Here is a 116,705-nt window from a genome sequence, read left to right on the forward strand (position 1 = left end):
TCATGTGTTTATTATGTTTATACTGACAGCAAGTGTTGTCATAGCCTTAAAAATCACTATATTTAATCCAAAATTATTGTGGTCATATTTCAATAATACTTACTGACTGACTGAGTTTAGTCGCTTTAGCAATATTCCAGCAATATCACGACGGGTGACACCAGAAATGGTCTTCACACATTGTACCCATGTGGGGAATCGAACCCGATATATATAATATAGCTACATATTTGTGTTGGATTATATTTATATATATTATATCTATATATTTGTACTCTGGTACGACCTCCCACGTATTTATGCCACTGGCGTTGAAATGGATTTCTTCCTTCCAAAGTCTTAAGTCCAAAAGGTAATGAAAAATATGACATATGATTGTATATCGTTGTAATCAGATACTTTCAGTGTCAGGTTCCTGTTTAACTGTGGCCGCCACAAGTCTCGAGCTTCCTGGTAGTCACCATTAACCGAACCCATTATGTTTCTACAACAGTGAGTGAATTTAGTTTCATGTCGCTTTTAGCAATATACCAGCAATATCACGACGGGAGACACCAGAAATGGGCTTCACGCATTGTTACCATGTGGGTAATGGAACCCGGGTCTGCGGCGTGACGAACGAACGCTTTAACCACTAGGCTACCCCACCGTCCGATTATATAACAGCTTGTTTTTATGTAACTCTTCCTGGTGTTTATGTTATACAAGTCTCAGTGCATCCGATTTACATATCATATTGTAATACATACATTGTATTATACACGTGCATTTTATCCATATTTGACTTAAAACCTAATTATATTTTATAATTCTATAATTAAAATTTTAGAAAATGCTCAAAGGCGTTCAGATTTTGGGAATGCTATGCTGAGGCTGTGAGACGATAGCTCAATTAAATAAACCAAATATTTATTCCATTTTGTAAACACGTTTTCTAAACAAATTTACATCTTATCTTATGTTGTATGTTCACATTCTTACCATATTTTAACAGTGTACCAAGCATCAGAACAATTAACCTTGAATCATTAATTATCATTTACCAACAATCAATATCTACACAGATTGTGTTCGTTACATATTTGTTTACGTCTAAGGCTTAGAATTGGTCTTCATCAACCCATATTTCTCGTAAGAGGCGACTGTGGGATCGGGTGGTCACCACTGGTCAGGCTCGCGGACGCGATTGAAACGAGGTCTCCTGACTGTGCAGGCACCTATTGTTCAAAATTACTGAAGTACTCGGGCGTATTAAACAACTAAACAAAAGGATTACTTGGGGACCGTATCAGTATTTTCGGAAATTGTGATATTAATTTATTCTTCATACTGGCAATAGTGCTACAAAATTAATAAAACATTTATTCTTCAACACACTATCATACTTAACATACAGGCAATAGTGATACAAAGTTAATAAAACATTTATTCATCAACACAGTATCATACTTAACATACAGGCAATAGTGATACAAAGTTAATAAAACATTTATTCTTCAACCCAGTATCATACTTAACATACAGGCAATAGTGCTACAAAGTTAATAAAACATTTATTCTTCAACACACTATCATACTTAACATACAGGCAATAGTGATACAAAGTTAATAAAACATTTATTCTTCAACACAGTATCATACTTAACATACAGGCAATAGTGATACACAGTTAATAAAACATTTTTTCTTCAACACAGTATCATACTTAACATACAGGCAATAGTGATACACAGTTAATAAAACATTTTTTCTTCAACACAGTATCATACTTAACATACAGGCAATAGTGATACACAGTTAATGAAACATTTATTCTTCAACATAGTATCATACTTAACATACAGGCAATAGTGATACACAGTTAATAAAACATTTTATTCTTCAACACAGTATCATACTTAACATACAGGCAATAGTGATAGCTAAATAGAACTTGTAGAACTTCTACATCACAGTAACATACTCAACAGTGGCACAGAATTGAATCAAACTTTTACTTTTAACACAATTAACACTTTAAACAAAGTAAACTGGATTGGGAATAGCACTGTATGGACAACCTTTCATGATAGCACTGAATTACAATTAAAGTCCAACTAAATGTGACATGCAATCGACAAATTCCATTGGAGTTTTCGCGAGTATATTTTCTGCTTCAGAATTTCATAATTGATGTGTCGATACTTCTTCTTCTTGAGGGCACCGTGTAGGATCTGAAGCATTGTTGTCTCAGATCACTTGAACGGATTTACTTGGACATTAGCCATGGTGATGAACATGAATAATTGGTGAGTTGATATCAGTCTGACAATCTATCAGCATGGTATCTGTCCCTTGGCCATGAGTTAAGTTCAGCTAAATCATGGCACGAACCCCTTCCTTAAAACAACATCACTAATCCTAATCCTCTGCAGGCTGCCTGCACAGTGAGGATAAACAATTGAAACGGTCTACTCCCATCTGTGAGAACTCCCAGTTGTGAGACTCCCAGTTGTGAGACAGTTGAGTTTGTAATTAGCAAAGAAAACACACCTTACTCCCCTATCTGATAGAATGGATTAACCCCAGCTAATTATGGATTAGCTATTTAACTGAATCTTGTGGAGGTAACTTAATGAAACTCTAAAAGTTAAGTAATTAACCTACTCAGGTAAATGGCTTTAAAAAATAAACACTTTGTGTAGGTAACTTCGTGATCATTAGAAAGAGAAATTAATTTACCTACTCAGGTTGGGAGGACACCATTGAAACACGTCACCTTGTCCCGTTTGCGTAGATCGATTCGGGTCATTCTCACTTACCCAGCACCATTTGTTGTTTGGTCCCAGTTCACTGGAGCGAGATAATCCCCTACAACAAAAGGTGCGCTTTATACCTGTGATATTTAGTCACTGTGTTGTGTCAAGTACTAACACCGTTATCAAGCAAGTGATGACGTTTCGGTGTACGTACTAACACCGTTATCAAGCAAGTGATGACGTTTCGGTGTACGTACTAACACCGTTATCAAGCAAGTGATGACGTTTCGGTGTACGTACTAACACCGTTATCAAGCAAGTGATGACGTTTCGGTGTACGTACTAACACCGTTATCAAGCAAGTGATGACGTTTCGGTGTACGTACTAACACCGTTATCAAGCAAGTGATGACGTTTCGGTGTACGTACTACCACCGTTATCAAGCAAGTGATGACGTTTCGGTGTACGTACTAACACCGTTATCAAGCTAGTGATGACGTTTCGGCGTAAGTACTAACACCGTTATCTTCACGTGCTTGATAACGGTGTTAGTACGTACACCGAAACGTCGCACCCATTGCAATAAAGAAGTTGACTATCCATAGAACTTGGTTTTCCTTCATCCATACAACTTCTAAAATGCCTCTCAAAGAAATAATTTACATCGCCTTATATCCATATTATATAAATATACCTATTATATAATCTTATAGACACCATCTGCCTTATGTCATACTGAAGCAAAACCAACTTAAACATAATGGAAATGATTTCATAAAAAAATCACTCATCCTGTACTGACAGTACAACACTTGTCCTATACCAGGTCTACCATACAAACTGTGAACTGAACTGAACTCATATACACCAAAACGGACAAAAAAAACCAAAACTGCAACAATATCCTCTAAAACCGAAACTATACATCTGTAATGGAAGACAAATCGTTTGAAATGGAAACAAAACTCGTGTATCGGCTACAAGAGCGCGCGAGAACGGTCGCCGAGCGTACAAAACGGCAATCATGATGATTTGTTCACCGTTTGTATGGTAGGCCTGTATACTAACAATACAAATTGATGCCTTTTTCATTACACAAGTGATTTTAATAGATATATTCGTCCGTACGCATATGTTTTAAACTGTGTGCTTATCTAGCATTTTAAATGCGTAATTGGTACGCAACAATTATTTTTCAATGCGTAATTGGACATTTTCTGTGCGTATTTTACCCAAATACGCAGCTTATCTGGGCCTCTGGAATCTTAAATACATCATCTTAAATACATCATGTTATATACACCACACATTACACATTAGTACCCGGTGAGATGAGATCGTAGACATGTAACAATTAAATATAATTCGAAAAATGTATTGGGGCAAGCATGGAAAGTATCATGCAATTGTGATAAATGTTATACAAAAGGTTTTACCATAGACACTTAAAACATACTAGACATGGAGAGTAGCATATATATGCGTTTATAGTTATACAAAAGATTGTACCATACGTAATAGCATGTACCTGATAATTCTTCCTGATAAATGGAAGGTATCGGCCTCGATTATTGACGGACCATCTGATGACGAACTTGTCGATGGAAATCTGTCTGTTGTCTAGAATATGGTTGTGTTCGCCTCTGTAGGATGTCGATAGGCATCTTTGGTGTTGACTGTAGCACGACAATCCTTCTGTCAACAATTCTAGTGGATAGAAGTTGCTTTCCTTGTCTTGATACTAAACCTGCTGCCCTTAAATTTCAAGTACTGACCACCTTTACCATTTGGAATTAAATGTAAGCCAACCTGAACGTTTGACATTTTGAATAAATGCACTAGACCACAGTGCAACATTATATACATGTATTCAGTTGACACATTTCACTTAGAGTGATGTTACAACAAATTAAAATTAATGTCTACCGGTGTCATGGTGAACTGCACTCAGCAGGCTAATTAGGTGAACCAATCCTCCAGCTTGCCGGATCATATCTCACAGGGATGAGCAGTATTTGCACAATCAAGCAAGCATAACTTGAGAAGACCCCATCGATTCTCATGCCGTTGATCACAGGATTATCTGGTCCAAACTCAGTATAGCCTCCATGTGGCTATAATATTGCTGTCCCGGAGCGGTATTCACATAAGCTTGTGCTTGTTTACAAATCCGGCGCCTTTCATTGGAAATAAATATGTTAAAATCATATAGTTGTAATATTGTAGAGGGCGGCGTTAAACAACCAACCATCCAATCCAACACAAACGGACACTTTTTAATAAAACTGAACATGTAATATTGACTATTCTGTAATGTTATGTAAAAGTTGTGGTCAGCCTTTTAAATCTTATTTTTTTGTTGCAGCTTTGTCGCCGTTTTGCATGGATTGTTGAGAACGATATGGAGATGGCCCGAATCAGCCACCATACACAATTGAATTTCAAATGATTTATGCTACAAAAGTGGCAGCAGTAGCTATCGTACACTTGCTTGATAATGGTGTTAGTACCTACACCGAAACGTCGCACTCATTGCAATAAAGAAGTTGACTATCCATACAAATCAGTTTTCCTTCAGCTATCGTACAGGTTTATATTTTACGTGCGCTTCAACATTTGCCCCACCTCTACATTGTTGTGCATATTCTGACGTATTTGTATTATGCAAACGTGACCAGCTCTTCACATTACATTTCCAAATGAATATATTTCTAAATAGGGTTTCAGAATAACACATAGGAATATGCAGAATGTTTTCAAACTTCAGCTATATTAAATCCCTGAACAGATGCTCAGAACTGACTCAAGCTGAACATTCGTGTTACCTTGCTGCCATCCCCCGAGTGGAATTTTATAATGAATACGCCTATAAGAAATCTGTGAATGGCCCCAGGAACGTCACACTGAAATATGCCCAGAGATGTGACAGTGTTAAAGATTAAAGTTAATTAGTTATATAAGAATATATTGTCTTGAAACTCTTAGCGTTTTATATGTCCAACAAAGTTCGGAAAGCGCACGTACAATCACCAAAGCAAGCAAATTGGTCAGGATTAGAATCAATTGGGCCCTTGAGAGCCGTTTTGTCAACAAAGGCACGTGCGTGTATTTGAATCTCTCACCGTTCATGACCCTGCCTTTATTTAAATCTTCACAATAGTCAACACAATTTTGTTAGCTACGTTCTTTGTACAGTGGAATCTGTCTATTACGGACTGGCCTGGGCCCGACGCATTTGTCCGGATTGTAAAGCGGTCCGGATAGGACAACTTTTATCCGTTACCGTAGACACTGCCAAGATGAGTTACCGTATATTTTACCGTACTTTTTCAGGGGGTAAGTACGGAAGCGTCCTAGTGCCACAGTCAAAATATTTTTATCTCCTAATTAGGACTTAGCTATCTCCTAATTAGAAATGACTATCTCCTAATTAGGACTTAGCTATCTCCTAATTAGGTGATACTATCTCCTAATTAGGACTTAATATCTCCTAATTAGGACTTAATTTCTCCTAATTAGGACTTAAGGATCTTATAAATATGTATGAAAAAGTCAACCAGTAGTCATTCACTTCTTCTGTTTGGGTTTAGCATCTTGGATGAAGTCATGGATGAAAGCATATGCATTTGTTTCATGTTGGGCATGCAGTATTCAGAAATGGTGTCTTGTTTGGCCCATGTAAATGGCATCATTATCAGCATGAAGACTTTTGAAAATGAAATCAAAACGGCTGAAACTGTGTAGGCGAAGACATACTAGTGGAAGAGGTAGAAGAGGTAGCAGAACCAGTGATTACACGGTGCCATTTAGAAAGTGGTCAGATGTAACCTATGTTATATATGGGATTACACTTTCTTAGTAAAGAACAAATTCTAGTTCTTTTGTTGGGTTGAGTCCCATCCGGGTTTTGAACCCTCAGAGTCAGGCACCTAATCGCCAGCACACCACACAAAATGACTGTATTACCCAAATTTACTAACGTCAAGAAATACTCGTTTCATCCGGCGGCCATATGAACAACGTTTGAAATCTACGTATCATCTGGGCGTCAGATTTACACACGTTTAAAGGGGTGTTAAAATAAACGAACAGTCGGCTCTGCATTTACATGTATTTCACAGGTGTGTAAATCTGGCCATTGTTTCCATGTGTTTCCTAACATGTGTAACAGATGTAAATGCTGTGATTGTAGGACATGCATTTCAATACCCTTGAAATCTCGTATGACCAGGGTTAGGTTTGTCATATATTTTGTACATGCGTAAATGGTTGGAAATGAGTAAGTATAGTGTTACAAGATTAGCACTACTTTAACATGTATTTCAATGGTGCTGTAATGTAACTGTCACATAGGGTTCGTTAGCGCGTCCGACCACGCCATAATGTACTGAGATAATTAGAAACACATGGTGAAGTGATACCCATGACTGAGCACCACTAATAACGTGCGTGTCTTTGTTGACATACACATGGTGTCTGTTTAAAAGGTTCAAATATCGGGTCTATGGGCCAGAGCGATATGTATGTTAGGGAGTGTGTGTGTGTGCGAGGGAGAGGGTGTGGCAGTGGTCGGTGTTGGGGTACTGATAAGTCTTTCTGACCAATAGGTAATATCATTTATACATTTTGTAAAGGAATTTACATAACAGTTTAAATATCTGACCTTAGGTACACTTCTTATATATGCTATACAAGGAGACACTGCTAATTACAATAAAACACAGACGAATGTGTTCACACAGACATGAACCGGTAGGTCCCTAATTTTAGTGCTCACTTGTATGAGTTATCCGACTGATCATAACTGAACAAATTTCATTATCTATACTTTCATAAAAGATGATTACAATGTATTAATGATTCCCGGTGTAAATTACTGTGGTAAATGTGTGAACATGCACATATTTGGTATGACCTCTTTTTGATTCGGAATACAGGTATTATTCCATACGGACGTTTTCTCAAATTTCAGTTACCCGACGGAATATACTGTACACATATTTTGTTTCCACCTCTTGGGTAGACTAAAGAAAATTGTAGTGATTGCAATTAGCTCATAATTTTCATATTAGACCTATTACATCTGTTGGGCAGACTATAGGAAATTGTAGTGATTGCAATTAGCTCATAACTAAGCAGTTTCGATAATTGTTGAAAGCTTACTACCTGACAGCATTATGTTGCTCATGCGTTTTCTTTTTTGCTTTTGCTTTTTGCTGTCTAATTTGTTATACATTATATAATTATGTTAATCATTTTGGTATCTCAATATCATGGAATATAATATGTACTTATTAATCTATCAAAGTATCGAAACGTATTATCTGTATGCTTTACTGTTATTGGGTGAAACTGTTAAAAGTACCTTCGTACAGAATTTCGTGGAAAGAGAAACAGAATCAGTGGAAAACTAAATTGGATAAAGATCGCAAACAATCATTATTTATATTCCACTTTTTAAATTATCAGTGTGCAGATCATGTCACTAACATACAAACTGAAGGATATATGGTGACAAAGCTGGGTTCAATCTTGAATGTATAATAAATGTACCAACAGTATCAAGGAATGATGGGGTACGCTCGTGGCTAAAGCGTTCGCCTGTCAGGTCAAAAACCGGAGTTTGATTCCCGACAAAGGCACATTAAGACTGGAAATATATTATTTTGATAAAAGGCAAAGATCTTAATTTCAATTGAAAAAAAGAGACGAAGTAATTTGGAAGATTCACAGACTAACAACACCTATATTGGGGCTACATGTGCAGGAAGCATCTTCAATTATAAAATCACATTCCACAAATATCAGATAAAGGTTTAAATGACAAGCATATTTATTGGTATCTTGCCAAGCTCTGTCCTCTCTCAATGCAGTATAACCAGAGTGCTGTGGTCACTACCTCCGGTGGCCGAATTCAGCAGTCCCATTACTTTACAGTATTATCTTACAGGCATATATATGGAAAGTTAACTTTTACGGGTATGGAAAGAGTGGGGGGAAACACGTGCAAAGTATTAGGACGCTGATATTATCCTTCAAAAACATCATATGTACAACAATCACTTATCATTATGGCATTACAAAAAGGCCATATTTCCAGACAGCATAACATCACCTTTGTCTGGAGTTCCAAATCATTTGACACCGAAAGCCTGTCAGTTAACGCAAAGGAAATAACCCTTGTGTTATAAGTGATAGTCACAATGAAGTGTAGGTTGCCATGCATTTTATATTCTGTCTCACAGTCCCTGAACCACATTATTTTCCTTACTGTTTAGTCTGTCTCACTGTTCCTGAACCACATTATTTCCCCTACTGCCAAACCCTCTGTGCAATGCTAAAGCCTTAAATAAAGCAAGTCTAGATCTCCTCAGGTCCAGGGTCTGTTAACATCTGCAAGAACCTTAACTCACTTTGGGGGTCGGGTTACAAAGTAAACATATCTATAGCTAACTGCCATGGCTCGCTGGACTGAATCTTGTGTCTCCCTGGGGCTCAGTTTAAATGGGCTTGTTTGTTTCTATCAAAATTATATATATTCAGACACTAAGCGTTAGTCTATGTATTTTCCGATATGATGGAAATACTAATATTGACCAGATACAATTCTAAAGGAGCCTTTCTTCAAGCAGTGACTTAACGCCATACATAGCTAGAATTGCTTAGATGATAGACTTCATATAAGGCATCACAGATATTTCACAAACATGGTACAGGACCCTTAGCCTCATTAGCCTATTGCCTCACCACTTGCGAATTAAGCGTTGGCAGATGTAAATGTTACTGGAGATGTTGGTCCCGCCAGCTGTGGGTGTTTGGTATGGCTCTCCATAACCCGAACCCTGCAGTGAGTTTTCCTAGAGACGGAAAGGGAGAAAATATCGTTCTGTGACTATGGAAAACCAAAAATGTGGACAACACACCATTGTTTGGGTCTTTTAATTGTAAATATGATTCAAATAGCTTAACCTAGATTTCGATATCCTCCGAATGCACATTTGGTTGAAAATATACATTTATCCCGAGCCAAGGACGAATGTTTATATATAATTAAAAAATGTAACAGCACTAGTATCCATTTTGTCTTTTGTCTTCTACCCGTCAGAACTAGATCAACAACTAGTCTCTGGTATGAACATATTTTACAGAAAAAAAATGTATAGTAAAAAAAGAATATTATATAAGGAAAAGGAGCCCTGAGACTTTCTCCTGAAGCTGTGGAAATCTAGACTTGCCAAATTTTGTAGACTTGCGTGGGCTTGGATATATTTGCTTCAGGGTCTGTATGACAGACGACGTCCCAACACACGCTCAGTCACATGTGTCTCCAGGTCACGGAGAATCACCGTATTGCAATTCTCGTGCGTTTGCCAGGCACGTAGTAAGCCAATTTTTTCGTGTAAGCCCTATGGGCTGCAAAGCCTTATATTTAGGTGGTATTGAGGGCTTGCCCAACTTTCATTTTTTATGAGACCTGAAGAGTTATCGTTTGACGTTTGATGATTTCAATAGCTTCAAAATATCGTTGAAAGACTTCCGCCTATATCCCCCCTAAAATTTCATTCTAGTCAAATCATATCACCTGAATATATATTCCTCATCCGATAAGGATGAGTTTTAACGTGTTTTGTTTATTTAATCTGAACATACTGATAGACATATAAATGCCACTCAAAGAAAGTTTTCCTTATCGTTAAAATTTAAGGGGGAGGGGTGTGTGTGTGTGTGTGTGTGTGTGTGTGTTACGGACGGAAGTCTTACCACCATGGAAATTCGAGTGTGATTTCCTCATATACAAATATGTTTGGACATATTTTATACATGTCAGCTGCATTGATACAATACCATACATCGAGTATTTTGGGTGTTTTTTTCTAAAATAATTGAAAAACAAATGATAAATAAACAACTGCATTTCAATGATGATTCACATATAATCATGACTGTAACGAAACATCCTCATACATGTCGATGGAAAAACAATCATCACTGAAAGTTATGATATGAATAATAACCTGTTTACTGTAAATGGTAATGCTTTAATCAAAGAATATTGTAGTCAGTATGATACATAGAGGGATTTCCACTTTTTAAATGGAACGTGTGTGTAGGTATTTTTGGCAAGAATTAGAAGAAAAATTATTTTTAGCAAAGATCATGTGTATGCTCGAGCTGTTTTTTTATAATGGTAACTACGCCCCTGTTTGCATGTGTTGTTGACGCGGCATGGACTCCTTGTAACATCACTATTTGATTATGATTCACAAACACATGCCCATGATATGGTCTGAATCGTGCCACGGATTAGCAGATATTTATCATGAAAACAGGTGTTTATGTAGGTGGCTTGAAACTCGCTTTACAAAGGCCTATATGTTCGATCACAATACATTTCGTTTAACAGCTTCTCCTTTCTTAACATGCTCACGTCAAAACTGATTTAAATTCTAATCACAGATTAAAGAATAACACAATAAATAATATGCCAAATTATCGTTACCATGACAACCCTGTGATATTTCACCTTATGTAAAAGAGTAATGCAGATGATACTGTCGGCTGTAAATTTTGATAAGTTGCTTCATCGCTATCAATGATCACTGGGTATCTATACAATTATATGAGTGATCAAAGGCCATATGATAGATTATGTGGTCTCTGGTGTGATGGAGGAGCACTTCCGTCGCTAGTTTTCTCGATAATCTGAACACATGTATGTAGCGTGAAACCGGCAGATACTTTAGAAGAAAGTGTTTGCCCTACCTGTAACAACGATGTCCCGTGTCTATAAAAGGGATATAATGTGAAGATGAATGACATGTACTTTTATCTTGGCCCGTTTATGATGATACATACTGCGATCTTTCCCAATAATCCCTCTGGCTATCAGATTGAAGGTACGTTTTAAACATAACCGGAATTTCTATTATTGTATTTATAAAGTTCTTCGAATGTTCTCCATATACGTCCGTCATATACATCGCGCACTACCCTTTTCTCTTTTGATCTTCTCAAACGACTGTTACAAGTTCGAAGAATCCTGGTCAAAGTAGAAAAGTCTTAAGACTATTCCCTACAATTCTGTAACTTACACATTGTACCCTAAATGGGTAGCTTTCGTTCGGGGGAATATCAGAAGGACAACGATACAGTTATTTCCAATGATGTAGAAAGATCTCCACTTACTTAGGAAAACACTGAGATATTGTATTCATGTCGGAATGATATTTTCAGCCCCTGTCAGATCAGAACTTGAACATGCGAAGGCCTATAACATGTTTAGCAACACTGGGGCGTAATAGCCATAGATCTTCTCCAAACAAGGGAATATACATCTTGTGAGAAAGACTTTTTCGACAGGGTAATTTACAGCAATGCGACATCACAATAACTTACGTGACTTTTACTCACAATCTGAGTTATGGATCGTCAGTTTAAACAGGACAATATAGACGAATTTCACAAAAGGCACGGAGATCCAACATGTCTATGATATACTCAGAGAACGCACCCGCCTGTGCTATCCGGTCATAATCGCTACTCGATAAAACAATTTTTCATGGCATGTTCATAGAATATATAATTTTTCATGGCATTGTTTCTTATTGTATACTTTTGCGTTAGTGAAACAAACTTTAAAGTTTATGTATGGCGTTATTACAGCAAAGGCTGAGCGAATGGAAAATAAAATGGTTCAGGCACTGTGAGACTATTAAGAAGGTCACATGCAGTGCAATAATATTCCGATTATGTACTGCCACAAAATATTTTACAGTAGATGCGCGAGCTGAACAGACTTAAGAAATTACGAGTTGGTTCGTGTAGCATATTTGACTGTGCTCCAAGAGAGACAAAGTGCTATTCTTTTGGGGCAGCTAGGGACACTTGCGAGGACAAAGGGGCAACGCATCGCCCTTTGTTCACCACTGAACCTTTCAATCCCTCGAAACATGCACCTCACAAGATTTGCCAACACCACAGACAAGGCGTAACTGATACTGGTAGCAAGAGCGAGTGCAGCTTAATAAGGCGTGTTAGCTTGCGTAATACCGCTTTCTGTGTCAGGCTCTTTGGTGATAAGAATATTGAGGTCACGTGAATGTTGATTTCAAACGTACTAAAATGTGTGAAAGTGAAATTACACGAGCCAAGTAATTCACATGATGGAAACATGATCATCTTGCTTGAGTACAGGTAACATGATGGTGTATGAACCGTTCATATACATACCCCTGAAATCCGGTATGATACATAAATATCTAAGGTGTGTAAACATTTGCAAATTTGAAAATTTACATGTGTTTTCCCACCTAAGTAAATTCACATGTTTCCAACCCGAGTAAACTTAGAACGAAATCGGAAATTTCAGCACCCATTGAAATTCAAAGGAATGCATTGGAAATACTGTATGATCATGTATTTACCGGGGTATCTGTTTTGCAATTCATATTTGGAAATCCCTGACAATCCGGTCAGGGCATACATGAACGAAGTGCTTGTGCATACGAAAATGTACGATGAGCATATGTTTCAAAGGTATAGATTCATATGAAATATATGCCCGAAGTTAGGAAATATCTGAAAACATACGTAAACCCGGTCATGGCATGTATTTCCTACTGTATTTACGTTTATTTCAATGGTTTACTATCCGGTTTTTGGTGCTGTGGCAGTGGCTGGAAGTCGCGGTGGGTGAGCCGACTGACTTTGTGTGCTGGCGATTGGATGTCTGACTCTGGGTTCGAATCCCTGATGGGACTCAACACCAACAAAAGTACTAGAATTGTACTTTACTAAGAAAGTGTAATCCCAAATATAACATATGTTATAGAAGAATCAGGACAAATATGTGGTTACAAGCTTATGCATCTGAAATGCATACAAGAGGGATTCGCTGTCAGTCAAGACACGGTGCGTCTTTGCTGCATTTAGTAATGGTAGAAATAAGAGTACCAGAACACCCAACGCCAATGACGTCAGCTGTTCATTATTATTTATCCACAGTATCGCATAATCCATATAATCTATGAGATCAACAGTCACATTTTTTCAGCATGCCTTGTCATATAAACACAGTCCTTACTGTCCTACGAATCTGTAACAGGCTACATACATACGTCTTCCCAACTGAACAGAAGGCTGTCCCAGGTTTATACATAGTTTTATATATAGTGTAATGTCTGTCCACTTGTATCCGATAATATATTTCAAGTCTTAGCCTGTGCACACACGCCTGGCTATGTACAACAGACGTGACCTGTATAACTAGGTTAGTGGGTTAGTAGGTCTACCTTTCAAATCGTCTTGCACAACTATATTGTAAACCATGTTTATAAAAACAAACAAAACGTTATCACTAAGTTTTACAGTCATTTTCACACGTGCAATCACAACAATTAATTTAATAGTAGTTCCATTAGCATTTCCCATATTACCCCATCTTATGCACTGATATTTGGTCGTCTCCCTTCAATGACAAGCGATATCTTCCCGAAGATGGTGTAACCAGTCTGGCCTATGGTCATTGGAGAATCAGAGAAGAGCCAATGAATGGACGTATGAATAGCCCAGAACCTTGTTGTTCTGTCACTGACCTTTGGAGGAGAAACATCAAGATGAATATCTGTTCTTTGTGTGGAAATACTTATACATGGTCTTATGATTTGAAGACTGACTGACTGACTGACCGAGTTTGGTTTTACGCCGCTTTTAGCAATATTCCAGCAACATCATGGCGGGGGACACCAGAAATGGGCTTCACACATTGTACCCATGTGGGGATTCGAACCCGGGTCTTTGGAGTGACGAGCCAACGCTTTAACCACTAGGCTACCCCACCGCCCCTATGATTTGAAGAGACACATGAGAGTCAAACATTCTGATGAGTGCCAAAATGTGGTTCCACTGACGCTGATAACTACGCAGCCGCAGCAGACACAGCACCACCACCACCACACACACAAATACATACCACCACACACCACCACCACACACACAAATACATACCACCACACACCACCACAACACCACACCACCACCCACCACCATCACCACCATCACCCACCACCACATACCACCATCACCATCACACGCCACCATCACCACCACATACCACCAGACACCACCACATGGTAAAGAGATGTGTAAAGTGTATTTGTATATTTCAGGAGACATCTGTATATAGATTGTAAGGATGGCTTGGGGAGGCTCTCCTACCCATGTCCATTCTGTAGCACGGGGATATTAAATATTGTGTATAGAAGTTGTATGTTGTCATTGTTTATTTCGCTCTATAAATTTGCATTTGTGCAGGCATGTGTCATTACACAAACGGACGACTTGAGTTTTTTTCAACATGGCGTCGGCCATGCTATAGAGGAAACAAGGGGAATTCCCCCTCGTGACGTCATTTGTGTGGTAGCCTCTCACATTCAGGGAGGCTACCCGATCTTTATGGAAGTACATGCAGTTGGGTATTCTTGCACTCTCATTTCTGCCACTACTAAATGCAGCAAATGAAGCACCATGTCTTGACTGATAATGAATCCTTCTTGTATGCATTTCAGATGCATAAGCTTATAAGTACACATTTGTCCTGATTCTCCTACCTCTTTCACTACGGTCCCTAGACGTGATATTGCTGGAATATTGCTAAAAGCGGCGTAAAACCATACTCACTCACTCACTTTCACTACGAACATAGCAACTTCTGCAATATCACTATTATGTCTCCGCCTACACAGATTCAGTCGTTTTGATTTCCTTTTCAAAGTCTTCATGCTGATAATGATGCCATTTACATGGACCAAACAAGACACCATTTCTGAATACTGCATGCCCAGCATGAAACAAATGCATATGCTTTCATCCATGACTTCATCCAAGATGCTAAACCCAAACAGAAGAAGTGAATGACTACTGGTTGACTTTTTCATACATATTTATAAGATCCTTAAGTCCTAATTAGGAGAAATTAAGTCTCTAATTAGGAGATAGCTAAGTCCTAATTAGGAGATAACTAAGTCCTAATTAGGAGATAAAAAATCTGACAGTGGCACTAGGACGCTTCCGTGGGTAAGAAAGCGACATGATTGCAATATAATTAAATAAGTAGGCAATACTTTTTACAGATGACTGTTTATTCACTACCGATCATAAATGATGGAGATCTGCAATGAGAATAAACACAGCATGTATAACATGGATAATTAAATAACATATAATCCTCCATCCCTCCCCAAGTCATTGTCGGATTGAGACAAAGTTGTGGCATGGACCGAAAGAAACAGTTCTGACTAGAACTCAGGTTTGAGTTAAATGAAATATAATGTTTTGAATTGTCCTCAAGTGATTGGGCAAAGTCTAAACGTTTGGAACAAACTGCAATAAAGAGACAAACTGGCATAAAACATTCAGGGCTTTCTCTGGGTAGAGTGTCCTTTGGCCCAGGGATTATTCTGACTCAATCACATGCACGTAATCAGATAGCCAGTTCGGCTTTTTCTTGGTGCGAGTAGAACGTCGTGAGTGGATCACACTTGTGTCTATTGTTAGGGTCGGTGAAGGATCGATGCTTGGTGACTCTGTCAGGACAGTGGGTTCTCTGATCACAGGACAGAGTGGACGGGATCTATCAGGTGAGGGTGGTGGGGATTGTGAGACATCAGGTGTAGCAGCTGGTCTGGACGACACTGGTTGTTGATGCGGAGTGTGTTGTTCGTCACCGGTAGAGACTGTTGTGGGTGTGGTCAAGTGTTCTGATGTTGACTGAGCCAGATGTGGACATAGTATGGGAGTGGTGGTATTGTTAAGGGTAGATGTTTGTGGCCTGGCAAATCATCAGCGATTGAGCGTTTGGATGGAGGTTGGACAGCAGGGATGTACTTCCTCAGAAACTTCCGATTGCGTAGGGTCACTCTACCTGATCCGTCTACCCGTACAACATACTGGTCGAATTGACGAACTTCGACCACACATCCTGTTTTGTCCCATTTGAGCGGGCGAGGCCTTGTTTTGGTCTGGATTCTGACAAAGTCACCAACTGCGAGAGGTGGGAGCTGTTTGGTGTGCTGAGTGAGACGTTTTGCCATCTTCATATGTCAGTTTCTGAGTGTTTCCTCCTTCAGTAATAGTGTGTCGCTCCATGTCTCATGAGGTTTGTGCCGGCCGGGTAGGATGGGGATGAAGTCCTTTATGGCTCTGCCAAAAACACACATAGCAGGAGGTAACTCATGTCTCTGTCTGGGGTGTTCCTGTAGTGAAGCATTGCCCGCTGGAAAGCATCCGTGTCACGTTCACCCCGGGATCCAGTGTTGTCAGTGATCATGCGTTTGACTGTCTTCACGCCAATTTCTGCTCTGCAGTTGCTGTGGAGGAAGGCGACAGAAGATAGGCGACGATGTACTGACAATGTGTGAAGGAACTCTCTGGTTGCAGAGGCTGTGGATTCGGGTCCCCCATCAGAGGAAAGTTCATCAGGAATGCCAAATGTGACAAATGTGCGTGGTAAGCAGTTGATGAGCCGAGGTGCACCTCCAGCAGTTCTCTCCACTATTGGCCAGTTGGAGTATCTGTCGACCAGCACCAGGTAGTTGACACCCTTGTAATGAAAGAAGTCAGCACATAGACATTGGAGGGGTAGGATGGGTATACTAGTGGTGTTGGTGGGGCTGATGGTTGTGATGGAGCCATCCGATTGCAGCGAGCACAGTTGCTTCGGAGGGTTGTGACGGCCTGTGTGAGTCCGGGCCAGAAGATAGATGCTTCAGCTCTGGAAATCATTGATAAGACGCCTTGGTGCGCAGAATGGAGGGCAGTAAGGGCATCTTCACGTGGTGCTGGTGCGATCACAATCCGGTCCTTGTATAGCACAACTCCGTTTACCGTGTGGAGATGCTCTCTGAGCTGATGCTATTCACGTAGTGCAGTAGGAAGTTCAAGGCGGGATTATGGCATCCCAGTTTCAATAAGGTCAACGAGTTTGGCCATGGATACATCGCTAGTGGTGGCCACTTTCACCTTGTTCCACGTGATGGGTTCCACGGAGCTGATTGCAGATGCAGCAGACTGGAGAGTGACATCCTCTACACTGTGGTCAGGCTCTTCACTGCATATGATGGAGGCGAGGATGTTATGACAAACATCCAGAGAAGGGGAAGTTCAGTACAGTCCATGGCTGCAATATCATCCGCTAGAATTATCCTCTCAGGGTTACTCGGTGTTTGGCTCTAGGGATGTGAACCATGTGGAATTTGTACCGCAGGGTCTTTTCCTTCAGGTTACGTAGTCGGGCATTCGAGATGCATTCAAGTGATCGATCCCCAAAGATCTTCAGTAGAGGTTTGTGATCAACTGCAATGGTCAAATCACCACATCCAAGGTCAAAATACCTTGCTTTCTCCAGGGCATCAACCACAGTTAGTGCTTCCCCCTCGACCGGTGCATAGCAGGATTCCGCAGCGTGGATGAAACGACTTCCCACCAGAGGGACTTTCCATTCATCTCTACAGCAAAATGGCAGGGTCTTTGGGCATTGACAGTGCTTCTGGAAGAGCCAAAGTCCAATTCCCTTTTCGACCAGTCTGTTGCAAGACAGGTTGGTTTGTTTGCGTCAAAGATGCGCACACCTTTCTCAATCTCATTGACAATGATGGTCTTGGATTCTTGAAACAAGCGGTCCAGATTGTCATCCCAGGCTTTAGGAGTTGGCTGAATGCGTATGACACTTGACTGGCGAGTCCAAACCAAGAACGCAAATCCGTTATGTTCTTTGGTGTAGGAAAGTTCATGATGGCTTGTAGGTACACTGGTATGAGTAATCTCAAAGCCTGCAAACTCCACGGTGTCTTGGGCAAAAGTGAACTTTTCAGGGTTTCAAAGTAATACCATTCCTTCCACAGATGTCAAGCCAATTACATGCCTGGAAGAAGGATTTCTCAATGTCATCAGCCAACAGGAGTGCGTCATCCACACACTTGGTTTTGTTTGGCACATCAGATACAATCTCGTCAAAGCATCTTGTGTATCCATCTCCAGAGGCGATATATCCTTGTGGAGCAGTGCGTTATCTATATCGGCCCCATAGGGTGATAAATGTGGTAAGGTGTTTGTCCTCATCTCGAATTGGGGCACTGTGGTAGCCATTCCATGCATCGAAGACAGTTTTCTTCTTATTCTGTGGCACTGATCTGGCTTGGTGGAAGGGGGATTGTGTGTGGTGTGTCTCTCTATTGGCATGGGCATTGAGAACCTCGCAGCTTGCCATTCTTCTTTGGACAGACGACCATTTTGTGGCACCATGTAACTGGTTCGCCAATTGGGACAGGCTCCAGCACACCAAGTCCGACATCCTGGTCCAGTCCGGCTTTGACGTCTTTCTGCCAGTGAAACGGGACAGGGACAGGAGTGTGGTTTTACCAGACCGGACCATGTGGACAACCATGCTTGGCTGACACAGCTGTTGACAGTCGTGATAGTGTGCTAATTTGGGGAAGGATTGGTCGGGAATTTGTTATTCCTGCAAGGATTATCGGTACCTTACTGTGAACTGACAACCGTGAGACCATTCGAAAAAGGTATGAAGTCAAAGGAAAAAGTATGTCACCGGAAGTACTATGGTCTCGCGAAGTGATGTGGCCTACTTACGGGCCCTATTATAAAATGAAGCAGGGAGATCGGGAGGCACAAAACCAAGGGCACCGAGAACAATGGGGAGCCTGGGAGACAAAGTGAGACATTATATATGAGCAGTCCGTGTATTTATCATGTTTTTCCTTAACCTTGCCAATCACAGAGCTGTCAAAAGTTACAGAAAATTCAATAACTTAGATACATTCATTAGGTTTATCAAAATGGACAAGATCAGGTTTGTTGGCTTGGTTGCGTCTGAGGTTGTATATGGGTTTATTCAAAGTGAGTGAGTTTAGTTTTACGCCCCACTCGGTAACAGCTAGGCATCGGTGACCCATAGATAAAGGAATTGCCGAATGCTGTCTTGAGGAATATTTTCGATACTCTTGTTGAAGTGCTGTGTGCAGTTCTTGTAGGGTCTGAAGCGGGGGATTACGCTGGCGCAAGTGTCGATCAAGAGTATCCCATAGATGTTCAATGGGGAACAAATCGGGAAGGCCAAGGGAACATCTGAACATTGTTTTGCTGTAGGAAGAGCTGTCAAACACGTGCAACGTGAGATCAAGCATTGTCATGCTCAAAAGATCAACCGTTGACGTTGATGAAGGGAACGACGTGACGTTGAACTGGTCTTCTGGTAAAAGGTCTGGCTTCCCATAGCCAATTGTGCACTGTCTGGTCGGCGATTCGGCGCAGTCTAGGGATTTGAATTGTTGTGGATGATGCGGCAGTGGTGTTTGAACGAAGATGTCTCAACCGGATGTAGCGATCCTGGGCGGCGGTGGTTACTATAGGCCGACCTGACCTGGGTCTGTCCATAACACTCCCAGTATTGTTGTATTGGGTCCATAGGTTTGAGATGGCCTGTCTGGACACGCCGAAGGGCCTTGCCACCTCATGCTGCGATGCCCGTCCTTGTAAACGGCCGATGACGTTGTGTCGTTGAGCTTCTTTTCATCGTCCTTTCATTCTCTTGTCGTTTATATTGGCTTAAAGCAATGCATGTGGAGTACCATTGATGTGGCTATTTAAAGCCTACAGTCATAGGCTTCAGCTAAGGGCAATACCCAATTTCATGATGCACGTGCATTTCATGTAGGGTGCGTATTAGCGATTCACTACAGACGTGAGTGTAACGTTACCCTTTTGTTCAAAGTCTCTTCTTTCAAACGTTTTGTCGTCGACAACCATTTCCCCACATGTTGGGATCCAACATGCACTGATTTGTGTCAAATATTTTCCTACAATTCAAATTTTTGCTATGTCAAGTTTCTTTTTTTTAAGAGTATATTTTAGGTCCATACGAGTTCAAAAAGTAGTCAGCTTCACACAGAAAATGATACAAATGCAGCTGATTTTATGTTTTATTTTTCTACATATGATCTCAAGCAAATTGGTTTTGCTATGTTCCAGCCTCTCGATTCCCAATTTGTTTGACTTGGAAGGGGGGGGGGGGCATCAGAAATTGTCTTCACACAATCTTAATTTCACTTTATTTGATTTACTTTGTTGCTTAAAGTGAAATTCATCGGTACGTTTTCACTGCAAACAGACTATAGAGCTGATATATTGAGAACCTGTGCAGAGAAGGTCCAGAATGATAAGCCTCCCCTTTGTTAAACAAACACATAAAAGGAAATCGTGACAGGCAGAAAAACAAAGGACTGAAAGAATCTCCCTGAAGTGCTCCTTTTCTGGTGGAAATGTGATCTGAAAGGCAGCACCTGCTCTTACAAATGCATAGTATGTTCATTTGACCAGGAATTCATCAAGGACTTGACAAATACATGTAATTGTTCAGATAAATGAATACCAGTCACTTCAGAAAGGATTCACGAGGAACAGAATCCTAAGCTTTTCTGTAACCTAGCCAACACATTGACCGGTTATGGTGGAACGTTTGCCTCTTCGTTTGCCTCTTTGCATAATTTTTTAAACCGACGCCTCACTCAGCAATGTTACAGCTGTATGAATTTGGTCAAGAAATAATCGAGTTTGGACCACACAATTCAGTGAATGACAGAACATGTGTTTTTGAATCACTATCAAATAGTGATGGTACGAATGAAAGGTGAACCGGTGGCACCCGTCATACACATATTCAAGTTTAGTTAATTGTTCACCTGAAAAAAAAATCAGGAACGTATGGTACAAGTCAAAATATGACATGGCATTGGACATTGTTTTTATCAAATGAAATTTTGACCTGCCCTCCTCATCTCGACCAGAAAACGTTTTGAAAGGCATCGTGCTTTCCGTCCATTTGAATAATATTTCAGAGGGTATGAAATTCGTATGTGACTTTTCTCCTCCTTGTTCTGAGTCATCCATGTAATTTGAATGGTATATTCACGAAAGGACAAATGAAAGTTCTTCAAGGGTGAGTGAGTTATTAACAATATTCCAGCAATATCACGAATGGGCTTCACACATTGTACCCATGTGAGGAATCGAACCCGGATCTTCGGCGTGAGGAGCGAAACCTTTAACCCCACTGGGCTACCCCACCGCCCCTTGTTCTTTAAGAAATATGATTCACCATACATGAAAATGTCATGTTTTAGCTTCAGTTATATTCCATTGATTGAAGTACGCACGAGTGAGTGAGTGAGTTTAGTTTTTACCACTAGGCTACCCCACCGCCCCCGTACCCGCGAGTGAACACACCTTGGTATAAACTGCTGAAAACAGTGGGCCAAATCTTTCACAAAAGAATTATGTTCAGCAAGTGTTCACTGAGAAAAAATCGGAAACGACAAAGTAACAAGTAAAATTGAAATATGTTATGGCTACGTAGACATGTTGGGACCTGATATTCTATATCTACATAGCGAAATCCCATATTAATTAAGAGCAGAGACGAGTTTAAAAAACACCTGGGATTGTCACTGTAAGTGTAGTCATACCGGGACATAAATATTAAGTGCTGCTATATGTGCCTACTTTGTATAAGACCGCCTCCGTGGTGTAGTGGTTAGAGCGTCCGCCCGGAAGGCGGAAGGTCGCGGGTTCGATCCCCGACCACGTCATACCAAAAGACGTTAAAATATGGTACTTGTTGGTCCCTGCCTGGCGCTCGGCATTCATGGGTACAACAAGGACTGGTCGGCTCGGAGTCAGTATAATGTGTCTGAGTGGGGTATTCATGTTTCACTGCGGCATGGTATCTCAGTGGGCTAGCACTATAAAACCAGCTTAAGCCTTGGCTAGTACAAGCAGACGCACATACACACACACACGCATGCACGTCGTCATATGAGCGAAATATTCTCAAGCACGACGTTAAACCCAATTTTACCTCACCTCACTTTGTATAACGTATGGGGATTGGTCAGACGCTAGTTGTACTCGTCGTCACTGATGCCCCTTTCATAATGCTAGCCTACTAGGTTGGTTGGTTTAACGCCGCTCTCAGCAATATTCCAGCTGCATGGCGCCGGTATGTAAATAATCCAGTCAGACCAGACATTCCGGTGATCAACAGCATGAGTGAGTGAGGTTCCTTTTACGCCACACTCAGCAATATTGCAGCTATATGGCGGCGGTCTGTAAATAATCGAGTCTGAATGAGATAATCCAGTGATCAACAGCATGAGCATCGATCTGCGCAACTGGGAACCGATGACATGTGTCAACCCAGTCAGCGAGCCTGACCACCCGATCCCGTTAGCCGCCTCTTACGACAAGCATGGGTCACTGAAGATGAATTCTAACCCGGGACCTTCACGGGTGTGATCAACAGCATGAGCACCGATCTACGCCATTGGGATACGATGGCACGTGTCCACCACGTCAGCAAGCCTGGCCATCTGATTCCGCTAGTCGCCTCTTACGTCTAGCCCGGATATTCAGGGAGCTAGCTCACTGGGACAATGCCTACAACAAGTACTCAGTTCGAACCACTGACCACTGCTGCCCATGCAAACTCTTTTCCCACTTGAACCCGGTGACGAACATTCAAGGGCGGATTTGCTATTACTCCACTCTATTTCACTCCAAACGCATATATGATGTACTGGGTTATTATTCTGGCAATAGTCATTGTTAAGAAGTTTGTTTTCCTCGTTGCAAGTGAAAATGCTTTTATGACATATATTTCTCTTCCTAGTGTGTGTGGGGCGGTGGGTTAGCCTAGTGGTTAAAGCGTTGGCTCGTCACGCCGAAGACCCGGGTTCGAATCCCCACATGGGTACATTGTGTGAAGCTCATTTCTGGTGTCCCCGCCGTGATATTGCTGGAATATTGCTAAAAGCGGCGTAAAACCAAACTCACTCACTCACTCACTCCTAGTGTGTGTATATGTTTATTTGATAATATGTAGGAAAGGTTCATCTATACCCTCTGGTATTACATTCTACATGCATTCTACATAAAGAAATCTATCCTATACCAGCTAAAAACCGTTCATTATCACCGGCACCTTCTAATCTGTTACATTACTTGTAAACTACATTACACGTTGCCCTATTATCTCCTGCCATATGGAAATGTTAATGGTCGTGTTCAAGAGTCATAACCACAGCCATGTATAGTAATTACATGAACATGTGTTCAGTGAGTGACTGAGTGAGTTTAGTTTTACACCGCATTCAGCAATATACCAGCTATATTTGGGCGGTCTGTAAATCGATGTATATGGTGCCGATCTGTAAATATTCCAGTCAGACTAGATAATCCAGTGATCAACAGCGGTCTGTAAATAATCGAGTCTGGACCAGACAATCCAGTGAAATAGAAGGTCAGCTGATTGTAATAGTGGTTTACTTCTTAGTTTTAATACAGCAGAGAGGAATGTACTTAATGTTTTTGCCCATTTCTGGTGTCCCCAGCCGTGATATAACTGGAATATTGTTAAAGATCACATATACTCTAGGGGGGTACAAATACATAAATCACGAACTGGCATCGCTTTAAATGAAACCCCGTCATTAAAACTACTCACTTCGATCTTTAATCAACTTAAATCGACCTTTTTGACAACAGTGCACAATTCTCACCCGCGAACGAAATTTCAACCAATCAGAGAGGGGCGTCTCTGTGATGTCATATGAGGAATAGATATGAGGGCCGATGCAGAATTCATCTACATTTCAGGGGTAAATTATCTTGTTTACAGGTTTGTATTAACCTGAAATCGTGACAACTGTTTTGGAAAATGAAAGCTATATGTTCTCACAATCTACTGTCATATAATTTTGTCTCCTGATTTGCCTAGTTTCCGAGTTACAACTTGTTTTCATAGACGATTCTGTCAAAATCGCTTGGTGTCGTTAGGCCTTATTTGTATAATGACTGATCCAAATTGATCCCATTTCTGTGTTTTTTACCTCGATATTTAATCATGTCATGTACAAATATGACGTCTATTACGTATGATATTAAAAATTGACATTTGATTATTTGAATCCGTAAACTAAAAACCCTATTTTGCCATTGCTAGAAGAATCTGAAATTTTACTTAGGTAAATAGGTACATACAGTTTTAACACACAGCAAGAGCTTATATGTATTTCTTATGCAACAATGAAGTTCTGTTTGTATTCTCAAAACAGTTTCGGCCCATAAGTTTTCACATGCAAATAAAATTGCATGCAATACAGCAATTAATACTCCCTTGTTGTAACCCGTGTTAGGTGGTATAAACCTACACATGTGATTTGTCATCATTCACTTGATGGTCAGTTAATGAATTTATAACAGGTATAATTAGTGGTAACACCACTTAGATTACCCGACAAAAGTTCCCATTTGGCATTTCTTGTGTCTGGAGGAAATATTCAACATTATAAACATCGATCAAAGGATTAACCGATAACACGCTGATTGATTAATTACTTTTATCTTACACAGCGGATTTGTTAAATGGTAGTGTTTATGTTTGTAGATTTACTAATCTATACTGAATACACTCTGTCGTGTCTGTGTCTGCGTAAAAACAACGTCCTTCCTTCAAAGGATTAACCGCCAATACAGTCATTGATTGCTCATTATTGGCTAACTTAATTACCGTTTTTAAAGAATGGCGGACATTATGCAGTCAGTTGCCAGGTGTTCTATCTTATGACCAATGAGTTACACCAATGTGACATACCTGAAACGATATATCACTTTTCTATACTAGACTGTTAAAAGGTGAACAGCTGCAGATGATGGCATATCACTCGTTTTGTGGATATTGATGGATACACGAACAAGGTAATAGCCTGACATTGTTCCTATAAATTTAATCTGTTTTAATTTTAATATTTGCATTTTGTTTTTATTCATTTGTCTTAGTATTCAACAGAATCGTTGTTTTCGCGTGAAGTGTAATGAGACAAGGGCGTGTGTGCGAATTATGATTCACATTGGCAAACTAAACTGAATCAAAAAGAAACTTCACAAACTGCTTACCCTTCACAAGCTTGGAAAAACACTCGATAAGTGCAATATGTGTTTATGTAAAGTTGTTTGTTTTATTGTCCTGCGTCACATCTCGCGAGGGGCCTCATTCATTTCAAATCAAGCGCTTCCGGTTTCAGGACAACAATTTTAGTATGTGGTCTGATCTGCCAGGTGGGGCAGCACACTTTTCATGGCAGAATTTCCTCAACCTTGAGAACAATCGGTGGATTTATTTCCCGTAATAAAATTACTCAAGTATTAGTCCAGTATAAGCTTTTCTTCAGATTTTTCAGATGCGTTGATCGTATACACCGACCCAAATTGATCCTGTATTTCTGTGTTTTTGACCTGATAATTAAGATCCTTATCAAGAACAATGTGATGGTTGATGACTCTATTATTTTAAAACCACAAAGCGTAGTTCCCTAAGATTCTGTAGGCAATTAATATTGCATGCAATACTACGATTTTACTCCGTTTATTTGTCATCATTCAATTTGATGGTCATCCTAGTGAACTTAGGTATAGATACTACATGTTATGTAATATATGCATGCAGGTGCAGCAAAAGGAATTATCAGCTGAGTTAAAAACAAACACAGATGAGAAAGGATTAAGATAACACGCTAATTGATTTTATTACTTTTATCTTGCACGACGTCTTTACCAAAAGGGTCCCGTCAAAAGATAATCTTTATGTTTTGTAGAGTTACTAACGTATACTGAAAAGGTTTAGTACCGTGACGTAGACATTTGAGATGTTGAAGTAACAACAATAAGGGCGATTACCACAGGGATTTTCAGGTTGACCGCACTTGAACAATGGACATAATCTGTGATGATAGGCATGCAGGTAACACTAAAATCCCAAGTTGAAAACAAAAATAAATTATTACAACGAAGTGATATCGTAGAAAATACCAGATGTTGTAGATAATATTTTACATATTATTCATGACATGGTAACGAAAAATAAAAATCCATTAAAATGACATCTTAACAAATTATTTTAATCATCATAATGATAAAACAATTTCATAATACATGTACATAGTACACATCCAGTCTAGCCCACACTGCAGTTTCATTAAGTATGAAAACTGCTTCTGCGAACGCAAGTACATTTATTCTTCCTGTTTATCTTAATTTTTAAAATAATGAATTTTTTTTCTCTGATGATACATCTATGTATCCGAAATGGGATCCCTATCTTTCGACTCTATAAAAACGTTAGCAAAACCCACTCAAACCCAGCCATTCGTCGTGCAAATCACGGTTTTGCACGTGCAGTCGATCACGTGATCTTCGCATCGAAGTTTTCATCATATGCACGTGTTTGCATTGGCCTCAAGAATTGAAAACACACTTTTAAACCACAGTTCTACCGGTACTTTAAACTCCACGATTGTCAAATGTGCAACGTGAACGTGCCGTTGGCATGTTGCAAGCTGGAAGATCAGTTATTGACGTCGCAAGAGCAATGGGATGCAGCCGTCGTACTGTGTATGACTTGCGAGGTCGTCTACAACAAACTGGCACCACTTCTGATCGCCCAAGGTCGGGTCGTCCACGTGTGACGTCACGAGCAGAAGACCGTCAAATCATCCTACGTCACCTACGTGACAGATTTCTGCCGACTACACGAACCAGGGCTGAGATGTTTAGAGGTCGACTGTCCTCACAGACCATTCGGAATCGGTTGCGGGCTGCCAATCTCAATTCTCGACGTCCATATCGTGGGCCAATTTTGACGCCGTTTCATCAACGTCAACGTCTGCTGTGGGCCCAACGTCACCTCCGATGGACCCAGAGAGACTGGAATCGAGTCGTCTTTAGCGATGAATCCAGGTTTACCCTCAGATTCGCGGACGGCAGGCATAGAGTCTGGAGACGACGTCGTGAACGGTATGCCGAATGTTGTGTACAGGAAGTCGACAGATTTTGGCGCGGAAGTTGCATGGTGTGGGGTGCTTTCTGTGAGAACAACCGTTCCCGACTTCTGGTCATCCGTGGAAACCTCACAGCTGCTGCTTACAGCGACCAGGTGCTCACCCCTGAACTCGTTCCTTTCATGGAGGCTCATAGCCCAGGTCTACAGTTCCAGCATGATAATGCTCGGCCGCATACCGCGATGTTGACACGAAATTTCCTTCAAAACGCTGGAACCAACGTCATGGACTGGCCATCGAGGTCCCCTGACCTTAATCCAATAGAGCACGTTGGGGATGCACTTGGGAGAGGGCTTCGTTGTCTTAACAATTTGGCGCTGCCTTGCAAGAGCAATGGCGCAGAATCCCCAACCACGTGTTCACAAGCATCAGGCAGTCGATGAGGAGACGGTGTTTGGCAGTGGTGAACGCGCGGGGCGGCCATACACAATATTGAACTGGGAAATTTCGAATTTTTATTCTTGTGACTTGACATTCTGTATACCCATGTTTTGGAACGGGGGTGTAGCCTAATGGAACTGATTATGGAACTGTCAGTGTATCGAGTACATCACACAGATCTCAGCAATGAAATAATAACAATTTAACCATCTTACCATCTCTTGTTCTTTTATAGTGCCCTGAAGAAAGAATGTGAAGTTTCCTTTTTGACTCAGTATATAAAATGCCTAGATATTACAGTCCTGTTATTAATGCACTATAAGTATCAGCATATCGTCGGCTTTTTATTTAGTTTCAAAATGCATACAAGTATGATAATAAACTAATTAGGATTATAAGACCAAATATAAAGACGTACATTGACTAGTATCTATACTAGCCACATAAAGAAACTGTGCATTGTCAAAATATTATCGCAGTTGATAAGTACGATAACAATGTCAAAGGTACATATAAACTTTAATGGAGGGATCATGAGACCATAACAAGTGGGGAGAATTTCAATTGAAAAGTTAATCACAATGACGTCACGAGTCCACAAGCGGGACAGGGGTCAAACGATCATGTCACGAGCTCAATAACGGGTATGTTCATCATCGGCATTGAGAACAGCAGTGCATCGACGACGCATAGAGCCTATCAAACGTGCAAGGAAGGCTTGTGGGATGTCACGCCAGATTCTCTCAAGTTCTGTTGCAAGGTCAAGGACGTTATCTGGCGGAGGAGGAAGACGGCGTAGACGTCAATCCATCTCGTCCCAAACATGCTCTATCGGGGAGAGATCCGGTGAATTTGCAGGCCAAGGCAGTAAGTCAACGTTGTGGTGTTGCAAGAAATCCATAGCAACCCTTGCCGTATGAGGGCGGACATTGTCCTGTTGGAATGTTAACCCAGGGCCATGAGGTTGCAGAAAAGGAATTGCCACAGGTTCCACGAGAGAAATCGTTATGTTATAAGTTGTGTCATGCAAAATGCTTTTGGATATGATTCAAATACATATTTAACCACGAGTGGAATGTAGTTTTGATTTTGTAACTTGATGAAAACAAACCATAATCTCATTAATTCTAACAGACTTTAGCCCGTGACTTCACGATTTTAAAAAATGGTGGCACCCTGTCGCGAACATCCACCAGTCTGAGTATAAATGCTATTTAGGTTTGTTTTCACCGAGTTACAAAATCAAAACTACTTTCTACTGGTAGTAAAATATGTATTTGATTGATGGCCAATAGAAATTTGCATGACATAGCTTATAACATAACAATTTCTCTCGTGGAAACGAGGTGGGTGTCAATATAATACTACTTACAGTATTATTGTTACTTCGACCACAACCTCGCTTCCGAGGAAGAAATCGTTATGTTACAAGTTGTGTCAATGAAAATCTTTATGGTCATCAATCATATACATATTTTACTACGACTAGAAAGTTGTTTTGATTCTTTAACTTCCGTGAAGTGATCTGAACACAAGTAAGATATCGTTTCAGGCTTCCACAACGCTCGCTTCGCACTCACAAACATAACCCATTTTGCACGAACTGCGGGGTCCTGTGGAAATCTGTGCATGGCGACACCATCGCCCGACCTCTAGGAGCAATTGACGACAAGGCAACGATTTGGCATGTCTTCGTTGATGTCGAGAAATCATCAAAATGACGAGCTTGCTACACACTTTCTATACAACTAACTGAAAATCGTTCCTCATATGACGTCACTGCAGTGCTCTGGCGACAGAGTTACGTAACCTGTCTGTGGTTTCGTTGGCGGGCGAGAGTGAAGCAGGCGACCTTTTGGCAACTTTTAATCGCTCGGTACTAATTAACCACAAGTTTTTAAAGAATGAATTTGGTGTTCCGCATAAGACTGACCACAAATCTTTCATATGTAATAGTTAAAAGAGTAAAAAAAACCAAAGTTTAGTTGTTCTTTAAAAGCGGCGAAAAACTAAACTCACTCACTCATTCACTTAATTAATGTTTTTAGATAATTTATGTTATTGCAGGTGATTAGATAATTTATGTTATTGCAGGTGATTAAACGCACAAAGATTGCGATTGTTGGAGGATAAGTCTGGTGGGTTGTGAAACACTTCTTTCTTCTTTCACAATATGTACCACAAATAAGTAAGACATGGAGCTCGACTTCAACATAGTTTAGGTAAACAGAGTGGCAGTAAAGGCAGAGACGTTGATCATAGGGTGTATTTGTATGACGACCGGTTTCCACTGCAACTCTAAAGTTGTTACAGCGGAACATAGCTATAACTTTCCGTTGGTATGGTTGGAGGTCACAGGACAAGTAGTGTTCAACATTAAGTAAAGATTTAAATTGTGCATAGTATGTAAATTTAGGTGAAGAGTCAAGTGAGGAACGCCAACATTGAAGGAAGCAGTCATAAATTCGCTGCTTGAAGATATATATAAATGTTTTAATGCAGCCAATTTCTTGCGAGATCGATACAAACCCAAAACCATACTGAAAAAGGATTAGTCTTATATATGAAGCCCAGGTAGATTTATTATGATCATCAAGAGATTTGAGCATTTGGTAGGCTTGATAAGGAAGTCTATGGTGTTGAAGCTGCATCAGTCTGCACCAGTACTTTACTGCTCTAGAGGTATAGTGATATTGCAGTGAGAGTCTGCCTCACTCTCCAAACACCATGCTATTGTTGGTATACTTGCTGACTTTGAGAAAAGTCTTACAGAACTAAAATGAACAGTTTCAATTCGTTTGCAATAAGTAGTTCCCCAAATCTCTGATCCATAACACAGAATAGGTGTAACGATGGAGTCAAATATCTTAAAAATGTCAATGTGATTAATGCATCCAAAATGTTTCTGGTAATTATATAGATGGAGAATATAGCTTTACATGCTTGAGCTGCTAAACATGATTGGGCTTTAGTCCACGACAGTTTAGGAGTGAACACAGTCCCAATATACCTATACATATTCACAACTTCTATTTGTTCACCATTTATAAACCATTTCTCATAAGAACGGAGAGGACCACCATTTCTAAAAAAATAATTTTTTTTTTTGTTCAAACTGACTTTCATTCCTGTCTCTGCACACAATTTTTCAACAATTTTAAACAATAAAAGTGACATAGAACTCTTTTCCATGGTGTACATCAAATGCCAGTCACCTGCGGGAAATTTAGATAATGTTTTCCGTCATGAAAATCAGACATTATTCGTATCAGAAAATGGATGCTTACGCACTGGTACTACTAGTGACCAGTTGTCACATATAGAAGCAAGTCCTACAACAACCTCAGAAGAGTCAACTGTTCCCAGTTTGATTATTGACGGAGTTGTTATTGTTGCTACATGTGTTCGTAGATATGTCTTTGGCATTACCACTGTACCTGAAAAGTAGCAGGGAATTGAACTTCTTTTCTTTCTGTCAAAGGCTCTTATTCAGTCCTCCAGGAGCAGGATAAGGACGTTATTGTTACAGGTGGGGAACAGGTAGTGTGTGTTCCTCAGCAACATGTATATATCATTAGCATTGCTACTGTACGAGAAAGATAGCAGAGAGAAGAGAGCAGCAATGGGAACTGCCCTATTTTCTGGCAAACGCTCTTATTCAGTTCCCCAGGAGCAGGATAAGGTCGTTATTGGTGGAAAACAGGCAGTCTAATGACCTACAACATGGCCACTATTATCAGGGTTATATAAAGAACAGTAGCTACATATGTTGTAGTACTAACATTTAGAGGCTAAAATGACCTACAACATGGCCACTATTTTCAGGATTATATAAAGAACAGTAGCTACATATGTTGTAGTACTAACATTTAGTGGCTGAAATGACCTACAACATGGCCACTATTTTCAGGATTATATAAAGAACAGTAGCTACATATGTTGTAGTACTAACATTTAGTGGCTGAAATGAACACATTTTACAGAAATAGCTGTTCCTAAATTCCGATCATTAATTATAAGGAAAAGGAGCCCGGAGATTTCCTTCATTTTCAGAAACTGTGGTAATCTAGTCTTGCTACATATTCTAGGTTTGCATAGGTTTCCTTGGATATATTTGTTTCAGGTCTGTATGACAGACTATAGTACTTGCAGTACCTCATTACATGTCATTCTACCAACGCATGTAGCTCTGGTGCAGCATGTCAAAAATACATCTTACCGGGCAGGTAAACCTCAAGACATGTTCACAGAATATAAATAGTATTGGTTATGATTTATTCTACCATGGCTACGTGAAATGCTCGAATTTGATGAGTCAGTCAATAAATTCAGACGGTATCAATTTTGGATTCACAATGCGTCTGAATTCACGGCGCTTCACTGCGCACGTATACATTACTGCCGCACTACTTTAGCCTGGCCACCAACGTGACTAATATCAACACAACAGATGTGATGGAAATGCTGATAAAACATTTATTAAAACTCGAAAAATACAATTATACGATCTCTCGTCCGTACAATTATTGGGGAAATATCATAATTATTATCTTCTGTTATAAAAAAATATTCAAACTCAATTACAATACACAGCCCCAAACATAACAAATCCCTATTTGTGTAGCAAAACGTTCGTAAACATTTACCTACCGTTTAGAATGGGAAATTCGCAAGATAACGGTCAGGCGAAACACAAAATGTATGCCACTCATACTCCATCATGTCCCGTTGCATCGTTCAAAATGTCAAAAATTGAACCACGAGAATTCCGCTCTCTGCCACCTTCCCCGCAAGGTTGTCAAGTTCATACACTTTGAAAAAAAGTTTGGCCACAATCCAGTCCCAAATGATGAGAACAATGCTCCAAGGAATCCCAAGTTAGTCGCATGTACACAAAGCAGCACTGTCACTATTTCGTCGCATGTCGGGTTGGAGGCACGTACAGACCCGAGCCAGTATATTCGGACACTTGACGTCATTTCCATAGACTTACATGTTATTTCAGTGTAGCATAGATACTTTCATGAGGTGAGTTTAGGATAGATCTTTGTAAAACTTGACAGGCAAATTTGAAATCATCTATGCTCTGTGCACATAATTTAAGTTCACTTTTCCGACCACTATTTAACTAATGACATCACATTTATCAACTTACGTATAGTTGCACAATGCACAATCGCATAGGCCATGCCGGATTACGCAGTGTCTTCCGCAGGACGACGATTTTAAATTGGTTATGGTAGAATGGAGATAAACATACTGTGTTTGGAAATTAGATGAATGTTAGACCGAATTGATAGTCTCTAAACCTCACGCTACGCGTTCGGCTTCAAATGAAATTTAGAAAATCTTAAGCAATTTTGTACATATTAATATTTTTTAAAATGCTTAAAACTTATAGGAATTTGAGTTGGGGGGAGGGCTGCTTGACACGCAGGGATGTCACTTACTTTGCACATACATTTTGTTGGGGTGCGGGGCATTCACATTGTACATGCTTCTCCATAAAATCATCATTACCCCCATAGCCGTAGATTAGGAACGGACCCTTACGCCTTCATCAGGAGATGACTTCTAAATGAAGTTCAATGGCAGGGATAGTTAAAGTATTTTAGAATGAATGTCATAGTTACGAACATGTAGTATGCAATACCAGAGAGTATAGTTACAGGGACCTTGTATTTTCTCCTCAAACAACGTATACACGCTCTGGGAAGAGTAATTTAGATAAAGATCCATTTCCATTTAGAACGAGGAAAACAAAGATTAAAACTTGAGTAGTGTCATAATCGTTATCCATTACATCATATATGACATTGGTGTAAGATGTTTGTAGTAATACCAAACCCGCCCCTGAATGTTCCCACAATGAAGGATCGCCGCCGGGTTCTATGGGATAGCCCTCTGAACACCGGCATCAGTGGTGACAATGAAGGATCGCTGCCGAGTTCTATGGGATAGCCCTCTCAACACCGGCATCAGTGACGACAATGAAGGATCGCCGCCGGGTTCTATGGGATAGCCCTCTGAACACCAGCTTCAGTGGTGACAATGAAGGATCGCTGCCGAATTCTATGGGATAGCCCTCTGAACACCGGCATCAGTGACGACAATGAAGGATCGCCGCCGGGTTCTATGGGATAGCCCTCTGAACACCGGCTTCAGTGACGACAATGAAGGATCGCCGCCAGTGGTGACAATGAAGGATCGGTTCTATGGGATAGAACACCCCTCTGAACACCGGCATCAGTGACGACAATGAAGGATCGCCGCCGGGTTCTATGGGATAGCCCTCTGAACACCGGCTTCAGTGACGACAATGAAGGATCGCCGCCGGGTTCTATCGTGTAGCATTCTGAAACCGGCATCAGTGGTGCCAATGAAGGATCGCCGCCGGGTACTATCGTGTAGCATTCTGAAACCGGCATCAGTGGTGACAATGAAGGATTGCCACCGATTTCTATGGGATAGCCCTCTGAACACCGGCATCAGGTGACGCAATGAAGGATCGCCGCCGGGTTCTATTGTAAATTATACTTGTCAGCATTGTCTCTATGGGATAAGGGCGGTGGGGTAGCCTAGTGGTTAAAGTGTTCGTTCGTCACGTCGAAGACCCGGGTTCGATTCCCCACATGGGTTCAATGTGTGAAGCCAATTTCTGGTGTCCCCCTTCGTGATATTGGTGGAATATTGCTAAAGCGGCGTAAAACCAACTCACTCACTCACTCCAGACCGTCGTCATACAGCGACAGTGTTGCTGACTGAGGAGTTAAACACATATATGCTCATAATATAGTCAAAATGGTACAATTGACTCTGCCTTTAGCAGAGAATTATTATGGATATAGAAAGGGTTTTGTTGCTTTTATCTTTGTACATAAACTAAATTCTTTGACAGTGTGCTGCTTCATATCTGTCATTGCAAAACATGTCTGATAGCTGTGACTACGTACATGGTTCATTAAAATGGAATGTGTGAACATAACAAAAAGTTAGCCCCAGTAAATACAGAAAAAGAGGGTCTACAATTGTTGATCCCTGTAATCCGTTGAGCGTACAAGATGTAAACCAATTGACTTGTGATTTAGGATGTCGGGGTAGGTAAGAGACAACAAGATTACAAGTCTGAACGAAACCTATCTTCCAAACAGTGCCGGTCATAAGGAGGCCTGTTGACACCTATGAATCCAAACCTTTTCCCCTGTCTGAATCTGTCATTTCACTTGGAAAACGGATGAAATGGTGGCTCTTTCCATTGTTCGATGACGCAACACGGCAACACAATACACCATCTTACTATACTATTCAAAAAAAGAAACGCATACCCCAGAAATCTGTTGCGAAAATGTTTTCAAACATGTGCAACTCGTCTACAAATAGACTTTAGTACATGAATTTTTATATCAGTTTAGAAGAAGGAAATGTCTATACAACCAAGTGATAACGGATACGTTGAGGGCGATGTTGACGTGGTAGCACGGTCCCGACGTTGGGTCTCCTGGCTCTCAATCCAGTCTCTCTCAACCTGTTTCGTACAGTTTGACCGGATATCCTCCGAAGTTCAGGCACCCTGGCTGATGTGCTCTCACTCGTGGCAGTACGATCACGTACATGTAGTTCCCTGATGTACTGATCTTGGGCTACAGTGGTGACTCTAGGTCTGCCTGTACGGGGACGGTCATTTGTTATACCTGCTTGGTTGTAGCGAGCTGCAAGCCGTGATATCGTGCTCAGACTAACATTCAGACGCCTGGCAACAGAAGATTGGTAATCTCTAGCATGCGTTCTTTCAACGGCGATGTTCCGTGTCGCAGCGTCAAGACGTGGCGTAGTAATTTGACCTTGAAACTGCTTCAAGACGAATGCCGATTTCCGAAAGTAATCTGGATTTTTATAGCCAGACAGTGCATGCTCTTTGCTGCACAATTTTAACTGGAAGGTGATTTCTGTTGCGTTGTGGCGATGCCTTTTTTAATCCTTGTAAGAAATCTCACCAAAATCAACATTTTCAGGTAAAGTCGATTTTCTACTAGTGCAATTACGTTAAACCATGTTATCAACACTTTTGTTACATATTTTGACGATTGTTTGAACACAATGTGTAATCTAGTGGTTGTTGATTCATTCTTAGGATTCGATAATAAGATGGCGGGAAGTATGTGAGATAAAGATGCACTTGATGCCTGGCATAGATATATAAAGGATATGTAGTGAATCATATCAACATAAACGAAATTGTTATGCAACTTCTCTGGTTAAATGGCCAGTTTCGCAACACATATTTGATAATCAATAACTGATTCAAACAAGGAATTGTTAATATTAAAGACATTTTCAATGACTAAGGGGTACTGTCATTTGCAGAACTTAAAACAAAATATCAAGGGAATATCAAGGGTGTGAAACCAAGTTTCACCACATATAAAGGGTTATTAAAAGATGTAAATGACATTGAGAAATATATTGCCAGAAACAATTTCAATATGAATTTATTTGAGAGAAAATGTTCTGTGATTATGACAATGAAATAGTTCTACTCAAGTGTATCTGCGTTTGTTCCCCAGTGAAATTGAAACAAAGTGACATGCCATTTCTCATAATATATCATTACAAAACTATGTCCACGGATTGTTTCATACAAAGTGTATCCAAGTGAAGTGAATAAAAAAATGTGAAAAAATAGTATGTGAGATAAACGCATTCGTAAAACTGTCCATTCTATTGAAATAGCTCATCCAAAAGCACAATGAGAGATGACATATATTCAAACTGTGATACTTGTCCATGTCAAGATCCTGAGAATTCTGTAATCTATAAGAGTTCATCAGAATAGATTGGGTTCTTACGGGTGCCTGATCGATCTACCCTAATCTTATGGGAAATCGATTTCTAAAGGGTCTACTTTTAAGAATGGTGGTTGCTTATCAAAGAAAGGAAAATATCATTATAAACGAAAAGTTCTAGAATACTTTTTCTTCTTCTATCTATAAATAAGTAAACAATACATTGCACACCAAAATAATTTCAGTAGGTACAGTGGAAGCTGTATAATCCGACACTCACTGGGCCCGGGGTAAAATGTCGGATTATACAGCGTATCGGATAATTCACTGTCTCGTTGCTTGAATACTTTTCAAACAGTACCATATACATTGTAACTGGTTTCATGAAATTAATGTTTGAGTAGCTATTTACTTGGTGAATAAGGAAAAAACAAAATCAGTATTTACATACACATGTATCATTGGTATTTATTCTCTTCAGTACAATGTACATACCATGCGGACTACCCAATCACAATCATATTCACACTTTCATGAAAAAGTCCTCCATTGTAGCCATAGACAGGTTGATTGGCTATTTTAGTCTAATATGGGAGAGGATGTCGGATTGTACAGCGTGATTCAATATTAATATGATGATAATATAGAAGAACGCTGCCGGGGCCCAAAAATATATGTCGGAATACACAGATTGTCGGATAATTGTAGTCCATTGTATAGTAAATCAATCTCAGAGTTTTTGACAATTATCGTTGGCAATTTGGCGGGATGTAGGTTTTAAAGGAGAGTATAGATACGTTCGTGTATTTCTGAGTTAAGTCACCCGTGAAAATCCGGGATAGAATTCATCTTCAGTAACCCAATCTTGTCTTAAGAGGCGAATAACGGGATCGGTGGTCAGGCTCGCTGGCTTGGGTGACACATGTCATCGGTTCCCAATTGCGAAGATCGATGCTCATGCTGTCTGGTCCAGACTCGATTATTTACAGACCGCCACCATATAGCTGGAATAGTGCTGAGTGCGGCGTAAAACAAAATTCACTCACTAAGTTAAGTAAAAGTACTATATCTAAATCTTTACAGTGCAGTTAAGAGCAAAAAGCCATGTAAAAGCCAGCAGCAAATGGCCGGTTGGCCACGGAAGCTATATTGTGGATGAGGTACTGGGTACTGCAGACTGACCATACATGTACTGTACATACGATACAAAGATACCTAAAAGTGAGAATATATGTAGAATTCTGGTTTTCAAGGGGACTGGACCCTCATAAAACGGCAAGGCAGGTGGACTGATGATCCCCTCTGAGATGCTGTCTGTGCGTTGCTGTACTATCATGTAATTGTATATTTGACGCCGAATAAAGTGTTGTGGACCCGCTGAGGAACTTCTGTGTTTAAGGAGACAGATAGCCCAACTAAACGGCCCGGGATACCATGTTACACATGATTGGATTAAAGTATTTGATTTCAAAGTTGGTCCAATTCATTTATTTTTATCAGATTTGTGGAGACAAGAGCATTAGGATTTTACTGGAAAGATACATGTACTGTCATCTTTTATATCAGTTCAGACTGCACACACTGCAATTTTGAAATATATACCCCAATGTATTGGGCGCGTTCGCAGCACATGAACCTGCGACCCACTGCATTTTATAGATTGGGTGAAGCACGTGCTTTAGATGTGCATTCTAGTATGATCGCCTGTTTGAGCTAAAAAGTTTTAAAATTGCCCTTAGTTTCAGGTTGTGCTTAATTAACGCTCATGTGTATATTTAGTTACAACACGTATACGCGCTTACACAGATGTTGATAAGGCGTTTAACATGGGCCTTAAAAGACATGTACATCTCAAAAAGGCATGTCAGTTTACCCAATTCTAGAAAAACTGAATAGTACACTTTATTTTAAAAAAGTAGAACTTATCTTTTACAAAGTAAGAGTAACACTTTCTCGATTTGGTTGTAGCTCATACGATGGTACTAACAATAAGACAATGATAAATTTGTACAATAACGAACTTTTACTTCGTGTTGTATGTATTAAGATTGAATATAATCAGCCAAATGATATGCTAGTAATGACAATTTAAAGAAAACCGGTAAATAAGTCAAACATTTTTACATTTAGTGTAATTTTCAACACTTATGGATGGAACAGTGATTCCATTCGCCGACGTTGTTCCATTGTGCTTTATTTAGTGGTGATATGACGCCGAAGCTGCTATAAGAGATCTAGTCTTAAATAATAATAACCACTCCACCTTTTAGTGCTTCGTCGATCATGTGTGTTTCTTTCTGTTTGTATTATTCGGTTGTTGCTACATTTTGATGATTCAGACGATGAGTTACACAATAGCACCATATTCATGATGGGCATGCATAGAAGATTACTATTGCATAAAATCCATTTGCATACACCGAATATTATCATTACGTGAAATCCCTAGGAAGTTTTTGCTTTCTCACTTAAACTAATGCGATACTAATTCAAATACAACATCGACGCAACACACAAATTCATATAAAGATGAATATATCGCTTTATCGCCATATCGCAGTATCGCTGTTTCGCCATGTCGCTTAACCATTTCGCATTATCGCAATTTCGCTTTATCGCAGTATCGCTATATCGTCATATCGTTATGTCGCACTATCGCCGTGTCGCCTGTTTATATCGCATTATCGCCGTATCGCTATATCGCAATATCGCTGTTTCGCCATTTCGTGTCGTGTTATCGCCATTTCGTGTCGTGTTATCGCAATGTCGTGTCGAGTTATCGCAATGTCGTGTCTTGCTATCGCCATATCGTGTCTTGCTGTATCGTAATCAATAGATTTTAAAAATTTTCAGGGCGACGAAAAACGCCTATACGTTTTTTGGGGGATAATATATTTTTTAAAAACGACAGAAAAAAGCTGTTTACATTACTGTAGCGCTTGGTCTTAGGCAACATGTCCGACTTTTGTCACATATGACGTCACGAGTGAAAATACTTTTGCATTAAAATTTTGGGGTACATGTTTTGATGACTTTATCTTTCACCCTCTCATTTATTGCAATTTTCTTGTAGTCTTTAAATGGCCGAAGCAGCATACACATACAAATTCAATACAAGTTCCTACTCAATTATGCTTGATTTGTCACTTATTGTGAAATAAACATGAGAATAAACAATCTAATTCGTGTCGTGCTTCGAAATGATGTACGCGTGCATGGGATTAGAAATGTGATGATGCTTAATATGGTCATACTATTTCATGTAGTTACCGTTAGCTAGTAGTAACAGTAACAGTGTTTCCACCTGGTAGGGTGCCTCGTACCTCACAACTCACAGTAACAGAGGTTATATTAGAAGGTAATATTTCTTTGACTGACTACACAGTATCTGCCACTTGGGATTCGAGCTGGAGAGGTCTGTAGGTGAGTAGCATGTGAATGTTGTTTTATAACGCAATCAACATTATCAAATGTATATCACGGGTCCAGGAGTGAGTGAGTGAGTGAGTTTACGCCGCTTTTTGCAATATTCTAGCATTATCAGGGCAGGGGGCACCAGAAATGGGCTTCACACATTGCGAACGCTTTAACCTCTCGGCTTCCCCACCGCCCCTCGGGTCCAGGAAATATGGTCATGTGGACAGAGTATCCCCTCAGAGGGCATTGATGGTCGGTGGTTCGATGCCAGCCCGCATCATACCAGATGTCGTTACCCTGCCTGGCACGCAACCTTAAGGTGGTTGGGGCGGTGGGGTAGCCTAGTAGTTAAAGCGTTCGCTCGTCACGTCGAAGACCCGGGTTCGATTCCCCACTTGGGTGCAATGTGTGTAGCCCATTTCTGGTGGATTATAGCTACAATCAGCGTACAACATGGCCGTACGTAGCCCGGGGTCAGCTGCACCCCCTAGAATCTTTTTATAGATTATTTTTTGTACATCAAAGTATTGATAAAACACTCCTTTGAGTGTCATATACCCTCACCGCAGCCCTGAAATCCTCAATTAATGACAATTAATGCGGGCAGCCCATCTGACAGACGATCGGTACCAGAATGATACTTAGAGAATAACCCACGAGGTACAGTGAACATTAATTTCACTCGGGACATTTTTTCCGTAAAAGCTCGGGACAGTGAACATTAATTGCACACGGGACATATTTTCCGTTATCACTCGTGCCTCGCAGGTTATTCTATTTATTACCCATTCTGTAATTAAACCGAGAAACCAGTATTAATGAACTCAAAGCCGCATCTTCTTAGTGTTTACAACTAACAGCTGTATTAATGCGCGGTTGAAACCAAACTGCTGAAGCTTAATGGAATCGCATTCAAAACACAATATGGTACAGTAGAAAACGGTATGAAACACAACAGAGTTCAACAGTTTCCAAATTCGTTCGATGGCGGTAAAGTTTACGTTTATTTTCAAAGAGTACAATCACATATTCAATATTTAGTCGTAGATCACTTATGTGTCGATCTAGCCTACTCGTGTCAGAAGGTGGGTGACTGTTGTTGGATACAAAACAGCAAAAACCTGTCAATCCTTTTTAACGTTAACTTATAAAACAGTGAAAATCTGCAAGGGAACAATCAAACGCCGGAATGGTGAATTGGTTTTTTTTAAGAAGACGATACACAATTATGAACGTTTATCAACATTTTGCTGAAACGGAATGTGACCTAGTTTTGGTTCGCGTAAGTGTCCTTGTCAGGATCGATAACGATAAAATTAGTCCGAGTCCGATTCGACAACAGTTTTCGTTCGCAGCCAAAAAGTTTTCAATGTCATGGTAAAATACAGCATAACCTATCAAAAGTTTTGTTTTCGATTGGGGGGTGAAAAATCATCTTGTAATAAGTCATTTATGACACTCTCCGGTAAGTGTGGACTTTGGCGAGATGCCGACTCGTTCGATATCGTTTCCGGCAACACTTACAGTCTATACCTTGCGACTTCCATTTCACCATGTTCAGTGTTTATCACATACACGCGAAAGGAAATGAGTGGTTGCATTATTCTCGTTACACGTCCAGTAATGTATCCGTCAACCTTGCCAAGGTCATTGACGTTGATTGCAGTAGCCATGTTTGTTTACAAAATACGATTAGACAATTGTTGGTTACAAAATATGTTGTTACGTAAACGACGCCATATTGTTAATGAAGTATGAAATGAAGCATTAAATAAGCATCAAAATCGAAATCCAGGATGTTTTTGTTCTATCTTAAAATCTCGAATCAGTGCGGTTACAGCACGGTCAATTCATCAATGAATCGATGAAATATACTCATGCCAATAATGGTTGTCACCCACCTCCCCACCCCAACCCCCACACACCTCACACCCCCACCCACACCACTCTCTCTCCAATTAAAAAAATTGAAGGGGGTGACAACCATTATTGGCATGAGTATATTATGAATGAACGTACATGTAGTGGTGTGAAAGTAGTTCCGACATCCAAAGAAAATGTACAAATATACGATCGACCAATCAACGTAGAGAATCACTAAATTGCACATTGTGCAAATATCAAAAAGATATCACACGGGTCTCCTCACCCGTATGGGTAATAAACCTAATTACATATGATTACAACCATCAATAAATAAAATAAGGAATCCAGGACAATGACATAGACTACCTGGAACCATATAAGCTGAAGGTATATTGTGCAATACCTAATAATAATTAACGAACACAAAACTTAATTAGATAAAGGATTGCATTCAATCCACGTGACTCCAAAATATTGAACACGATATCATGTATATGATGTAAATTCCATGTGGAATTTCTGGACTGTGAACTGGATTTAATAACACAACTATTGTATATTAATCCTTAAACTGAACAAAACAGTTGTTTTGCATATATACGGATATGACTCATATTTATAAACCTTTGTTCAGAACATTATGCACAGATGCTACAATTTTGAAGAAAGAAACTATTTTTTAAAAACCTGAAATAAATTGGTCAAACGTAGCAGGAAAAAATAATATTTTACACAAAATTGGAGATTACATAAATGGAGTCATTTTACCTTCAGAAAACAGGAAATTACATCTGAGAGCATCTTAGAAAAGTTCACTACGGCCCTGGTACAACTATGTTCACTCACTCATTAAGATGGTGAAACAAGAATGGCAGTTACTATAATGTTGGACATTCGTCTTAACATCAGGGTATCTCAATGGGTTAGGACTGGTGTTCGGCTAGTGCAAGCAGCTATACACGCGCCTTTGTGATAGACAGGGTAACATCAAGTACCATCCTTCAACGACATTCGGTATGACACCTCCGATCAAACTACCAACTAGTCGCTTTTAAAGAGCACATATACTCCAGGGTGGGGGTGGGGGGGTACAAATACATAAATCACTAACTGGCATCGCTATAAATGAAAACCCGTCATTAAAACTACTCACTTCGATCTTTAATCAACTTAAATCGACCTTTTTGACAACAGTGCACAATTCTTACCCGCGAATGAAATTTCAACCAATCAGAGCGGGGCGTCTCTGTGACGTCATATGCGGAATAGATATGAGGACCGATGCAGAATTCATCTACATTTCAGGGGGTAAATTATCTTGTTTACAGGTTTGTATTAACCTGAAATCGTGACAACTGTTGTAGAAAATGAAAGCTATATGTTCTCACAATCTACTGTCATATAATTTTGTCTCCTGCTTTGCCTAGTTTCCGAGTTACAACTTGTTTACATAGACGCTTCTGTCAAAATCGCTTGGTGTCGTTACTCGTTAGGCCTTATTTGTATTATGACTGATCCAAATTGATCCCATTTCTGTGTTTTCTTACCTCGATATTTAATCATGTCATGTAAAACTATGACGTCTATAACGTATGCGTCTATAACGTATGATATTAAAAATTGACCTTTGATTTATTTGAATCCGTAAACTAAACAACCCTATTTTGCCATTGCTAGAAGAATCGAAATTTTACTTAGGTAAATAGGTACATACAGTTTTAGCACACAGCAAATGCTTATATGTATTTCTCATGCAACAATGAAGTTCTGTTTGTATTCTCAAAACAGTGTCGGCCCATAAGTTTTCACATGCATTAAAATTGCATGCAATACAGCAATTAATACTCCCTCGTTGTAACCCGTGTTAGGTGGTATAAACCTACACATGTGATTTGTCATCATTCACTTGATGGTCAGTTAATGAATTTATAACAGGTATAATAAGTAGTAACACCACATAGATTACCCGACAAAGGTTCCCATTTGGCATTTCTTGTGTCTGGAGTAAATATTCAACATTATAAATATCGATCAAAGGATTAACCGATAACACGCTGATTGATTAATTACTTTTATCTTACACAGCGGATTTGTCAAAAGGTAGTGTTTATGTATGTAGATTTACTAATCTATACTGAATACACTCTGTCGTGTCTGTGTCTGCGTTAAAACAACGTCCTTCCTTCAAAGGATTAACCGCCAATACAGTCATTGATTGCTCATTATTGGCTAACTTAATTACCGTTTTCAAAGAATGGCGGACATTATGCAGTTGCAAGGACCTGGTGTGCTATCTTGGGTGACCAATGAGACTATACACCAATGTGACATACCTGAAACGATATATCACTTTTTCGTATACTAGACTGTTAAAAGACACATTACTTGGAACAGCTGCAGATGAATGGCATATCACTCGTTTTTGTGGATATTGATGGATACATTCCTCGAACAAGGTAATAGCCTGACATTGTTCCTATAAATTTAATCTGTTTTAATTTTGATATTTGCATTTGTTTTATTCATTTGTCGTAGCATTCAACAGAATCGTTGTTTTCGCCGTGAAGTGTAATGAGAATACACTAGGGCGTGTGTGCGAATTATGATTCACATTGGCAAACTATAAAATGTCTAGATATTACAGTCCTGTTAGAAATGCACTATAAGTATCAGCGGGGCGGTGGGGTAGCCTAATGGTTAAAGCGTTGGCTCGTCATACCGAAGACCCGGGTTTGAATCCCCACATGGGTACAATGTGTGAAGCCCATTCCTGGTGTCCCCGCCGTGATGTTGCTGGAATATTGCTAAAAGCGGCTTAAAACCAAACTCAGTTAGTCAGTATAAGTATCAGCAGATCGTCTGCTTTTTATATAGTTTCAAAATGCATACAAGTATGATAATAAACTAATTAGGATTATAAGACCAAATATAAAGACGTACATTGACTAGCATCTACATACTGGTGAGTGCACGTTAACCACGTGAATGTAGCAAGAAATTTGTCGCGCAGTATTGTCCCTTCGACCCCCCACCTCGCTTCCGTGGAAGAAATCGTTATGTTATAAGTTGTGTCATGCAAAATGCTTTTGGTTATGATTCAAATACATATTTAACTACGAGTAGAAAGTAGTTTTGATTTTTTAACTTGATGAAAACAAACCATAATCTCATTAATTCTAACAGCTTTTAGCCCGTGACTTCACGATTTTCAAAAATGGTGGCACCCTTGTCGGGAACATCCGCCAGTCTGAGGATAAATGGTATTTAGGTTTGTTTTCACCGAGTTACAAAATCAAAACTACTTTCTACTGGTAATAAAATATGTATTTGATTGATGGCCAATAGGATTGTGCATGACATAGCTTATAACATAACAATTTCTCTCGTGGAAACGAGGTGGGTGTCAATATAATACTACTTACAGTATTATTGTTACTTCGACCACAACCTCGCTTCTGAGGCAGAAATCGTTATGTTACAAGTTGTGTCATGGAAAATCTTTATGGTCATCAATCATATACATATTTTACTACGACTAGTAAGTGGTTTTGATTCTTTAACTTCCGTGAAGCGATCTGAACACAAGTAAGATATCGTTTCAGGCTTCCACAACGCTCGCTTCGCACTCACAAACATAACCCATTTTGCACGAACTGCGGGGTCCTGTGGAAATCTGTGCATGGTGACACCATCGCCCGATCCCTAGGAGCAATTGACGACAAGGCAACGATTTGGCATGTCTTCGTTGATGTCGAGAAATCATCAAAATGACGAGCTTGCTACACACTTTCTATACAACTAACTGAAAATCCTTCATCATATGACGTCACTGCAGTGCTCTGGCGACAGAGTTACGGGTACTTTGTACTTTTGCTAGTTCGAATCCCGGATGGGACTCAACCCAACAAAAGTACTATAAATTGTACTTTACTAGTGTAATCCCAAATATAGCATATGTTACATGTGCTGAATAGACTATAGAAAAGCTTACGATTCTGTATCACATGAATGGATTCTGAAGTTACTAGACTGTATCGCCCTCCCTGAGCGAGTATTTTATTTGAAAGAAAGAGGAATATTTCAAGGCGATTTTTTCAGTACTTTGCTTTTCTGCCCGTCACGAAATATTTTAAGAATGTGTGTATTTTGCACTTTTGCACACATTAATATGTCTCGTGATCCTCTTTTGAAGCATGTTAATGTTGATTTTGTTGATGGAACTGTACTGCTGGATGAGGTCAACCTCTATTTACCGTATCAAATCAGCTCAGTCTCAGTATTTCAAATAGATGCTCTACAAGCAGTTCATTGAGGATAATAGCAAGCCTGTTGGCGGTCCTGACAAGTGAAACAGAAAGATTTCCGTTTGCTGCTCAATACTGGTAATGTCCCACTCGTAACCGTCAACGTGTATTTTTACGTCAAAATGTAAATATGAGTAAGTGAATGCGTTTTACGCCGCTTTGAGCAATATTCCCACTCGTAACCGTCAACGTGTATTTTTACGTCAAAATGTAAATATGAGTAAGTGAATGCGTTTTACGCCGCCAGCAATATTCCCACTCGTAACCGGCCAACGTATTTTACGTCAAAATGTAAATATGAGTAAGTGAATGCGTTTTACGCCGCTTTCAGCAATATTCCCACTCGTAACCGTCAACGTGTATTTTTACGTCAAAATGTAAATATGAGTAAGTGAATGCGTTTTACGCCGCTTTCAGCAATATTCCCACTCGTAACCGTCAACGTGTATTTTTACGTCAAAATGTAAATATGAGTAAGTGAATGCGTTTTACGCCGCTTTCAGCAATATTCCAGCAATATCACGGCAGGGGACACCAGATGTACTCATGTGGTGAATTGAATCCGAGTTCTTCAGCGTAACGAGCGAATGCTTTAACAACTAGGCTATCCAATGTAAATATGAAATGAAGATTATATAATGAGCTTAAATACCATGCTTCGCCATGCTTGTGACTACTCAGAATATGAGAAAATAAGAACTGTAAAATACTTTGAATTGGCCCACACACAGCCTCGGGCGTAACACAAACATTGATCTTTACCTTGTCTCTGTTGATAAAGCCAATGAATGTATTTGTGCTGTTGAATGTTCTGTCCCTTTAGACAGCAATGTACTTGGCAAGTTTCGGGAAAAGCATGATAAAAATGTCCCAAAACGATTCAAGGTTTATCAGCAACGTTTCAGAAATATAATTAGTGATTTGATGAAAAACGGATATCTGTGATCATGAATATGCTATTTATTGAAAATCAGTACTCCGAAATTAGGTTCGTTAACCAAGGCTTGTATGGAACATATATCAGTGAGATCTAGTTTATTATGATTAGAAATGGGATGTGTTGTATACTGCATTACTGATTGTATTTATAACAGAAATAATGTATTTTATATGTATATAAAGTTGGAGATAACTCACAATTAGGTGAGTTATTGAGATTGTTCGTACAATTTTGTATGGATGTATGGATGGACGTGTATGGATGGATGTATGCATATATGTTTGATGTACATGTTGTGTCCGGATCAGAGTTGGTGTGTGCGTGTTGTATATTAGATAGGAGTGGGAATTTGTAATAATTCACAAACAAGCGTTCAAAGTCAATCAATGGCAAACACTTCGTCCAAACACAACCAATGCTCTATCCAGAAAAAGATTGAGGCTTTTGTCTTCTTGTTTCTTTGTTGTAGTTGTTGGTTTTGTTTTGCTTTGTTGGTTTTGTTCGGGTGGGAGTTTGTTATTATTTGTTTTACGCTTTGTCATTTTTTTAAATTATTATTATTTTTTATTCTTTATTTTTTGTGTGATTTTTTGTTGTTGTTTACTTTGCTTTTTTCTTTTTGTTCTTTTTACTTTCCTTTTTTTGGGGGGACTTTTGGTTGTTTTTTGTTGTTTTGTTTTTGTGTGTTTATTTAATATATTATTATTTTTAGTTAGTGAGTGAGTGAGTGAGTGAGTGAGTGAGTGAGTGAGTGAGTGAGTGAGTATAGTTAGTTAGTTAGTTAGTTTGTTTGTTTGTTTGTTTGTTTGTTTGTTTGTTTGTTTGTTTGTTTGTTTGTTTGTTTGTTTGTTTGTTAGTTAGTTTGTTAGTTAGTTAGTTAGTTAGTTAGTTAGTTAGTTAGTTAGTTAGTTAGTTAGTTAGTTAGTTAGTTAGTTAGTTAGTTAGTTAGTTAGTTAGTTTTATTTATTACTATTATTTATTTTTATTTTATTTCTTTTTGGGAGGATGTACTTCTGTTTTGTCTTTTTGGTTCTGAGGTGTTTACTAGTATTTAACGCCCAAAGTGAGAAGGAACAGCGACGTTCAGGAAGTTGTGCCGTGTGGAGAAGAGGGGTGTTATGGTATGTGGAGGAACCTGGGAGCAGGAGACAAGACCACTAGTAATCGTGTGCGGAAATACTCAGCGATAATACACCAACATTGACGTAACAGTTTTACCCCCAGCTTCCCTGAAGGGCGTGTTCTCGTGGTTCGTCCATGCCTTGGGGGCGTTGTGTGGTAGCTTAGTGGTTAAACCGTTCGCTCGTTACGTTAAGACCCATTTTCGATTTCCTACATGGGTACAATGTGTGAAGCATATTTCTGGTGTCCCCCACCTTGATATTGCTGGAATATTGCTAAAAGCGACGTAAAACATAACTCATTCACTCACTCACTCACTCACCCAAACCCCATGCTGCCCGAATTGTGCTCTACATCCTTGCAGCTAACAACGGCAACGTGTTGACGTGCACGGTCCCAAACCACAAACCAAATGTTGCTATATCGTCATAAATGATTTATACTGTACAAAAATATATGCATGTGTATATCTCCATTAATCCACACATATACATACATATATATAAATTTCTAAGATGCCTAATCGTTAGAACAATAGAAAAGAAATACATTATCAGACAATAAAGTTATAGTTTTTTGATGACGTAACAATTGAATGACGTTATCCCGTCACTGCGCCGTCAACCGCAACAACATTCAGGGCCTTCCATGGCCTGCCCACTCACCAGATACGAACCCGATAGAGCATATATGGGACCATCTTAAGAGACAGAAGTCGTCAACCAAGCATTGACAATAGACAAGAGCTGGAGCGTGTCCTGACGGTGGAGTGGCAAAGGATCCCAGCATAAACATCATGTTTTGTCTGAACATCCTTTCATAATGTGCTTGAATAATCATCTGAAACCATTCTTCATTTCATATTATACTTGGAATCAACGTTTCGTTTGTCGCTTTTTATGGCAGGTCAACCGCGACCTATACTTTCTTTTGCCTCTTAGTTTATCCTGCGAGCGCGGCGTCGTATCACATACACGGTCCAGAAGCCAAACATAAAAATATACACAAAGAGGTCATGTTATCACACGTGTTTAGCTGTGCGGAATATTCCACTGGATAATCCACGATGACATTCTGCTCTCGTGGAAAGCCCTGCCACTCATCTTCGGGCAAAGTCAAACAAGTGAAAACTGTTTAAGGTGAGATTTCAAAACTTCATTAAATCTTTCTTTCAATAGGTTTGATCAATTACATTTATCTATTCTTTTATTTGTTTGTTCGTTCTTTCGTTCATTCAACAAACAACAATCAGTACATTCTTCAGAAAGTTGTTTTCGAAACGCTAACAAGGGACTCTCTCAGCTATCCACCTTAACACGGTTTGTATCACATCTTCTTGGACAAATATTATCTTTATTGTTAAGCCTGTATGGGCTACATCTTGTCTACATATTTTGTTTGTGCACACGAACACTGGACTGCCACAGGGGTGCGTCATCTCTCCCATACTGTTCACTCATCATGCACCGTGGCGTGTAACATGGCAAGCATTGCGGAGACAGAATAACCGAAGTGGTGTAAGCTTCCTGCTATTAAAAGTAAACAAGACGCATGAAATTATCTGTCTTTGGCACAAACATGCGACATATTCTGCCATTGTCAGTAACACAACCGTAGCAATTTTACCAGAACATGAGTATCTGGGTCTGCTAGAGACGATACGTTCAAACGGGAGTGCGAATACCGATTCTGATTTCTAAACATTATCAAGGGAGAGGACACAGTATACACAAGTTGTGATCTTCAAATATTTGTTAGAATGACTTACATACAGCATGCAAACTACACCTATACCTAAGCTGTAATATACTTTTCCCAATTCTGACAGCTAGGAACTTTTGCGCAGGTGTCATCAGGGATTTTTATATAATCCCGAAGTTATGTAACACTTTGTCAGACAAGATATAAGTGCCCAGGAAGCAGAGGACATGTACAAAATATCTGGTACTGAGGGATTCATGTCTGTCATTTCGTCAATGAAAGTTCAGCTGCACAGAATACACAAGGAGCGACATAATCCAACAATTTCTTTTCAACCTTCCCCGAACAATGCTTTCCCGAACCCTTTCCCTCACACGGCCATCTCCCACCTTATCCCACCCGACCACCTCCTATCCCACCCCTTCTATTATGCCCCCCTCCACACACCCATACAAGTGTCCACTGTAGGGGTTTTACCATCTGTGTCCACAGGAGTGTAGTTTCAATTCCCCCGTCTCCCCACATGGGTACAATGTGTGAAGCCCATTTCTGGTGTTCCCCGACGTGATATTACTGGAATATTGCTAAAAGCGGCGTAAAACCATACTCACTCACCCGTTCCCGTCAACTTCTTTCCTGCACCACTGAATGTCTTCTTTGTCAATATATTCTGTTTCATGTTGCTGTTCTGCAGGTCCTCGGTTGTGGCACCCTATCTGTGTATGTACCGTCTAATTAGTAACATGTACCCCTGTCCGTTGCCGAGTAATATGTACTAAAATCCAGATACATTGATCGTTGTGACGTATATAACTTGTTTGGGGACAATGTTTGTGGACCATTGTTTGGGGACGTATATAGCTTGGTTTGGGGACCATGTTTGAGGACTATGGTTTGATTATTGAAGCAGTTGTTACTGTTCAATGGGGCACGTGTGTTCATAGATATGTCATTGGCAGTGTAACTGTACCAGAAAAGTAGCAGAGAGAAGAAGAGAGCAACAAAAAGGACTGACATATTTTCTGTCAAAGGCTCTTATTCAGTTTGTCGAGGAGCAGGATAAGGAAGGTATTGTTACAGATGGAGAATAGGTAGTGTGTGTTCCTCAACAACATGAGCTGCCCTTGCAACCTACTATTCCACAAATTTCATAAAAACGTTATGTTCGATACATGTGGACATGTTGTAATGGTGAGAGCCCTGCATGTGATGTTTATGTCATACTTGTTCAGTTAAACCATACTCCCTTGGGGATTTACAATAAACTAAACTCTGAACACATGGTCACATAATTTAATGAATATTTGTGGATATGAATTAATGAACACGACCACTTGACAATTCAGTATGACACTAGATATTAGGGCAATGTGGTTTATATATAAAATAATTTAAGAGATTTGAACGTGACAGGGATAAAGACGAGAATTTATTGGAGGTCAACTTCTACATTGGAGGAACACGACGTTTCGGAGTATATTTTCACTCCTTCATCAGGTGATGACTTCTAAATGTCGTTCAATGAACGGGGATAGTTAAGTTTAGGTTTTTAGTTTGAATGTGATAGATACGTACGATTAGATTAATACCAGAGGGTATCGTTACTTGGAACATGTATTTTCTCCTCGTGTCCACTTTAAATAGTAGGGAGAACTGAACGTTCATTTTGGATAGGAAGCATTAGGATCACCACCCCTAGACACAACACTTGGATGTACGTGCACAACGCACTAGCCCCATACACGAGCATGGCCAAGTTCATACAGCGTAGTCGGCATAGTTTGACCTTGACGCACACGTCTCCCTATCATGTCCCAGACGTGTTTGATGGGAGAAAGATCAGGACTCATTTCTGGCGAACGATAGATGTTGTTTTGCTGGAGGTGATTATTGACGACACGTGCACGGTAAGCACGGGCGTTGTAATGCCCAGCAAATGGGACAACAACAAAGGATGTCAGTATGTTGTCCCGGTAGTACTGCCCTGTGACCCTTCCTTGCACAACAGGAAGAGGGGTTCGGTCAGTCATAGTGATACCACCCCACACCATAAGTGACCCACCAAATTTCACGTCTTACACTAATCATCTTTCAAGAGCGATAACTGTACAAACAACTATGGTCATAAGGAAGTGCAAGTGGTGATGCACTCTCAAAACATTCATTATTATGATACCAACATTGATTGACTCCGATATATCTCCCAATTATTTCAATCGTAAATCAAAAATGATGTCCCTTTCTTTTTTTGAAGAGTATATTATCAAATAATGTATACACACCCAAGGAAGAGTATCTTAATTATAAATTTATTTCCGTATAGAACGAGGAAAACAAAGATTAAAATATGAGTACTGTAATAATTATAACCCATTACATTATATATGACATTGTTGTAAGATGTTTGTAGCAATACCAAACCCGCCCCTGAATGTTCCCACAATACAGGATCCCCACCGGGTCCAAATGGGAAAGCGTCTGCTTGGACAGCAGTTGTCGGTGGTTTTAAACACAATACTTGCTGTCGGCGTTGTCTCTATGGGATAGCGTCAGCTTGGACAGCAGTGGTCGGTGGTTCAAACACAAGACTTGCTGTCGGCGTTGTCTCTATGGTATAGGGACGGTGGGGTAGCTAAAAGCGGCGTAAAACTAAACTCACTCACTACAAGTAGTGTATTGAGGATAATATCAAGCCTGTTGCGTTCTTCGCTTGGATGAAGTCGGCGGGCCCTACAAGTGAAACGGAAAGATTTCTGTTTGCTGTACAAGACGGGTAATTTCCCACTCGTAACCGTCAATTTTTTGCGTATTTTTACGTCAAAATGTAAATATGAAGTGCAGTTTATGCCGTCTTCGCCATGCTTGTGATTTTGACTACTCAGAATACGGGAAAATGACCACTATAACATTCTTTTGAATAGGCAAACATGCACCCTCAGGCGTAACACAGCCAAAGATCTTATCTTGTCTTTTATGATGAAGTCAATGAATGTATTTGTACTATTATTTTTTTCTGTCCCTTTTGACAGCAATGTTATTGGCAAGATTGGAGTATGATAAAATTGTCTGGCTTGCATCTCAAGTACACTGTCGTCAGGATTCAAATTGTTCTCGTTGCCGTTGGCTTGGTACCTTCTGGCCTAATGATGCTGATCAGGAGTATGCCTGTGTTGTCCACCCGGACAACAGCTCTTCTGACTCTCTGGGTGATGCAGAATGCTGTGGCGTTCGAGATTCTTCATTTTCTTCATTACCTGTTTTGACGTTCATGTACAGATCATTAGTCTCATAAATTGCCTGCAGACGCATTAGTAGTGTGAAGCAATAACGCAAGGAATGAATATCGTCACACAAGAGAAACAAATATCATGATCAAACTTAAATTTAGCTAGGATGGTGTTACGATTGAAATCTTTATTTGCAGAATAATTAGAATCACAAAGTATATGAATCTACATGAATGCACAGATAAACAAGATGGGCGGTATTTGGTGCCCAAAGAAATGACAAAACGAGTATATGCAATTTACTGGCGGACTGACAGATATTTTACATTGTGTATTTACATACAGACTGTGAGAGTGGATTTGGCACCAGCTGTGTCTGATATTCTTTATGGCTTAAACTTTTGAAACGTTGACGCCATCCTTGGAAACGCCAATGGACCATGAGAATCATATTTTGCTGGGGTTATTTCCATCAAGGGACCTCTTCAATAACCAAGGCCGTAAATGTTTCTAGACACTGTTTGGCAGTCCTATTATTAAATAATACCTAGATGTTATCAATGAGAAAATAGAAATTTCCCATATTGTTTTCTCAACTTAAGATTGCATTTGCTTGTTCATAGACCAGTGAAGATTCGGGTTAGAATTGGTCTTCAACATCCCATGCTTGTCGTAAGCGGCGATTAACGGGATCAGGTGGCCAGACTCTGTGACTTGTTGACATGTCATCGCATTCCAATTGCATAGATTCATGCTCATACTGTTGATCACTGGATTCTCTGAACCACTATCAAATTTTATTAAGCGGGGCATGCTTACGAAACACCTGGCACCGATATCTCGAAATAAACTTAAGTCTGAGTTTTGACTTAAGTTAGAGTTTTTAGTCATATTTGAGAAAATGCAGGAAAATGCATTTCCCAGAATAAACTGAAATCGATATTAAACTCAAACATAGTAAACAATTTGAGTTTGGTGGATAGATTACTTAAGTTCTTTGGGTTTTTTAAATTTATAAATACAGTTGAGTTAAAAATTCAGCTGTTTCAAATTGTCGAACTCTTTTGAAATTTGAGTATAAACTTAAGTTTGTTTCGATAAATGGGAGCCAGCTGCTTGGTAAGCATGCCTGGTGTCATCTGGGTTTTCAGGGTTGATTGTTGGTTCGAACCCCGATTCGCCTTGATCATGTCTCTAGGTTTGTCAGCAATATACCCGAACTCAGCAAATAGGTGAATGTATAAAGTCTGCATTACTTCGGACTTTCCTCCCACATTAACCTGAACGTACTAGAATACTGGAATACCGCCCAAAGAGGTGTTAAACCTAACTCACGCACTCACTCTTTTGTACCTACAGTTTGCCTAAACGTTATTGACTCTTTCTTAACATGGTAAAACTTGGACAACGAAATGTACTGACAATGTCATGAAAAACCTCCTAAAATATTTTGATGATATCCTGCGAGCGCAGCGTCATTGCACATACACGGTCCAGTAACCAAACACAAAAATATGAATAAAGAGATGTTTTACCACACTTTTTCAGCTGTGTTAGGCTTTCCACTGTCGTTTTTCTCTCGTGCATAGCCAGGACACTCATAAATGTCGGGCAAAGCCAGGAAAGTGAAAACTGTTTGAGGTAAGTCTTCGTTAAAGCTTTCTTTCAATATGTTTGATCAATTACATTTATCTATTTATTTATTTGTTTGTTCGTTCTTTCGTTCGTTCAGCAAACAACAACAATCAGTATATTCTTCAGAAAGTTGTTCTCGAAACAATCACAATGGTCCCTCTATGATATCAAACATTAAGTCTCTCCACCCTAACACTGTGTGTACCGCATCTTCTAGGACAAATACTTTGTTATTGTTAAACTGTGTGGTGAGGTGAAATTGGGTTTAACGTCGCGCTGGAAAATCTTTCGCTCATATGACGAGCTAAACTGTATGGACCACATCTTGGCTACATATTTTAAGTAATTGTTATTTTCCAGGGAAGCAAGTTAAGAGCCTAATAAGAGACCGGGCAAATGGATCAATTTTGCTTTTGCCTTTACCTTTGTGTATTGGGAGAATCTCGCCAAGATTATACACAAGAGACATGTGCTCATATCTGATGATGGCATCCAACAGAGACAATCTGAGTGATTAATGTTCTCCCTGCGTAGTTGATATGTTTACTGCTCAGACTATCTGGGTCTTGGGCTTTCTTGTTTTTAACCCTTTCACTGCATTTAGTACCTCTATAAATGTAGTATCACATGATAAGGGGGAGGTAATATACTCATGCCAATAATGAGTTGTCACCCCTCCACACCCCACCACCCCACACAGCTCACCCCCACACCCCACACCCTCTCCAATTAAAAAATTGAAGGGGATGACAACCATTATTGGCATGAGTATATCATCTGCTTCAGATTGCTTGGCTTCAGTTTCAGAAACATACTTTAGGCATTCATCTGAAAAAATACTATCAATGGCACTGTCTGTCTGAATGGAGAATCGAAAAATGCTTGAAATTCACCAAAAATATTGCATATGCTTGCAGCATCTGAGCCTGTATTACCATCATATGCTAGTTTGTTACTAGTGCCAGAATTTCGTTTATATCGTTTACTGGCCTTAAAATATTCCTGGATATCAACTTCAGCAGCTTCACAAACTTCATCAAATCTTTTTTTCTAACAGGAGTTGTTTAGAGTCTCGATGCTGCCTTCGAAAGATACATTTTGTTTCTGTAAGATGCATAGGAACTATCATTTTGATCACGTGATTTCCCATTCTCTATCCAGAAACGTCTTTGCAGCGCATATCATAATGAAGATCTTGTAGGTTATCCTTTTTCCAGTAAGGTTTGAGATGTGGGTGGAATTTGGAAGAAGGGATATAGTTGATTTCAGATGGAGTAAGTGCGTTTTTAATTGATTGATTATATGACTCAATGAAGACGGCATTGGATGAGAAGTGGGAAGGGTTGCATATATTGTTACAGAAATAACTTTCTGTTTCATAATGATATTACATACGATCTGTGTCAGAGGCTTTCCTCCAACTTAATTTAGATCCACCGTAGATAACATTTGGAGATTCTAAATCAAGACACACTAGAATAGGTTTAAGAGCAGATACATTGTATGGAATAGTACAGTCAATAATATAGTGTGACCAACTACGTTATGTAAATTGTCAACATATACAAATACGTAATCCAACATTGTTTTAACCTCTTTACACTTTGTTGAGAATGTAAACTTAGCCTCATCGTCCAAGGGTACAACCGAGTATAAAGATCGTTTATCCAGTGCTCTCTGTAACAGACGAGATGTGGTTTATTGTTAACACAGTGATGAATGTCTGCAAGTATTGCCGTCCCCTGCTGTGTATATATATCAAATAGGTCCATCGTGTACTGTAACTGTTCTCGGTTGACACTGTCCAAGACATTTGTAGACTGCAGTCTTGTCCCGATCACATACATATTCACAGTCTTAAGTGGAAGATTGATTGCTAAGACATGGTCACTTTCTGGAGTATCCAGCACAGTTACATTACACCACTTGCCTTTTGTATGAACGCACATGCCCCTCCGGATCCGCTGTGATGTGTTGAGGGATCATAGTTGCATCTGGAGTCGCTGTGTACGGTGTCCAGGAATAAGGCTGTCTGGTCACTGAGCCAGTGTTCACTGATGAAGAAGATATCCGTGCCGTCCAATCTGCTACTGAGTTGAGTTCCTGAGTACCAGACATACTGCCCCGTATGTTCCATACTGCTAAGCAGTACATTCATGATTGATAAGACCATTGATAATGTTCACCAGTACATTCATGATTAGCCTAGTGTTCTTGGCTCGTTGGTTCCATATGTGTCGTTTCTGGTGTACCATGAGTTATTAGGTATCAAGTCAGTCAGTCGTTTGTCTCTGCAATATTGTCGTGACGTTTGGTGGTCAGAATGTGTTGTCTGACAACTATTTCTGTTGGCTGTGATGAAACCTTGATTCGTATCGTATACGTGGGGTTTCGTCCCTCCCAGTGTTTCAATAGTTTCATGTGACTTATTTTTACACCTCTTTCATCTGTGTAGCATTTGATTGCGTCCTCAATGACCTCAAAGGGTTCGCTTGCCTTCACATAAGATAGCACAAGTCTCTATTGCTTAAATCGGGACATTCCGGAGAGGGCTTTTTTCCATTGATCTTTAAACAATACAGTCCTCGATTGGTCATCACTAGAGATAACACACGACAGGTTTTTGTGCTTGTTTTCACTAACTAGGTTTTGAACTCTCTGCTTTGTGGTCACGCTCTGTCGCTTCTGGTAGGCTTGTGTCCGAACTGTGGTTTGGTGAAACAATGATGGGGTAACTTGGTACATGTTCAGCCTGATTGGATTCTTGAATTACAGAGTTTTCTTTTGTTGTTCAATAATCTTACAGGGAGAGACATGTTTGACTGTTTCTGAGTATGACAATTTTGAGCGAACAATCATGCAATCTATTTGACCATCAATCGCACTTATACGTTTGTTGATCACTTAGTTTCTTGAATATCACTACACACAATGCATTTTCTCTCCAGTTCATCTGTTAACACTGACACATCTGTTTGTAGTTTTCTTCACTTGACCTTGGTTCCTGGGTTCTAGTCTTAAGACTGGCAATTTCAGTTTTCATCTCTTCCAGAACATATATCATCCTAAACATGTCATTTTCATATTTCAATTTCAAATCAGTTATCTTGTTAGACATTTCATTGAAACGCTCGTTGATGGCTTCATGTAAGCATAGTTAAACATTTTCAATATTGCTTTCTCAAATTAAGATTGCATTTATTTGTTCATAGACACATGAAGGTTCGGGTTAGAATTGGTCTTCAGTAACCCATGCTTGTAAGAGGCGATTAACGGAATCGGGTGGCCAGACTCACTGGCGTGGTCGACATTTGTCACCGTATCCCAACTGCGTAAATCGATGCTCATGGTGTTGATCACAGGATTGTCTGATCCATTATCGATTATCATTTAGCAGGAAATGCTTACCAAACACCTGGTGTCATCTGTGTTTTCCAGTGATCCGTTTTTGAGATTTACCTACTTTTGTGAAATTTCATGTAGTCGCATTGTAGATGGTTAAAGCGTTTGCCTGTGACGACAAACACGCGGGTTTGATTCCACTCATGGGTACAATGTGTACTCATTCAGGCGCTAGAAGGTTAAAAGGCCAGAACCACCCGAACCCTCTCTGCTGCATTTTTCATCGTAATCTGTAAAACATAATAATAATGTTGGCTATTTATAAAGCGCCTTTTACACGCACGTGAGCATGCTCAAAGCGCTGACACATTATTACCCCTGATAACCTAAGCTGCCTGCATGCTGTGAGACGCTAAAAGGTTATGAGTCACATGACTTATCCCACCGGGTTCCCATTTTTTGCGGGGTGAACAGAGGCAATGTTGAACAAACCCAATTGCCTAAGGTGAGACCACGTGTATCACAAGTGCTTTGTTGTGGGGAAACTCTCAGGAGTGAAGCTGCCAAACACGGTCACTCATCCAAAGACTCTCCGCGCCCATCGTTGCTTAACTTCAAGTGATTTGTGACCTGAGGTCTATGCGCAGGACCACACACCACCACTGTCGAAGGAGGCGTTAAACCTACATGTACCCCACACACTCACTTTTTTGTACCCTCAATTTTTTTAATGTTTTTGACTCTTTCTTAACATGGTAAAACTGGGAAAACGAAATGTATATTTTTAGGAATTATTTTCACTGCTAATGGATGATCTCAAGCGAGCCCGTACATGTTCCAATGTCAAACACAACAATATGAATAAACAGGTTATTTTGCCTCACGTATGTAGCTGTGCGGAAATTTCCACTGAATTATCCACAATGACTCTCTACTCTCATGCACAGTCCGGCCACTGAAGTGTCGCACAAAGCCACGCAAGTGACAACTGTTTAAGGTAAGATTTCAAAACTTCGTTAAATCTTTCTTTCAGTAGGTTTGATCAGTTACATGCATTTATTTATTCATTTGTTTGTTCGTTCTTTCGTTCGTTCAGCAAACATCAACAATCAAAATATATCCTCATGCCAATAATGGTTGTCACCCCCTCCCCACCCACACACACCCCCACACCACACCCACACCCCTCTCCAATTAAAAATTGAAGGGGGTGACAACCATTATTGGCATGAGTATATATTTTGATTGTTATTGATTGGTGGTGTCACAACAGAAAGTTGTTCTTGAAACAATTACACCGGTCCCTCAATGATACCAAATAGTCAGTCTCTCAGACCTCCACCATAATACTATGTGCACCACACATTCTAGGACAAATATTTTCGTATGGACTGCAACTTGGCTAGGTATTGTGAGTAATCGTGATTTCCAAGCCAAGCAAGTTATGAGCCAAATAAGAGACCAAGCAAGTTAACAATCGGGAATGTGTGAAAATGATGATTGGTTGTCCCAAATTATGTCGAGGAATTATTCAATTTTTACTATTGTATATTCGACACACCCGATTCCATCACCAAAGGCGAAATTATGTTGCTACATATTTTTAAGTAATCATTATATTCAAGCCATGCAAGTAATAAAGAGCCAAATGAGAACCCAAGGACTCTCAATGCTGCTTAACTTCAAGTGATTTGTGACCTGAGCTATATGCACAGGACCACATAAAACATAAAATACGTCCCTGCTGATGTAAGGTCAAGAAGAACAACTATACTCTGTTGCGGGTATATTATAAGCAGAACTCAGTTTGTGCACACGGACATTGGACTGCCACTGGGGTGTGTCATCTCCCCCTAAGTGTTCACCAACTATGCAGTGATGTAAACTTCTTGCTATTAACAGTAAAGAAGACACACGAAATTGTCTTTGACTTTGGCATAATAAGGCGACTTAACACACACACACCCCTCCCCCCGAACAACGCATGCTTTCCACGTAACACACACACACACACACACACACACACACACACACACACACACACACACACACACACACACACACACATCCCTCTCTCACATATCCTACCTCGTTTACATATGGCAAGTGTTTCTGTTTGGAAGCTGTTCGCCGCGAAGTTTCAATTATCGATTTCAGGCAAGTCGTAGGGCATACGTCCCAAATCAATATATAAAATATACTATTGAACAAACTTTCTTTATTTCGTGAGTGCGAATCTGCATCGAAACGTCGCAATCACCTAGGTCATCTATACATATATTCCACAAGTTTCATAAAATAATTATGTTCGATACATGTGGACATGTTGTAATGGTGAGAGCCCTGCATCTGATGTATATGTCATACGTGTTTAGTTAAACCATACTCCTTTGGGGATTTACAATAAACTAAAATCTTAACACATGGTCACAGAATATAATTAATATTTGTGGATATGACTCATGACTGACTGACTGAGTTTGGTTTTACGCCGCTTTTAGCAATATTTCAGCAACATCACTGCGGGTATGACTCATGAACACGACCACTTAACAATTCAGTATGACACTAGATATTAGACAATGCGGTTTATATATAAAGTATTTTAAGAGATTTGAACGTGACAGGGATAAAGACGAGAATTAATGGAGTTCAGCTTCTTTATTAGAGGGACACGACGTTTCGGAGTATATTTTCACTCCTTCATCAGGAGATGACTTCTAAATGCCGTTCAATGAACGGGGATAGTTAAGTTTAGGTTTTAAGTTTGAATGTGATAGATACGTACGATTAGACTAATACCAAAGGGTATTGTTACTGGGAACATGTATTTTCTCCTCATATACACTTAAAAAAGTGGGGGAAAACTGAACGTTCATTTTGGATAGGAAGCATTAGGATCACCACCCCTAGACACAACACTTGGATGTACGTGCACAACGCAGTAGACCCATACACGTGGATGAGGTGTCATTCTTGATTTGGACGGTTTTCAAGAAGGTCGGTAAAACACTGTAGACCATTAATTTTGGCAGTCATCTTGCATCTCTTAATCACACAGTTGTTAGTGTTTCTTTGTAGTCGTTTTGTTTTTTAATTTGTTGTTGTTTGAATTTGCAATACGGCGTATTCAACGTGATGAACGTTTGCCTGCAATTGGCATGTTGAAACAGACACTACCCTGCATGAAGTGGCCAGGACCTTCAATGTTTCTGTCATTAACCGACTTTGGAACAAATATCAGGAAACCCAAAATGATGACGATGGACCCCGTTCAGGTCGTCCAAGGTCAACAACAAGAGTACAAAATCGTTTCATTCGGAACAAGGCTTTAAGAAATCGAGCTGTAACGACCAATGAAATTGCAGCAAATCTGCATCAGACTACTGGTGTTCGAGATACGGCTCAAACAATCAGGAATCGCCTCAATGCAACCCAATTGCATGCCATCCTTGACTGATCGTCACATGGCTGTAAGAAGGGAATGGTGTAGACACTGGAGGAATCGTCGTTGGTCACGTATCATGTTTTCGGATGAGTCTACATTCATTTTGGACTTCCTTAACATGCGTAGTCGGGTCTGGCGACGAGGAAATGAACATCACGCCAACATGAACGTGAGACCACACGATCTATTTTGGACGATTTTCATTCAGTAGTGTGTGGTTCCACCACGAAGGGTCAGACATTCATTCAAACGACGAGGCATACTGCGTATGAATCTCCCAAATTAGAGTCCCAATGTCCAGTTGGGGGAAGTCTGTTCCATTCTTCCCGAAGCGCACGGCCAAGTTCATACAGCGTAGTTGGCATAGTTTGACGTTGACGCACACGTCTCCCTATCATGTCCCAGATATGTTCGATGGGGGAAAGATCAGGACTTATTTCTGGCAAACGATAGATGTTGTTTTGCTGGAGGGGATTATTGACGACACGTGCACGGTAAGCACGGGTGTTGTAATGCCCAGCAAATGGGACAACAAAGGATGTAAGTTTGTTGTCCCGGTAGTACTGTCTTGTTACCCTTCTTTGCACAACATGAAGAGGGGTTTGGTCAGTCATAGTGATACCACCCCACACCATAAGTGACACACCAAATTTCACGTCATACACCAATTATCTTTCAAGAGTGATAACTGTACAAACACCTATGGTCATAAGGTGCAAGTGGTGATGCACTCTCAAAACATTCATTATTATGATATCAATATTGAATGACTCCGATATATCTCCCAATTATTTCAATCGTAAATTAAAAATGATGTCGAACTACTTTTCTTACGAGTATATTATCAAATGACGTGTACACACACTAGGAAGATTAATTTAATTATTAATTCATTTCCGAATAGAACGGGAAAACAAAGATTCAAACTTTGAGTACTGTCATAATTACAACCCATTACATCCTATATGACATTGGTGTAAGATGTTTGTAGTAATACCGCCCCTAAATGTTCTCACAATACAGGATCCCAATCAAGTCCAAATGGGAAAGCGTCTGCTTGGACAGCAGTGGTCGGTGGTTCAAACACAATACTTGCTGTCGGCGTTGTCTCTATGGGATAGCGTCTGCTTGGACACCAGTGGTCGGTGGTTCAAACACAATACTTGCTGTCGGCGTTGTCTCTATGGGATAGTGTCTGCTTGGACAGCAGTGGTCGGTGGTTCAAACACAATACTTGCTGTCGGCGTTGTCTCTATGGGAAAGCGTCTGCTTGGACAACAGTGGTCGGTGGTTCAAACACAATACTTGCTGTCGGTATTGTCTCTATGGGACGAGCAAGTCAACCTAAGACCGACATCATTTCTGGTGTCCCCTCTATGATATTGAGCATCGATCTGCGCAATCGGGAACCAATGACATGTGTCAACCAAGTCAGCGAACATGACCTCCCGATCCCGTTAGTCACCTCTTACAACAAGCATGGGTTACTGAAGGTATTTTCTTACCCGGACCTTCACGGGTCGCCTTACAAGTGAAACAGAAAGATTTCTGTTTGCTATACAAGACCGGTAATTTTCCACTCGTAACCGTCAGTGTGAATTTTTACGTCAAAATATGAAATGTTGATTATGTAATGAACTTCATTACCATTTTCGCCATGCTTGTGGTTTTGACTACACAGAATATGGAAAAATGACAACTATAAAATTCTTTTGAACAGGCTGCACACAGCCTTAGGCGTAACACAGCTCACGGTCCTGATCTTGTCATTTTTTTACTTGTGCTATTGAATTTTCTAACACGACGTTTCGGAGTATATTTTTACTCCTTCATCAGGTAATGACTTCTAAATGCCGTTCAATGACAGGGGATAGTTAAAGGTTTTAGGTTTGAATGTGACAGATACGTACAGTCCGTTTGAGTCTGAAGCGGACCGATGAATTGCAAATTTTATCATTGTACAAAATTGCCACATAAATATAAATAGTACACATGTTTATCATTTACTAATACCCAACAGCTTTCTTATATTTGAAAATTTTCCGGACTCAACCAAAAAAGTTGTTTAAGAAACTATCATCATTGAAAACGCAAAAGTTGTTATCTGTCGCGGCGGGGTGAAACCGCAGAAATGGAACAGCCAGTCATGGCGGGGGACATCTCAAAATCTATTCCGGGAGACCTGTTGGTTCCTCGTCCGTCGTAGTGTCATAGTCACGACTTACAGGGATGACAAGTGGTGCCACAGTTGCCTGTTGTAAGCCATCCCGAGACAAGTTACCTTGTTCAGTGACATTAGCTACCTTGTTGACACAGTTTTGCCAAGTTTCAGTCGTGATTTTGTTATGGGATTCCTTAACCAAAACCTGTACGTCACGTAATCTAAAAGTTGTGTTTGATCTGGCAACATCTCCTTTGACAATACCCCATATCATTTCAATGGGGTTAAGGTCACAGTGATAGGGTGGAAGTCGCAGAATATCGTGACCCTTACTTTTTATGTAACTGTCAACTTTGTAGAAAGGTTCACCTTTGTGGGTTTTTATGATCTCATATAGCTGAGGCTTCGTTGCCTTTGAAGGCCGTGCGATCTGAAATTTTTCGAGCCATGATATCATATCACCTTTTCGACTGTTCGATGTCGGGGCTTTACTGTCGAGGTCCTGCACGCTGTGGTATGGGGCATTGTCCATTACGATAAAAGACTTCTCTGGTAGAGCTGGTACCCACTTGTTTTTAACCCAATCGAGGAAAACCGCACCATTCATCTCGGAATGGTAGTCTCTGTTATCTGTGGACTTTGCCCTGAATACCAAGTTGCAGCCTGGGAGAAAGCCTTTGCTTGAGCAACCAGCATGGAGAATGATTAGACTCTCTCCTATCCCTAGAGGCAGCTTTCTACGTGACCTCTTATCAGCCCCATCGGGTACCCACTGACTGCTGGCAGTGTGCGAGGCATTGACCCAGGTCTCGTCCAAGTACACTGGCTCGAACCCTTCCTCGCGCTTCTTCTTTATAACCCTGAGTAAATTATTTCTCAAGCGAACGATATCAGGGCGTTCACAGAGTACTGACCTATTCTCCCCAGAAATTTTCTTATAACGATACACGAAAGAGGGTAAGAGTTGCCAGAGTGTGTACTTTGATACTCTGAGGTTGTGTTCTTGCTTCAAATGCTTTTTTTAAATTTTCAGCAACATGTATTTGTTTTCAGAACAGAGCTTGTTGATAGACTGCCTTACAACGTTCTTTTAAAAGTTGTCCAAATGTTTTAATTTGTGTGATTTTGACACGACCCCTCCCCCTTTCGCATCACCCTCACAACGTTTGTGTTCCAGAACATTTGTCAGTACCCTTGCTGATACTTTTGCTGCCCGCTTACGGAATTTATTAATTGCATAAAATGGTTTGCCCCTTTCGGTTTCAGCACGGAAAAAATCGTACACTTTAATCATCAACTGTTTCAGGTCAGCATTCAACTTCATTTTTCATCAGGCATGTTTATCCCGTGCACGACGAGATAGTGGCTGTTCCGTTTCTGCGGTTTCACCCCGCCGCGACAGATAACAACTTTTGCGTTTTCAATGATGATAGTTTCTTAAACAACTTTTTTGATTGAGTCCGGAAAATTTTCAAATACCAGAAAGCTGTTGGGTATTAGTAAATGATAAACATGTGTACTATTTATATTTATGTGGCAATTTTGTACAATGATAAAATTTGCAATTCATCGGTCCGTTTCTGACTCAAACGGACTGTACATGCAGAATGCGATACCAGGAAGTATCGTTACAGGGGTCATGTATTTTGTCCTCGAGTTATTAAACAACGTATACACACACTGGGACGAGCACTATACTATAAATTCATTTCCGTTAAGAACGAGGAAAACAAAGATAAAACTTTGAGTAGTGTCATAATTGTTACCTATTACATCATATATGACATTGGTGTAAGATGTAGTAATACCAAACCCTCCCCTGAATGTTCCCACAATACAGGATCCCCACCGGGTCCAAATGGGAAAGCGTCTGCTTGGACAGCAGTGGTCGGTGGTTCAAACACAATACTTGCTGTCGGCATTGTCTCTATGGGATAGCGTCTGCTTGGACAGCAGTGGTCGGTGGTTCAAACACAGTACTTGCTGTCGGCATTGTCTCTATGGGATAGCGTCTGCTTGGACAGCAGTGGTCGGTGGTTCAAACACAATACTTTCTGTCGGCGTTGTCTCTATGGTAAAGCGTCTGCTTGGACAGCAGTGGTCGGTGGTTCAAACACAATACTTGCTGTCGGCGTTGTCTCTATGGGATAGCGTCTGCTTGGACAGCAGCGGTCGGTGGTTCAAACACAATACTTGCTGTCGGCGTTGTCTCTATGGGACAGCGTCTGCTTGGACAACAGTGGTCGGTGGTTCAAACACAATACTTGCTGTCGGCGTTGTCTCTGTGGGATAGCGTCTGCTTGGACAGCAGCGGTCGGTGGTTCAAACACAATACTTGCTGTCGGCGTTGTCTCTATGGGACAGCGTCTGCTTGGACAACAGTGGTCGGTGGTTCAAACACAATACTTGCTGTCGGCGTTGTCTCTATGGGATAGCGTCTGCTTGGACAGCAGTGGTCGGTGGTTCAAACACAATACTTGCTGTCGGCGTTGTCTCTATGGGATAGCGTCCTTTTGGACAGCAGTGGTCGGTGGTTCAAACACAATACCTTCTGTCGGCATTGTCTCTATGGGATAGCGTCTGCTTGGACAGCAGTGGTCGGTGGTTCAAACACAATACTTGCTTTTGGCGTTGTCTCTATGGGATAGGAGCGGTAGGGTAGCTAACAGCGGCGTAAAACTAAACTCACTCATTACAAGTAGTGTATTGAGGATAATAGCAAGTCTGTTGAATTCTTCGCTTGGATGAAGTCGGCGGGCCTTACAAGTGTAACGGAAAGATTTCTGTTTGCTGTACAAGACCGGTAATTTTCCACTCGTAACCGTCAAATATTTTCGTATTTTTACGTCGAAATGTAAATATGAAATGTAGTTTATGTAAGGAACTTTATTGCCGTCTTCGCCATGCTTGTGATTTTGACTACACGGAAAATGGGAAAATAACAACTATAACATTCTTTTGAATAGGCCAACATGTAGCCTCAGGCGTAACACAGCCAAAGATCTTATCTTGTCTTTTATGATGAAGCCAATGAATGTGTTTGTACTATTATTTCTTTTTGTCCCTTTTGACAGCAATGTAATCGGTAAGACTGGAGTATGATAAAATTGTCTGGCTTGCATCTCAAGTACACTGTCGTCAGTATTCAAATTGTTCTCGTTGCCGTTGGCTTGGTACCTTCTGGCTTATTGGTGCTGATCAGGAATATGTCTGTGTTGTCCACCCGGACACCAGCTCTTCTGACTCTCTGGGTGATGCAGAATGCTGTGGCGTTCGAGATTCTTCATTTTCTTCGTTACCTGTTTTGATGCTCATGTACTGATCATTGGTCTAACAAATTGCCTGCAGACACATTAGTAGTGTGAAGCAATAACGGAAGGAATGAATATCATCATACAAGAGAAACAAATATGATCAAACTCAAATTTAGCTTTGATGGTATCACGGTTGAAATCTCCATATGCAGGATAATTAGAATCACAAAGTATATGAATCTACATGAATGCACAGATAAACAAGACGGGCGGTATTTAGTGCCCAAAGGAATGAAAAAACGAGTATATGCAATTTACTGGCGGACTGACAGATATTTTACATGGTGTATTTACATACAGACTGTGAGAGTGGATTTGGCACCAGCTGTGTCTGATATTCTTCATGGTTTAAATTTTTGAAACGTTGACGCCATCCTTGGAAACGCCAGTGGACCATGAGAGTCATATTTTGCTGGGTTTATTTCTATCAAGAGAACCTCTTCAATAACTAAGGTCGTAAATGTTACTAGACACTGTTTGGCAGTCCTATTATTAAATAATACCTAGATGTTATCAATGAGAAAATCGAAATTTCCCATATTGTTTTCTCAACTTCAGATTGCATTTGCTTTTTCATAGACCAGTGAAGATTCGGGTTAGAATTGGTCTTCAGCATCCCATGCTTGTCGTAAGAGGCAATTAACGGGATCAGGTGGCCTGACTCTGTGACTTGTTGACATATGTCATCGCATTCCAATTGCGTAGATTCATGCTCATACTGTTGATCACTGGATTCTCTGAACCACTATCAATTTTTATTAAGCGGGGCATGCTTACCAAACAACTGGCCCCGATATCTCGGTTTTAGTCATATTTGAGAAAATGCAGGAAAATGCATTTCCCAGAATAAACTGAAATCGATATTAAACTCAAACATAGTAAACAATTTGAGTTTGGTGGATGGATTACTTAAGTTCTTTGGGTTTTTTTTATTTATAAATACAGTTGAGTTAAAAATTCAGCTGTTTCAAATTGTCGAACTCTTTTGAAATTTGAGTATAAACTTAAGTTTGTTTCGATAAATGGGAGCCAGCTGCTTGGTAAGCATGCCTGGTGTCATCTGGGTTTTCAGGGTTGATTGTTGGTTCGAACCCCGATTCGCCTTGATCATGTCTCTAGGTTTGTCAGCAACATACCCGAACTCAGCAAATAGGTGAATGTATAAAGTCTGCATTACTTCGGACTTTCCTCCCACATTAACCTGACCGTACTAGAATACTGGAATACCGCCCAAAGAGGCGTTAAACCTAACTCACGCACTCACTCTTTTGTACCTACAGTTTGCCTAAACGTTATTGACTCTTTCTTAACATGGTAAAACTTGGACAACGAAATGTACTGACAATGTCATGAAAAACCTCCTAAAATATGTTGATGATATCCTGCGAGCGCAGCGTCATTGCACATACACGGTCCAGTAACCAAACACAAAAAATATAAAAAAAGAGATGTTTTACCACACTTTTTCAGCTGTGTTAGGCTTTCCACTGTCGTTTTTCTCTCGTGCATAGCCAGGACACTCATGCTCAAATGTCGGACAAAGCCAGGCAAGTGACAACTGTTTAAGGTATAGTCTCCGTTAAAGCTTTCTTTCAATAGGTTTGATCAATTACATTTATCTATTCATTTATTTGTTTGTTCGTTCTTTAGTTCGTTCAGCAAACAACAACAATCAGTTTATTCTTCAGAAAGTTGTTCTCGAAACAATCACAATGGTCCCTCAATGATACCAAACAGTGAGTCTCTCCACCCTAACACTGTGTGCCACATCTTCTAGGACAAATATTTTGTTATTGTTAAACTGTATGGACCACATCTTGGCTACATATTTTAAGTAATCGTTATTTTCCAGGGAAGCAAGTTAAGAGCCTAATTAGTGACCGGGCAAATGGATCAATTTTGCTTTTGCCTTTACCTTTGTGTATTGGGAGAATCTCGCCAAGATTATACACAAGTGACATGTACTCATATCTGATGATGGTATCCAACAGAGAGACAATATGAGTGATTAACGATCTCCCTGCGTATTTGATATGTTTACTGCTCAGAATATCTGAGACTGGGGCTTTCTTGTTTTTAACCCTTTCACTGCATTTAGTACCTCTATAAATGTAGTATCACATGATAAGGGGGAGGTAATATCATCTGCTTCAGATAGTTTGGCTTCAGTTTCAGAAATATACTTTAGGCATTCATCTGAAAAAATACTATCAAAGGCACTGTCTGTCTGAATGGAGAATCGAAAAATGCTTGAAATATTCACCAAAAATATTGCATATGCTTTCAGCATCTGAGCCTGTATTACCATCATATACTAGTTTGTTAATAGTGCCCGAATTTCGTTTATATCGTTTACTGGCCTTAAAATATTCCTGGATATCAACTTCCGCAGCTTCACAAACTTCATCAAATCTTTTTTTCTAACAGGGGTTGTTTAGAGTCTCGATGCTGCCTTCGAAAGACACGTTTTGCTTCTGTAAGATGCATAGGAACTATCATTTTGATCACGTGATTTCCCATTCTCTATCCAGAAACGTCTTTTTCCAGTAAGGTTTGAAATGTGGGTGGAATTTGGAAGAAGGGATATAGTTGATTGCCGATGCTGTAAGTGCGTTTTTAATTGATTGATTATATGCCTCAATGAAGTCGGCACTGGATGAGAAGTGGGAAGGGTTGCATATATTGTTACAGAAATAACTTTCTGTTTCATAATGATATAACATACGATCTGTCTCAGAGGCTTTTCTCCAACTTAATTTAGATCCACCGTAGATAACATTTGGGGATTCTAAATCAAGACACACTAGAATAGGTTTAAGAGCAGATACATTGTATGGAATAGTACAGTCAATAATATAGTGTGACCAACTACGTCATGTAAATTGTCAACATATACAAATACGTAATCCAACATTGTTTTAACCTCTTTACACTTTGTTGAGAATGTAAACTTAGCCTCATCGTCCAAGGGTACAACCGAGTATAAAGATCGTTTATCCAGTGCTCTCTGTAACAGACGAGATGTGGTTTATTGTTAACACAGTGATGAATGTCTGCAAGTATTGCCGTCCCCTGCTGTGTATATATATCAAATAGGTCCATCGTGTACTGTAACTGTTCTCGGTTGACACTGTCCAAGACATTTGTAGACTGCAGTCTTGTCCCGATCACATACATATTCACAGTCTTAAGTGGAAGATTGATTGCTAAGACATGGTCACTTTCTGGAGTATCCAGCACAGTTACATTACACCACTTGCCTTTTGTATGAACGCACATGCCCCTCCGGATCCGCTGTGATGTGTTGAGGGATCATAGTTGCATCTGGAGTCGCTGTGTACGGTGTCCAGGAATAAGGCTGTCTGGTCACTGAGCCAGTGTTCACTGATGAAGAAGATATCCGTGCCGTCCAATCTGCTACTGAGTTCCTGAGTACCAGACATGCTACCCCGTATGTTCCATACTGCTAAGCGGAGTGATAAGACCATTATAATGTTCACCAGTACATTCATGATTAATAGTGTTCTTTATTGGTTCCATATGTGTCGTTTGTGTACCAGGGGGCGGTGGGATAGCCTAGTGGTTAAAGCGTTGGCTCGTCACGCCGAAGACCCGGGTTCGAATCAACATGGGCACAATGTGTGAAGCCCATTTCTGGTGTACCCCGCCGTGATGTTGCTGGAATATTGCTAAAAGCGGCTTAAAACCAAACTCAGTCAGTCAGTCGTTTGTGTACCATGAGTTATTAGGTATCAATTCTTTGTAAGTGACGTTTGGTGGTCAGAATGTGTTGTCTGACAACTATTTTTGCTGGCTGTGATGAAACGTTGATTCGTATCGTATACGTCGGGTTTCGTCCCTCCCAGTGTTTCAATAGTTTCATGTGACTTATTTTTACACCTCTTTCATCTGTGTAGCATTTGATTGCGTCCTCAATGACCTCAAAGGGTTCGCTTGCCTTCACATAAGATAGCACAAGTCTCTATTGCTTAAATCGGGACATTACGGATAGGGCTTTTGTCCATTGATCTTTAAACAATACAGTCCTCGATTTGTCATCACTAGAGATAACACACGACAGGTTGTTGTGCTTGTTTTCACGTGGTTTAGAACTCTCTGCTTTGTGGTCACGCTCTGTTGCTTCTGGTTGGCTTGTGTCCGGACTGTGATTTGGTGAAACAATGATGGGGTAACTTGGTACATGTTCAGCCTGATTGGATTCTTGAATTACAGAGGTTTTCTTTTGTTGTTCAATAATCTTACAGGGAGAGTGTGTTTGACTGTTTCTGAGTATGACAGCTTTGAGACAACAATCATGCAATCTATTTGACCATCAATCACACTTGTACGTTTGTTGTTCACTTAGTTTCTTGAATATCACCACACACAATGCATTTTCTCTCCAGTTCATCTTTTAACACTGACACATCTGTTTGTAGTTTTCTTCACTTGACCTTAGTTCCTGGGTTCTAGTCTTAAGACTGGCAATTTCAGTATTCTTCTCTTCCAGAACATATATCATTCACACATGTCATTTTCATATTTCAATTTCAAATCAGTTATCTTGTTAGACATTTCATTGAAACGCTCGTTGATGGCTTCATGTAAACATATTAAAACATGTCCCATATTGTTTTCTCAAATTAAGATTGCATTTATTTGTTCATAGACACATGAAGGTTCGGGTTAGAATTGGTCTTCAGTAACCCATGCTTGTAAGAGGCAATTAACGGAATCGGGAGGCCAGACTCACTGGCGTGGTCGACATTTGTCACCGTATCCCAATTGCGTAGATCGATGCTCATGGTGTTGATCACTGGATTTTCTGATCCATTATCGATTATCATTTAACAGGAAATGCTTACCAAACACCTGGTGTCATCTGTGTTTTCCAGTGATCCGTTTATGAGATTTACCTACTTTTGTGAAATTTGATGTAGTCGCATTGTAGATCCGATGCATCTAATTTCTTTCCTCCAGTGCAAGATTTCAAATGTATAAGTAAGCTGTATCATTTCAGTGCAATCCCTCATGTCTGAAACACAATACTTGGTGTCACTATGGGGTAGGGCTGGTGGGGTAGCTTAATGGTTAAAGTGTTTGCTCGTCACGACAAACACCCGGGTTTGATTCCCCTCATGGGTACAATGTGTACTCACTCACTCAGGTGCTAGAAGGTTAAAAGGCTGATGATGAGCCTTACCAGCCTGACTGTGCCAGAATCACCCGAACCCTCTCTGCTGCATTTTTCATCGTAATCTGTAAAACATAATAATAATGTTGGCTATTCATAAAGCGCCTCTACACGCACGTGAGCATGCTCAAAGCGCTGACACATTATTATCCCTGATAACCCAAGCTGCCTGCATGCTGTGAGACGCTCAAAGGTTATTAGTCACATGACTTATCCCACCGGGTTCCCATTTTTTGCGGGGTGAACAGAGGCAATTTTGAACAAACCCAATTGCCTATGGTGAGCCCACGTGTATCACAAGTGTATCACAAGTGTATCACTGTCCAAGGAGGCGTTAAACGTACATGTACCCCACACACTCACTTTTTTGTACCCTCAATTTGCCTAAATGTTTTGACTCTTTCTTAACATGGTAAAACTGGGAAAACGAAATGTATACTTTTGGGAATTATTTTCACTGCTTATGTCCAAAGGGTTCCTAATTACGGCGCCTTTGAACCTGACAAGTAGATGATATTTAACTGTCAGTTATCCCATACGTGGGAGGGCGTTCCTTTACCGGAACTACGGTATACCCCCGTACTTCGGTCCTGACGATAAGGGATGTGCGAGAGGTACAGTGTCAGTACCCGGGGGCCTTTGGACCTTTACCGTAGTTCCTCCAGCAACCACAAGACGATGATCTTCGTTCCACAGTTTTATTAACACTGCGTTGCTGGTCCAACCCACTCTATTTGTCACATAATTAGGAGATTTCAGCTGGAAAGCTTCAGTCTCAGTCGAAATGCTGGTGCCTTGAGTTTGTTTCTTAGTACGAAAGTTAGTGACAATCAGATGAGTGTTGATGCGCCCTGGACCCCAGGCTTAGGGTTCCTAGGAGCACACTCCAGACGCTCGGCCTGACACTCGGCGCGCACCACTCCCCTCTCGTGAGGTATGCTATCGCTTAAAACTGGGTTCTTACGTCACGGGCCTCAAGATTCTTGTTTTTCTATTGGTTGGTAAGCTTTTTCCCCTGGCTGCAGACTAGTCTCCCTCTTCCATGTCTGTACCCCCCAATACCTTATTTGTAAGACTGCGAGGTGAATTCCAGGCATCCCAGAATCTCTCTCCCCTAACCATATATGACTCGCAGAATACCAAGAACTGGTACTAAGGTCCCCGGATATGTTGCTCCAACTTGCTAGCCCAGGTGTTTTCCCCTTACCTAAGCCATGAGTCCCCATCTTGCCCCATCAAGCTCTAACGACCTACTTCCATGTTTATTACCTCCGCACAAACTTCCTACCCCACAAACATTAGTAATCACTTCATATCTTAAATATATTATTAAATCCTAACATAATTTATATCTTATTACATCTTTATCACCTGTTGTTATTAGTGTCAATTTTATATCTATTATTATAGCAATAACCATAAGCTCATGCCTATAATACGACCCACTTTCTGACATCTTCACTGCTAATGGATGCTCTCAAGCGAGCCCGTACACGTTCCAATATCAAACACAACAATATAAATAAACAGGTTATTTTGCCACACGTATGTAGCTGTACGGAAATTTCCACTGAATTATCCACAATGACTCTCTACTCTCATGCAGTCCGGCCACTGAAGTGTCGCACAAAGCCACACAAGTGAGAACTGTCTAAGGTAAGATATAAAAACTTCGTTTATTGTTTCTTTCAATAGGTTGATCAATTACATCTATTTATTCATTTGTTTGTTCGTTCTTTCGTTGTTCAGCAAACAACAACAATCAGTATACTCTTCAGAAAGTTGTTCTCGAAAAAAACACAAGGATCCCTCAAAATTACCAGACAGTGAGTCTCTCTACCCTAACACTGTGTGTACCACATCTTCTAGGACAAATATTTTGTTATTGTTAAACTGTATGGACCACATCTTGGCTACATATTTTAAGTAATCGTTATTTTCCAGGGAAGCAAGTTAAGAGCCTAATAAGAGACACCAACAAACAAAATATAGTTCAGAAAGTTGTTCTTGAGTAGAATACACAGTGTCCCCCCCAAGGACTCAATTACCAACATTGAGCCCTTGGGAAGTCTCTGATCCCGTACCACTATTGTGTATACTACTACTGAGTTGCATGCAAAATTTGATGAAAATCGGTCTAATAGTTTCTGAAATATTGGCTTTTAAGTGAGCCTGGGGTTGGTCGCGGAAAAAAGGTAAAATGTTCAACTTTTTGTTGTAATAAAGTCTTTATTAATCTAATGAAGTCAACGAGAGTTTACCCAATGTCGGTTTTCTATAGCGTAACCATCTGCAACGCAAAATTTAACGAAAATCGGACTAATAGTTTAGGAAATAATCATTTTTTAGTGAGCATGGGGTTGGTCTGGCGAAAGGCTAACAATCCAACGTATTGTCGTACTTGTTATATTTTAGTGAGCCGAGAGGTGTTTTTATCTGAATGAAACACAGCTATCGGTAGTTCCCCCGGGGCTGCCTTGCTACCATCTCGTTAGGACGTACTCAAAATGATGACGATGGACCCCGTTCAGGTCGTCCAAGGTCAACAACAAGAGTACAAAATCGTTTCATTCGGAACCAGGCTTTAAGAAATCGAACTGTAGGGACCGATCAAATTGCAGCAAATCTGCATCATACTACTGGTGTTCGAGTTACGGGTCAAACGATCAGGAGTCGCCTCCATGCAGCCCAATTGCATGCCACCCTTGACTGATCGTCACATGGCTGCAAGAAGGGAATGGTGTAGACACTGGAGGAATCGTCGATGGTCACGTGTCATTGTAGCAGAATGTAAATATTGTGTATTTTAAACCTAAGTATATAATTTAGTTAAGCAATATAACAACCCTTTGAATTAACACAGCACTCTACTAATCCCTTGGTTAAGTTATGTAAGCCTGCATTGGGTTCTATTTTACTTCAGACTCCTGGTCCAGCCACGGCTTGGCCAGTGATTGATTTGCTATTGTTTCTAGAGCATGTGACCAGATCTGGAGTTTTATGTACCCCAACATTCTTTTTCCTGATTGTATTTAATTGTGTTATTTTATTATATTAGGTCTTTGAAGCACTCATTTGCCACCGGTTGTTTACCGGTAGACTGTGGATTACCTGCGTCCCTGAGACGAGGTTAGTATTTGTGTGTCAAGGAAATGCATGGGTTATGTTCTAAATGTTATGTTACATATCAGATTTTCATCTGTATGTCTGTAATTTGTAAGATAAGCTTATATTTATATTTAAGTTGAGTAACCCTTGTGGTGTGCAGAAAATATTAAATGTAATTATATGTTTACTATGTACATGTTGCTGTATACCAGTAATTTGAGATGTTTATGTTTTATTTCAAGGGTTTTATCACCTGATCCAAGACAATATATCCCTGAACCCTCACAAGTATTCGTCTGTTCTCAAATCATGACGTGATACCGCTGTTACATCATGTTCTCGGATGAGTCTACATTCATTTTGGACTTCCTTGACATGCGCGATCGTGTCTGGCGACGAGGAAATGAACGTCACGCCAACATCAACGTGAGACCAGACGATCTATTTGGAGGTGGGTCACTTACGATATGGGGTGGTATTCATTATGACTGGCGTAAACTTTGCAGGTGTACGATTTTCATTCAGTAGTGTGTGGTTCCACCACGAAGGGTCAGACATTCATTCAGACGACGAGGCATACTGCGTATGAATCTCCCAAATTAGAGTCCCAATGTCCAGTTGGGGGAAGTGTCTGTTCCATTCTTCCCGAAGCGCACGGCATAGTTCATACAACGTAGTCGACATAGTTTGACGTTGACGCACACGTCTCCCTATCATGTCCCAGACGTGTTCGATGGGAGAAAGATCAGGACTCATTTCTGGCAAACGATAGATGTTGTTTTGCTGGAGGGGATTATTGACGACACGTGCACGGTAAGCACGGGTGTTGTAATGCCCAGCAAATGGGACAACAAAGGATGTCAGTATGTTGTCCCGGTAGTACTACCCTGTGACCCTTCCTTGCACAACATGAAGAGGGGTTCGGTCAGTCATAGTGATACCACCCCACACCATAAGTGACCCACCAAATTTCACGTCTTACACCAATCATCCTTCAAGAGCAATTACTGTACAAACAACTCTGGTCATGAAGAAATGCAAGTGGTGATGCACTCTCATAACATTCATTCTTATGATATCAACATTGATTGACTCCGATATATCTCCCAATTATTTCAATCGTAAAGTAAATATGATGTCCCTTTCTTTTTGAAGAGTATATTATCAAATAACGTGTACACACCCATGGAAGAGTATCTTAATTATAAATTCATTTCCAAATAGAACGAGAAAACAAAGATTAAAATATGAGTAGTGTCATAATTATAACCCATTACATCATATATGACATTGGTGTAAGATGTTTGTAGTAATACCAAACCCGCCCCTGAATGTTCCCACAATACAGGATCCCCAACGGGTCCAAATGGGAAAGCGTCTGCTGGGACAGCAGTGGTGGGGGGTTCAAACACAATACTTGCTGTCGGCGTTGTCTCTATGGGATAGGGTCTGCTTGGACAGCAGTGGTCGGTGGTTCAAACACAATACTTGCTGTCGGCGTTGTCTCTATGGGATAAGGGCGGTGGGGTAGCTAAAAGCGGCGTAAAACTAAACGCACTCACTACAAGTAGTGTATTGAGGATAATAGCAAGCCTGTTGAGTTATTCGCTTGGATGAAGTCGGCGGGCCTTACAAGTGAAACGGCAAGATTTCTGTTTGCTATACAAGACTGGTAATTTCCCACTCGTAGACGTCAATTTTTTGAGTATTTTTAAGACGAAATGTAAATATGAAATGTAGTTTATGTAAGGAACTTTATTGCCGTCTTCGCCATGCTTGTGATTTTAACTACTCAGAATATGAGAAAATGACATCTATAAAATTCTCTTGAATAGGCCAACATGTAGCTACAGGAGTAACGCAGCCAAAGATCTTTATCTTGTCTTTTATAATAAAAGCAATGAATGTGTTTGAGCTATTAGATTTTACTGTCCCTTTGTCTTATTAACCAATGGTTGTTTACTTACCAAAGTCACTACCGCGTATCGTCTTGTAATTCATAGTTGTGAGTTCAAGTTATATCATGATTTGATCGTCGTTGTTATCACAGGTAATATTCGTGATACATTATCATCTTTGTCTATATAGTTTAATCGGGCACTTTCTATCACAGGAAGATGTTTACTTGGTAACCTAGGTCATCTATACATATGTTCCACAAGTTTGATAAAATAATTTATGTTCGACACATGTTAACATTTTGTAATGGTGAGAGCCCTGCATGTGAAGTATATGTCATACTTGTTTAGTTGAACTATACTCCTTTGGGGATTTACAATAAACTAAAGTCTTAACACATGGTCACAGAATTTAGTTAATATTTGTGGTTATGACTCCTGAAAACGACCACTCAACAATTCAGTATGACACTAGATATTAGGGCAATATGGTTTATATTTAGAGTAATTTAAGAGATTTGAACGTGACAGGGATGAAGACAGGATGAAGATATATCTCCCAATTATTTCAATCGTAAATTAAAAACGATGTCCCCTTTCTTTTTTTGAAAAGTATATTATCAAATAACGTATACACACCCAAGGAAGAGTATCTTAATTATAAATTTATTTCCGTAATTAAAGAACGAGGAAAACAAAGATTCAAACTTTGAGTAGTGTCATAATTATAACCCATTACATCATATATGACATTGGTGTAAGATGTTTGTAGCAATACCAAACCCTCCCCTGAATGTTCCCACAATGCAGGATCTCCACCGGGTCCAAATGGAAAGGTTCAAACTTACAATACTTGCTGTCTGCTTGGGACTTGGACAGCAGTGGTCGGTGGTTCAAACACAATACTTGCTGTCGGCGTTGTCTCTATGGGATAGCGTCTGCTTGGACAGCAGTGGTCGGTGGTTCAAACACAATACTTGCTGTCGGCGTTGTCTCTATGGGATAGCGTCTGCTTGGACAGTAGTGGTCGGTGGTTCAAACACAATACTTTCTGTCGGCGTTGTCTCTATGGTATAGCGTCTGCTTGGACAGGAGTGGTCGGTGGTTCAAACACAATACTTGCTGTCGGCGTTGTCTCTATGGGATAGCGTCTTTTTGGACAGCAGTGGTCGGTGGTTCAAACACAATACTTGCTGTCGGCATGGTCTCTATTGGATAGCGTCCGCTTGGACAGCAGTGGTCGGTGGTTCAAATACAATACTTGCTGTCGGCGTTGTCTCTATGGGATAGCGTCTGCTTGGACAGCAGTGGTCGGTGGTTCAAACACAATACTTGCTGTTGGCGTTGTCTCTATGGGAAAGCGTCTGCTTGAACAGCAGTGGTCGGTGGTTCAAACACAATACTTGCTGTCGGCGTTGTCTCTATGGGATAGCGTCTGCTTGGACAGTAGTGGTCGGTGGTTCAAACACAATACTTGCTGTTGGCGTTGTCTCTATGGGAAAGCATCTGCTTGGACAGCAGTGGTCGGTGGTTCAAACACAATACTTGCTTTCGGCGTTGTCTCTATGGGATAGGGTCTGCTTGGACAGCAGTGGACGGTGGTTCAAACACAATACTTGCTGTCGGCGTTGTCTCTATGGGATAGGGGCGGTGGGGTAGTTAACAGCGGCGTAAAACTAAACTCACTCACTACAAGTAGTGTATTGAGGATAATAGCAAGCCTGTTGCGTTCTTCACTTAGATGAAGTCAGCGGGCCCTACAAGTGAAACGGCAAGATTTGAGTTGCTATACAAGACCGGTAATTTCTCACTCGTAACCGTCAATTTTTTGCGTATTTTACGTCGAAATGTAAATGTGAAATGTAGTTTATGTAAGGAACTTGTTTGCCGTCTTCGCCATGCTTGACTACCCAGAATATGGGAAAATGACAACTATAACATTCTTTTGAATAGGCCATCATGCATCCTCAGGCATAACACAGCCAAACACCTTTATCTTGTTTTTTTATGATGAAGCCAATGATTTAATGTGTTTGTACTAGTATTTGTTTCTGTCCCTTTTGACAGCAATGTAATTGGCAAGACTGGAGTATGATAAAATTGTCTGGCTTGCATCTCAAGTACACTGTCGTCAGGCTTCAAATTGTTCTCGTTGCCGTTGGCTTGGTACCTTCTGGCTTATTGGTGCTGATCAGGAGTATGCCTGTGTTGTCCACCCGGACAACAGCTCTTCTGACTCTCTGGGTGATGCAGAATGTTGTTGCGTTCGAGATTCTTTATTTTCTTCGTTACCTGTTTTGATGTTCATGTACTGATCATTGGTCTAACAAATTAGTAGTGTGAAGCAATAACGCAAGGAATGAATATCATCACACAAGAGAAACAAATATGATCAAACTCAAATTTAGCTTTGATGGTATTACGGTTGAAATCTCCATATCACAAAGTATATATGAATCTACATGAATGCACAGATAAACAAGATGGGCGGTATTTGGTGCCCAAAGAAATGACAAAACGAGTATATGCAATTTACTGGCGGACTGACAGATATTTTACATGGTGTATTTACGTACAGACTGTGAGAGTGGATTTGGCACCAGCTGTGTCTGATATTCTTTATGGCTTAAACTTTTGAAACGTTGACGCCATCCCTGGAAACGCCAATGGACCATGATTATCATATTTTGCTGGGTTTATTTCTATCAAGAGAACCTCTTCAATAATCAAGGTCGTAAATGTTACTAGACACTGTTTGGCAGTCCTATTATTAAATAATACCTACATGTTCTCAATGAGAAAATCGAAATTTCCCATATTCTTTTCTCAACTTAAGATTGCAGTTGCGTTTTCATAGACCCTATTCGGGTTAGAATTGGTCTTCAGCGTCCCATACTTGTCGTAAGAGGCGATTAACGGGATCGGGTGGCCAGACTGTGACTTGTTGACATATGTCATCGCATTCCAATTGCGTAGATCCATGCTCATACTGTTGATCACTGGATTCTCTGAACCACTATCAATTTTCATTAAGCGGGGCATGCTTACCAAACAACTGGCCCCGATATCTCGAAACAAACTTAAGTCTGAGTTTTGACTTCAGTTAGAGTTTTTAGTCAAATTTGAGACAATGCAGGAAAATGCATTTCCCAGAATAAACTGAAATCGATATTAAACTCAAACATAGTAAACAATTTGTATTTGGTGGATGGATTACCTAAGTTCTTTGGGCTTTTTTATTTTAAAAATGCAGTTGAGTTAAAATTGAGTTTCAAATTGTCGAACTCAGTTTGAAATTTGAGTAAAAAGTTTGTTTCGAGAAATCGGAGGCTGGTGCCATCTGGATTTTCAGGGTTGGTTGTTTGTTCGAACCCCGATTCGCCTTGATCATGTCTCTAGGTTTGTCCGCAACATACCCGAACTCAGCAAATAGGTGAATGTATAAAATCTGCATTACTTCGGACATTCCTCCCACATTAACCTGACCATACTGGAATACTGGAATACCGCCCAAAGAGGCGTTAAACCTAACTCACGCACTCACTTTTTTGTACCTACAATTTGCCTAAACGTTATTGACTCTTTCTTAACATGGTAAAACTTGGACAACGAAATGTACTGACAATGTCATGAAAAACCTCCTAAAATATTTTGATGATATCCTGCGAGCTTGGCGTCATTGCACATACCGGTCCAGAAACCAAACACAAACATATAAATAAAGAGATTTTTTACCACACGTTTTCAGCTGTGCGGAATTTTCCGCAATGACTTTTCACTGTCATTTTGCTCTGGTGCATAGCCAGGACACTCATGCTCAAATGTCGGGCAAAGCCACGCAAGTGAAATCTGTTTAAGGTAAGTCTTCGTTAAAGCTTTCTTTCAATAGGTTTGATCAATTACATTTATCTATTTATTTATTTATTTGTTTGTTCGTTCTTTCGTTCGTTCAGCAAACAACAACAATCAGTATATCCTTCAGAAAGTTGTTCTCGAAACAATCACAATGGTCCCTCTATGATACCAAACAGTGAGTCCCTCCACCCTAACACTGTGTACCGCATCTTTTAGGACAAATATTTTGTTATTGTTAAACTGTATGGACCACATCTTGGCTACATATTTTAAGTAATCGTTATTTTCCAGCCAAGCAAGTTAAGAGCCAAATAAGAGACCGGGCAAAGTGACAATCAGGAATGTGTAAAAATGACGATTGGTTGTCACCAGTTCTCGAGGAATTCAACTTTTAATATCGTATATTCGACACTCTCGATTCCACCACCGAGCGGCGACATTATTTTGACAGGATAACTTCAAACTCTCACATCATGATCAAAACATGACCTGTCAAGCAACTGTTTTGCCAGAATGACAAGCCTCAAGGGCAGATGGGCTAGGCGGCATTGTAGGGGTAAAATGTTGTGACAAGCTGCGTCATGTATTCAGTAAATTCCACCAACTTTCTGTTGCATTACATTTGATGCCACTGTTCTTGTTCACCCCACCGATCCAGCGCCTTGAGCATGCACTAGTGCGTGGATATGTGCACTATATAAATATCCTATAATAATAAATAATAATAATCTAGGTCATCCTAGAGCACACCCCATGGTTTGGGGACATATATAGCTTGGTCTCGGGACCATGGTTTGGGGTCATGTATAGCTTGGTCTGGGGACATATATAGCTTGGTCCGGGGACATATACTCTCTTAAAAACGCATCATGAAAATAGCAATTTCATGTAGCAATGAATTAACACGTGATTCATTTTACAAAAGGTTTTGCTCTGTTTATGAGTCCTTTGGTGTTTATGTTTTAAAACATCACAACAAAACGCACCATCCGTAAAATACCCGTATTTAACAGCAAGATTTTCAATTTCGGCGTGTAGTGTTACAGAATACACAATTCACATGCAATGCACGTGAAAGTTGGGGATCAGATAGTCTCAATGATGGGTATAAAAGGTTGATCGCTGTCTGTCGATTATTCACTGTATTTGGAATATTGTTGACGAACGCAAAATGCCACGTCTAGGTGAAGCCAACCGTCATATCGCCATTGGTTTGCTTGAAGCCCGCCGGTCTCAACGTGCAGTTGCCCGACGCATGAATGTTCACCAAAGCACCATTTCACGACTCTGGGAGAGATATCGCCCGCAAAATGCGGTCGCAGATGCCCCTCGTAGTGGGCGACCTCGAGCAACCACTGCGGCGCAGGATCGCTACATCCGGGTACATCACTTGCGTCATAGAACAGCTACGGTGACCAGTATCGCTCCACAAATACCCGGATTGAGGAGGCTTTCTGCACAGACCGTCAGGAACAGTTTGAGAGAGGCTGGTTTACGTGCCAGAAGACCTCATTTTGGCCCTGTGCTTCGACAACAACATCGTCCACATCGAGTTCAATGGTGCACCAACGTTCAGGCCTGGAACCTAGCAAATTGGCGTAGAATCTGGTTCAGTAGTGAATCACGATTTCTATTGGAACGATGCGATGGAAGAATGCGGGTGTACAGACGTCGACGTGAACGTTTCGCCGACGCTTGCGTTCCCCAGGTGGACAGATTCGGCCGGGGAAGTGTTATGATGTGGGAGGCGTTCACCTGCTGTAGAAGAAGTCATTTGGTGATGATCCAGGGCAACCTGACAGCTCAACGGTACTGTGACGAAATCCTACGCCCACACCTCCTTCCAATCATTGATCGCCAGAGGGAGTTGTCTCAACAGGACAATGCCAGGCCCCACACAGCACGTCACACTAGAGACTTCCTCCAGAACCACAACATCAATGTGCTCCCCTGGCCCTCAAGATCACCGGACTTAAACCCGATCGAACATCTGTGGGATGCCCTGGACAGACGGGTGCGACGCCGTAACCCTCAGCCCCACACACTTCAGCAACTCGCACAGACACTACAGGCAGAGTGGGCTGCGATTGGGCAACACGAGATTCTGAGACTTATTCGTTCGATGCCGTGCAGTTCTGGATGCCCACGGTGGTCACACGAGGTATTGACTTCAGCGCCACCACACGTCTCCATTTGACACTCAAACTGACTTTCCTCGAGTTGGTGCCAAGGACGTATAAGTCTGCATTCCCAGTGTGCAATTTCGTTATATTTCATTGACTCATAAAGCCTACAAGATGTTTCAAAATAAACATAAAAATACAGTTGAAATTCCTATATGCGTTTCTTTTTTGGGAGAGTATATAAAGCTTGGTCTGGGGACCATGGTTTGGGGTCATATATAGCTTGGTCTGGGGACCATGGTTTGAGGACATATATAGCTTGGTCCGGGGACATATATAGATTGGTTTGGGGACCATTTTGGGGGAGATATATAGCTTGGATTGGGGACTATGTTTGACCATGTTGGGTCGTTTGGGCGTAGTCCCGCTTAGTAGCTCACAAGCGTGTCTTACTGGATTCAGGGTCCATACCGAGTGTAGCCTCCATGTGACTGCATGGCAGCCAGCACTCTCCTCCTCATACACCCTGTCAGTCTCCTGATCCTGTGAAGGGGTCGTCTGCACCATTCCTCGTGTAAATCAGTTTCCAATTGGGACAGGTTCTGTACAGGAGGATCCCTTTGTTGCACACGACGACCAATCGTGTCCCAGGTATGCTCCAACGGGTTAAGATCGGGACTCGATAAATCGTGAGATATGTCAGGGGAGTGCTTAACTACTGTCTGTTTGCGGTCATTTGCAGATAATGGCCGGTTGGCCACTGAAGCAGGATGAGGTGTGGGAAACTGCAGGCGAACAAGACAAGAAATATCGGCCGCAAATGACCAGGACTCGGCCTTAGGGATAAATAGAGAATGTTCTGTTTTGGTCTGGACTGGGTTGGCTGACGATCGCCTTCCAATATGCCACTTAGCTATAATACCATGTAGTTATACATATCACGAATAAAGTGTTGTTGACTCACTGATGGACTTCTGTACTTGAAGAGACATCTCTCCAATCTAAACAGCCCTGGATGCAGTCCATGCTCAAGGTCTTTAGATTGAATATACGATTGATAATGACAGGCTCATTCATTGTCTCAGATTTTGTGTCATTTTTCCATTGATGGCACCGCTCTTTGTTGACTCAAGGCCTACTTAACTTCCCGCCACAATACTCCTATACAGTACACTCTCGACTGGTTCCCAGTCGAGTTTCGGATCAAGTTTAAACTCTTAAGTCTCGTTTTCCGCTGTCTCACTGGAACTGCACCTTCTTATCTATCTAATCTTCTAACTGTGTACACGCCCTCCCGAACCTGCTTGTTGTCTCAAAAGTAACGACAGTGCAGTATGTAAGCAGGTCCTTTGTCCATGCAGGGTCACTGGCTAAGAACATCCTCCCGCAGAGCCTCAGAGACTGCTGTGACTTTCAAACCTTTAGATCCAATCTAAAAACACACATGTTCAAGACAGCCTTCCAACTCTAACTCTTTGCCTTAATGGCATTATATTTTGTGTGCTTTGAGCATGCTTAGGCATGGAGATATGCGCGGTACAAATATCCTATCATATACTGAAAGAAACAAATAAAGGATCCCAGGAAAATTCAAGTGTTACTTTATTAATTTCCAGTTTTCCTCACCAGCTTTGAATAGCGCTGTGGTGATGAAAACTGGAAAATAATAGACGAATGCTTGTTTTTTCTTGTGATCCTTTATTTGTTTCCCTCAGTATATTACCATTATATATTTACAGGCATACATGTACATAATCATAAATGAATTAATCCCCGGCGCGTAATATGCTTTAACACATGCATAAAATGGAGACACACACACACACTTACTTAATATAATGGAAAAAAAAATAAAAATTAAACAATAAAGTGCGGTAGAGTGCGGTAACTGCTGCACAGAACATGCAATTACATACAGACCATTTAAATGCGCATATACATGAATTACATCAAATAAACAGCTGTCGAATAAAGTACTGGCATCATTTGAATACGTTCTATCATTAATGTTGTAGTGCAACATTGTTTGCTGTCGAAGTTTAAACTGGAACTGGCTCTACAGGCATGGCGGGAGAAAAATGGCGGCATCATTTGGACTACATCATCACTCTGCTGGGTTCCAGTATAGGATCAGGGGCATTTATCAAGTTTCCGTATTTATGTATGCGGAATGGTGGAGGTATGTCTAACAATCGCAAAGCCTTTATGTCTTTCGCAATTTCAAAACATTTGTGTATGTCACAGTCTAAAACTGTTAATGTACATCACAGCTTCAAAACATTAAAAGTTATCACATTCAGCGGAGGTTTGACGTTGGGAATTATCAAACCTGCGTTAGGTTTTATCCAACGAGACGGACAAGGGTCTGATAATTCCCAAAGTCAAACCTCCACGAATGTGATGACGCATTTATCTTACCGAATGGTTCAAGCTATCATCAATAAGAACAAACAGAAATGCACCAAAATCTTTTAGTCATAACAACGAACCCTGGTCAAACTCCAAACAAACTGGTTAAGGGGTGTCATGACGTGACACGCACCGACTGACGCGGATGCATCATTGTTTATGTAGCGGGGTATAAGGTATTGATTGGCCCTTGGAAAAATGTATTCACCGGGTGGGCGGTCTATATGGAAATTTGTTCAGGGTCACAGTATATCACAGTCTCAAAGCAATTATGTATATCACAATCTCAAAGCATTTATGTATTTCACAGTCTCAAAGTATTTTTGTATGTCACAGTCTCAAAGTATTTCTGTATGTCAGTCTCAAAGTATTTATGTATGTCACAGTCTCAAAGTATTTTTCTATATCACAGTCTCAAAGTATTTATGTATATCACAATCTCAAAGCATTTATGTATGTCACAGTCTCAAAGTATTTTTGTATATCACAGTCTCAAAGTATTTATGTATATCACAATCTCAAAGCATTTATGTATGTCACAGTCTCAAAGTATTTTTGTATATCACAATCTCAAAGTATTTTGGTATATCACAGTCTCAAAGTATTTATGTATATCACAGTGTCAAAGTATTTATGTATATCACAATCTCAAAGCATTTATGTATGTCACAGTCTCAAAGTATTTTTGTATATCACAGTCTCAAAGTATTTATGTATATCACAATCTCAAAGCATTTATGTATGTCACAGTCTCAAAGTATTTATGTATATCACAATCTCAAAGCATTTATGTGTATCACAGTCTCAAAGTATTTTTGTATATCACAGTCTCAAAGCATTTATGTATGTCACAGTCTCAAAGTATTTTTGTATATCACAGTCTCAAAGTATTTATGTATATCACAATCTCAAAGCATTTATGTATGTCACAGTCTCAAAGTATTTTTGTATATCACAGTCTCAAAGTATTTATGTATATCACAATCTCAAAGCATTTATGTATGTCACAGTCTCAAAGTATTTTTGTATATCACAATCTCAAAGTATTTTTGTATATCACAGTCTCAAAGTATTTATGTATATCACAGTCTCAAAGTATTTATGTATATCACAATCTCAAAGCATTTATGTATGTCACAGTCTCAAAGTATTTTTGTATATCACAGTCTCAAAGTATTTATGTATATCACAATCTCAAAGCATTTATGTATGTCACAGTCTCAAAGTATTTATGTATATCACAATCTCAAAGCATTTATGTATGTCACAGTCTCAAAGTATTTTTGTATATCACAATCTCAAAGCATTTATGTATGTCACAGTCTCAAAGTATTTTTGTATATCACAGTCTCAAAGTATTTATGTATATCACAATCTCAAAGCATTTATGTATATCACAGTCTCAAAGTATTTTTGTATATCACAGTCTCAAAGTATTTATGTATATCACAATCTCAAAGCATTTATGTATGTCACAGTCTCAAAGCATTTTGTATATCACAATCTCAAAGCATTTATGTATGTCACAGTCTCAAAGTATTTTTGTATATCACAGTCTCAAAGTATTTATGTATATCACAATCTCAAAGCATTTATGTATGTCACAGTCTCAAAGTATTTTTGTATATCACAATCTCAAAGCATTTATGTATGTCACAATCTCAAAGTATTTTTGTATATCACAGTCTCAAAGTATTTATGTATATCACAATCTCAAAGCATTTATGTATATCACAGTCTCAAAGTATTTTTGTATATCACACTCTCAAAGTATTTATGTATGTCACAGTCTCAAAGTATTTTTGTATATCACAGTCTCAAAGTATTTATGTATATCACAATCTCAAAGCATTTATGTATGTCACAGTCTCAAAGTATTTTTGTATATCACAATCTCAAAGCATTTATGTATGTCACAGTCTCAAAGTATTTTTGTATATCACAGTCTCAAAGTATTTATGTATATCACAATCTCAAAGCATTTATGTATATCACAGTCTCAAAGTATTTTTGTATATCACACTCTCAGAGTATTTATGTATGTCACAGTCTCAAAGTATTTTTGTATATCACAGTCTCAAAGTATTTATGTATATCACAATCGCAAAGCATTTATGTATATCACAGTCTCAAAGCATTTATGTATATCACAGTCTCAAAGCATTTATGTATATCACAATCACAGTCTCAAAGCATTTATGTATATCACAGTCTCAAAGTATTTATGTATATCACAATCTCAAAGCATTTATGTATGTCACAGTCTCAAAGTATTTTTGTATATCACACTCTCAAAGTATTTATGTATATCACAATCTCAAAGCATTTATGTATGTCACAGTCTCAAAAAGTATATTATGTATAGCATTTATCACAAGTCTCAAAGCATTTATGTATATCACAATCTCAAAGCATTTATGTATGTCACAGTCTCAAAGTATTTTTGTATATCACACTCTCAGAAGTATTTATGTATATCACAATCTCAAAGCATTTATGTATGTCACAGTCTCAAAGTATTTATGTATATCACACTCTCAGAGTATTTATGTATGTCACAGTCTCAAAGTATTTATGTATATCACAATCTCAAAGTATTTATGTATATCACAATCTCAAAGCATTTATGTATGTCACAGTCTCAAAGTATTTATGTATATCACACTCTCAGAGTATTTATGTATGTCACAGTCTCAAAGTATTTATGTATATCACAATCTCAAAGTATTTATGTATATCACAATCTCAAAGCATTTATGTATGTCACAATCTCAAAGCATTTATGTATGTCACAGTCTCAAAGTATTTTTGTATATCACACTCTCAGAGTATTTATGTATGTCACAGTCTCAAAGTATTTATGTATATCACAGTCTCAAAGCATTTATGTACATCACAGTCTCAAAGCATTTATGTATGTCACAGTCTCAAAGTATTTTTGTACATCACAGTCTCAAACCATTTATGTATGTCACAGTCTCAAAGCATTAATGTGTATTACAGTCTTAAAACATTTATGTATGTCACACTCTCAAAACACATATGTATGTCACACTCTCAGAGTATTTAAGCATATCACAGTCTCAAAGTATTTGTGTATGTCCCTGTCTCAACGTATTTATGTATGTCTTAGTCTCAAACCATTTATGTGTATTACATTCTCAAAGCATTTACACATATCGCAGTCTCAAGCATTTATGTATGTCACAGTCTCAAAGCATCCATGTTCATTACAGTCTCAAAACACATATGTATGTCACACTCTCAAAGTATTTATGTATATCACAGTCTCAATGCATATATAACACATGGATCACGATACTAATGCTGATCAAACGAATATCAAACTTATATATCATTTGATATTATTGCGCCCATGTTTTGTCAATTTCCTTGTACATAATTATAGCATATATTAACATGCTTTACTGTGCGTTTACGATTGAATTTCATTCAATCCTGGTCCTATTAATTAGTAATCAGGAGATCCGGGTTTGAATTGGTCTTCAGCAACCCACGTTTGTCGTAAGAGGCGACTATAGGGGTGGTCAGGCTCTTAAACTTGGTTGACATGTCATCGTATCACAACTGTGTATAATCCGTTTGGCTCAAAAGCGGACCGATGAATTGCAATCTAACTCGAAAACTAATAAACATAAAATACTCAATGAAACGCTGATCATAATCGAAACATCATACATAAATGCTTTGAGACTGTGCCATACAGAAAGGGACAGCCAGGTGTTCGAGAAGCACGTTCACAGACAAAGTTATTTATTCATTAACCTGTGCTGTGCCGTCTCCATCCGTTCTCGAACACCTGGCTGTCCCTTTCTCTGCACTCCTCCCTCGTAACAAAAAGTGAACTGTGTCAATTTTTTAATGATAGATTGTTAAACAACTTTTTTATTTTGGGGACAAAAATTCTGCAAAAACCTCACAGAGTTGGTATGATGTTTTTGTTATGATCGGCGTTCATTAAGTATTATGTGTTGATTAGTTTTCGAGTTAGATTGCAATTCATCGGTCCGATCTTGAGCCAAACGGACTATAGTTGTTGATGACTGGATTGTCTGGTTTAGACTCGATTATTGATAGACTACCGTCATAAAGCGCGGCGTTAAACAGCAAACAATACAAGAAGTAAGGAATATCGAAAATATTATGTGAGAGGTTGTTTTTAGAAATATAATATCCACCACTGTATATGATCTTATCATCTAGGAGCATTTCTGATACCATTCGCCCTATTCACCATAATCGCCGTCATCCCCTGTGTCTTCCTGGACATGGTCATTGGTCAGTTCTCTCAGAGTGGACCAGTCAACGTCTGGAATGTGTGTCCACCTTTCAAAGGTAATTGGAGGCTAAAAGTTTCAACATCCTTTGGTTTTGAGGATACAAGTTTCAACATCCTTTGGTTTGGAGGCTAAAAGTTTCGACATCCTTTGGTTGCAACACATTTCGGAATTGTTTCTGAAGTATGTATTGCGTTCAATCGAGATTTACAAAAACATTTTAATTATTCTTCACTTTTTCTGTAGTTTTCTCGTACCTGAAAACAGCCACATAGCTTGAATATTGCTGAGTGCGGCGTAAAACTAAACTCACTCACACATACATAAAATTCAATCATACTGACGTGCAAATGTGATCAGATGTGCATGATCTTCAAACACAATTCCACAATAGTTTTCATAAGATTTTCAATTTTCTTACATACAAATGGAATTGCTAATGTATACAGCTCAGAGAAAGTTACGGAACACCTAACTTGCATTGGACAGTTAATCTGCCGTGACCTGACAATCAAACTGTCATGAGAGAATCGAACGTTCTTTGTGACCAGATGTTCAAACACCTCAGACTAAAGGTTGATTAATCTTGACTTGTATTAGCGTTTTAATTAACTTGCAAACACGCTCGTGTGGTAGTGAAGGATACTACTCAAAAGAAGTTAAGAACACCCTATTTGTACGACCGATTAACTATAATAAGGTAAAAGAATCGGATGTTCCTTAACATCTCTTGAGTGGCATATATATATATGTTAATGGGGTAACCTTGCGTATTTTTTCTTCAGGAATTGGTGTTGGTATCTTGGTTCTACTATGGATCGTCTTTACACTTTACAACGCCATATTTTCCTGGTTTGCCTACTTCTTCTACAACTCCTTTTTCTCCACCCTGCCTTGGGCCCACTGCAACAACGACTGGAACACCCCCTCCTGTGTATCCGACAGCGGCATCAACGTGTCTTACGCGAACCACTCGGAAGTAAGAAACTGCACTGCCTATAGCCATCCTGTAAACCTCACCGACGGAGCGCATTCTTGTAGGACAGCGGCAGAGGAATTCTGGAGGTATGTCACGAATCTGGACTCATAGGGAAAAAAATTGATCCAGGAAATGTTTACAAAAATACTTGTGCCAGAAAAAGTTGAAAAAACACCAAATCGTCTTACAAACAAAGAATATATAGAGAACCCCACCCAAGGGTCTACTGATATCAATTATATCAACACGAGTTGATAAAGTTACAAATATCCGAGGCTTGCCGAGGATATTTTTCCCTTTATCAACGAGTGTTGATGTCATAGCATTGCGACGTCATCAAGTTGATGACGTCATAGCATTGTCAGGGCATTGTATAAAATCTACTGTCAAGACGATATCTCACACAAGCGATATCTCCTGTGGAACACAGTTTTGGATGATAAATAAATATATATGTAGAATAGGTCGTTTCACAGCTGTAGTTGAGAGGATGGAGAGAGTGTGAGAAGAGAGTGAGTGTGAGAAGAGTGAGTGATGTAAAGATTGAGAAGGGAAATATTTTTGTAGCTTAATTGTAAAAAAGCATGTAGCTCTGCAGCTGTAGCTAGTGAGATTAGACATAGCGATAGGGGGTGGGGTGGGGTGGGGGTGGGGGTAGGGTGGGGGCCCACATTCCAATACTGTTTCACTTATCCACGCATCCATTTCACTTATCCACGCATCCATTTCACATATCCACGCATCCATTTCACTTATCCACGCATCCATCTGCCTACACACACCGACACCAACACTCACCCACCCAGTCACCCACACCCACACCCACAACCACTCACTCACTCACTCACTCACTCATTCACTCACTTACTTACTCACTCACTGACAGTGGTGTACTCTCAGATTGCAGGTGTTACAGTTGACTGATGGTTTAGAAGACATGGGTGGCGTCAGGTGGCCTCTGGTCCTGTGTCTGGCCATCACATACTTGATTGTGTTTGTATGCCAGTGTCGAGGAATCAGGGTGACTGGAAAGGTAAACAGAAGGGACGAAACCCAACCCGTATTGAATACACAATGAAACATTGGAGGGTGTTCAAATGTGACCCGTTTTATAGTTGGGATTACACTTTCTCAGTAAAGTACAGATTCTTGTACGTTTTGGGAATGACTCCCATACATTTTCGACCCGTGACGATCCGGGTTAGAATTGATCTTCAGTAACCTATGCTTGTCGTAAGAGGCGACTAACGGGATCGGGTGGTCAGGCTCGCTGACTTGGTTGACACATGTCACCGCATCCCAATAACGTAGATTGATGCCCATGTCAATCTCTGGATTATTATTCTCGATTATTTTCAGAGAGCCTCCATATAGCTGGAATATTGCTGAGTGCGGCGTAACAGTAAACTCACTCACTCTTTACATATTCTTAAGAAATATCATTAAAAGCCAACTGTACTTTACCATGTGTAGGAATCACTATCAAATAGGGATGTAACCAACTTCCCCGACACAGTAAGCTGCCCTGCTTATCCGGCGATTCTCGTCACAAACACATGCAAAGGCAGGTCATTTGTAGTTACTTTGATAATAAAATCACGCTGGTATTCATGCGGAAGCGTAGTAGGGCCACAGTGATTTTTAGTCTTATTATCTCCTACGGATTAGATACTATGTCCTACGTAGGACTTAATACTCCTACGTAGGCGAAACTATGTCTTAGGCCCTACTTTGGAGAGAGTGAGACCAAATGTTTTGGCACTACTACGCTTCCGTATATTTTCGCTTCGCAGAAATACAAATCATTTGTTGTGATTTGCACAGAAATCCACCTCATCAAGTTTTAAATGAGTTGAAATTATCAAGATAGTTTTGTAAGTCAGTACAAGCTCCCCAAAACCATCCAAGAAACTGTAACCGAATGGCAATGCTTTCCAATCGACTCAGTGTTAATAATTAGGAGATAAACGTACTGTGTTTTGAAATTAGATGAATGTTAGACCGAATTGATAGTCTCTAAATTTCATTTGAAGCCGAACGCCACTCATACTCCATCATGACCCGTTGCATCGTTCAAAATGTCAAAAATTGAACCACCAGAATTCCGCTCTCTGCCACCTTTCCCGCAAGGCTGTCACTGCTGGTGATCTATGTTCGTACACTTTGAAAAAAGTTTGGCCACAATCCAGTCCCAAATGATGAAAACAATGTTCCAAGGACTCCCAAGTTATTCGCATGTACACAAAGCAGCACTGTCACTCTTTTGTCGCATGCCGGGGTGGAGGCAGGTACGTGAAATCATGATCGACACTCGCCGGTAATAAAAATCAACAGTCTTTGATGAGTTACAGGTCATAGGTCGGTCAGAAAAGGATGTATTCTTCGATTCTGCAGGGTTCAGGTTCGACAGTCAGTCAAGTAGTTTCCACTGTCACTTCGAATTTCAACCTTTCGCAAAATGTAAACACTGGCTCGTCCGCCATTTCAAACTGTTGCGTAACTGTCTACTTCCAAGAAAATAAGTAGGTCAGACGATTCCATTATAGTGCACACAAAACAATAGGCTGGTTTCGGTCGTGTGGAGTTATGATTATAAAAACCAAGCTCTTAGGTGTTACATTATTGTATTGAATAAACAGTAGTTAGTTTTCTTTTGGACAGAATATTATATATGTTGCAATGTTTAAATAAATACGAACGGCACCTTCCACTCCCTTCACAGACGAGTTCAATTCGCCTTCTCGCACCATGCCGGATTTCGCAGTGTCTTCCGCAGAAGGAAGGAGTTCGATTTGAAATCGGTTATGGTAGAATGGATATAAACGCATTGTGTGGGAAATTTAGATGAATGTTAGGCAGAATTAATAGTCTCTAAATTAATCATTTGAAACCTCACGCTACGCGTTCGGTTCCAAATGAAATTTAGAGATTATCAATTCTGCCTAACATTCATCTAATTTCCCAACACAGTACGTTTATCTCCTAATTCTACCATGGCTACGTGAAATGCTCGATTTTGATTGGTCAATCAATACAATTAGACGCTATCAATTTTGGATTGAAAATTCGACTGATTTCATGACCGCTTCACTGCGCACGTATACAACACTGCCGCACCAGCTTCGCCATCAACATGGCTAATATCAACACAACAGACGTGATGGAAATGCTGATGAAACATTTATTAAAACTCGAAAAATACAATGATTATATGATTTTTCCTCCACAATGATTAGGGAACCTCACTATCATATAACCTTCCATAATAAAAATATTCAAACTCAATTACAATACACAGCCCCAAACATAAACAAACAATATCTAACATGTAAATCAGAAAGCCTTGTAAATTTCATCCCTATCTATACAAAATGTGCAGAAAATCCTTACTGAACATTTACCTACCTGGTAAATGGTATATTTGTTTCCGTTTAGAATCATAAGAATGGGAAATTCGCAAGATAACGGTCAGGCGAAACACAAAATCTATGCTACTCACACTCCATCATGTCCCGTTGCATCGTTAACAAAATACATGTAAAAAATTGAACCACCAGAATTCTGCGCTCTGCCAGCTTCCCCACAAGGCTGTCACTGCTGGTGATCTATGTTCGTACACTTTGAAAAAAGTTTGGCCACATTCCAGTCCCAAATGATGAAAACAATGTTCCAAGGACTCCCAAGTTAGTCACATACAAAGCAGCACTGTCACTCTTTTGTCGCATGCCGGGGTGGAGGCACCTACAGCCTATGTAAGTGAAATCATGATCCACACTCGCTGGTCATACAAATCTTTGAATTTTACAGGTCGTAGGTCGATCAGAAAAGGATCTAGTCTTCGATTCTGCAGGGTTCAGATTCGACAGTCAGTCAAGTATTTTCCACTGTCACTCAAAATGTAAACACTGGCTGTCCGCCATACCGAACTGTTGCGTAACTGTCAACAACTACAGACTGCACTTCCAAGAAAAATAAGTAGATCAGACGATTCCATAATAGTGTGGCCAGGGGGTTAGAGTAACACGGCACGCAAAACAATAGGCTGGTTTCGGTCGTGTGGAGTTGGGTTTATATAAACCAAGCTCTTAGGTATTACATTATTGCATTGAATAAACAGTAGTTAGTTTTCTTTGGACAGAATATTATATATGTTGCAATGTTTAAATAAATACGAACGGCACCTTCCACTCCCTTCACAGACGAGTTCAATTCGCCTCTCGCACCATACCGGATTTCGCAGTGTCTTCCGCAGAAGGAAGGAGTTCGATTTGAAATCGGTTATGGTAGAATGGATATAAACGCATTGTGTGGGAAATTTAGATGAATGTTAGGCAGAATTGATAGTCTCTAAATTAATCATTTGAAACCTCACGCTACGCGTTCGGTTCCAAATGAAATTTAGAGACTATCAATTTTGCCTAACATTCATCTAATTTCCCAACACAGTGTGTTTTATTCCTATGATCGAATCTGAATACCATTTTTGCCTTGAATGTCCATTCTATCAGGATCTGAGAGCATCTCTCATACCACGTTTTTATCATGTATACCCTTCTGAAAACAGGCTAGCCCTACTGTTTACGTCTCATAAGTTTACTGTTATAAACAACTTTGCTAAATATATATTTTTAGCTATGAAGAAAACGTATGAAACATTTTGCACCCTGCTGATCTAGTGTTCACATCTCTTTACAATTATACCTCTATGTCCATTCCGTCACTTTTTTTTAATCCTTCTGACACGTATGTGTGTAAAGGGCCTGGTGGCCTCCTTTACTGAATAAACATAACATAGCCTAGCCTTGATTCAAAGATCTTTACTCTACACATTATAACATACTTAGACACAGGGCAAACATGTTTGTACAAACTTCAACTTTTGTATGTCATATATGTATAATATGTCTGATTTGATGAGGCGTAGATTTATCTAATTTTTGTATTGTGTCAAGCCACTGATCTTAGGCTCCAAGGAAGTCGTAAGGTGACATTTCTGCTTTTCACAGCTTGTATACGTCACGGTGGGCGTTCCGTTGGTCCTCATCGTCGTCTTCCTCATCAGGGGATGTCTACTACCAGGATCCGCTGAAGGAATGCATTACTTCATCAAACCCAACTTCGATAAACTTAGAGAACCAGGGGTAGGTCCAGCTCTGTTGCCTCTGTCATCCAAAGTTCTACATGTAACATGTGTAGTCAGATAATGTGTCCTATCGAAGCTAAACAATGGTCATTTATGTTGGAGTAATTAAATAACACACGTCTACATCCATCTGACAGGGCCCTTATATTAAAGCATCACTACATTAATTGTTTCAGCGAGAACTCGGTATGTGTGACAGGCAACGCGATATACAAGTCGAGAATGTAAACTGAAGAATATATTGGTCAAAACAAGACAGGGCTTGTTTTAAGTGGCTACATTATACACAAATCTGTAATAGCTTGCCAATACCTGTGTTTTAAGTGGCTACATAATACCAAAATGTGTAATAACTTGCCAATACGTGTTATTACAAGATACGACCTGTTTAAATGGCTACATTATGCAAAAATGTGTAATAACTTGCCAATACTTGTTATTACAAGATACAGCCTGTTTAAGTGGCTACATTATGCAAAAATGTGTAATAACTTGCCAATACGTGTTATTACAAGATACGGCTTGTTTTAAGTGGCTACATTATACACAAATGTGTAATAACTTGCCAATACGTGTTATTACAAGATACAGCCTGTTTAAGTGGCTACATTAGGCAAAAATGTGTAATAACTTGCCAATACGTGTTATTACAAGATACGGCTTGTTTTAAGTGGCTACATTATACACAAACACAAATGTGTAATACTTGCCAATACGTGTTATTACAAGATACAGCCTGTTTAAGTGGCTACATTAGGCAAAAATGTGTAATAACTTGCCAATACGTGTTATTACAAGATACAGCCTGTTTAAGTGGCTATATTATACACAAATGTGTAATAACTTGCTAATACGTGTTATTGCAAGATACGGCCTGTTTAAGTGGCTACATTATACACAGATGTGTAATAACTTGCCAATACGTGTTATTAAAAGTTACGGCTTGTTTTAAGTGGCTACATTATACACAAATGTGTAATAACTTGCCAATACGTGTTATTACAAGATACAGCCTGTTTAAGTGGCTACATTATACACAGATGTGTAATAACTTGCCAATACGTGTTATTAAAAGATACGGCTTGTTTTAAGTGGCTACTTTATGCACAAATGTGTAATAACTTGCCAATACGTGTTATTACAAGATACGGCTTGTTTTAAGTGGCTTCATTATGCAAAAATGTGTAATAACTTGCCAATACGTGTTATTACAAGATACGGCTTGTTTTAAGTGGCTACATTATGCAAAAATGTGTGAAATACGACAATGAATTTCAGAGACAGTGTATAATTATCTGTATACTCAAAGAAGGCCACGATTGCCGATACCATTAAAACATACAGCAAACTTATTATGGATTATAAAATCGCAAACCGGTTTTTTAAAGCATCGCCTCATTGGCGAAAATACAAGATTTCTCTGTGATGTAATTAATTACTATGAGGTCAATCAAATACCTGGCAGTTTAGTGACTGTCGACTTTGAAAATGCCTTTGAATGGAAAGGTTTTGCTGAAGAAACAGAATTTTTACCCCAAAATATGGGTAAAATCAAAATAGCTTTAGTGCTATTATTACCTTGGCAGAGGTAGCAGAAAGGGGATAGACTCTCTCCTTATCTTTTCATTATCTGTGCAAAACTATTGTCAATCTTGATAAAGCTAAACAAAATGATTTAAGGAATAGACTTGAATGGAGTATATTACAGTAGCCGTATATTTCAGTATGCGATACTAACTTTACATTAGACGGCTTAGAGTTAAGCTTGACAAAACTTATTAATGTTTTCAAAGAAACATTAACAGGGAAAAACCCTACACCTGTCAAAAGAACCTATTAAGATTCATGGAATAATTTTAATACTAATCTTAAAGATGTTAAAAATCAATTTGAAAAACCCAATCAATCGATAATTTTATAGTCAAATGCTGACTGGGTCTCTTTAGCTGTCATATTTCTTTTCCCCAGATATGGGTGGAGGCATGCAGTTATGCATTATTTTCCTTGAATGTGGGCATGGGATTTAATATAACCATGTCGAGATACAACAAGATCAACAATAACTGTTTAAGGTAGGTGCTTATTCTACCACAGAGGAACACAACTGTAAAGAGTCAGTGAGTGAGTTTTGTTTTACGCCGCTTTTGCAATATTCCAGAAATACCACGGCGGGGACACCAGAAAAGTTCTTCACACATTGTACCAATGTGGGGAATCGAACCCGGGTGTTCGACGTGACGAGCGAACGCTTTAACCACTAGGCTACCCCACCGCTCCCAGCTGTAAAGAAAAGAAGCATCAATATTCTGCTACATCACATGTACATCACATCTTTACATTTAGTGATATGTGTCACGTGGTATTCAATTGCAACTGCAACATCTCCGCCATATGGCTGGAATATTGCTGAGTGCGGCGTTAAACAACAAACGAACACACCTTCATTGATAACTGCCACATACATATGTGACGCCATAAACCTGCCGCACATTCACAATATTCTTTCCAATTACCTACATCCAGTTATATAACAATGTCAATAATTATTCATTTCCATTGTAGAGACGCAGTTTGTGTTTGTATCGTGGATTTGCTTGTTACTATTTTGGTGGGATTTTCCTTCTTTTCAATCATCGGTCACGTGGCCTACCAACGCGGTGTGACAGTGGAGGCTTTTGCATCATCAGGTTAGTTAACCCCTTTAGATACAGCGAGAGAGAGAGAGAGAGGTAGAGAGAGAGAAAGAGAGAGAGAGAGAGAGAAAGAATGAGTGAGTGAGTTTAGTTTTACGCCACACTCAGCAATATTCCAGCTATATGGCGGCGGTCTGTAAATAATCGCGTCTGGACCAGACAAACCAGTGATAAACATCATGAGCATCGATCTGCGCAATTGGGAACCGATGACATGTGTCAACCAGGCCAATGAGCCTGACCACCCGATCGCGTTAGTCGACAGAGAGAGAAAGAGAGAGAGAGAGAAAGAGACAGAGAGAGACAGAGAGAGAGACAGAGGGGGGGGGGGGGCGAGAAAGGGAGACACCATGTTTATGCAGCATACCTGTCCGTTAGTTATAACATTGGTGTCGTGTGCAGATGGAAATTCGTTCGTTGCATAGACCCGTTACGTGTTATCCAGTGTATTTCTGCCTGTGATAAGGCACCCAAGCAATAAGGATATGTTTGGTGGGGCGTCATCAATTATATCCTGGTCATTGTCTCTTTCAGGGTTCAACCTTGCTTTTATTGTGTATCCACAAGTCCTGACTTATCTGCCCCTGCCACAGTTATGGTCAACCTTGACATTCATCATGCTGATGACGCTGGAAATAGATTGTCAGGTAAAATATAAAAGAAGAAATGGTGTTAATGAGTATATAATTGGGTAACAATACATCACGTTTCTTAAAAACGAGTAATAATGTTTTTGACACACAAGATGTTGAACAAACTGGGTAGCACTTCTACCTCTGTTGACGTCTGGCCTCTGACCACATGGGTACAATTCGTGAACCCCATTTCTGACACACACCCCTCCCCCTAAAGCTTAAACTCACTCACTCACTCTGGCCTCTGACGCACCTGAACTGTTCATGCTGATCTAAAACATTACCTTTTACAGTTGCCAGCCGTTGAAGTCATATCATCAGCATTTGAAGACGTGTTTCCAAGTCTTCGTAAGCGGCGGTGGCTCATAACAGCTCTGGTCCTATTGAGCAGTTTCCCCTTTGCCATTATCTACCTTCTACAGGTATCATGACATATTCTTCAATACAATATATGGTCAATGACCCGATCTGCTCTCACAAACAAAACTAAGTAATCATGGTTGGGGGCGGTGGGGTAGCCTAGTGGTTAAAGCGTTCGCTCGTCACGCCTAAGACCGGGTTTGATTCCCCACATGGGTACAATGTGTGAAGCCCATTTCTGGTGTCCCCCGCCGTGATATTGCTGGAATAAAACTAATAGCGGCGTAAAACTAAACTCACTCACTCTATTACACCACCTCCCAGCAGTCGTTGCTACTGACAACAACGGTCCAGGGGTGACTGAAGAACATATACAAACATGGGAGCAAAAACAAAGTAAGAGATTTCACCAGAGATCATTCATGTTAGTGATGCGTCAGTGTGGATACACTCTCGACCTGTCTTCAGTGTTCTAGCCTTGATCAAACTATCTCAATTGCGTAGACCCGTAAAGATCCGGGTTAGAACTGGTCTTAGGCAACCCATGCTTGTCGTAAGAGGCGACTAACCGACTAGTGTTCGCTGACTTGGTTGGAACATGTCATTGTATCCCAGTCGCGTAGATCGATGCTGATGTTGTTGATCACTGGATTGTCTGGTCCAGACTCAATTATTGACAGACCGCCGCCATATAGCTGGAATATTGCGGGTGCGGGTTAGGGTTAGCGTTAAACAACAAGGTGAGGTGAAATTGGGTTTTTACGTCGTGCTTGAGAATATTTCGCTCATATGACGACGTGCATGCGTGTGTATGTGTATGTGCGGCTGCTTGTACTAGCCCAGACTGAAGCTGGTTTTATAGTGCCAGCCCACTGAGATACCATACCGCAGTGAAGCATGAATACCCCACTCAGACACATTATACTGACTCCGAGCCGACCAGTCCTTGTTGTACCCATTAATGCCGAGCGCCAGGCAGGGACCAACAAGTACCATATTTTAACGTCTTTTTGGTATGACGCGGTCGGGGATCGAAGCCGCGACCTTCCGCTCTCCGGGCGGACACTCTAACCACTACACCACGGAGGCGGTCGTTAGACAACAAACAAACCTTGATCTGAAAACTTTTGAGCAAGAGTGCGATTCTTTCTAAAACGTTTGATCATATCTTTCCAGGGTGGAATATACATGCTGACATTGGTGGAATGGTTCGCATATTTCCCATCAGTTGCTGTCTTCGCCTTCTCGGAGTGCATCGCGATTGGATGGCTCTACGGTAAGAGTTGTTTGTGTGTAGCCCGCACGGTATTATCGGTATACCGGTATATCACAATACGCTATTCAAGCGACACGTATTGCAATATTTTATCTGAGAACCGATTTATTGGGTAAAGAACATATATGAAGTTTTTATGGTTTATGGTCTAAATTAAAATCTACACATACTTTCATTCACAACAAATATTCCTTTCGTCATTCAATGACATAACGACATTCTGTAATACTAGAAATTACATGAAAAAGAAAACAGAAGCCATAACTATGCAACCTAATTTTGCGATTGCTGTTATCAGAACCATAACATATGTTTAGGGACATATAATGTAGAAAATAGGATTGACATGCACAGTGAGTGTCACTGTCTGCCATAAGTTCCCAATCAATCAATCAATCAATTCTGCCACCACACGTTAAACCCCAATATATCAATCAATCAATCAATCAATCAATCAATCAATCAATCAATCAATCAATCAATCTTTATTCGGTACTTAAAAGGCCACAGGGCTATAGTACATTTATATACACAATATTTACAAGTTCCCAATACATCGCAATACTGACTGACTGACTGATTGAGGTTGGTTTTACGCCGCTCTTAGCAATATTCCAGCAACATCACGGCGGGGGACACCAGAAATGGGCTTCACACATTGTACCCATGTGGGGATTCGAACCCGGGTCTTCGGCGTGACGAGCCAACGCTTTAACCACTAGGCTACCCCACCGCCCTATATCGCAATACGGGTACCTGAATCGCAATATAGTTTATTTGCCATTACACAGCCCTATTTGTTTGCTTGTTGTTTAACGCCGGACTTAGCAATATTCCAGCTATATGGCGGCGGTCTGTAAATAATCGGGACCAGAGTACCAGTGATCAACATCATGAGCATCGATCTGCGCGATTGGGATTCGATGACATGTGTCAGCCAAATCAGCGATCCTAACAACCCGATCCTGTAAGTCGCCTCTTACGAATAACGTGAAGACCAATTCTAACCCGGATCTTCACGGGTCCTTTACGGCAAGACGCATTTAGACTGATTGAGTTTGGTTTTACGACGCTTTTAGCAATATTCCAGCAACATCACGGCGGGGGACACCAGAAATGGGCTTCACATATTGTACCCAAGTGGGGATTCGAACGCCGGTCTTAGGCGTGACGAGCCAACGCTTTAACCATTAGGCTACCCCACCGCCCCAAGACGCATTTAGAAGTGATGATCAAACATTTTTCTAAAATTTATTAAAAACTGAGGCATCTAATTTTATAACTCGGATGGCATTTGCCTTCATGTTTTAGAATCTTTAAGATATATCTCTTACAGAAGCATTTTTGGACATACATCGGAAAAAGTATGACTTTTTAAACGTAACCAACAAACAAACAACATAAGACGTGAGGAATATCGAAAATTATATGCAAGTTGTTTTAGAGTGAGTGAGTATAGTTTTACGCCGGATTTTGTAATACTCCAGCAATATCACGGCGTGGAACACTAAAATAGGCTTCTCACATTGTACCCATTTGGAGAATCGAACCCGGGTCTTCAGCCTGACGAGCGGACGCTTTATCCATTAGGCTACCCCATCGTCCCAGTTGTTTTAGAAACGTCAGAGGTTGCAATCACGTTGCGTCACTATTTCACCTTTGAATCCTGTGGAATTTTTTTGGGCAGATAAGTGGAAAGGATAATACACGAGCATTCACATTATAGATTTACCTCCAGCTGCACTGAAGGACGTGAACTCGTGGTTCGTCCACGGTGGGGTAGCCTAGTGGTTAAAGCGTCTGCTCGTCACGCTGAAGACCCGGGTTCGATTCCCAAAATGGTTACAATGTGTGAAGCCCATTTCTGGTGCCTCCCAACCACCCACCCCCATTCCCATCCCCGTGATATTGATGGTATATTGCAAAAGGCGCCGTAAAACTACACTCTCTCACTTGATTGTATATTGAACTCAGATGACAATTATGATTATTGTACTGTTAAGGCACAACAAGACTTCAAGCGGACGTCATGCTGATGTGGGGGAAGACGATTCCTCGGCCTATCACGTTGTCAATCAAATTTGCCTCTCCATTGCTCCTACTGGTAAATGTTTATGTCAATTCCTGTTGTAATATTCATGTATTTTATCACAGTGTAGTGTTTTATATTATCCGTGTACTATGTCCTCGAAATATTAACAATATAACCTTTAGGATTCAGTTTGGGTGTGTGATGTTGTTTAACGCCGCACTCCAGCTATATGGCGGCGGCCTGTCAATAATCGAGTTTGGACCAGACAATCCAGTGATCAACAACATGAGCTTCGATCTATGCAAATGGGAACCGATGACATGTGTCAACCAAGTCAGCGAGCCTAACCACCCGATCCCGTTAATCGCCTCTTACGACAAGCATGGGTTACTGAAGGCCAATATTCTAACCCGGACCTTCACGGGTCATAGTCTCTTGGATGTGTTAAGGGAGCTTGTAAAGACTGACAAGAATATCTTGTTAATTTCGACTCATTTAAAATTTGATGAGATGGATTTCGGAGCAAATCACGACAAATGATTTGTATTTCTGCGAAGCGTAAATCTACGGAAGTGTAGTAGGGCCACCGATCCTGTTAGTCGTCTCTTAGAACATCGTATCCCAATTGCGCAGATCGATGCTCATGCTGTTGATCACTGGATTGTCTGGTCCAGACTCGATTTACAAACCACCGCCATATAGCTGGAATGTTGCTGAGTGCGGCGTAAAACACTCTTGTAAAGAATGTGACACGGAAAAAACTCAAAGGGTCCTACTATTCATTTAATCATCATATGTGTGTTGAATTAGATCATCTTGGGTTACTCCTTCGCCTCCTACCGCCCCCCTCAATACGAGGACTACGTCTACCCTGCCTGGGCCACGGGGCTTGGATGGATGATATCTATAGCTTCCATTGTTCCCTTGCCCGCTCTCTTCGTCTGGGGAGTCTGGAAGACTCCAGGAAACACGCTCATTCAGGTAGAACAGAGCCCTGTCTGTTGTGTGACCAACTGTTATAGGTATCCGTCACATTTGTATGTGTCTGGCGCAACTATTGAAACATTCAACCGCCCCTCCGCCTTTTCTCCACATCGCTACACCCGCAGCGTATGGTTAGGTTTGCAAAATTTATTTCAAAGCTGTCATCTACACAGCTGAGCCTCGCGTCTTAAGCTCAACGATCATTTAACTTCAGCGCAGCTTCCCCATTCACTTCATGATGAGCAAAGGTGGGCCAAACTTGAAAGCAAACCTCGGCTCAATATTAAGTAAAACATGGTGCTTTGTGCATAGATATAAACACACTAATGCACAGTGATTTGTAACTCATGGATTGTTGAAAATAATAGTTCATATTTGATTCCATATATATTTCGCATGTTCAAATGTTGGTTAAATTTGTTTCTGGAAAGCTTTTAGGTTTTTATGTCGCTACATTTAAGAGCTTTAAACTGATTTTTACAATGCGGTGAATGTCCTGGTTTTCATTTCATTCAACAACGCTTCAGCTAGCGCTTCTCAGAACTGTTCAAGAAATGTTGCTTCAAGTTTACACAAATATCTGTTTCAGAAACTTCAACAGTCAGTGAAGCCAAATAAACACTGGGATCAGCAAGCTTTGGATGCCCAGGCAAAGGAAAATGAATGCAGTTTATAAAACATCATGTTCAACCATCACAAAAACAAAATGACTGTAGATTCTGGAGTTTTCATCACTTTGTGAAGTTATTCCAGAAATGTGATGGGGACATTCATATAGACTTGTACCCTCCCTTTGGCGTCTTTTCATCTACACAAAGGACAGATCATGAACAGGATAGGAGCTAAATGTAGACTGTAGGATATTTGTAAGCATTTTGGGAATCGAAAGTGACTCTTTGGCATGACGAGCAGAACCTTTTCTTTTTGTCTGTGGCGGACAATGACAACGAATCATCAGAATGTAATGGGTATTTGAAACTGGTTTGTTACACCACAGCGAGTATACCAACATCGTAAAACGTTGCCGTTATAAATTCTCCCGAAAATAGGGTACCGGATCCATTTTGTCCTGTATCGAGGTGTGACGTCATAAATCTACCGACAAAAGTTCAATCTGAAAATGGTGGCCCTGATCTTTTCTTGCACACCATGGCCTAGATTTTCGAAGCTCTCTTAGCGATAAGATGGTCGTAAGTGCCATACATTGGCATTAACTTACGACTATCTTAGAGCTAAGAGAGCTTCGAAAATCTAGGTCCATGTGTGTTTCCGATTGGCTCAATTGTCTGAGGCGCCTAAATTAGCTGTGCAGAGTTGCGTCCCTTGGACCTGCCAGGAACCTATGATTGTGGGTTGTGTTTTTATTGTTTTTCTTTACTAGAAAATGTCTAAAAATTATTTATTCACTTGTTTATAACAAAATTATATATCAAACACTGGACAAGCTGTATGTTCTGAATAAATTGTAAAAAGTCAAGAAAGCTGTTTCGCTTCTTTTTTAATAGAAATACAGAGTATGTTTTGAATATTTTATCTTAAACAAACATGTACTGTCGAGGGTTTTACTCCATGACAACCACCTGTGACAGAGGTCATGAATGTGATGTTTAAGAGCACTCAAACCATGTATACCATCCTCTGTGTGTCACTCACCCTTGGGAATCTAAAAACGAGAGAACAAAATGTGCTTTCAATTTCTGTATGCATGCATGTTTTTGTGTGTTTAAAAAACCCGCAAAAGGTATACATTCAGGTATTTCAAAATCAATCAATGCTGTTCCGTTTTTAATTTACTTTTTGAACACTCTTAAGAAAACTGAAAAGCACAGGCTTTATCAGCATTCATTGCTATATAAACTGGCGGCCAAAAGAAACTTTACAATTATATAAATGAAATAACTTGAATGAAAAGTTGTTTGTAGGTCCGCAAACCAATGAAAACACATCGCAAGAACACAGCAACCCTCGAAACAACACGTGAAGCGCATGTTTTGCACGTCAAGATGTGAAAATGCGAAAAATCACGTGACTCGTTTAGTATGAAAACTGCACGTGCATGGTGGGTATAAAAAGGGGTTTGAAATGCCACGCCTTACAGCTGCAGAGCGAGCACGAGCCATCGGCATGGTCCAGATCGTGGCCACCCACGCCCACATTGCAAGAATCTTCGGTTGCCCGCGTGTTGGGGTAACCAACTTGATGCAGCGGTTCCGACAGACAGCTAGGACAGACCTCTGACAGACCAAGATCAGGAAGACCCAGAGTTACTATCCCTAACGAAGACCGGTATCTGAGAAATCGATTCATCACAGTGACGTCATCAGCGACGAATGCCTTAGGTCATCAAATCAGTCAACAGACTGTCAGCAGGCGACTCCGGGATCAGGGTATAACAGCATACCGACCACTACGAGGACAGTTACTGACCGCTGAACATCGTCGCCGGAGACTGACATGGGCCCAAACTGTAAGTCGTTGGCAGCGACGTGATTGGCAGAGGGTCGTCTTCAGTGACGAGAGCAGGTTCTCCTTGTTCAGAGCTGATGGAAGACAACGTGTTTACCGCCGGAGAGGAGAGAGAACAAGAGCTTGTACTGCACGGCGGAGGGGGCAGCGACAAGGCGTACTTTACCAGCAGGACAACGCACAACCCCTCACATTCCGTGTGGTTCAACAGGTCTTCGCTGCCAACAACGTCAACGTCCTACCGTGGCCGGACATGTCCCCTATAGAACACCTTTGGGATATCCTGGATGGTCGTATCCGACAACAACAGTGCACGCCAGCTAACCAACAGGACATCATCCAAGCACTCCAGGAGAAATGGCGGCGCATACCACGAGGTCACATCAGACTTCTGATTTTCTCCATGAGAAGGCGGGGTCTTGCTTGTATTGATGCCTGAGGGGGCCACACACGTTATTGATTGAACTTTTCAGAGAGAAATACTACATTGTTTCTTGCTCATATTCTGTGAACATTTTGGAACTTCAATTTATGTACCCCACCTGACTTTAATCAACTGCTCTGCTTTATCCGAACACTATATGGATGTCAGGCTTTTGTGTCATTTCGAGTTGGGATTGATCTTTTGAATACAGTTTATATGAAACATTTATATAGTATCTTGTGTTTTCTATGACTGTTTGAAACTATGGTAAAGTTTCTTCTGGCCGTCAGTTTATGTTGACTGCAATCGTCATTTAGACAATTCCTATGTTTGAATCCCGTTCGTCATGTCGTGGTTGTTTTTTGTCATGCAAGCATATCCCAAAGTGTGTTTGTAAACATTTTTCATAAAAGATATAAACGATATATGAAAAGTGCATGCAGAAAAATGTTTCTTGCTCGTGCAATGTGTCGGACACATGAGTAGAGACATCGGTGATAACGGCCAACCCAAATTCATCATTTCATTACGAAATTTACGGCGTAAACTAAGATAAAAAAAATACCTAGATTGAATGCCACTGACCGAAATATCGCCATTGGATTTTTTTAAGCAGGAGAGTCCCTGTCTGCCATTGCAAGACACTTCAACGTCAACCATAGCATCATATTTTGATTATGGCGTTGATATGCCCGCTTTAATTCGACCCAAGATCATCCAAGAAGTGGAAGACTAACAGTGACCACTCCTGCTCAGGACCTATACATCCGTGTGTTTGACCTACGTCACCAAGGTGCCTAGTGTCCTTCCCTGGCCTTCCAAATTGCCTGATCTGAACCCGATCGAGCATCTATTGGACAAACTTGATCGACGCGTCCATAAACGTCACCATCGTCCTCAGACACTTGCAGAACTTGCTAACGCGTTGCAGGAGGAATGGCGAAGAAGCAAAAAAGCCAACGATTTGTGCAATCCTTTCCAAGGCGGTGCCGAGCAGTGACGGCTGCAAGGGGTGGTGTCACGAAGGACTGACCGGAATGATCCCTTGTGTCCACACATGTGCAATGGGTTAACTGAAAGCTGACAATGACAACAATAAATATGTTCATCTGTGTGTCAAATTTCCTTCATCTATGCTCAAACTTAATCGACTTGTGTACACAATGTTTAATGCATTTCCTTATTTTTGGCCTGTGCGTTTATGTCTAAAATCTGGTGTAACTTTCTGTTATTTTTATACAATGCATGAAAATTATGGGTATTATTTAGAAAGCCTCCCTAAATGGGGCATACCCCACCTCCCCGGAACTACAGAAACATACACAAATGTCTGGAAGTGAAAATGTGTGGTTAATGTTGCAAGAACACTTCGCAAGAAATCAAGCTACCGAACACAACATTGTGACAGCCGTGAAGCAAGTCATCTCGAACAGCACGTGAAACGGGTTGTTTGTGTAACGCTATTTGTCGTGTTCCCTTGTCCGAGATATGTCAAACTAATCAAAACATGACCAGCTGAGCAGATTATTTCCATGAGAATTGCCGAACTAAACAGATTGTTAGTCGTTCAGCTGCCTATAAAAGTAGGGTAGGGGAAGTCGGGGAAGCCGGCAGAGAGCGGGAAGAGCGCGGACAGGCCAGCAGAATGGCAAGGCAGGAACAAGCAGAGACAGGCACTGAACAGCCAGTCCAGACCATCTACAGCCCAAGTGTCAGGCTGACTTCGCTGCCTCCCTTGGTACTCTCTATCGGACTCTGTAAACTGTGTGTCAACTGTAAACAGTACACTGTGTAAACTATGTGCAAACGCTGTGTCAACTGTATGTAGACTGTGTGTTAACTCAAACTGTGTGCAAACTGTGTGTCAACTGAAACTGTGTGTCAACTTAAATTGCATGTCCACTGTGTGTCAACTGTGTGCTAACTGTATGTAAACTGTGTGTAACTGTATGTAAACTATATGCAAACTGTAAACTTTGCTGTCGACCGTGTGCAAACTGTAAACTGTATGTCAACTGTGTGTAAACTGTATGTCAACTGTGTGTAAACTGTATGTATATTGTGTGTCAACTGTAACCTCCATGTAAACTGTGTGTCAACTCCCATGTCAACCATGTAAACTGTGTGTCAACTGCATGTAAACTGTATGTCAACTGTATGTCAACTGTATGTAAACTGTGTCAACTGTATGTAAACTGCTATGTAAACTGTAAATGTCAACTGCATGTAAACTGTGTGTCAACTGCATGTAAACTGTGTGTCAACTGTATGTAAACTGTGTGTCAACTGTATGTAAACTGTGTGTCAACTGCATGTAAACTGTATGTCAACTGCATGTAAACTGTGTGTCAACTGCATGTAAACTGTGTCAACTGCATGTAAACTATGTAAACTCTGTGTCAACTGCATGTAAACTGTGTGTCAACTGCATGTAAACTCTGTGTCAACTGCATGTAAACTCTATGTAAACTGTGTCAACTGTCAATGTAAACTGTGTAAAACTGTATGTAAACTGTATGTCAACTGCATGTAAACTGTATGTCAACTGCATGTAAACTGTGTGTCAACTGCATGTAAACTGTGTGTCAACTGCATGTAAACTGTGTGTCAACTGCATGTAAACTGTGTGTCAACTGCATGTAAACTGTGTCAACTGCATGTAAACTGTGTGTCAACTGCATGTAAACTGTGTGTCAACTGTATGTAAACTGTGTGTCAACTGCATGTAAACTGTATGTCAACTGCATGTAAACTGTGTGTCAACTGTATGTAAACTGTGTGTCAACTGCATGTAAACTGTGTGTCAACTGTATGCAAACGGTATGTAGACTGTTTGTCAACTGTAAACTGTGTGCAAACTGTAAGCTGTGTGTCAACTGTAAATTGCATGTAAACTGTATGTAAACCGTGTGTCAACTGTATGAAGACTGTATGTGAAATGTGCATAAACTATGTGTAAATTCTAAACTGTGTGTAAACTGTAAACTGCAGGTAAATTGTAAGCTGTGTGCAAACTATGCGCAAACTTTAACTGTAAACTGTGTCTAAACTCTAAACTGTGTGTAAACTGTAAACTGTGTGTAAACTGTGTGTAAACTGTAAACTAAACTGTAAACTGTGTGAACTGTAAACTGGGTGTAAACTGTGCGTAAACTGTAAACTGTGTGTAAACTGCTCGCCCTGCCTCACAAGGTTGTACTGCGAGTGTTGTTTCCCGAGCGCCGGGGTGTTGTGCCAGATTTACCATTGTTGCTCAGATTCGGATGTTAGCAGACACATATTGCATTCTTGGAACCAAACAATCAAAAACACGTCATTAATGTCACATAGTCATTACTACTGTAACAATATTCACTACGCAACTGTAACAATATTCACTACGCAACTTTAGTGTACCTTTACTTGCATGTTGCAGTTGGGCGCACCTCAAAACATTGTTGCCAGGGACAAGACAGGTTGCCGACACATGAAACAGGGCGTGGAGTCATCCCACAGATGACATCCTTACCTTGTCAGCTAGCTGACGTGGTTGATTATAACCCCTTTGGTCATGTGGACAAGGCGCCCGACATCAGATCAGAAAGACCGCGGTTAGAATTCCAGCACGGGACTCGGACATTTTATAGCCTCTTCACACATAATTTTGTTTAAAAGAACATTTGAAGGCTGTGCAACATTTTGTCTTATGGAAGCAACGTCTTGTATATTTCAATGCGATGTTTGGGTAAAATCTTCCAGTTAGGGAGTGAGTGAGTGAGTTTAGTTTTACGCAGCACTCAGCAATATTCCAGCTATATGACGGCGGTATGTAAATAATCGTGTCTGGAACAGACAATCCAGTGATCAACAGCATGAGCATCGATCTGCGCAACTGGGAACCGATGACATGTGTCAACCAAGTCAGCGAGCCTGACCATCCGATCCCGTTAGTCGCCTCTAACGACAGGCATGGGTTACTGAAGGCCAATATTCTAACCCGGACCTTCCAGTTAGGCTGTAATCTGTTTGTTTGTGATTATAATCTAAAATGACATATGTAACCCTTTCCATTTCTGCATAAAATCGGTACAAAACTCTTGTACCCAAATGTCACATCAGAACTCAGGACCTTACAGTCCTACAAGCAAGGGACCACCTTGACTGCATATTTTGAAATCGCACCTGCTGCAGGATTTATAAGATCAAATCTGCTGGCTTGGGGCTTGCACATAAACAATGAAGCCCTCCTGAGGTAAAATTCCTTCGGGGAGAAGGGGAGTGCGAATCCCCGCAAACCTCCTCTGGATCCGCCCCTGTTATCATATCCAAAATTCAACCCTAATTAGACAATATTTTGGGACACGAGAATTTCATGCAATCAGTCTCAAAATCGCATGAAATCGCACCACAAACTTTAAAAATACCTCACAATACCTTATGAGTGAGTTTAGTTTTACGTCGCACTAAGCAATATTCCAGGTATATGGCGGCGGTCTGTAAATAATCGAGTCTGAACCAGACAATCCAGTGATCAACAGCATGATCATCGATCTACACAATTGGGATACGATGGCATGTGTCAACCAAGTCAGCCAGCCTGACCACCCGATCCCCTTGTCTTACTACAAGCATGAGTTACTGAAGATCAGTTCTATCCCGGATCTTCACGGGTACCTCATGACGTAAATAGACGATACTAAACGACTTTCCGTGTGATACCATTTTTATTAAACGAGTTAATGATTTCATGAGTTAATTAAAATGGTAATTCACGGAAGCGAGTTGAGTATTCTGTTTATTACTCTCCAACATAAATTGATAGAAACTGCCTACAGAGCGATGACTCATCATCAGGCAAGGTATAACACTGTGGCAGAGGAATTAGCATTGTGACATCATAACTGTAAAACATTATGACGTCATACGTCCGACATCACGCGATGTTATTACACAATGTATAATAACATTGTAAATTTATTAACCAGTGTTATACCACTAGGGTATACTATATCCATTGTTCTGGCAGGTTGATTTTCTGTGTATCAACCTTCTATCTGCACGTGCAGAGGTTGATATGTGGATAACAACCTTGGCGGTGCAGGAAACGCACGTGCAACAAGCAATGTACGACGCCATTCGGCGCCCACGTGGTATAAGTAGGTTAGCACCCACCCCCACCCCACCCTCTGCGGGTGATATGGATTCAACGTTGAAATCCATATCACCCTTGAGGAGGGTGCTAACGTATACATATCTTCAACGGGTGAGTAATAATTAGTGAAACGCTATGACGTAATTTGTGAAACCTTGTTACCAAAAACACTGGCGAAACAATGCGGTGTGACGTCAGACTTTTGCTGAGTTATCATCATCATCATCATCATCACCATCATCAACAACAACAGCAACAACAACAACACGTTTCTTTCGTCATTTCCACAGAGTAATTCGGAGTAAATCACATAAATACATAATCATACATTACATAGTTTCTATTGTTAGACGCACTATTTCCACAACATTCAAGATACTTTCTTTTCATGTAGAGTAACTTGCCGTAAGAGGCGACTAATGGGATTGGGTGGTCAGGCTCACTGACTTGGTTGACACATATGTCATCGCATCCATGCGTAGATCGGTGCTCATTATGTTGATCACATGATTATTTACAGACCGCCTACACGTAGCTGGAATATTGGTGAGTAAGACGTAAACAACGTGTTTTCTGAAAATAATCTGATACACGTTGACAAGGATTGGCGTAAATAAAATATATTCTCATTATATAATGAGGCGTAATAGGGGTTTCCCACTCAACAAATAACGCGTTTACCGACAGTGAAAAGGTATTGTTTTAGTGGTACGGAAGACGACAAAGACGACGAAAGTTAAAGTTACCTCCCTTTGAAAGTTGTCTGCTTTACATGTGGGGTAGGTTTGTGGAAATTTCCAAGCTTAATTATCACATATTTTCTCTTTGAATTTACATTTTTTACAAAGTACCTCATATTCAGACTCTGTACCAGCCTGCAAGTCCAGGTCTACTGTGGTTTTGACTAATCATAAAGTGCTATGTGCGTGACACAAATCCACCAGTAGTGGTCAGACCAAGGCCCCAAGTTTAGCATACTGATATCAACTGGTTTTCCGACAGGTTACTTCAGTTCTGCTTTTCATTTATGTCATTTCGTAAATGACATTTTCTTGACCCAGTACTTTACTGACCCAGTAGTTTCGTAACCATTGTGTATTTTCGTAATCTGGTAGTTTGTATCCTCTAAGTTGTTTCGTAAGCAAATTCTGACTTTCGTATTCCTGGGTCATTTCGTATCTCCTGTCCTTCAAAGAACGAAGTTATAAATATATTTTTGACTATATTTATTTCGTATAAAGCTTTTTGCAAAGAAGCGAGTTTCTGTCTGCAGCTAACAATAAATATTGACCTTGTTGATTGCAAGTGGGTCACATTGTGGTGCTAAATATTAAACATGAACTAACCTTGAAACAGTGCATATCATGCCTATCTGGGAGTGCAGAGGTTTTATAAAATATTTTAAGTCTAAACTTAAATCCAATCTTAAATATTTGCATGTAACTATAATCTGCAAAATCACACAGAAAATATGTAATACTGTAGACAGCATAACAGGCAATAACATGTTTTTAGAATGTAAGTAAAGAAACTATGAGTAAAATAGGTATGGATTTTTCACCTTAAGTATTTCAACCCTCGTACATTTTAAAATGTTTATGCCACATCACAGAGATTTAGCTAACCAACCAATAATTGACAATGTCTCATTTTATTGGAAATAAATAAGACTGTGTAAGTATGACAGAGAATCTATCTCAGTTGTAAATTTATTCCAGTGATGTAAAGACAAATGTTATATCTGAGTAATGAAGTGATTTTCTAGAATTGCTCCAAAATGATAAGTTCTAAATGACTAGAAGGGAACAAAGTTATTTTGCTGTCCAAGTGAGTGAGATATCTTTCAATTATTTAAAGGTCACATGCAACGTAAAACACATCTTTGCAGATTCTGATACCTTTTGGTATGGACTTACTGAAACAAATCATCAAAAATGCAAATTCAACTTATAAAGTTGAAAAGTAACGCGATGAAAAAAACTGCGCGAAATCGGAGTTCAAACGATTCGCTAATTTTCCCCCAGCGCTTGGGGGAAGAGTGGTTTCAACAGCTGGGCTGCACTACACTGGGCTGTACTCATAGCACATGCGCAGTGAAATAGGTTCATGCAGCTTGGAAGCGGGTTGTCCGGTGAATACTCGGTGAAGGCTTTGGTGTGAGCTATTTTCTAATGTTTTGTTGATATTCCACAGGCGCGAGCTTTTTATATGTTAAGACAGTAGATTACCGATTTAACTGTTTATATAATTTCATTTGTCTATTTCACCACACGTTCTTCTTACTTTCTCAGTTCGATACTTAAAAGCAATGTCATTATTTAGCGTTGACAGAATTTCTAACTGTGATATAGATATGTCGTTGTCACAGACAAAACTCACTGTCTATTTTATTGACACCTATGTGTCTGCCTGCCTGTCTGCTAATGACAATATTCAATACACAACTACGATTACTGACCACATGCAATTTGAACTTAACACCTATCAGGCTATACACAAAACGCATTCATTTATGGGCCCGAGTTCGGTCTCTGTCACATTATGTAATTACACAGACAGGCAGGTGTGATACTTGTACACATAACATGTTATGATGTCTGTTGATTGCAAAATGTTATACACAAAAAATGAGCATGTATTTACAAAACCCAACATCTCTATATATACACACACAATGAGCCGTGAGGGAGGCATCTGCAAATGAACCAGCCGTTACACTTGAGTGCACACCCACCCGCTCTGACTGGGTTCAGTATCCCGGCTGCCTTGTTTCTTGGGAAGTAAACCCAAGTACAAACTATTGCACTTTTGATTTGCGATTGTACGGCTTATAATTTTGTTTATATGTTTTTTTCATAATCAGCAATGTATATTATTTGTCATGAATAAGTGATAATTGTGTTTTAATTATGTTTGATTTTCTGCTTGCATGTGACCTTTAATAATGTTTATCCTTATCCTCAGATTCACCATGAGACTCCGAGTAAGTGGCCAGATATATACATGTTTGAGACGCCGATACACCACAGTCACAGGCTCAGCCGCACAGGTGCAGCAGCCACTCAACTATGTCAACGGTCAGCGTGATCAACCCCAAGGACGAGACCAAGCCAGCAGATTTGATCTTATAAATCCTGCTACAGGTGCAATTTCACAATATGCATTCAAGGTGGTCCCTTGCTTGTAAATGTTCTACAGAAAGGTTATTCTATTTTTCATGTTTAGGCAAGAGTTTCAGGTCTGTGTGTTGTGTACATTTAGTGAGTATTATACAAAGTGATGCAAAGATATTTTTCCAATTTGTTGATAATAGTGTCATGGAAATCACCAAAAATTCCTATTGCAACATATTGCAAAATGAATAGTGTTTGCAATACTGTCAGCATGGCTATTACTCATACCTGCTTTTGTTACCATATAGACATCAGCTTAGTGTGTTCACAAATTTATCTAGACCTGCTTGGAGGCTGATATTTGGCCTCAAGCCTGCAGCCATCCACAATAATCTCCAGGGTATACATTCCGATAAATCTCCACTAGTACCTGGATGCATCTACAACTCACCCCGATAATTTTATTAGCTCCCTTTGCTGGGTCCACTTTCTCACAGTCGCCAATCAGATAAGCTGTTACAACCGAGCTTGCCAGTGTCACCAAAGATAGTGGCCGCAGCCGCGAACGTTTGCTCGCTGTGCGACTCAGATTTAGGGAAAAAATGATACAGACAAATTGACAGGTCTGAAACCTTCAAAAAATATATGCAAGAACTCCTTCTACCTCTTTCAGAGTACCTCTGCAACAATTGTGTTGCCAAGTTTAATCGGTTAGATAAAAGAAGCGAAAGTGAGTTATGATAGAAGCCTTGTGATTGGTACGCTCAACTTCCCAAGGTAGACACCTGATTGGATAAAAAGCCAGCAAAGGGAGATCATAACATTATCGGGCCGAGTCGTAGATGCATCCAGGGTACTAGTGGAGATTTATTGGAACCTATGCCCTGGAGATTATCGAGGATGACCTTCAGCAAATGACAGATAAACTTTCCAAATTGCATTAAGAACATCCAGATTCATGTAAATTTTTAAAATAAGAACATTGAAATAATGCAGTTTTGAACATTCGCTTGCCAAAGACATTTAGTTTGGAAACCTAGATATGTCCATCATGCTTCCATATCGTAAATCTCAAAGATTAGGAACATAAATTGTATTAAACAATTCTGTGTGATTTTGAAACATTGAATTCCGAATTTTAGGGAGTCATGACGCTATTTGAATCTTGGAAAATGTAAATCTGGAATTTTGGAGTCCTAGCTTGGGACTTTGAACTTTAAATGGTGCTATGTTGACAGGGGA

General features: G+C 40.2%; 2 protein-coding genes across 6 annotated transcripts in view; both read left to right on the plus strand.

The window, feature by feature from the left end:
• Positions 1–49,530: 49,530 nt before the first annotated feature.
• On the plus strand, positions 49,531–105,806 carry LOC124264939 (sodium- and chloride-dependent glycine transporter 1-like). 3 transcript variants are annotated; one of them, XM_046699718.1, is made up of 15 exons: positions 74,153–74,192; positions 75,595–75,665; positions 85,536–85,699; positions 90,154–90,285; positions 91,013–91,292; positions 92,107–92,239; positions 96,213–96,347; positions 98,318–98,421; positions 98,912–99,036; positions 99,577–99,689; positions 99,971–100,099; positions 101,214–101,313; positions 103,317–103,417; positions 104,156–104,326; positions 104,919–105,806. In XM_046699718.1, the coding sequence occupies exons 3-15, from the start codon at positions 85,585–85,587 to the stop codon at positions 105,003–105,005; spliced, it is 1,725 nt and encodes a 574-aa protein (XP_046555674.1). In that variant the 5' UTR covers positions 74,153–74,192; positions 75,595–75,665; positions 85,536–85,584; the 3' UTR covers positions 105,006–105,806. The 3 variants fall into 3 exon arrangements, with proteins under 3 accessions (XP_046555676.1, XP_046555674.1, XP_046555675.1); XM_046699720.1 differs by lacking the exons at positions 74,153–74,192; positions 75,595–75,665 and adding an exon at positions 49,531–49,653; XM_046699719.1 differs by lacking the exons at positions 74,153–74,192; positions 75,595–75,665 and adding an exon at positions 81,324–81,400.
• Positions 105,807–113,068: 7,262 nt separating this feature from the next.
• Positions 113,069–116,705, plus strand: part of LOC124264878 (4-trimethylaminobutyraldehyde dehydrogenase-like) — a 17,365-nt gene continuing 13,728 nt past the window's right edge. For 2 of the 3 annotated variants that reach the window (XR_006895281.1, XM_046699652.1), the window contains exons 1-3: positions 113,263–113,352; positions 115,315–115,493; positions 116,702–116,705. The exon at positions 116,702–116,705 is cut by the window's right edge and continues 142 nt beyond it. Coding sequence is in view for 2 of the 3 variants with exons in the window: in XM_046699652.1 (XP_046555608.1) it covers positions 115,322–115,493; positions 116,702–116,705 (176 nt within the window). In the remaining variant the exon portion in view is untranslated. Of the gene's footprint in view, positions 113,130–113,262; positions 113,353–115,314; positions 115,494–116,701 lie in introns of those variants that run through there. The other variant, XM_046699653.1, reaches the window with a different exon arrangement.

The sequence above is a fragment of the Haliotis rubra genome, unplaced genomic scaffold (assembly GCF_003918875.1).
Source record: "Haliotis rubra isolate DU_JTF1 unplaced genomic scaffold, ASM391887v1 Scf95, whole genome shotgun sequence".
NCBI classification, from domain to species: Eukaryota; Metazoa; Mollusca; class Gastropoda; order Lepetellida; family Haliotidae; genus Haliotis; species Haliotis rubra.

Coding starts and splice junctions, on each gene's coding strand:
- LOC124264939 (XM_046699720.1), top strand. CDS start 85,585: ATGGCGGGAGAAAAATGGCGGCATCATTTGGACTACATCATCACTCTG. Junction 91,293..92,106: donor GCGGCAGAGGAATTCTGGAG/GTATGTCACGAA, acceptor GTGTACTCTCAG/ATTGCAGGTGTTACAGTTGA. Junction 99,037..99,576: donor GGAGGCTTTTGCATCATCAG/GTTAGTTAACCC, acceptor TGTCTCTTTCAG/GGTTCAACCTTGCTTTTATT.